The sequence below is a fragment of the Nomascus leucogenys genome, chromosome 13, assembly GCF_006542625.1.
Source record: "Nomascus leucogenys isolate Asia chromosome 13, Asia_NLE_v1, whole genome shotgun sequence".
In the NCBI taxonomy this organism is placed as follows: Eukaryota; Metazoa; Chordata; class Mammalia; order Primates; family Hylobatidae; genus Nomascus; species Nomascus leucogenys.
Window position 1 is genome coordinate 33,745,249 of NC_044393.1, and position 142,182 is coordinate 33,887,430.

General features: G+C 44.1%; 3 protein-coding genes and 1 pseudogene across 10 annotated transcripts; 3 read left to right on the plus strand and 1 right to left on the minus strand.

The window, feature by feature from the left end:
- Positions 1-52,911: 52,911 nt before the first annotated feature.
- On the plus strand, positions 52,912-97,250 carry PSMF1 (proteasome inhibitor subunit 1). The gene is made up of 7 exons (XM_030826850.1): positions 52,912-53,289; positions 59,896-60,048; positions 61,820-61,902; positions 69,570-69,755; positions 93,050-93,103; positions 94,242-94,400; positions 94,952-97,250. The coding sequence occupies exons 1-7, from the start codon at positions 53,161-53,163 to the stop codon at positions 95,001-95,003; spliced, it is 816 nt and encodes a 271-aa protein (XP_030682710.1). The 5' UTR covers positions 52,912-53,160; the 3' UTR covers positions 95,004-97,250.
- On the plus strand, positions 90,275-91,687 carry LOC115838061 (annotated as a pseudogene).
- Positions 97,251-110,579: 13,329 nt separating the features above from the next.
- Positions 110,580-116,117, minus strand: TMEM74B (transmembrane protein 74B). Of its 8 annotated transcripts, none has more exons than XM_030826858.1 (3): positions 115,423-115,439; positions 115,187-115,301; positions 110,580-111,596 (listed from the first exon to the last, which is right to left on the minus strand). In XM_030826858.1, the coding sequence occupies exon 3, from the start codon at positions 111,553-111,555 to the stop codon at positions 110,857-110,859; it is 699 nt and encodes a 232-aa protein (XP_030682718.1). In that variant the 5' UTR covers positions 111,556-111,596; positions 115,187-115,301; positions 115,423-115,439; the 3' UTR covers positions 110,580-110,856. The 8 variants fall into 8 exon arrangements, with proteins under 8 accessions (XP_030682718.1, XP_030682715.1, XP_030682712.1 ...); XM_030826855.1 differs by lacking the exons at positions 115,187-115,301; positions 115,423-115,439 and adding exons at positions 112,005-112,063; positions 112,794-114,882; XM_030826852.1 differs by lacking the exons at positions 115,187-115,301; positions 115,423-115,439 and adding exons at positions 112,005-112,063; positions 112,745-114,882.
- Positions 116,118-133,636: 17,519 nt separating this feature from the next.
- Positions 133,637-138,514, plus strand: C13H20orf202 (chromosome 13 C20orf202 homolog). Its single transcript, XM_003273451.3, has 2 exons — positions 133,637-133,828; positions 137,063-138,514. Exons 1-2 carry the CDS (start codon positions 133,694-133,696, stop codon positions 137,294-137,296), a joined length of 369 nt encoding a protein of 122 aa, XP_003273499.2. The 5' UTR covers positions 133,637-133,693; the 3' UTR covers positions 137,297-138,514.
- Positions 138,515-142,182: the final 3,668 nt, after the last annotated feature.

The window sequence follows — 142,182 nt, forward strand, 5'->3', positions numbered from 1 at the left end:
GCTTCCTCTAATTAAAACACAAACTGCAATTATAGTTGTGCCAAAGCATGTGCACATGGTGCCACTTAAAAGGGACAGATTTACAAGGCATTAACAACTCCAGAGGCAGCCTTGTCCCAGCACCAGGTGCTACAAATCATCAAAATTAGAACCAAATGAGTCACTGGGGCTCAAGATACAGTATCCAGTGCAGACTAATGGGCGATTCCAAGAAACTTATCAGGATTATTTAAAACACACTAACTATGCTCCTTCTACAGGGCCTTTGCACTTACGAGTCCCTCTACTTCTTCTTGCCTAACTCTATTCAGATCTCTCTCAATTATCACCTCTTCTGAGACACCTTCTTTGATCACATGAATCTGTACCCTGCTTTTTCTTCTTAGTGTTTATTATCATCTGATATTATACATTTGTTTTGAGATTGATAGCCCAAAATATGTGTTTTAATATTGTATAAATGTAAAACATACATAAATACACAAAATTTTATAATTTTCTGAAATACATAATGTATCAAGAAGATACAGCATACACACTAAGGAGGGTGTCTTCTTGAGGTTGGGGGTGGTGAGGCAGGGGAATATAAAGATTGATTCAGAAAGAAGAGAAGAACAATAAAAGAACAAATGAGAATATTTATATATCCTGATGACAATAGTGGGCCATTATTTGAGGAGCATGATAAACTTGAATTTTCCTTCCTATCACTTGGTAAACTTGAATTATTCCTCCCTGAAGTTCTGTACTCTGGGATAATTTTCTTTCTTTCTTTTTTTTTTTTTTTTTGGCGGGGGGGAGACAGTCTCACTCTGTCACCAGGCTGGAGTACAGTGGCACGATCTCGGCTCACTGCAACCTCCGCCTCCTGGGTTCAAGTGATTCTCATGCCTCGGCCTCCCGAGTAGCGGGGATTACAGGCACATGCCACCACACCCAGCTATATTTTTAGTAGAGACAGGGTTTCACCATGCTGGCCATGGCCTGACCTCATGATCTGCCCACCTTGGCCTCCCAGAGTGCTGGGATTACAGGTGTGAGCCACCATGCCTGGCCACTCTGGGATAATTTTATTTTGGCTTTTAGAAATAACTTTATTGAATATTTTAGTACCAGTAATCTTGCGATAAATTTCAGCCCTGGTTTTGTTGTTATTGTTGTTTTTGGTCTAAAGCCATCTTGATTTTGCCTTTATTTTTGAAGAGTATTTTTACTGGATATAGAATTCTAAGTTATCAATTATGTATATTTTTCAGCACTTTATAAATGTTATTTCATTGTCTTCTGGCTTTCATCATTTCTGTTGAAAAGTCTACCATCAGTCTTATTGTTGCTCTTCTGTAGGTAATGTCATTTACCTCTGACTACTTTTAAGATTTTTCTCTTTATTTTTGTTTTTCAGCAGTCTTACTATGATGTTCCTATGTATAACTTTCTTAGTATTTACCCTGCTTGGGATTGTCAGAGCTTCTTAAGTCTGTGGGTTGATATCTTTTATCAGTTTTGAAAAAATTCTTAGCTCTTATTTCTGCAAATATTGTTAATTTTGTATTCTTATCCTCACCTTCTAGGACTCCAAATAAATGTATATTTTTTTACTAGGTCTCACATATCTATGACATATTAGTGTATTTTCTATTACTTTTCTATGTATACTTTAGTTTGGACACTTTTCATTTTTTTAAGTGTACTAATCCTATCTTCCACTGTATCAAATTTCTGTTAATCTCATCTAATGAATTTTTTATTTCAGATATTATATTTTCTCATTCTAGAGGTATCATTTTTTCTTTTTTATAGATGCTAATTTTCTGATGAAATTCTCCATCTTTTCAAGATTTTGTGCATATTTTTCTGTTTTTTAACATATTAATCTTAGTATGTCAAAGTCATTATCATATACCTGTTTCTATTGTCTATTTTATTCTCTTTGTTTTCAGATATGTCCTAGCTTTGGCATAACTAATAATTTTAATAGAATGCCACTTATTACACATAATGTAGAGACTCCAGATGATATATTGCTCTAGAGAAGATTTACCCTCTGCTAGGCACAGAGTGGGGCTTATCATCATAAAAGTCAGGGATTGTACTGAGTCAAGACTGTAAGGTAACCCCAGGAAGGTCAGTTTCCCTGTGCTTCAGTCAGTCATACACTGAACACTTCTTCTCAGAGGCTTTATGCCAAGGTTTATAGCCCCCTGCACCAGGTATCCCAGAATCCAGCAAGTGTCCTGAGAGATTAATGAGCCCTCAAGTCTGCCAAAGGCTCTGCTGGTTTCTTCCACATTAGTCTGGTGCTGCATAAAACTTGGATTCTCAGCATCCTGCTTTTGCCTAGAATTGGAAAATGATCTGGGGTAAAGAAGCTATATAATTCAGCTCACTCCCCTGCTGTTCATTCCTTTCCAGAATTTTAGCAAGTAGTATATTTTTTCCAATCCTATGATATCTGACAATGCTACTATAATATATTTCTGTAGTCAATTTACTCTTCCACTTCCTGGGCAATCATTTCACTTTCTCTTACTTCCTCACATCTTTGACCCCTCCTTTCTCTCCTCACTTCTAACTGATGGCTTACAAATGAAAGCAAGTGGAATGATAATAACTTTTTATCAAAACTTCCACATTAGCCCATTACCGCATCTCTCTAATACTTCTCCCTCCCTCTCTTTCTCTCTCTCTCCCTTTCTCTCTCTCCATGTGTCTTCTGGATCCCATCATTCTCATCTAATTAAGGACTTTGCTCCTATAATCATCCCTCCATGAATCATTTTCCTCTCTCTGCTAAATTATTCCCATAAGTAGACAAATATACCATTAGTCTCCCATCTTCTAAAAAGTATATACCTTCCCTTGTCTCAATATCTCTGTGCAGCTACCCCCACATTTTGTTTCTTCTCATTTGAAGCAAAACTCCTAAAAAATTGTATATATTCACTATCTTCATTTTCTTTCCTTCTATGCCAAACAGGTTTCCCTCCTTCAAAGCTACTCTCATCAGGGTCACCAAATACCTCTACATTGCCAAATCCAGAGGTCAGTTCACAGACCTCGCCTTACCTGATTGCTCAGAAGCATTTGACACTGTTCTCTTTGCTGGTTCTTCCTAATGTTCTTGACATCTGACTGTTGGAGACCCCCAGAATCAGTCCTAGGACTCTTTCTTTTACTTCTATATATTCCTTTTAGATGCTTTCCTTATTCTCTTTGTATATAACTTAATACCTCTACCGGGTAATTTACAAAGAAAACAAACTTATTTCTCACAGTTCTAGAAGCTGGAAAGTCCAAGATCAAGGCACCAGCATGTTCAGCTGTGTGGTGAGGGCTGCCCTCTGCTTCCTAGATGGTGCCTTGATGCTGTTGTCCTCCAGAGGAGAGGAAATCTGTAAATTCACATAGTGTGGAAGATACGGAATTATGAAAAAGGAACAAACTCCCTCCGTCAAGCTCTTTTATCAGTACCTTGATCCATTCTGCCCTCATGACTTAAACACCTTTCAAAAGGCCCCACTCTCAACACTGTTGCATTGGCAATTAAGTTTCCAACACACACATTTTGGGGAACACATTCAGACCATAGCAACCCTTTTGTTCAGTCTCATAATTTTAAATATCATTTATATTTTATGACTCACAAATGATTCTAGCTAGAAATTATCTCATGAGCTCTAGACTCTCTCTACATACCCATATTAACAGCAATGAAAGCACATTTAATCAGTTTAACCCAATGAAGTAATACGATTAGCTCAGGTAATACAGACTGAGACTTTATCCAAGATCACATGGATGGTATGTGCTAGACTCCAAAGAGATGCCCAAGATTTTGTAAATACCCTTCCCTTCCACAAGAATAGAGTTGTTATTTGGTGTGATTTCTCAGGGAGTTGGGAAGATTTCTTATGAAACTCCCAAATTGCTCTCCAATCTGCTCAAGTTTTCTGAAATGTTGTTGTTGCTGGGTCATAGCATATGCACATACTCACTTTGATTAAGTTCAGCCAAATTATTTCTCCAGAATGGCTGTTCCAGTCTACATTCTTTCCGGCCATGCCTGTGGGCTCTTATCTCCACATCTTTGCCAGGTATTACTAGCCTTTTAGTTTTTGCCTGGTTAATAAATGTAAAGTGCTAATTCTCTTTTTATTTTTTGTTTGTTTTATTTGTCATATTACTAATTAATTTGAGCATCTCTCACTTACTTGTTGGCTTCTTTCTTTTTCCATAAATTGGTATCCATTTCTCTTGCCAGTTTTTTATTATGGAGTATATATATTGCCAATTTAAAGGACTTCTTTGAATATTCTAGTTATTTGTCCCCTGACAGTTTGAGAAATTGCAAACATCTCCTAATTTGTCATTAGTCTATTATCTTTGTCTTTATATCTGTCATTTAAGAGAAATCATTTTCCTGTAAATGTTTTAAAACTTTTCATTGTAAAATAAAACACTTGTGTTTTAAAACTTTTTATTGTAAAATAAAACATATTAAAAATCTCACACGGCAAATGTTTAACTTAGTAAATTATTATAAACTGAACCCTTTAAACTATTACTCAAGTCAAGAATATAACTTTGCCAGCCATTCAGAAGCCCCTCCATATGCCCTATCCCAATTATAGCTCCCTCTCCCCTCCAAAAGCAATATTACCCTGACTTTCATATCAATCACTTTCTTGCTTCTTTTATCATCCAAGTGTGCATCCCCAGACACTATGGTTTAGTCTTGCCATTTAAAAAAACGTTGATATATCTTTTGAATCTCTTTTAATCTACAGGCTCCCTTTCCTCTCTTCTCTTTCTTTAAAATTCATCTGTTGAAGAAGCCAGGCCATTTGACCTGTACAGAGTCCCATAGTTTGGAATTTGCTGATTGCAAGTCTTGGTGAAGTTCAACAGATTCCTCTGTCTAATGTCTTTACTGTAAATGGACAGCTGGTCCAGAGGCTTGATCAGGCTCAGACGCTGTGTTATTTTATCATGTGGCACATCCTGTCTGGGTGCTTCTCTTTGAGAAGGCAGTGATGCTTAAAGATTGGGGATTGGAAAAAGGGGATGTTCTAATTTCATTTTTTTCTTTTTCTTTTTTTTACTGGAATAATTTTATAAAGAGACACTTTTCTCACTCACCATTGGTTATTGTTATGAACTGAATTGTATCCCTCCCCAAACTCATTCACCCATTGAAGCCTACCCCTCAATGTCACTGTACTTGGAGATAGGGCCAGTAGGGAGTTAGTTGAGGTTAAATGAGGTCAGAAGGGTGGGGTACTAATCCAATAAGACTGGTACCCTCACCAAACAAAGAGACTCCAGTGGTCTGTGTCCTTCTCTCCACACCTGCAAAGAGGAAGGGCCATATGAGGACACAGTGAGAAGTCAGCCCTCTGTAAGCCAGGAAGGCTTATCAGAAACCACAGTTTGTGGCACCTTGATTTTGGACTTCCCAGCCTCCAGTACTGTGAGAAAATAAATTTCTGTTGTTTAAGCCACCCACTTGGCGGTATTTTGTTTTGGCAGCCCTAGTGAACTAACACCATTACCCAAGTGGTATAATTAATACATAAAAGAGAAGATAACTTCTTGATTCTCTTTATTTACCAGGTTTCAAGATCATGAATTTGTTCCTGTTATCCTCCAAAGGCTACCATTTAAATTCTTTTATTATTAAATCATGGATTTAAGTATGGTTTATGGTTTTCAATCCATTGCATTTTTATTCTAATTGACAATCAAGTTGTTCCATCTTTGAACAGTAGGAAGCTCTTTGGCTTGGCTCCTGAGGCCTTTTGACTTATCTCCCTTAGTCCTTGAAGCTTCTTTGTATCTTGAATGACAAAATATTCCAGGCTTGTCCTACCTTCATTTCCTGCTTTATACCTAGAATCAGCCATTTCTTCAAGGAGTCCTGGGTCCTTCTAATGAAAAATTTTATTTCAAGACTATAATATGAATGCTAGAGATGTTCACTGCTCCTGGGCTGCTCATTAAGTCTAGGCTTCTTGAGTGGGCAAAGTTAATATACATATATATATATATAAAAACTCATGAATTCATACAGGTTCAATGAGTTCAGTTCTAACTTAGAACTCAGATTGTTCACTTAACTTCTTTTACACTATATTTGAATCTTTTTTCTTGCATTCTGAGAATTCCGGTTCTTAATATCATAGGGAATGATGTAATTAGGATGTCAATAGTCTTTAATTATTTAATTCATCCCATGTTGCACACACAACAATACTACCAATCCTAATTCTAATTACTGACAACAGTTTAAAAAATTTTGCATATGCCATTCCATTCCCTCCCCCTTTTTATATTTACATAATCAAATAATAAAGCCTTTAATATACACTCTCTTTCTAGTCTTAGTTCCACAAGTGAGTATATATAAATGCTCAGAATCAATCTTTATATTGACATCTCTCTACTTATTTGTGTTGTCTGATGCTCATATTGTAGGAGATTCCTCAAGAAAGGCTCATGGAAAAAACATTTCCTGGGTTCTTGTAGGTTGATGACAGTTTAAGTCCTTTGTATTGAATGCCAATTTTGATGGATATAAAATCCTTGAGGGCCAGGCATGGTGGCTCATGCCTGTAATCCCAGCACTTTGGGAGGCCGAGGCGGGCAGATCGCCTGAGGTCAGGACTTCGAGACCAGCCTGGCCAACATGGTGAAGCCCTGTCTGTACTAAAAATTCAAAAATTAGCTGGGCATGGTGGTGGGTGCCTGCAATCCCAGCTACTCAGGAGGTTGAGGCAGGAGAATTGCTTGAACCTGGGAGGCAGAGGTTACAGTGAGCCCAGATCACACCACTGCACTCCAGCCTGGGCGACAGAGTGAGACTCCATCTAAAAAAAAAAAATCCTTGAGTTCATATTTTCTTTCCTTAAGGTATCTTCAATATTTTACTCCTTTTCATCTACCATAAAGTGTTTCCATCAAAAAATTATGATACACTAATGGTCTTTCTTTATGTTATATACTCTTTTTGCCTAGATGCCCAATTTTAAAATTTGTCTTTAAAAGTTGTTTTGGCCGGGTGCAGTGGCTCACGCCTGTAATCCCAGCATTTTCAGAGGCCAAGGTGGGCGGATCACGAGATCAGGAGTTCAAGACAAGCCTGACCAACATGGTGAAACCCCGTCTCTACTAAAAATACAAAAATTAGCCAGGCATGGAGGGGCGCGCCTGTAATCCCAGGTACTCAGGAGGAGGCTAAGGCAGGAGAATCACTTGAACCCGGGAGGTGGAGGTTGCAATGAGCCAAGATCGCGCCACTGCACTCCAGCCTAGGTGACAGAGAGAGACTCAGTCTCAAAAAGAAAAGAAAAGAAAAAAAAAAGACTAGTTGTTTTACTGGAATATATCTTGGCATTGGTCAATAGAGGCCAATATTCTCAGATAGTTAGTGTGCTTTTTCAGTATGTATTTTCAATATGTAAATTTAAATATTTCTTGTTTCAAGAAAGGTGATTTTAATTACTTATTGTAGTATTTATTTTGTTTATTTGCTTCAATTTTTCTCTCTTAAGGACTCCTATTATCTCTATGATGGATCTTCTTTGCCTACCAATATTTGTCGCTTCTCGTGAATCTTTCTTATATGTTTCTTCATTTCTTTTTGTTTAAAAACTTTCCTCCTTTCAACTTTCTTTTTCTTAAGGTACTATTTGTTCTGCATATGATGAACAGCCACTCTGTTCCCTCTAGTTTAGACTTTATTCTTAAATTACGTTTCTTTTATTTCTAAATAAAATTGCTAAGTTTTTCCTAATGTCTTTTTAGTTCACTTTAAAATTGTACATTGCAGTTCTAATCTGCTTTACAAACATGTCTTTCTGAAGTGCTTTCATAATCTGTAAGGATGTTATTCTCCATATCCTATTTTTCTTATTTTGTATAGGATTTGACCTGGATACTTTTGGGGCTCATTTTTATGTTAAATTAGTTTACCTGAACATTTAGAAGGAGATAATTTAGAATAAAGCCACAGCTTAGGAGAGCTCTTCTACAGTCCTCTCTTTTAAAGCTTTGTATAATCTTCAAAATCCTTTGGAAAGGAAAGCTGCTCATGCCTGCCAGTCCTTTCTCCTAGACTGTGACAGTTCCTTGGCTTATGACAACAAATTCCAAAGCTTTACATGGTGTTCTACCTGTGGGCATGTCTGTGTCCCCATTGCCCCTTTTAATAAGGCCACCAGGCATATCGCATTAGAGGAACACCCGACTCTGGTATGAGCTCTTCCTAGCTTAACTAGTTACATCTGTGATGACTCTATTTCCAAATAAGGCCATATTATGAAATCCTTGGGATTAGGACTTCAACATATTAATTTTAGGGGAACATAATTCAATCCATAACATTGGATGTCTCTAGTTCCCCTTTGGGAGAGAACCTCTAGGCCCCAAGGTCCTTTGAGGCCCCAGAAGAAACTCAAACCCAAGCCCACATCTCTTTAAGTGTTTCTAGAAGGAACATGTTGCCATTGAGAGTGGTGGCATATTTATTATCTGAATTTTCTCTGAGGCAGTATTAAGGGCCCCTAATCAGCCTGTTGCTAAACCAGATGGGGAGAAATCTCCAAATGAAGCTGGTAAGGGAAGGAGAGCAGGCAGGCATGAGCAGCTTTCCTTTAGAAGAAGTCTGAGTCCAACCAAGTCCACCAGCAACTTAGTCTCACTTCACTTAGATATATTTAGACATAGAGCGTATTAGTCCATTCTCACACTGCTATAAAGAAATGCCTGAGACTGGGTAATTTTTAAAGAAAAGAGGTTTAATTGGCTTATGCTTCCACAGACTGTACAGGTGGCATGGCTGGGGTGGCCTCAGGAAACTTTCAATTACGGCGCAAGGCGAAGGGGAAGCTAGCATGTCTTCAAATGGCTGCAGCAGAGAGCGAGAGAGAAGGGGAGGGTGATAGATACTTTTAAGCAACCAGGTCTCAGCCAGGCACAGTGGCTCATGCCTGTAATCCCAGCACTTTGGGAGGCCGAGGTGGGCAGATCACTTGAGGTCCTGAGTTTGAGACCAGCCTGGCCAACATGGCATAACCCCGTCTCTACTAAAAATACAAAAATTAGCTGGGCATGGTGGTGTGCACCTGTAATCTCAGCTACTAGGGGGGCTGAGGCACGAGAATTGCTTGAACCCAGAAGGTGGAGGTTGCAGTGAGCCAAGATCGAGCCACTGCATTCCAGCCTGGGCAACAGAGTGAGACCCTGTCTCAAAACAACAACAACAAAAAAACCAGATCTCATCAGAACTGACTATCATGAGAACAGCAAGGGGGAAATCCACTCCCATGATTCAATAACCTTCCACCAGGGCTGTCCTCCAACAATGGAAAATACAATTCAACATGAGATTTGAGCAGGGACACAAATCCAAACTATATCACAGAGAATGGCAGCATTAAGTCAAAGCCCTTGGCAAGAGGTCCAGCCAAGGTCACATGGAGAGATGAGGAGAGCTGGGCCCTCCTGGATCCAAATCATGGTCCGGAGTCCTCACATAATATGAATCAATCTCTAAAGACGAATTCTAGAATGGAGCTTTGGCAGGCCCACACAAGGCAGACCCATGACCTTGTGGATGTGTACCTCAAACAATCTCCACTCCCCCAAGTTCAGCACCCACGTGAAGTGCCTATTTGTGCCCTCTGCCAGTAGGATATAATTGTGAGGTTCCATGGCACAGTTCTGGCCAGATCCATCAACATCTATGCTTTGATTAACTTCATATTTTTATTTAAATTTCTTTTTTTAACTTAAACGTACTTAATTGCATTTATTTAAGTAAATGTATTTAAAAATTAAAAAAAATCAGGGTGCCTAGCAGGCGGAGCAGCAATGAGTGGCAGTCCAGCCCGCTAGTTGAGATAGTGGCTTTGGCTCCTCCAGGCATGGTGTAGTGGTGGCCAGTGTGATGCTGCTTGGCTTTGCTGTCACCATTGTCGCCATATTCCACTTCGAAGAGATGGTTCTGGAATGAAGCCAGGAGCAATACCACGTTTTACTGGCTTCCTATAAAGATACTATTAGTGGAAAGTCCTTTCAGCATCAGTGAGAAAAGATCTATTTTGAAGAATATCTATTATTTGGACTGGAATGATGGGTCATGAAATCACCGATGCTTTCATGTTGAAGGGATCTTTCCAAGAAGAATGATCATGTCTCAACTACAAGTGGAAAAGCAGGATCTATGTCTTGCAATGCCTAGAAGGTATTTGTAAAAATACTCTTAAAACTAAATAATATTATTAAATTCTTGCTAGATTCTCTCACCTACCTGAAAAATTTGAACCCGAGGCATGTTCTCGCTGTTAAAAATAAAAGGCCAAGTGCAGTGGCTCATGCCTGTAATCCCAACACTTGAGGAGGCTGAGGCAGGAGGATTGCTTGAGCCCAGGAGTTTGAGACCAGCCTGGGCAACATAGTGAGACCCTCTTTCCATTTAAAAAAAAAAAAAAAAGATTAGCATGGGTTGGAGAGCTGTCGAGGACATATTAGCATCTAACTGGGACTTTCTCCTTAAAGTTATCAGAAGGACTAGTGAAGAACTGGGAATGAAATAACTCTCCCCATATGTGAGTCAGTGCTTTTCAAGGTCCCATCTGAGGCTTGCTTGGGTCACCTTGGGTACACTCATGGAACTCCATCCACACTTAAGGAAACACTGACACAGTGGAAAGAGAACTAGATGAAGAATCATTGGTGCCACTACCACTGTGAGGCTTGAGAAAGTCACTTCCCCACAGTAGTCAGCTGTTGGTGTATAAGAACCACCTCAAAGCTCAGTGGCTTGAGACAACATTTACTGTTGTAGGTCATGCATCTGTGCATTAGCCAGAACTCTGTTGACCTTGGCTAGGTCTGATCATGTGATGGTGGGTTGGTTGGGGCTTTCCCAGAGGCTGGGCTCCACCAGCATTCATCAGCTGGGGCAGCTCCGTTCCATATCTCTCATTTTCCTCCTATGGGAGCCCAGACACATTCTTCTCATGGTGATGGCAAAATCACAAGACAGTAGGCGGAAACACAGGAGGCTTCTTGGGGCCTAGGCTTTAAACTCCCACCCTGTCACTTCCACTTCATTTAATTGGCTAAAACAAGTCACATGGCTAAGTGCAGAGTCACTTCTTTTGTGGGAGGAAGTGCAAAGGGCATGGATACAGAGAGGGGTGAAGAATCGTGACCAGTAACACAATGTCCCATAAAAATGCAATCTCTTGTATTAGTTTACAAATTTTGCCATTTGTAAAATATGACACTGGACTATATGAGAGCTTCTCAGCCTTTTGACGTCAAGAGATAACGGTATTTTTCTTCCACAGGTTCCAAATTCTGAAAGGTGTTTTGTCGTAAGTAAATTTTATTTAACAAAGCATAATTTCTTTTAGGGTTTTTGAAATAGTACTATCTTCTGGGACCTCGATTTTGAAACTATTGGCTTCGATACTCTCTAAGTATCTAACAGTCTATTTTTTTTTTTTAAAGATTCTGCAAATCTATTAGGCAATTATTCTAAGTTCTATGCTTTTAAAATATTCATGATTCTAATATTTTTTATTGTATACTTCCAGGATCAACAGCTAGTCAATAAAACTACATTTCCAAAGAATCTGTGTTTATATTTCAAAGATTCTTTGGATTTATTTCCAAGATTCAGAAACATTGTAAGTAGTAGCACATCTTCAAATGTTAAGTAAAGGATTTTCATCTGCATTTTTTACTTTCCCCTTCATCCTAAGATATTAACTAAAGGGGCTAGGCACGGTGGCTCACCCGTGTAATCCCAGCACTTTGAGAGGCCGAGTGGGGGCAGATCACTTGAGGTTAGAAATTCAAGACCAGCCTGGCCAATATGGTGAAACCCTGTCTCCACTAAAAAACAAAAATTAGCCAGGTGTGGTGGTGCGTGCCTGTGATCCCAGCTACTCAGGAGGCTGAGGCAGAAGAATCGCTTGAATCCAGGAGGTGGAGGTTGCAGTGAGCCAAGACTGTGCCACCGCACTCCAGCCTAAGTGACAAGAGTGAGACTGGTGTCTCAAAAAAAAAGAAAGATATTAACTAAAGGATTTTCCTCTACAATTTTTTATGTCATTTGTTCCATTTCTTCATACAAGATAAAGTCTATTTTAGTGAATGTTCCATGTGCACTTGAAAAGAATTTGTATTCTGCTAGTGTTGGGTAGACTGTTCTATAAATGCCAGTTAGATACATTTGCTTGATAGCATTGTTCAGTTTTTCTATATCCTTGCTGATTTTATGTCCATTGATATTGATTACTGAGGTTGATGTCTCCAACAATAATGGTGGATTTATGTATTTCTCCTTTCAATTCTGTCAGTTTTTGCCTCCTGTGTTTTATAGCTCTGTTGTTAAGTTAGGATTTTGTCTCTTAGGAAATAGACTCTTTTATTGTTATTTAATGTTTCTCTTTATCTTTAGTAATTTTCTTGCTTCTGAAGTTCACTTTGATATTAATATAGTCACTTCAGCTTTCTTGTTGTTAGTATTTGCATGGTATATCATTTTTCATCCTTTCTATTTGAACCTGGATATATCATTACATTCGAAGTGAATTTTTGTAGATAGCATGTAGTTGGGACATTTTTGTTTGTTTGTTTTAATCCTTCTTGACCATCTGTCTTTTGATTGGTGCATTTCGACGATTGATGCTTATTGTAGCTATTCATCTGTTTGGATTTAGGTCTACCTAAATAATAAGTCTATTATTAATACTTATTTTCTGTTTGTTACTTCTATTTTTCATTCCACTGTTCTCCCTTTTCTAACTTTTTTTGGGGGTTGTTTGAACACGATTTAGTATTTCATTTTAATTTCTCTATTGTGTTTCTTACTACATATCTTTGTAAAGTTATTTTTAGTGATTGCTCTATTTTGACCTGTCAGAGTCTAGAGTCAATATTTTACCACTCCAAGTAAAATATAGAAAGTTTACCACCTTATACATCTATTAATATTACATTTGTGTTATATATTATAAATGTTTCCATTCACACTTACATGTATATTCATGTTTTTTCTGTTTTAAAAGAGGGTAATCCCAAATACTATAAGTTTAAGGTCTCATAAAACTAGACCCAGCCCGGGCGCAGCGGTTCACACCTATAATCCCAGCACTCTGGGAGGCTGAGGCGAGCAGATCACGTGAGGTCAGAAGTTCGAGAGCAGCCTGGCCAACATGGTGAAACCCCGTCTCTACTAAAAATACAAAAATTAGACGGACATGGGCTAATTTGGTGGGCGCCTATAATCCCAGAGGCTTGGGAGGCTGAGATGCGAGAATCTCTTGAACCTGGGAGGTGAAGGTTGCAGTGAGCCAAGATCGTGCCACTGCATTCCAGCCTGGGCAACAGAGTAAGACCCTGTCTCAAAAACAAAAACAACAAAAAACTAGATTCAGCCCTACTTCCGCCCTCCACTTTCTCCCTGCCATCCCTCCAAAGAGATGTTAGGACTAAAAAAGACAGGCAGAGGCTGACTCCCATTCAGATTACCCCTTCTTGGCACAGGACAGAAACTGAGGTAATTCCGAAGGTGGTGTCTACACAGACAGTTCTGAGAAGCCTCTTGCAGATTTCTGCAGGTCACAGAATCGAGGAGAGCCAGGCATTTCAAGGTGGCACAGGTGAAGCATCAAAAGCTAATAGTCCTGGCTGGAAATCAGGATGAGGAGGGCACAGGAGCTTCCAGCATGAAGGGATGACATGTAGGACTAGATGTTCTTCCTGTTCTGGGATTTTGTGAGCCTCTCAGGACTTAAATAAGCTGGTGGGGAAGAAGAGTCTTAAACTGACTGTGATTGCCACCTCAATCCCTACTCTTCTCTGTTCCCACCCAAACGAAGCCTTCTTCCCTAGGGCTTCCTTGGCCTCTGGAGTACAAAAGCCCGATCTCAGCTCTCTGCAACCTCTGCCTCCCGGGTTCAAGTGATTCTCTCACCTCAGCCTCCTGAGTAGCTGGGATTACAGGTGCATGCCACCACACCTGGCTACTTTTTGTATTTTTAGTAGAGATGGGGTTTCACTATGTTGGCCAGGCTGGTCTCGAACTCCTGACCTCAAGTGATCTGCCTGCCTCAGCCTCCCAAAGTGCTGGGATTACAGGTGTGAGCCACTGTGCCCAGCCTCTTTGGCCTCACTTTCTCACATCTTCCAGGTCTCTACATAAGGGTTACCTTCACGGGACACTTTCTGTGACCATTCTATATAAAACAACACTCCTTCTCCATCACTACCTGGCCCTTCTCCTTGACTGATTTTTCTTCAGAGCACTTATCACCACCTATGACATTCTATCATACATTTATTTGTTTATTTGGTTTTCATCTGTCGCTTTCATTGGATTGCAAATTAAACTCCGTATTTTAATATGGAGTTGAATTTGCAGAGATTTTTATCTGATGTGTCTATGGTTATATTTTTTCCTTCCTCCAAAAAAAATTCATGGAACATAGAGGCCCTTGATAAAAATTTGTTGAATTAATTAATTAATTAAGTCTCTGCTAGCTGCATGAATGGATGCTTAAAAAATAAAAGGTTTGTATAGAAAATAAATGGTTTGTGTATTCCAAATGGTTTGTATAGAAAAAATAAAGAAAGATATTCACTGGAATTTGTACCTGGCTCATCTATATTTGGTGTTAAGATAGATTGATTTTTAAGTATTGCTGTTTATAAGATCTGTCCTGGATTTGTTTCTAACTTCCTATAATACCATGACATGTGTTAAGGATCCTAGAATTCCTAGCCTCAGTGGCTCTGGACAACTCACCCTAAAATATAAAGCCAGATCTTAATGACTCCAAGATGTACAGGATAAGCCAAGGGCACCCAGCTTGATTTCACACAGCAGTTCCAGCTTGGGAGGATAATTGAAAAGATTATCACCAGGAAATTGTTTGCAGGGACAAGCAAGCTCCAGACATGGCCATCACCACCTCAGGGCCCTGCCTGGTTTTTATTTCACATAAGCAGTTTTCTAAGCAAAGAGAAGGATAGAACCTGGCATAGTTTTGTAGGTTTATGTAGCGCCAGGGATGAAAGGGGGCACCCACAGAGGTCAGGGATGTCTAAGTCATCAAGGAGAAGAAAGGCTCTGAGAACTTGGGCATCCCAAGAGGTGACAGGATGGTTCTGGCTTAGGGCCAACATAGCCACATGCCTACAGGCACCAGGCAAGTAGCCTGATCCCTGTGACTTAAAGAAGCAGAGGTGGCCAGGTGGGGGCCAAAGCAGACAGGCCATCTATATCCCTTCTCAAGGGGGTAATTCTGACTAATTTTTGCTAAACAAGGATGAAAACCCAGTATAGCCAGATCTATTTTATTTTTCATTAAAAGTCAGAAATTCAGGTTTGCATGTGAAAGCTCCCAACTTTAAATATTGGCAAGAAAATCAGATTTTAGAAACACTATTTTCCAGTTAATATTTCCATGTAATAAATCACCCCAGATTTAGTGACGTCAAGCAACTATTTTATGATGTCCATGGATTCTTTGTGTCAAGTTTGGACAGGGCAAGTGGGGATGGCTTGACTCAGCTCCATGGTGTGTGGGGCTTCAGCTGGGAAGATTCAAATGGCTAGAGCTAGAATCATCAAGAGGCTTCTCTACTCACATATCTGCTCTCTGGGCTGGGATGACTCAAAGGCTGGACTCGGCTGGGACTGTCCACTGGGGCACCTACACATGGCTTCTCCATGTAGTCTGAGCTTCCCACAGCATGGTGGCTGTGTTCTGAGACAAAGTGTCCCGAGAGTGGGAGCTGCAGATTAAAGCTGCATGGCTTTTTATGGCCTGGCCTCCAGTTCCATAGTGTCACTTCTACCATACTCTACTGGTCAAGCAGCCACATGCCCACCCAGATCCAAGGGAAGCAGAGAACAGACTTCACCTCTTGATGGAAGAGCATCAGTGAATTTGCAGCCATTTATAAAAGCACCACACACTGTGTGGGCCATACCAAATGAGTCTGCAGGCTGGATTTGGCCAGAACATTGCTGGCAGCATCTCTGAAGGGTGGAAGCAGACTAGAGTCCAGCTCACACAGTGAAGTGAGGTAGCAACATCCCCAGAATACTATATGGGTATGGAGCCAAGACAGAGGGTGCCTGCCTGGGTGGGCTGCCGCTGGAGCAAACGGCCATGTGGGACTGCTGGTCCAGACACCAGCATTCTGCCTGCTCACAGCCTTCCTCTCCCCTCACCACAGACTTGGGCCCATCCCAAGCTACAGCCTGACCCCAAAACACATCTTCGCCATGGCTGAGTCATCCTCTTCCTCAGGGACCCAAAGCCCCAACCATGGTCCCTTCTTCTTCCTCTCTAGAAGGACATTTTTTTAAGTCCTTGCACGTAAAGGGCTGATCTCACTCTTTTTCTAGGTGCCATAGACTCAATGTGTCCATCCAAAATTCATGTTGAAACCTAATCTCCGATGTGATGGTGTGTGGAAATGAGCCCTTTGGGAGATAAAGCCCTTATAAATGGGTTTAGTGCCCTTATGAAAGAGGTCCCAGGGAGATCTTTTGTCCCTCTGCCATGTGAGGACACAGTAAGAAGACTATGAACAAGGAAGAAGGCCCTCACCAACACCAAATCTGCCAGTGCCTTAATCTTGAGCTCCCAACCTCTAGAACTGTGAGAAATAAATTTCTGTTATTTATTTATAAGATATCCAGTCTATGGTAGTTTGTTCAAGCCACATGAACAGACTAAGACACCAGGCAATCTGTCATAAGTGCCTCTGATGGGCCCAAGTGTTCCCAAGTGGGAAATACCTTCCTTATGCATCACTGTCTCAAAGGTGATCCCTAGAAGAGTGCACAGGAAAGAATATGCAAGGGAAACAAGGATAGCCAATGCACTTTCATGTAATACACACAATGACCCTGTGAAGCAATTATTCCAGTTTAAGAGATGAAAAGACTGAGTGTCACAGAAAATCCAAAACTTGCCAGGGACACCCAGGAAAATGGGTGGTTTCATACTAGATGGAACAGGGGAATTGGCTTCAAAGTGCAAGTGAGCAGGACAAGAGAAGACCAGCTTGCTTAGACTGGAGGAGGTGGGCTAGCAAGAAGTGAGGTGGGCCAGGTGGGACCAAACGCTAAAGAGCCCCACAAGTGCCACAAAGTGTCATGAACTTAATGAGTCAGGCAGTAGGATGAGTCAGAACCATTCAACGTTCTTGAGCTGAGGGATAACTTCACTAATTAAGGCCAATGATGATGCAAGCAATTTCTTACAGAGTGCTTTATTTTGCAGATCTCCTTTTCCATGCATTTCCTCATTTGATTCCCACCTGTGTGGTTAGGCTTCCCATTTGCCACATGAGCAAAGTAAGAGTCCCAGAAGTTACAATATGCCAAAATTACTAGTAGCAAAGCCAACACAGGATGCAAGCCTCCTCCCTCCACACCCCAGTGAAGGGCAGTGGGGACTGCATGATACAGTGGGCATCTGCCATTCATTCTGGCCACCTAGCATCATTCTCCTTCGGCCCTTCATTCCCTTTAGGGAACTCTCCCTCCCACCTCTCCAAATGATTTTAATGGGGCTGTCAATCACGTGGTCCTATGCAAGAGTGAGCACCAGGCCAGGCTGACCAATTAGAGTCCTTCTCAGGGATTGACATGGATGCTCGGGGAAAGACAGTCTCAGGTTTTCTCTAGGGTTGCCAATGGCAATGAACCTCTGACAACTATCCTTCTGTCATATGGGGAATATCTGCTTGAGAATGAAGTGAACAAACAAGACACCAAAGCTGAGAGATAAAGGTGGGAAGAGTGCACCTAAGGCACCAATAAGATCCTACAGATTCAGCCATGTCTCGGTTTCTCAATTTTGAAAAACACTTTGATTGGTTTTGTCACATGCACCTGAATCAGCCCTTGGACAAAGCTTTATTTAGAAGTAAAATGGACTTGGGCTGTCTGTAAACCACAATTTCTTCATTCATCAAATAATAATAATCGGCTGGGCATGGTGGCTCACTCCTGTAATCCCTGCACTTTGGGAGCCCTAGGTGGGCAGATCATTTGAGGTCAAGATTTCAAGACCAGCTTAGGCAACATGGTGAAACCCCATCTCTACTAAAAATACAAAACTTAGCTGGGCATGGTGGCGCATGCGTGTAGTCCCAGCTACTCAGGAGGCTGAGGCACAAGAATCACTTGAACCCAGGAGGCAGAGGCTGCAGTGAGCCGAGATCATGCCACTGCACTCTGGCCTGGGTGACAGTGAGACCCTGTCTCAAAAAAAAAAAGAAAAAAAAGGAGAGAATAATCAAAATAGCAACTTAGCAACTTAGAGAGTTTCTGGAGAATTAAATATACTTCATAAACTGTAGGGTACCAAGGAAAGAAAAGAAAACTGTATTGAGGGACATGAAGGCCTAAGTAAATGGTGAAATACGGCAAATTCATGGATGAGATGTCTCAATGTTATAAATATGGTCATTTTCTTCCCTATTTAATTTACAATATAATCCAATTTTAGACAAAACTAAATTAATGAACAATGCAAATTAGGCAGTATTTTAAAACAGGGTGGCTATTTTCAAAATGACAGTGTTAATATTTTTAAGTTGAGGTGCCATTATGCTGAGATAGCTCCAGTGCTTTGGGTTCCTATGTAAGCAAATCAAAGCCTAATGTAAACTGTAAAATGATACTAAAGACTTAGCTAATTTGAAACCGCCAACTAACCTCTAGGGACTTTCCACCAGATCGTGCCCAAATAAGGCAAACACCTACCTGTAGCCAGTCAAGCAATGTCTTTGCTTTGCTTCCGCATTCACCTGATAAAAGCCTGCAGCTCAACTGCTAAAGTGGAGCTCTCTGAACCTCTTCTAGTTCTGAGTATTGCCCAATTCATGAATCACTTTTTTCCCAAATAAACTCTGCTGAATTTAATTTGTCTAAAGTTTTTCTTTTAACAACAGAATGGACCGTATTTTTAGTTCCCAAAGCTCTCTCTTGCTCCCTATGAGAGGATTATACTTCCTGTGCCATTGACATCAGGCCTGGACATGTGACTTACTTTGGCCAATGATATATGACCTGAGTGGGGTAATGCCAATTCTAAGCAGAAGCCTTAAGAGCCACCACATGTTTCCACTGTGGCTTTTCTCTGCCTTCCACCAGAATAGTGTATTCCAAATAGGGTTGCTTTATCAGCTGGGTCCCAGGAGGAAGAGGATTTGGCCAGAGCTGCAGCCAGTCCTGAGTGTAAGGTGAACAAGAAATAAATATTTGTTGTTGTAAGCCAGGGAGATTTGACAGTTGTTAGTTATGCCAGCATAACTTAGGGAAACTGACTAACACAGAAGTATAACCTAATGAACTGACAAAATGCTGCCATTTTTATGCTTCATTAAAACATAAATGAAAACTTTTTGTAAAATAGTACCTAAATGCTTTACATTGGTTTCTCATTGTTCTGCTAAACATGAGCATTCCCAAAAATGTTTACAATAATTTATATTTTTAAAAAAAGCATTTTGTGAGCAAAACAAGCTTGGGGAAATGCTGCAGGTCACTGTCTTTCTCATGAGATTCATCCCTCATATTAGCATATTAAAGACTCTGCAAAGTCCTACAGTAAAGAAACCTTTACTAACTCAGTATTTCTTGAAATTATTTGGTGATGAACCTCAGCCCACCAATTAACATGTCATGAGAGACGAGGATACAGGTTTTTCTCAAAATGAATATTTGTCTCTCAGCAATCATGGATTTAGCATTAGGTCCATGCATTATAGTATTTAAATCCTATAATGACCCCTGTGAGAGAGGCATCATTAGTTCCCATTTTATATCTGAGAGAAAATAAAGGCTAGGAGAGATAAATTGACTTGCTCAGAAAAACCACAGCAAAAATATAAATGAATGAATAAATGAATGATGGAGCCAGGACTTGAATCACAAGTCTGGAAATAAAGACCAAGCTCTTAACCCACCTTCCTCTTGCCTCCAAAATCAACTCCTGGATTCTGGAGCTAATGATGAAAGCCCTTCATCAGTTGAAACCACAGTACCTACCCAATCCAATCCTCTCCATTTTACTCCAGACCACACCTCCTCATTCTCCACTTACCATCTTCTTGGCCATTTGTTTCTCACTAAGGGCATTCCTTCCTGCTACCATCCTAACACCTCTTTTCCATCCTTAAGCTTTAAGTCTTAACTTATGATCCCTAGTCCAAGAAGCCTCCCTTGATTACTTTTCCCCCAGCAAACTTTCTCTGATATTACATGTATAGATAGTGGAGCAGAACATTTCCCTGAGATGTAAATTTTCAGATACCCTCTTAGACCTACTAAATCAGAAACTCTGGAGACAGGAATCAGAAATCTGGACTTTAACAAGCCCCCACGTAAGATAATGATGTACTTCAAGTTTAAGAACCATGCTGGTCTAAATCAACCATGTTAGTTCCTTTCCCTGACTAGCAATTAGCTTAGTAAGAGACACTGGACCAAATTCTGGACAGAGATGTGAGAGGAATAGGCAAGAAGGGGGCTTATGGGGGAATTTCCTCGCTCTAATAAGAGACATACTGAAAAAGGCTATACCCATTAAAGTGTTTTTTATTTCAAGCAGTAAAAAATCTAGCTAACATAGGCTTAAACAAATAGAAATTTTATCCTTCTCATTTTCAAAAAATCTAGAGGTTGACAGTGACTGTGATGCTAGTCATCACAGGCTCAGCAATGTCTGTGATTCTCTTGGCCTCTCCCTCTGAATACAGGATGGCTGCCACAGTTCAGGCATCACATCATATTCCAGGCAGGAGGAGGAGACAGGGAAGGCTGATGCAAGCAATGTCTGTTTCTCTTATCAGGAAAGTAGAGGCTTCCACTCATTTCTCATTGGCTGGAATTGGCCATGTGGCCACTTCTGGCAGTAAAGTGGATATTCAACTTTTCCAGCCTCCTTAATGGAGACAGGCAAGGAAGGGTTAGGGCTGATATGGGGCAAGCATATCCAAAGCGTCTTCCTCACTGAGTTCAGTTCTAGCTTCTCGTAGCTAAAAAGCTTCCTGACAGGAAGTGTTACCGGTTTCTTTCTCAGTAGTTGGGGGGAATTAATAAAATAGTGTATGATTTAGGCCCAGGGTGGGCTCAAAAACGAGATAAGGATTCACCACGACTAGTATGAACTTCTCCAGCATGTCTCTCCACTTCTCTTATCTGTCTTTATGTTTTCTGCAAAATCATTCATCTGAGAATATCAGGGACATGGGCCCTTAGAATTCACCAACAGAGTGAGCAAGGGAGAATGGTTCTGGTTCTGAAGTGAGAGAAACCCAGGGTTAACTTTTGGTCTGTCACTTCCACCTCTCTCAGCCTCAATTTCCTCTTCTGTAAAATGGGGTTAATGAAAGCCCCTATCTCCCCCAGGGCAGATATGAGGGTGAAATAAGGTTCACCATATAAAGCAATGAGCTCAGTGCTTAGTACTAAGATAGGTGCTCAGTGAACCGGTACCTATTATTGTCATTTCTCTATTTTAGCACAAGCCTGTTGTCATACAGCCGAGGAGGTTGCTGTTATGACGTCAGGCCACTGAAAATTAGTAGGCAGGTTTCTTATTATGCCTCCTTAGGGGTTGCTTTAACGAAAGCAAAACTAACTTCTCATTAGCACATCAGTCATTTCCATGTATATGAGCATCATCATAGGCATGAAAATGGCACCCTTGAGAGGAGGGGGAAGAAGATGCCTCCCCCTTCAGCCCCTTTATCAGAAGATCAAGCCCAGTGCAGGGAGGGGAGGTCAGTGATGGTTCCTTCTACTCCACTCCAGGACAGAGGTGGCCAGCATTCCTAGCTGCCCTCTGCACTTCCTGATGTTTGTGGTTTAATCAAGCCCCATTAATCCCTCCCTGTTTCAAAGCTCAGCACAGGAACCACAAACTCCCACAGCCTCTGACAGGAATCATGTGGCTAAAGCCAAGGGGAACTCTTTGAAAGGTAATTAGTGTCTTTGAATTCAGGGCCCTTTGATTTTGCTTCCTGGCTTTAAACGATCACAGAACATTTTGCAGAAAAGGGGGAAAACACAAAGGCAGCAGCTAGAGCCCCTTACACTGGGCCTTCTGCAGCCTTTCAAGTTGTGCTGTGGCCTGAGAGAGGAAACTTGCAAATATGATCAAGTGTGGGTGAGTTGTTGAGTTGTACCAGGGGCCATGCATTCATTCATTCATTCATTCAGGCTCACAAGGCACCATGCTAAATACTGGATGTACAGTTTTCATTGATCATTCATTCAATCAATCATTCATTTACTAATATCCCTGGATCAAACACTGAGCTAAGCTCCAGGGCTATAAGTTTATTGTTTAATGGGAGAGACAGACAAGAATTAAATAAATAAAAACAATTGCTGTTAGGAATAAAGTACCAAGAACTAAATAAATTGAGTATTCATCCAGCGAGGAGAAAGAGATCATCTTTACAACAGGTACTTAGGGAAGGCCATTCTGAGGAGGGAACAGTGCCTGTGGGCACCATGACACATAGAAGCCAGTTATTTAATACAGGGCAGAAGGGGATCATATGTCAATAGAGGTTTGTACCGTTGCCATGTTTGGGAGGATTAAGGAAAGCTACAGAGAGCAGATGTAGGAGTAAGTGTAAGCTAGTTAATGCTGTTGTTACAACCCTGAAGTCTGAAACCACAGAGGTAGATATTTTGCTCAACACATGTGTCGTGGTTTGGCTATGGCTCTGCTCACACCACCATCATCATCCTTACTCCAGGGCCCAGTTGCTGAGGCCTAAAGAAGAGAGAATTCTCAAGGGTTTCAAACCTGCTGTTAAATGCTCCAGCCTGGAGGAGACATGTGTTACTTGTACCCACAACTCATTGACCAGATCTTATCACATAACCTCAATCCAACCACAGGTGGGCCAATAAGCAGTATCCTACATTGTATCTGGAAGATATAGACATGTTTGGTGAAGAGCCACCTCACTGTGGACTGAGCTTTGCAGCAGAGAAGCAGGACATGTGAAATGCAGACAGAGGAAATAGAGTGTGCACAGACACAGAGGGATAAAATAGTTTGGAGTGTTCCGGTAGCTAGAGTACTGGCAGGGCTTAAAATGGAACTGAAAAGGTAGCTGTAAAACCCCCTGAGATGGGTACTATTATGATTTTCATTTCTGAGATGATAAGATTGAGGACACAACTAGTGAACGGTTGAACTGATACTTGAACTGACACAGTCTGATCCTAGCATCTGAACTTTTAATCCTCATGCCATATTGCCTTTAAGGTACGGAGGGACCAGAATACAGAAGATCTTTAATGCCAGGCTAAGGAGGTTGGCCTCCACAGGCTAAGCAGTAATATTTTTACAAGTCATGGTTGTGGTTGTTTAAAATACACACACTTTTTATGCATATTAAATATACAGACACATTCTTCTTTCCTAATAAGAAATGCGGTCCCCCTTGATCGTTTTTTAAAATGGGAGATTCTCTTAGTGTATCTTTTCTTTGCCGTCTTTTGATATAGAAGAGCTTTCAGGGAAGTATTTCTTTACAGCAAGGAAATAACCCAAGGATAATTGTTAATAATCACTGAAATTCATTTTCTCCTTCAAGGATATAGTCAGGAATGGTGGGATCTGTGGTAAACTAGAAAGAATTATGTCTCTTGCAAAGAGGGAAGTTGTTGTTCACTTCCATCCTATTGTCACATGTGGAAATGTGGAATAATTTAAATATTTTAGATATTTTGTGAAATCTCACAATTTTAAAATATTGACTTAAAGCATGGTACAAGCCTAACAAAACACATCTGTGGGCCAAAATGCTCATGGGAGCATTGATTTGTGTCTTCCATATGGTGGCCAGCCTCTAAGATGGCCCCAAATGATCCCATATCCTGGTATTTATTCCTTTGTGTCATCTTTTCTACATTGAATTACAACTGGCCTGAGTGATCAGTAGAATATGGCAGAAGTGACAGTGTGTGACTTCTGAATCTAGCTCCTAAGGGCATTAAGCCTCCACCTTGTTCTCTTAAATTGCTCACTCTGAGGACAGCAGTCACCATGCCATGAGGAAGGACTTAAGCTGTCTTGTGTTGAGGCCTATGTAAAAAGGAACACAGGCCCCACCCAGCCTATAGCCAGCATCAACTGTCCAGCTATGTAAGTAAGTCTCCTTGGATGTGGATCTTTCAGCCCCAGTCAAACCTTCAGATGAGCACAGCCCCAGCCAATACCTAACTGCAACCTCATGAAAGGTCCTGAGCCAGAACCACCTAGTCAAGCTGCTCCCAAATTCTTGACTCATAGAAACCATGAGAGATTGGTAAATGACTATTGTTGTGTACAGCCAGTGGTTAATGAACTATCTCTAAAGGGCCTAAAAGGAAGTATTTTTGTCTCTGTCACAGTAATTCAACTCTGCAAAAGCAGCCATAGATGATACATAAATGAATAGGTGTGGCCGTGTTCCAACAAAACTTTACTTACAAAAAAAAGCAGCAGGCCAGATTTGGCCTGAGGATTTTAGTTTGTCAACTTCGAGTTTAAGCCACTATGTTTTGCAATTTGTCATGTGGTCATATATAACTAATCCACTCCCTGAATTCATGAAGTGGCCTGAATAGACCATGTTTCAGACAAAGCACATTGTTAGTAATTTAGAGGCCAAAGTAGAAGAAGCTGGTGGCAGGGTGAGCCTGGAAGGGCAACGGTTCTAGGAAGAGATGATGGGCCCAGGCTTGGGTGGGGAGATGTATGAATCCAGGTGAGGCATAAGTGTCTTCTGTCCTCCCTGCCAATCAATATGACTAGGAGGATGTTAAAACCATAATGGAGACCGTTGCCTTTAATTCTCCCTTCAGTGTCTGGTGTTGCCCTTGAACAGTCCTGGTAACAAGCAAATGGAGCAGACAGAGAGGAAGGCTTTCCCCCAACAATGCTGCAGAAAACCCACAGAGCCAGCACAGTGAGTGTAAGCTCCTCAGTTGGTAACAAGATGGTTGACACCAACTGAGCCATGAGCCCAGAATAAAGAAATGCCCTGTAGAAGATTCCAGGAACACTGGCTGTTGCCCAGTCACTCCACCCCTTCCATGCACAGTCTGCCACCTGTTCCTCTAGCCCCTCTGAGGACCCCATTCCCACCCCTGTGAGTCAAGGGAGCATTGAGGCCAGTGCATATGGACAGACCAGAGCCAGAAACATCTGCAACACAATGGGTAGGGAAGAGAGGGCGGGGGAAGAAATAGAGATAGAAGATGGAGAAATAAAAGGGAGGAGAAGAAGGAGGAAAGGTGAGGAAGAGAGAACCAAATAGTCCAGGAGAGGCTGGACGCAACGATTGGAACAATGAATCGACTGGGTTCAATTCAAACCCAGTGAATAGAATCCCAGGCAGAATCTGGTCTCTGTCTTGATCCATCAGTGTGGACCTCATTCTCCAGTAATCTAGGTGACTACAGCTTCTGGAGTCCAAATCCACACAAAGCAATGTCAATCTTCCAGTAGTTTTGGGATTCACTCTAATTGGCTCTCAGTTCATGTGCCTTATACCTATACCAATCACTGCAGTTCAGGAAATACCTAATTCTGATGGGCTTTCATGTCACAGGCCCACATACCTGAACCAATCACTGTGGTTCAGGGAATACCTAACTCTGATTGGCTTGAGATCAACACTCCACCTTCGCCCTCCCAGGCTGAAGGAAGGAGAGGACTGAATCCCAAAAAGAAAACCATGACTTTTGCCAGAAGAAAAAGGAATGGATGTAAGATGAACCCTTTTTTGTTCTACTTCCTGCTAGAACTTCTGGGAGAATGATTTCTCAAGCATCTTCCAGTCTGGTGCAACCATTATTAGACACCCACTGTGAGAGCTGGAATGGCTGGTTGACAATTTCCTTTTTGATTTCTTCCTCTGATCAAGCCCAGAAAGGGAAGGATGTGCCTGCATAGGCACAATTCTAGGCCTTGGGCACCAAGTCCAACACTCTCTGGCAATGAGGTAGGCCACATGAGTCAGACTCCAAAAGGAGTCGATGCGTGGGTAGGGTTTGTGTGTGTGGCAAGCAGGGAGGACAGAGCTTCTCTCCAAGGGAGCTCTCCCTCTTTGGCTCTCTCTTCCTTTGAGGACATAAGAGTCTGGTGAGGGAATGAGATAGATACATGAGTGTGGTCACGGCATTATAGAGGGAAGCATTATATAGGGGGTGGGGGTCCAAACATAGGCCCTTGCTCAGCTTGAGGAGGTCAAGGAGGCTGCCTGGGAGCAGTGACATTTGAGCTGAATTTTAAAAGATGAGCACCAGTTAGCTGGAAAGAGGGAAAATGCCTTCCCACAAATGAGAATGACATGTACAAAAGCTCATGATGTGGTTGCAGAACAGTAAATGACACCGTGTGCCTGGATGCGCCAGTGAGGAGTGGGTGACGGACCTGAGGATGTCGGCAGGCCCTGGTGACACAGTTTTAAGTTCTTTTTTTTTTTTGAGACAGAGTCTTGCTCTGTCGCCCAGGCTAGAGTGCAGTGGCGTGATCTTGACTCACTGCAAACTCCGCCTCCCGGGTTCAAGCGATTCTCCTGCTTCGGCCTCCCAAGTAGCTGGGAATACAGGTGCCCACCACCGCACCTAGCTAATTTTTTAGTAGAGACGGTGTTTCACCATCTTGGCCAGGCTGGTCTCAAACTCCTGACCTCATGATCCACCTGCCTTGGCCTCCCAAAGTGCTGGGATTACAGGCATAAGCCACTGTGCCTGGCCTTAGTTTTAAGTTCTACAGCTGAAGTTGAGTGAAGCCTTGATGTTCTTCTCCACCTCTGTGGAAACTGGGAAGGGCAGGGGAAGATTTTACGATGGGGAGTGACCACTTGTAAATGTGCAAATGGCTTTGATCTTGGAGGGCTGAAGGGTGATACAGATGTGTGAATCAGGATTCCTGGTTGTAGGGAGCAGAAGCCAGCCAACTCCAACCACCTTGGCCCAAGTGCAGTTTAGGAAGGGATCCTGGGGCAACACATGTTATCAATCCAAATTGGTTGTGTGAAGCAGCCATGGGGAGGTGACAGTATAACTTGGTGTTTTCTTTCTGGAAGGCAGTTGGGTAAAATGAGCTAGATTCCATTTTTAGGAATTCATCCAAAGAAATTCATCCAAAGAAAAAGTAAAGATGAGAGCAAAGATTTAGTTTCACACATGTTCATTGCATCACTGTGTATACAGGAAATAACAGGAAACAATCTGAATGTCCCACAGTAGAAGCCCAGCCTGTGTAATTAGTCTGATGGTGGATGGCCCTTCAGTCATTCCATCTGCTGCTGTGGTAAGGATTGGTAATTCCCAGGCATTTTTGTCCATGGGCTAAGGCTGCTCTATGAAAATGTTTTTGCTAGTCTATAGTAAAATCAGAAAAACAAAGACCACACCAAAATGTTCATAAAACTTTTTTTTTCTGTAACATTATCTCTGCTCAACTTCTTTGGCTTGATGATGATAATGGATGTTGACTCATTTCATCTTTCCAAGATGCAAATAACAAAAAATACAATTAACAATGGCACAAACAAATAGGGGCTTATTTTTTAACATGAAAAGAAGTCTGGAGGTAGACGCCCCTGGGGAAATATCAGTGCTCACCAACAGTAGGCAGGTAGGGGTCTCTGTGATTCTGTGGCCCTCTCTTTCATGATCCCACCATGGCTGTCACTGTTCTTGGCATAGTGCTCACGTTCAAGGTAGGAAGAGGGAGGGTGAAATAGAACCAATGATTCTTTCCCTTCCTCATATATCTCATTGGCTAAACTGGGTCACAAGGACACCCTTAGCTGCAAGGAAGTCTAGGAAATCAAGAATCTGGCAGAGGGAATGGGATTACCGTGTCAGGTTTACTAATGATGATTAATTGCCCAAGACAGGGTACCTGAGCCCCTCAAACAAAACTAAGAAAGAAAGGGATAGAGGAGTAGGAAATGGTTACTGAGTGAGCAGCTAGGCATGCCTGCCATAACTAATGGGAAGAACGTTGGCAACCCTAGGTCAGCCCCCCAACAACCCTAATTTTTGGAAGGTGGAATTTACTGCTCCATGAAATGATGGACACTAGGAAGCACTGGAATAGAAGATTGATTTTCAAACCAGATTCTTGTGTTGCCCAGAGTTATTTAGGGGCTGCTGTTAGGGCAGGAAGGTGGAGGAAGGGGTGGAGATACTGGTCCCCAATCTTCCTGCCACTTTTATTGGAGTATTATATCGAGCATATGCATAAAATTATACTTGCTGTACAGTAGTGCCCCCTTATCCTCAAGGGACAATTTTTTTTTTTTTTTTTTGGAGTCTCGCTGTGTCACCAGGCTGGAGTGCAGTGGCGCGATCTCGGCTCACTGCAACCTCCACCTCCCAGGTTCAAGTGATTCTCCTGCCTCAGCCTCCCGAGTAGCTGGCACTATGGGTGCTCGCCACCACACCTAGCTAACTTTTGTATTCTTAGTAGAGATGGGGTTTCACCATGTTGCCCAGAATGGTCTTGATCTCTTGACTTCATGATCCACCTGCCTCAGCCTCTCAAAGTGCTGGGATTACAGGCATGAGCCACTGTGCCTGGCTCAAGGGATAATTTCTAAGACCCCCTGTGGATGCCTGAAACTACTGCTAGTGCCAAACAACCTGATTACCATCAATCCGAACTCATTTCTGTTCCTATCTTCCACCCACAATTGTAATGCCTTTTCCATTTTAACCAAGCACTTACTATATACTATGGCCATAACTTTTGCAGTTTGAGGTATGACAGCAAAATCAGCATACATTTCATTTTCCTTCTTCACATTTTCATAGATGGAAGAGTCTTCCTTACCACAGATCATAGCAACCTCGGCATATGATTTTTTTTCTTTCCCTATTAAGTCAAGAACTTTCATCTTGACTTTTCACTTAAAGGAAGCACTTTACAGCTTCTCTTTGGCATATCCAAATTCCCAACGTCACTACTCTTGCACTTTGGGGCTGTTGTTAAGTAAAATAAGGGTGACTTGAACACAAGCACTGCAACACCAGGACATTCGATCTGAGAACTTAGCCAACTACTATGTAACTAACAGTCAGGGAGTGTGTACAGCATGGGTATGCTGGAGAAGGGGATAATTTCGTCACACTACTGAGAATGGCAGGCAGTTTAAAACGTATGAATTGTTTATTTCTGAAATTTTCCATTTAATATTTTTGGACCGTGGTTGACCTTAGGTAACAGAAACCAAGGATAAGTGGGGGGTATTACATATATGTATGTATATATGTATGTTTATCTGTATATGTGTGTATATGCCTATACGTGTATCTTTACATATATACATACATACATAAAGATATAGAAGGATACATAGCAAGGATTTCAAACTGGTGGCCCCTGAAGTGGAAATCAATATTTAAAATCTCTCTGACTTTTGAATTCGTTTACACCTGACTTTGTATTCTCCATTACTTCACAGATTCAGACATTCCTGATTTTTTAATGTCAAAGTTCACATATTTGCATTAATATTTATATAAATTAACTCACCCTATGCACACATTTATATTAATTTAACTACCACCCAATTCACATTTACATCAACTGCCTGGCCCCATAAGCATTTAGTTCGTGACTCTGAATATGCCCAGGCATTAACTATGGTTCACTCTAGGTCATGAGTCGTTTTTAATTTTTTCTTTTTCCTGGTCTGCCCTGTCTAATGTTGCTAAAATAAACAAACATGGCTTTTGTAATAATGGAGAAAGACGCCATTTTAATTAAAAAGTAATAACAACATGGCCTGTGGCCCTCTGGGCTGTTTGGGCCACGCTCCACTGGCCCCCACTGAGCCTGGCTCTTCTGGGCTGCTGCTCTTCCTGCTTCCCCAGCCTGCCTCAAATGTGTCGCCAACTGAGCGGCTAGGGTCCCTGCCTTCCCCTATGATTGGGGTCCAGTGAGAGCTGGGGGTTGGATACTGTCTGAAGAATGGGCCCTTCCTGGAAGAGTTTGGAAACCCAGTTGGGGTCTGAGGTCCTTTCAAAGGCTGAACTCAAGCGTGGGGACTCAGTCCCTGGAAATGCCAACTGCTTTATTCTGACTGGGACTGTTGATAGATATATTGCTTCATGCTAATGTGGTATTATCACAACACAGTTCCACTCTCAGCTACTTCAAGTCACTAAGACAACATCTGGTTTGAATCTTTTCTCATTATGGCCTAAAAAAATAAAAGCTGAAATCCAAACCACTCCTTTAACACTCTGTCTCTCTTCCTTCTTCCTCTCCCTTTTCTCTTTCTTTTGCACTCCAGAAACTTCTAATCAGGGGAAAGAGTTTAGAAATTGTCCATCCTATGTGCCCTTCTCCCCATTTTACAGATGGGGACACTGAGGCCCAGGGAGGAGCAGTGACCTGCTGTATCACAAACCTTGTTAAGGCAAGCAGCTCAAGTCTCCCAGGTTTCTTATCTGCAAGCCAGGATGGCACTGACCTCTCCCCACATCACCTTTAAGGGACCCCCTCAAGAAGGGGCAGGCAGGATGGGGCGTGGTGATCAGTAAGGAACCTAGGCAAGCATTAGCTGTTGCCACCGTCCAAGGGCTTCTAGTTAATTGGTAGCAGAATTAGGTCTTTCTAGAATCTGAGTCCTCTGATTTCTAATGGTAATGTACTCTACTAATTTACTTGGGAGGAAGGACTGAGACGATAATAACAATAATATCTTCTAACATGCTGGATGCTCCACTAAGTGTTTTATGAATAGTGCAACATCACAGAGGAGAGCAATGTGCTGGAGCCCAGCTACGACTTTGAGCAAGCACATCACTCTTTAAACCTCTTTCCACTTGTGAAAAATGGAAACAGTAATAGGGGTAACAAGATTGTTAAGAGGATGAAATGAGAGCTTGTGTGTGTAGGGCTAGGTTTTACCATGATGCACACATGTGCACAAATGATGCAGGCTTTACTTTCTCTAATGGATCTCTGTGCGTGTGTGTGTGTGTGTGTGTGTGTGTGTGTGTGTGTGTGTAAGAAGCTCCTGGGGATCTTGCTTCTCCTCTGTCTACTTCTTCTCTACTTCCTTCTCTCTACTTCTCTTTCCCTGACTTCTCTCTCTTCCCTGATCTTCCTTCCTAGACACACAGGACATCCCTAACAACTTAGCCTAGATTTTTTTCTACCTATGAAAAAATAGGTAGGAAAGTGCATCTTGCTTATAGTCAGGATCCATCTTGCTGCCCAGCAGGCCAGGCTTTTCATGTATCAATGGGAACCTAAAGAGTTGGGAAGATTAGCTTCTCTCTAAAAAAAAAAACACTGGCTTTCAAGATTATTTCTTTGTGAGGAACCCATAATTCCTATTTGGAAGGTCCAAGGTTCAACATAAATTTTTTTCCCTTGAGCTCCTGCTGTAACACTCTTGATCCCCACTGATACCTCTGGCTTTCTCGGGGGAAAGCTAAGGAACAAGGAAAGGGAAAGAAGAAAATCCCAGTGAAATATTTCAAAATCTTAGTCCTTATTACACTTCTGGGAAGCATTTACTCAGTGCCTGGAACTTAAGTAGAAATCAGTGATCTCAGCAATTACTCTTTTTTTCACATATTCCCCACAGTAGTAGATATTATCATTGTCTATTCGCTTCAAAAATAAGCCATTTTATTCAAGTACAATTCATATACAGAAAAGTGCACAAACCCTAAGTGTACAGCTTAATATCAAAGTGATATTAAGTAACACACTAAGTGACTGTCACTCTTCATATTCCCTCCCTCCTCATGTTCCCTCCCCTTCCCTGCCCCAAAGAGCAACCTCTCTCATGACTTCTAACACCATGGACTCATTTTGCCTGTTTTTGCACTTTATATACATGGAATCATGCAGTACAGTACAGTATTGTGTCTGGCTTCTTTCATTGAAAATTATAATTGTGAAATTCATCCACGTTGTTGCATGAAATAGAAGCTCGTTTATTTTTGTTGCTCTTTAGTTTTCTATATATGAGTAAACTACAATTTGTTTATTCATTTTACTGGCAATGTACTTTAACATTGTTCCCAGTTTGGGGCTTTTGTAGAATTCTATGAACACTTTGTATTTGTCTTCTGGTGCACGTAGGTACTCATTTATATTAGGCACAAACCTAGGAGTAGAATTGATAGTCCATAGGGTATGCATATATTTGGCTTTATTAGATACTATCAATTTTCCAAAGCTGCTGTACCAATGTAAAGTAAGATGTATAAAAATTTCAGTTGCCCTACATTCTTGTTTATACTTGGTATTGTCAGACTTTTCCTTTTTAGCCATTCTGGTGAATTTGTAGAGATATCTCATTGAGGTTTAAATTTTCCTTTCCCTGATAACCAGTGAAGCTGAGCACATTTTCATTTGTTTATTGGCCATTTGGATATTCTCTTTTGTGAAGAGCTTGTTTGGGTGTGTTGTCCCTTTTTAAATTGAGTTGCCTTTTTCTTAACGACTGGAGGCACTTTTTATATGTTCTATTCGACAAGTCCTTTTTTGGTTGTTCATACAGCAAATGCGTTCTTTCACTCTGTAGTTTACCTTTTGCTTTTTTGACAATGTCTTTGGATAAACAGACACTCCTAATTTCAATGAAGTCCAGTTTATCAATCTTCCTTTATGATTAGCGTTTCTCTGAACTATTTAAGAAATCTTTGCCTAACCTAAGGACAAGAATATATTTACCTATTGTTTTGATTTTCAAATTTAGATTCACAAATCACCTGGGATTTATTTATTTATTTATTTAATGGTGTGAGGTAGGGAATTGTCTTAGCTTAGGCTGCCATATCAAAATACCATACATTGAGTGTCTTGAAGAACAGACATTTATTCCTCACAGTTCTAGAGGCTGAGAAGTCCAAGATCACAACATTCAGTTTCTGGTGAGGGTCCCCTTCCAAGTTTGCAGATGGCCACATTCTTGCTGTGCTTATGTGGCCTTCCCTCTGTGTGAGCACATGGAGAGAGAGAGAGAGATCTCTCTGTCTTCCTCTTCTTAAAAGGGCACTAATCCCATCAGGAGGAGCTCACCCTCATGATCTAATCTAAACCTCCTTACCTCCCCAAATCCCATCTCCAAATATCATCACATTTGGTGTTAGTGCTTCAACATACGAATTTGGCAGTGAGTGGGGTGAAGGGTAAGGGGGACAAAAACATTCATCCCCTAACAGGAATCAAGGATTTATTTTTTCCCAAATGGACATCCTATTGTCCTATTACCATTTATTGAAAAGTCTGCTTTTTCCTCACTGTACTACATGGTCATTTTTGTCCTAAATCATCACATACAGGTGGGGCTGTTTCTAGATTCTGTACATTCCATTGGTCTCTTTGTGCCAATACTACATTACCTTAATTACTGATTTTATAATATACATCTCTGCTAGAGCGAAGTCTCCTAATTTCTTCTTCAAGATTTTACTTGGCTATTCTTTGCTCTGGGTTTTCATGTGAATTTTAGAATAAGATTGACTTTTTTTTCAAAGAAAGAAAGAAAAATTTCCTGAGATTTAATCAAGATTGCATTAAATTTGTAGGTCCAATCAGGAAAAGGTGACATCACTGCAAGTTGAACAAACATGAACATAGATGATACCCATTTTAGAGATAAGAACATTAAATTTAGGATCATTAATGGAGAAATGTGACCCAATCATCTCTGAAATAGGATGATCACAAACCCTGATAAAACACACTGTCAAGATTAACTCCTTGGAGCTTGCTGGAGGAGCTGAGTGCTTGGCAAGAGTTGTCCTACACTCAATCAGTTTGAGAAGAGAAACAGCCTTGGCCAGGGGAAGGACTCCAGATGACAGAGGTAGATGGGTTTAACATGTTCCTACCCCTACACAGATTAAGTGTGCCTTGAGCCCATCACCTGTCTTCACTGAGCCGCACATACTTGAGAGTCATTTTTATTCTGCTTCTTTCTTTCCTGCTTTTTCTTCTCTAACAAGCAGAGGTCGATATAGGACAAATAACAGTTAATTTTATTCCCCCATTCCCCTAAGCCTTATTTTAAAAGTTAAAAAATAATAACAGCTAGTATTTAATGAGCTTACCCTGTGTCTAGCAGTGTTCTAAAACTTTTTTAAAATTAAGAGATAATTTACATATTATAAAATTCACCCTTTTAAAAGCATCCAATTCAGTGGTTTGTGCAACGATTGCCACTATCTATTTCCAGAATATTTTTATCACCCTAAAAACCTCCCACCGGAGTGAACCCTAATATAAACTATGGCCTTTAGGTGATAATGATGTGTCAATGTAGATTCACTGATTGTAGCAAATGTACCACTCTGGTGTGGGATTTTGATAGTGGAGGAGGCCACGCATATATGGGGGGAGAGGGTATGTGGGAAATCTCAGTACCTTCCACTCAATTTTGTGGTGAATTGAAAACTGCTCTTTAAAAAGTCTATTAAAAAAGAAAAAAGGAAGAAACCTCATACCCATTAGCAGTCACTTCCAATTCCCCCTCCCACAAGCCCCCAGCAACCATTAATCTACTTTATGTTTCTAAGGATTTGCCTATTCTGGACTTATATGAGGAGTCGTACAATATGTGGACTTTTCAATCTGGCTTCTTTCACCTAGCATTGTGTTTTCAAGGTTCATCCATGTTGTCACATTGTCACAACAAAGTTAACAAAGTACTGTATCAGTATTTCATTTTTTTGATGGCCGAATAATATTCTATTGCATGGCTACATCACATTTTGCTTATCTATTTATCAGTTGACGGAACACTTAGATAGTTTCTACCTTTTGGTTAATATGAGTAATGCTGCTATGGACATACATGTAATAATAATGCTGCTATGGACATACATGTACAAGTTTTTGTGTGAATATGTGTTTTCACTTCTATTGAGTGTATAACTAGGATTGAGATTCATGGGTTATAGTCATGGGAATTCTAGGTTTAACTCTTTGAGGAACCGCCAAATCATTTTCCAAAAGGGCTGCATCATTTTACATTTCTACAGCAACATATGAGAGTTCCAATTTCTCCACATTTTCACCAGCATGTTATTGCCCCTCTTTTTTTTTATTATACCATCTTAGTGGATGTGAAGTGGTATCTGATTCCAATTTTGATTTGCAAAAGACTAATAATGTTGATCATCTTTTCATGTGTATATTGCCTATTTGTGTATCTTCCTTGGAAAAATGTCTACACAAATCCTTTGGTTTTTTTTTGTTTTTTTTTTTGAGACGGAGATTTGCTCTTGTAGCCCAGACTGGAGTGCAATGGTGCAATCTCAGCTCACTGCAACCTCTGCCTCCCAGGTTCAAGTGATTCTCCTGCCTCAGCCTCCCAAGTAGCTGAGATTACAGGTGCCCATCACCACGCCCAGCTAATTTTTCTATTTGTCTGTTTGTTTGTTTAGTAGAAACAGGGTTTCACCATGTTGGCCAGGATGGTCTGGAACTCCTGACCTCAGGTAATCCACCCGCCTCGGGCTCCCTTGGTCCATTTTTAAATTGGGTTGTGGTTTTTTAATTCCTGAGCTGTAGGAGTATATATTCTGGATATTTAGACCCTTATCAGATATGTGTTTTGGAAATATTCTCCAATTCTGTGGGTTGTCTTTTAATTTTCTTGGTAGTGTTATTTGAATACAAACATCTTCAATTTTCCTTTTGGTTGCTTGTGCTTTAGATGTTATATTGAAAAAAACGTTGCCTAATCCAAGGCAATGAAGACTTACTCCTAAATTTTATTCTAAGAGTTTTATAGTGTTAGCTCTTACATTTAAGACTTTGATCTATTTTTAGTCAATTTACATATCTGGATTAAGATAAAAATCCACCTTTAGTCTTTTGTATTCTGTCATTCCAGGACCATTTGTTGAAAAGACTATTCTTTGGCCAGGCGTGGTGGCTCACACCTGTAATCCCAGCACTCTGGGAGGCCGAGGTGGGCAGATCATGTGGTAAGGAGTTTGAGACTAGCCTGGACAACATGGTGAAACCCCCAACTCTACTAAAAATACAAAAAAAATTATCCAGGCATGGTGGCACACACCTGTAGTCCCAGCTACTCAGGAGGCTGAGGCAGGAGAATCGCATGAACCCAGGAGGTGGAGGTTGCAGTGAGCTGAGATCATGCCACTTCACTCCAGCCTGGGTGACAGAGCAAGACTTTGTTTCAAAAAAAAAAGAAAGAAAAAGAAAAGACTATTCTTTTCCCCATTGAATTATCTTAGTATCTTTATCAAAAATCAATTGCCCATAAATGTATGAATTTACTTATTTCTGGACTCTCAATTCTGTTCTAGTGATCTATATGTCTATCCTTATGCCAGTACCACATAGTCTTGACTGCTAGAGCTTTGTAACAGATTTCAAAATAGGAAGGTATGAGTCTGCCAATGTTTCCTTTTTAAGATTATTTTGACCTTTCTAGGTCCCTTGCATTTCCACATGAATTTTAGGACCAACTTATCAATATCTGCCAAATTGTCAGCTGGGATTTTGATTGGAATTACTATGATCTATAAATCAATTTGGAGAATATTGCCAATATTATCTCTTTCAATTATGAACACAGATTTCTTCCCATTTATTTAAATCTTTAATTTCTTTCAATAATGTCTCATAGTTTTCAGTATACAAGTCTTCTGCTTCTTTTGTTAAATTTATTCCTAAATATCTTACCCTTTCTGGTGCTATTATAAATGGAATAGTTTTATCTCATTTTGGATTGTTCATTGCTGATGCACAGAAATAGAATTGATTTTTTCATTTTGATCTTACATTCTGCAGCCTTGCAGAATCATTTTATTAGCCTTATTAGCTTTTTTTGGTGAAATCTTTAGGATTTTATAAAGATCATGATGATGTCATCGGCAAATAAAAATAGTTTTACTTTTTCCTTTCCAATATAGATGCCTTTTATTTCTTTTCTATTGTGATTATCATACATAGACTGCATTACCATCAACATAGATTCATAACCATTTCTTTACACAGTCATCTTTTAAGTCAGATAAGAGGAAAAAGGTTTATAAAAACATATAAATATTTACATAACATGTATTTCTACTGTATCCTTTTACTGGGGTTCTTTATTTCTTCTTGTGAATTCAAGTTGCTGTCTAGAGTCCTTTTATTCAGCCTGAAGAATTCTCTTTAGTATTTCTTAAAGAACAGATTTGCTAACAATAAAGTCTCTTAGTTTTTGCTTATCTGAGAATGTTTTAATTTCTCTCTTGTTTTTTAAGGAAAGCTTTGCTGGATATAGAATTCTTGATTGACAATTTCTTTCAGTGCTTTGAATGTGTCATTTCATCACCTTCTGGTCTCCATGGTTTCTAATGAGAAATCAGCTGTTAATCTTATTGGGGATTCCTTGTACCTGGTGAGTAATTTTTTTTCTTGCTGCCTTCAAGATTCTCTCCACATGTTTCAACAGTTTGATTATGATGTGTCTACATGTAGGTCTCTGAGTTTATCCTAGAGTTTGTTATGCTGCTTAGATGTGTAGGTAAATGTCTTTCCATCAAATTATTTCTTCAAATATTCTGAATCTTTCTCTCCTTTGCTTCTGGAACTCCTGTTATGCATATGGCATTACGCTTGATGATGTCCCATAGGTCTTTGAGGCTCTGCTTATTTTTCTTTATTCGTTTTTCTTTGTGTCCTTCAGACTGACTACTCTCAATTGACCCAACTTCAAGTTTGCTGACTTTCTTGTTGCCTGCTCCAATTTGCTGTTATGCCCCTCTAGTGAATTTTTAATCTTAGTTATTGTGATTTCCAACTCCAAAATTTCCATTTGGTCCTTTTATAAATATAATTTTAAATCCCTTTATTTGTTATTATCTATCTGGTGAGAAATCATTCTACTTTCCTTTAGTTCTTTATACATGCTTTCCTTTAGCATGTATTTTAAATGGATTATTTAAAGTCTTTGTCTGGTAAGTTTAATGTCTGGGCTTCCTCAGGGACAGTTTTTATTGATTGCTTTTTCTCCTACATAGGGACCAGTTTCTCCTTCTCCTTCTCTTTCTCCTTCTTCTCCTCTTTTTTCTCCTTTTTCTCCTCCTCTTCCTCCTCCTTATCCTCCTGCTTCTCCTTCTTCTTTATTTTTTTGAGACAGCGTCTCACTCTGTAACCCAGAATGGAATGCAGTGGTGTGATCATAACTCACTGCAGTCTTAAACTCCTGGGCTCAAGCAGTCCTCCTGCCTCAGCCTCCCAAGTAGCTAGGATTACAGTGCACACCACCACAGGCTAGTTTTTTAAAATTTTTTAGAGATGGGGTCTTGCTGTGTTGCCCAAGCTGGTCTTGAACTCCTGGTCTCAAACAATCCTCCCTCAGCCTCCCAATGTGCTAGAATTACAAATGTATCTGGCCACATGGCCATGAGCCACTGTACCTGGCCATAGTTTCTTATTTCTTTTCATGTCTCTTTTTTGTTTGTTTGTTTAAACCTGAATATTTTACATAATATATTATGGATGCTCTGGAAATTATATTCTAGCCCCTCCCCACATGTTGATGTTGTGGCGTTTGGTTTTTTTAAGTGCCGTTTCTGAACTGCTTCTATAAAGGCTGGATCCTTTTGTCTGTATGGTATTGAAATATTGGGCAGAAATTTCCTTAAATGACTGCAACTAATATGTCTCCCAGTTTTTGTTGAGGGTCTGTCTGTACGTTGAAGCATATTCAAACCTTAGGTAGGCAATTGATAACTCTGCCTTAGCCTTCACGTTCTGCTTGTGCAGAGCCTCAAGGTCATCCAGAGGTGATAGTTTAGGGCCCTCTCAAGTCTTTCCTGTGCGCATGGACAGCCCTAGGCACCTGTACCACCCCACACATGCTCATGGCCTTCTAGATTCCCAGGAAATGTCAGAGCTTTTCAAAGCCCCTATAGGACATCTTATTCTTCAGCTTTTCCTTTAAAGTTTTTTATTTGCCCCAAATATTATTTACAACCAACGCAATCACAAAGTTAAATAATTGCCTCTAAACATTTTTGACAAATACCACCAGCGAAAAGGCAAGAGAAACTTTTTCCATTGGGTAAGCTCTGAGTCAGCTAAAATAAAGACAGCCTTGCAAGTGGGGTCTTGCAGGGAATCACCAGATGGGCCAACAAGGACAATTCCAGGGAATGTGGCTTTGAAGGAGCTTCAACTCTATTCTGTCCCCTCTGGTGGCTCCCAGTTTGATAGTTTTCACCATAAATGTGGGCTACTGGTTTCCAAGGCTACCACAGAGCTGAAAAGAGGGGGATGGGAATAGGGCAAGTAAGAACATCACAGAGGTCACTGTTCTTATCAAGATTTAGTCTTTTTTCTTGAATAAATGCTCCCTCAATTGCTGCAAGCCTTTGATTAATTTCAAGATTCTGAAAAAGTTGAGTCTGATCATTTTTTTTCCAGTTTTCTCATCAGAGGAAAGAATTTTCCAATCTTCCTCCACCATTTTTACTGATGTCACCTCTGTTCTACGGCCAGATATTGCCTTATGTAATTTTCACCACAACTCTATGAGGTAGGTATTGATTTTTTTATTATTATTTTCTCAATTTTACAGATGAGGCATATGAGGCACAGAGAGGTGAAGTGACTTGCCCCAGGTCACACAGCCAACAAGTGGTAGAGCAAGGATTCAAATGCAGAGTTTAACTCTAGGCCTGGAATTCTCACTGGGATCTTTTGTCTCCCTAGAAGTGGGAAAGGAGCACTGGCTTTGGGAGTCAGAAAGTCTGAATTCAAGTCCTAGCTTTGCTGTTGTCCAATTATGTGAGCCTCAGTGCACTACTCTCTCTCTCTGCCTCAATTTCCCCATATGTAAAATGAAGTCATTGACTGATATCTCCTATTCTCTCCAAGAGTTTGGGTTTCCCCAGAGTGAGAACTGCCCACCAGACATAAAACTATGACCTCTGCATGGGGCCCAGGCCTGGGCACTGCTGCTACAAAGGGTAACCTGTCCTCCCAGAGCTCTTCCTTAGTGGGCAACAGCAGCCATCACAAACTGCTCTGGCCCAGCGCAGTCACTTGAGTGCTTTAGGTGACTCCAGAGGAGGCTTTTGCCTGGCAGGGATGCCACTGGCCACAGGCTCCTTTCACTTGTGTTGTGGATCCCAGAGCACTAATTCCCCTGCTGGCTCCTAGGCGGTGCTGCCCAACACCAAGGAAGGCCAGGCTGAGAAGTGGAAGTCTTTGCTCCATCCTCTGCTCCTCTCACTTCTACTCCCCATCTTAATTCCCCTCCCACCAAAGCCTGCAGGAACCTGACTCTGCTTTCAGTCCATGGAATAAAGGGCATTCTTTAAAAATATATGTACTTTCCCCGTCTTTTCTTTGACCTACAAGGTCCTACTAATATCAGGCTTCCGAGTTACCCCTACGACCTCATCTCCTATCACTCACCTCCCTCCCTGGGCTCCTGACACACATGCCAGGCACACTCCCACCTCAGGGCTTTTCTACTTGCTGTTCCATCTGCCTGGGACGTCAGAGGGCTCACTCTGTCACCTCCTCAAGTCTTTGCTCAAACATCCCTTTTCAGTGAGGCCTTCCCTGGACTCCCTAGTTAAAACGCCTCACTCCTAACCTCCCTTTCTTCTCCCCACTTCGTTTTCCCCCTTAGGACAATAAATTGCTTTTTTGCCCAAACCAGTTTGTTTTCCTTCCTTTGCAAACTAAGCATTCCCATGAATTATAGCCCTCAATGAAGACTTGACAGCTGAACCTCCAAAGGCAAGGGCTCCTCCTCTGACCCCACCAAAGGTCTTGGCATGGAGCTGGGTGCATTGGCGGCCCAGACCCAAAGCAGGACAACTTGTCTTGCTTTGGCAATTGGCACAGGGATGCTCTAAGATGACAGCTGTGTGCAGGAGGACAGCTGGGCCACAGACAAGGCGGGGAGAAGACAGAGATTCAGATGAAGCTGGACTCTGCCCTGTCCTTCTCATCCTGGCCAACTTGAGACCTGACCCAGCAGTTGGGAAACATCTTTTCCTTTTCTCTTACTAAAGTCCAGCTGGGGCCAGCCTTTTTCCACCAGGTCATGTGAGCAAGATGGAAACTATGACAGTTCGGGATGGGCTGGAGGCTGGACTTTATCCCTGCCACATCCCTGCCAGCCAGTCACCCTGACCTACTACATCCATGCCACCTGCCTGCCAGGCCATTCCCAGAGTTGCTCTGTCCTGGACAGCTTGGCAGCTGTGAAGTGCCTCACACAGTGGAGGGAATAGGAGACGATGTCACTCAGGAGTTCGGCTGACCGAGCACTCCTGGAAAGATGGGCAGACTGAGGCCCCACCAGGGGAGGAGGTACTCAACAAAATCTCATGTTCAACAAAATCATATGGCTTGTGACACCAGAGAGGCCTGGGTTTTAACCCAGTTTGTGCTGACTTTCGAAGTGGTCAGAACTATTCTTACAAGGTGTCAACGCACGCTGAGTGACGGCATGGGTCAGGGTTGTTTGTATGTGTTGCCCATTTCATCCTCCTCACAATACAGTGTAAGAGAGACTGTTATAACCTTTGATTAGGGAACCAAGACTTCACTGTCTGTGAAGTATTCTACTCTACCAGCTCACTTCATCTTCACACAACCAGGGAGTATTATAATTAGTCACTCCATTTTACAGTTGAGGAAACTGAAACCCAGAAAAGTTAAGAAGTGCTGGATGAGAAGCCTGGAATCTCCAGGCCAAAAAGGGCTATAGAGAAAACTATAGCACATCCTTCTGGGGAATGTATGATTCTAGCTCTGTTCATTGTCTCTGAGCTTAATATTTTGCACTTTGTAAATTGCAGATAACTGATAGACATACAAACTTTGTCTTGTCTGATGGAATTGACTTCCATCCCCTTTGTGGAAAAATTAACTGTGCCTCCAATTATAATTCAATTCCTTTATTACATATAAATTTGTGCTTTTTTGACTTGTCCTTTGACCCAGTTGTAACATCTGTCTATTTATTTTACTCTATATACATTTGTACTTTTCTTTTGAATGAGTTATAACATCTGTCTTGTCCCCTCATTGTTTAACAAGTAAAGTAAAATCTTTAGTATGGGCTCGTTTTTATAGCTGGAACAGAGTCATGGTTTTAACCTTTTTCTGAAAAGTATCTTTTAACAGAGCCTTAGAAATCAATGCCTGATTCTTACTGAAGTAGTCCTGGAAACCAACCCTCCCATTCCTCCTTGCTCAGCTCCAGTGCTCAGGGCGCCCTTGCATTTTGTAGGTAATCCTCATTCAGGGTGCTATCACCCCTCAGCTTACAAATGTGCAAATTAAGGCTCAAAGAGGCAAAGCAACTTGCCCAAGTCTACACGGGAAAGCCAAGCTGTATGTGTGTGTGTGTGTGTGTGTGTGTGTGTCCTGACTGCTTGACCAGATTGTGAATTCAGCTCCAAGTGGAGTACAAAGAATAACTTGGAAACAGTCTGGTGCTTGATGGGGGCCAGGTGATGCTGTGATTAAACAGCGGGTTCCAGGGGCCTCGGTAGGTTGCACAATCTCCAGGGAGTGGGACTGCAGCAGTACTCTTAGTACCATTGTGATGTCTTTGACTCCTGCAAATCCTAAAGAACAGTCCAGGCCTACGTGGTGGCCTATTTCTGTCCCTTCCTAGCTCTCTGCCTAAGAAAATTGCCCAGGGTCATACTGCTTGTAAGTGAAAAAAGCCAGGATTTGAGCCCAGGAAGTCTGACTTGCAAACTTGCATGCTGCAGGCTTCAAGACTTGGACTTAAACCCAAGTTTGTTCTTCTCAGCTGTGTGACCCTGGAAAAGTTGCTTAATTTCCCTGAGCTACTTAACTTCTCATTTAAAAGTTGTTAAGAAAATTGAATTAGGTAACATGAGCCAAGTGCCAGACACATAGTAAATCCTCAATAAACAGGTGCTGTTTTCCAAGGCCTCGTTATCTCAAATAATGAGCCACCTCTTAGGAGCCCTTATCATGAGCCAGGTACTGTGGGAGGCATTTTATTGACATCATGTCCAGAAATTCTCCCAACAGCCCTTGGGGAGACACCACTATAACCCCATTTGACAATTTGATAAGCCATTTCCCCAAAGTTGAATAGTGAATAAGCAAAGAGGCTGAGATGTATACCCAGTTTGCCTGACTCCAAGGCCTAGACACTTTTCTACACTATGCACCTGCTAATTTATTTATTCACTCATCACATATTTATTGGGCACCTACTATGTATGCCAGGCTCTGTTCTAGGTGCCAGGGCTATAGCAGTGAACCAAATAGACACAAATCCCTGTGCTCGTGGAGCTGATGTTCTGGTTTGGGAGCATCAGGCAGAGCTTCTAGCCTTTCTAGGTGAGGCTGGTTACCCCTCCCACCTGCCTGACCAAGGTGGGCAAGTGCCTGATGGAACTTTGGAGCTGGAGCTGGACATGGGTGGCATGGGGGCAAGGCAAGGATCAGGCCCAAGTCTGTGAAAGGATGGAGACAAAGAGAAGTAGGGGGTACAGGAAAGAGAGTGGCCTCAGAAACCGACCCTCTGTGCCTCCAAGGACTTGGGTTCTCTGAGGATCGTCTCTCCCTGAAGGCAACGATGCCCAGAGCTAAAATCAGGTATTTCCAGGTGTGAAGGCTGATTGCAGTGTGGACAGAGCCTGCTGGGGGCTCTGGTCTAGGGCTTCCCTGAACCTCCTGGTGGAATGAAGTCAGGAAGGAGGAGAGCGTGCCTCTCCCTGCCTGGCTGCCGTCTGTGGACATTTGGGTGGGCCAGGGTGCCCTCTTGTGGCCTCCCTTGTCTCTGCAGAGACTCTTCATGTGTCCCTGTGGTTGGAGGAGCTTCTCATACCTAGATCGTTTCTCTGTTCCCAGCCTGGATCCTTGACCCTTTTTTCTATTCCCAGCCTTTTCTGCCCCTGAGGTCTGAAAGATGGTCCTCAGTCATGACTCTTGCCTTCTCCTGTGTAGATCTTGAAACTCAGAGCTCAGAATCCCACAAGCCCTTAGTGATGCTGCTGGAGGCATGGCACTGTGATGAGGAGGCAAGCAGGCTGACCGCCTTGCTCAAATCCTGACCCTGCTGTTTAGGACAATGGCACAACTTCTCCCTTATTTTTCTCATGTTTAAAGCGAAGATCATAATAGTTTCTACCTTAAAGTGTTGTTCCGGGAATTAAATGAGATAATATACATTGAGCAATTTGTCAAAGCCTCAGTACCATGCCCCTGACCCCCACCACATACACACACACTCACACCTTTTATGCCTTTCCTTAGTATTTCAGGGGCCTGAAACCTAACAAGTGCATTTTTCAGAATGACTTGCTAGCTGGGTTCCGAGTTAGATCCAGCCACTGGGAGGCAGAGGCAGGGGCATATTATTGCTTCTCCAACAGCAGTGGCAGAATCTTGAGTTTCAGGTTTCAGTTTGGCAGCAGCCTCTGCAGGTCCCCCCACCACCCTACATACACACATACTGCCGCAGGATGGGAGGCAGCTGTGATCACTGCTGGTAGTTTCCTGAAGCTCCTGCAACGTCCAGACTTTCTGAAAGCTGGTGGCAGTTTTCCCTAATCTTTACATTCCAATCCATCCACTGGTTCAGTAAGCACCACATTTTTCCCTTTAAATCCCCTTCTGCTGGATGTCGAGCAATCAGGATTCTCATTCATTGTTGGCAGGTGTGGAAAATGGTATGACCATTTTGGGAACCCATTTGGCAGTTTCCTATAAACATATACTCTACCATAAGATCCAGCAATTCTACTCCTAGGAATTTATCCAAGACCAATGAAATCATAAGGCCATACCAAGACCTGTCCATGTATGTCTACAGCAGCATTACTCATCATCCCAAGCTGGAAACAACCCAAATGCCCATCAATAAGGGACTGGACAAACTGGCACATCCATACAACACAATATTACTCAATAAAAAGGAAGGGACTGATACACACAACATGGATGCAGTTTGGACATGATGATGAGTGAAAAAAGGCATGAAGGGGTATTATTTTATGTGTCAGCTATGGAGGGGTGCCAAACCTTCTTCAAGAAAATAATTGCCACGCAGCTGTGAGGAGTGCAGTTTGCTAACATCCTCCAGCAGTAGGACCACTGGGATCATGCTGAAGCCATGCTCTTTATGGGCAGCCCCGTAAAGACAGAGACAGCACTAAGGCCTGGCCATTTCAGTCCAACAGGGAACTCTCTATGATATTTCTTGGTGCTAGAGTCCTCCATTGGGCTGGCTGAGACTTTCTCACTAATCCTTATTCCTTCCTTCTCTTCTTTCGTAGGTGCCAGATCTGCAGAAAGGCCTGAAGGTTCTCCCCACATACTCCTGTTCCCACTCCCCTTTTTCTTTTGTGACTTATCCCCAATAAACCTCTAACACTGCTAACTCCATCTTGACATCCACTTCCTGGGGCATCATATACATTTCATTTATATGAACTTTTAAGAAAGGCAAAATTAGACACCAAAAATACAGATGTAAAAAACACAGATCAGTGGCTGCCTGGTGATATGGTTTGGATGTTTTGTCCCCTCCAAATCTTCTGCTGAAATGTGACCTCCAATGCTGGAAGCGGGCCTATGGGAGGTGTCTGGGTCATGGGGGTGGATCTCTCATGAATGGCTTGGTGTCCTCCCCATGGTAATGAGTGAGTTCTCACTCTATTAGTTCATGTGAGAGCTGGTTATTTAAAGGATCCTGGCACCTCTTCCTTGCTCCCTCCCCTTCTCTCTCTCCATACGACATGCATGCTTCCCCTTTGCCTTTCACCAAGATTGAAAGCCTCCTAGGCCTCACCAGAAGCCAAGCAGATACTGGTGCCATGCTAGACAGCCTGCAGTGCCTTTCTTTACAAATTACCCAGTCCTAGGTATTCCTTTATAGCAATGCAAAATGGACTAACACACCTCAGCTAGAGGCTGGAGAGATTAACTGCCAAGGCACCTGAGGAAATTTTTTGGAGTCATGTAAACATGCTATATCTTGGTCATGATGGTTACACTGGTCTATACATTAGGCAAAACTCATGAAGTATACAACTAAAATGGGTGATTTTATTGTATGTAAATTATACCTCAATAAAGATGAATTTTTAAAAATCCTTTCTTTCTGGATATACCTAGAGAATATGGTGGTTATAAGACTGTGTACATTTGTCAAAACTCAGAATTATACACTAAAAAGGGGGAGTTGTACAATCTATAAATTATATTTTTGGCCAGGCGTGGTGGCTTACGCCTGTAATCCCAACACTTTGAGAGGCCAAGGCAGGTGAATCACTTGAGGCCAGGAGTTCGAGACCAGCCTGGCCAACATGGTGAAACCCCCATCTCTAGTAAAAATACAAAAATTAGCTGGGCCTGGTGGTGCATGCATGTAATCCCAGCTACTTGGGAGGCTGAGGCAGGAGAATCTCTTGAACCCAGGAGGCGGAGGTTGCAGTGAGCCGAGATCATGCTACGGTACTCCAGCCTGGGTGATGGAGCAAGACTCTGTCTCAAAAAAAATTCATATATATTTTTTCATTGAAGAAGAAGGAATCAGGGCAATAATAATTTTTACCGATTATCATGTGGTTATTGCTGAAAATAATTTCATAGATGAGGAGGGAGGTGTTAAAAAGTGATCTGCTTCATTGACGGCCTCATACTTCCTGATTTCAAAACTTACTACAAAGCTACGTAATCAGAACATTATGGTACTGGCATAAAGACAGACATATAGACCAATGGAACAGAATAGAGAGCCCAGAAATGAACCTTCACATGTATGGTCAAATGATTTTCAACAAAGACACCAAGACCATTCAATAGGTAAAGAACAGCTTTTTCAACCAATGATGCTGGGGAAACTGGATATTCATATAAAAAGAATGAAGCTGGACCTCTCCCTCCCACCACACATAAAAATGAACTCAAGATGGACCAAAGACCTGAACGTAAGACCTAAAAATATAAAACTCTTGGAAGAAAATGTAGGGCAAATTCTTCACAACATTGGATTTGGCAGTGATTTCTTGGATGTGACATCAAAGGCACAGGCAACAAAAGGAAAATCAGGCAAATTGAACTTTATGAAAATTAAAAGCTTTTATGCATCAATAGACAGCATCAACAGAGTAAAAGGCAATTCACAGAAAGGCAGAAAATATTTACAAATTGTATATCTGATGAGGGAATAATATCCAAAATACATAGAGAACACCTAAAATTGAACAACAAAAACCAAACAACTCAGTTAAAAAATGGGTAAAGGATTTGAACAAACATTCTCCTAAGTCATACAAATGGCCAATAAGTACATCAAAAGATGCTCAGCATCCCTAATCATTAGGGAAATACAAATCAAAATTATAATAAGATACCACTGGCTGGGCATGGTAGCTCATGGCTGTAATCCTAGCACTTTGGGAGGCTGAGATGGGTGGATTGTTTGAGCTCAGGAGTTTAAGACCAGCCTTGGCAACATGGCGAAACCCCATCTCTATTTAAAAAATAAAAAAGATACAACCTCATACTCATTAGAATGGCTAAATGGCTACTATGAAAACAAAACAAAACAAAACAAAAACACAAAATAACAAGTGTTGCTGAGAAGGTGGACAAATTGGAACGCTTGTGCACTGTTGGTGGGAATGTAAAATGGTGCAGCCTCTGTGGAAAACAGTGTGGTTAATATCACTAAACTGTAGACCTAAAGCGATTACGATGATCAATTTTATGCTGTGTGTATTTTACCACAATAAAAAACTTTAAAAAACTAATACATATAAATTATTTTTTTTTTTTTGAGACAGAGTCTCGCCCTGTCGCCCAGGCTGGAGTGCAGTGGCATGATCCCGGCTCACTGCAAGCTCCGCCTCCTGGGTTCACACCATTCTCCTGCCTCAGCTGCCTGAGTAGCTGGGGCTACAGGTGCCCGCCGCCACGGCTGGTTAATTTTTTTGTATTTTTAGTAGAGACAGGGTTTCACCGTGTTAGCTAGGATGGTCTCGATCACCTGACCTTGTGATCCACCCGCCTTGGCCTCCCAAAGTGCTGGGATTACAGGCGTGAGCCACTGTGCCCCACCTAAAAATTATCATTTTTTTTTTTTAAAAAGAGGTATCTGCTATGGGTGTCAAATATGCTGGGTACCCCACTGACAAGGGGAATGGGAAGTTGGGAAGTCTTGGATATCAGCTACTTGGTAGAAACAAAGAACAATATTAATCATGGAGGGTTTGCGGGAGGAGGTGATACTGTTGGGCTGATGCTAGGCCAAAGAAGAAGAATTACAGTAGTGAATGATTTTGTCTCAGTGCCCATCTAGGCGCTGCCCCTTGGTTCAGTTCTTCATGGTTTCCAGGGAGGCAGGGAGCTTGGAATACCCACATTGCTGTCACTTGGCAACCAGGAACTGGTGGCTGCAGCCACCGGCCAAGTTCTTTCCACCATCCTGGGCCCTCACCTCTGGCATAGGCTCTTGGTAGTGGGGGCCCAGACAGGGAGGCACCCGCCACCTGCTTCCCTTTTCAGACACCCACAGCCCTTACAGGGCAGAATGGGACTCTTGCTGATGTAGGTAAGTCCACAGAAAGTGCTGGATGGATCAGGGGCAACACACACACACACACACACACACACACAACCAGCCCCAGGAGTTCCTCCCATTTGTTCCCATCCCTGGAGGACCCTGGGGTTCAGGACAGGTGGAACATAGTCCTGGCCTTCAGGGGATTCACAGCCTATTGCAAGAGATAGAGCTCACCTCATTCTTTCAATACACTGATGCCAGTGCCTATTCCATGCTGGCTGCTGGGTTACAGACTTTCTTCTTCTTTTCTTTTTTTTTTTTCTTTTTTTTTGAGACGGAGTCTTGCTCTGTCGCCCAGGCTGGAGTGCAGTGGCACGATCTCGGCTCACTGCAAGCTCCGCCTCCCAGGTTCACACCATTCTCCTGCCTCAGCCTCCCGAGTAGCTGGAACTACAGGCGCCCACCACCACGCCTGGCTAATTTTTTGTATTTTTAGTAGAGACGGGGTTTCATCGTGTTAGCCAGGATGGTCTCAATCTGCTGACCTCGTGATCCGCCCACCTCGGCCTCCCAAAGTGCTGGGATTAGAGGCGTGAGCCACGGCGCCCAGCCTGGGTTACAGACTTTCTAAGGTGTGGCTCACCCCTGGTTAGGGGTGTGGAAGGACACATAGCAGATTGCACTACAACACGCTTGTCACCCTTCAGCAGTCACCTCTAGATGCAAAGACTGCATTCTCTAAATTATGCAACTTTCTGCCTGAGGGCCTTCCAGGACCCCAGAAGCAGCTCTCAGCCTGCGGCAGATGCCCTCAAATGGAAAAGCTCTGAGACATGCCCCACACTGCCTCCCAGAGTTCCTGGGTAGGAGTGCGGTCCAGTTGCCTGTAGAGGTAACTGGCTTCATCACACTCCCTCTGCTGGCTGCCTTTCCTTTCTGTCTCACTTCCCTACTCCACTGCCCCCACCGCTATTTCCTGGAATCAGCTCCCAAATAAACCACTCAAATCCCTGTCTCAGCACGGGCTTCTGAGAGAATACATGTTAAGACAGGGATGATGGTGTAGAAGAGGGAACCAGTGTTCTGTAAGATGCCAGCTACAACCAACTGTATGCAAAGCAGTGTTGAACCAAGGGGTGGGGGTGATGGAGCTGTCTGCCCTGGTGCAGACAAGGAGTGGGTACATTTGCTGTAAAAAACGTAAAAGCACTAATAAAACAGACCAAAAGCCAGTCCACTTTTTACTATCATCATGAACTAGCAATTTGAATCAACTTCAATGATAAAATTCTCCACCTGACTAAGGCTGATAGCTCTCACTGTCCCATGCCCACCCCTTGGTACCCCACTGATGCCAAACACACTGAGGAAAGATTAATCATGGGCAAAGAGATGAGGGAAACCTCACTCAGGAGGCAACATTGACCTTCTAATCACACAGAGCTAGCTGCATTCCACCATGCCTTTGCACATACTGTTTCCTTTTACTGGAACACCTTTTGTTCCTTAATCCACCTTTTTTTTTTTTTTTTTTTTTGAGACAGTCTCTCTTTGTCACCCAGGCTATAGTGCAGTGGCTTGATCTCGGCTCACTGCAACCTCTACCTCCTGGGTTCAAGTGATTCTCCTGCCTCAGCCTCCCAAGTAGCTGGGATTACAGGTGCCTGCCACCACACCTGGCTGATTTTTGTATTTTTAGTAGAGACAGGGTTTCACCATGTTGGCCAGGCTGGTCTTGAACTCCTGAGCTCATGATCCACCCGCCTCAGCCTCCCAAAGTGCTGGGATTACAGGTGTGAGCCACCGCGCCTGGCCAGTGCTTTTTTTTTTTTTTTTTTAAACACTAGACAGTAAGCTCTATAGGGACAGGAACCTGTTCATCTGTGTCTGGCCCACAGTAGGCACTTAGGAATGGGCTGCCACTAAGTAGGCACCTTGAGTGGACACCCTGCATTATGGTTCATGGCAGCCCAGCCTATGAAAGTTTATTGATGGAATGAATCTGTAGACATTTTCCATAACGGGATAAGGGCATTACAAACAGAAGGGACAGACCAAGCAAAAGCAGGGAAGCCTGAAAGTGCAGAACTTCTCAGTAGAAAGGGCAAATAGCTTTATGCCACAGGCAGTACCTCTCAGAGAGGAATTCCACAGCCACCAGCTTTAGTGTTACCTAGAATGTGGTCAACATACATGCACTCTTCCTCAGACCTTCTCATCCAGAATTTCTGCAGAAGGGGTTCAAGAATCTGGGTGTCTCAAGGAAACTCTAGGAACACCGAATTTGGAGAGGCACAGGGCCAGCTGACAAAGGGAGCGGTGGACTATAAAGAGGTAAGAGTGGCCTGATTGGGTTGGGGCTAGGCCAAGAATTCATTCCTTCAGTCAGTATTCATTCTTTCTTTCAATAAGTATAGATTGATCCCAAAAGGCACTCAGGTACATATGTGCACAAGGTAGACATGCTCCCTGTTCCTTTGTCACGGTCTAGTGGAAAGACAGTCATTAAATAAGCAAAGAAATAAATACCTAATATAGTTTCAGGTTATGATTAATGCTTCACAGGAAAAAAAAAAAGCCAGGAAAGGGGTTAAAGACGGACCAACTTTATTTTGGATGGAATGGTCTGAGAAGCCCTCTGTTGAGGATGGTAGGAGGGAGGGATGGAGCCACTTGAAATGAAGAAGCAAGACATGCAGATATTTGGGAAAAGAGCATTCCAGGAAGAGGAACGCAAAGGCCTAAACAGAACACATGAAACAGGGAAACTGGTTGGGAAGCTACTGCAATAGTCTAAGTGTGAGATGCTGGAGGATCAGAACAGAGTGGAAGCAGTGAAGGTGATGGGAAGCGGTCAGATTCATAATATATTTTGAGAGTGGAGTCAACTAGCTTTGCTGTTGGACCAGATGTAGATGTGAGAGAAGAGGGGGAGCCAAGGTTATTGCAGGTATAAAGGGGATGAGAGGACAGTTGAAGGAGATTGAATTAGAGAGGTACAGGGCTGGCAGGGCTGGGGCAGGAGATGGCAGACCACACGCAGGTTCCTGCAGACCATGGGGAGGACTTTACTTTTCCATTGCGTGTGACGATTTTGAGCCAAGGGATGTGATCTGACTTGTTTTCTTTCTTTTTTTTTTTCTTTTTTGAGACAGAGTATAGCTCTGTTGCCCAGGCTGAAGTGCAATGGTGCCATCTTGGCTCACTGCAACCTCCACCTCCACCTCCCGGGTTCGATTGATTCTTATGCCTCAGCCTCCCAAGCACCTGGGACTAAAGGCGTGCGCCACCATGCCCAGCTAATTTTTGTATTTTTAGTAGAAACAGGGTTTCACCATGTTGGCCAGGCTGGTCTCAAACTCCTGACCTCAAGTGATCCGCCTGCCTCGGCCTCCCAAAGTGCTGGGATTACAGGCGTGAGCCGCCACACCCAGCCGATCTGATTTGTTTTCTAACAGAATCTTTCTGGTTGCGGAGTGCAGTACAGACTAGAGACAGACAGGAATGGAATGGGGCAGTTCTGAGGCTGATGCCAGGCATCCAAGTGAAAGATGACAGGAGCTTGAACCAGGTTGGTGACTGGGATGGGGAAACTAAATTTATTTGGGTAAAAACAATAAGTGGATTTCATGAAACTTGTTCAAGTAATGGGTGGTAAAAATCATAAAGGGGGTAGGCAAATAAATGATTGAAATTTGGTAGTGGGTCAGGAGCTTCAGCTCAGCGGGCAGCAGTTGTGTCTTCTTGGAGAAGTGGTTTCAACTCTGAGCCGTTTTGTCATCTGCAAAATGGGGATAATAATGGTCCATACTTCATAGAGTTGTTGAAAAGGTGACGTAAAGGTTTTAGCACACGATGTAGCACACAATAAACACTTAATAAATGTTATCTTAAAAGCCAGACTGCCAGGTTCCTGTAACCATCTCAGCCGTTCACCGGCTGGCTGTTGTCGTCTTGGTCAAATTAACCCTCTGTGCCTCAGTTTCCTCATCTGTGCAATGAGGCACATTAATCGTTAATATCAACTGCATGGAGTTGGGTTGCGAAGATTAAACAAATGAATACAAGTAGAACATTTAGAATAATGTGGCCGGTAGCAAGCACTGCGTACGTGTTAACGATTATTAAGAATGTATTTTAGCCACATTTCCCAGCCCCTTCCCCGGCCTAGCATACCCCATTTTGTGGATGGGAAGTCTGGCTCTCAGCAAGGTGGCCTCTCGGAGGACGCTGTGCCCGAGTGAAGAGATCCTGTCGGTTGCGGCGAAGACCCGGGTTCCGGCCTTGAGGGGCCACGCCCCTCTCGCACTCCCTGGCGGAACCTTTTAGTGCTGCGCTCGCGTTGCCAGCCCGGCGCGCCTCACGCAGTTGCGCCCGGTCTTGGGACTACTTCCGGCTGCCCCGCCCCGCCCCGCCCCGCCCCCGGGCGTCTCCATTTTGGTCTCAGGTGTACACTCGGCAAGAACCAGCGCCAAGAGGGAAGCGGAGTTATAGCTACCCCGGCCGCCGAGTCGGCTCACTGCGCTACCCCTGCCCCCTTCTTTCCTCCAGACGCCGAAGTCACTGGCGCTCATGGCGGGCCTGGAGGTACTGTTTGCATCGGCAGCGCCGGCCATCACCTGCCCGCAGGACGCGCTCGTCTGCTTCTTGCATTGGGAAGTGGTGACACACGGATACTACGGCTTGGGTGTCGGTGACCAGGTACGCCACGGAGCCGGCCAGGGTGGAGGAGGGAACTGTCTTCTGCCCAAACTCAGAGGACCGAAGGCCTGGTCCAGAGCGCCCGATTTCCCCGCCTCTCCCAATGCAGGGCCTGGGGCACATGAAAGCGTTGGTAAAACCTGCGGGTCGGAGGTTGCTCACCTGCCCCATCCCAGCCCAGAGTCCCTCACAGCACAGCTGGCACAACATGATTTGGAAACTCAAGGGCAGAAACTCGCTTCAACACAGCCTGGCAGCCTCTCAGGCCAGGACTGTGTGGACCTAGCATTCAATAGAATGGAAAAGAATCTAGACAGGAGTTTAGCTCCCCAGAGCACTCCTCACCCACCTGATCCCCTCTGAACTCTTTACCACCCAGCCTTGGGGTGAGGTGACTGACTCATTTCCGTCCTCATACCACAATAGAGCTTCCACCAAACATGTGGATCCAAGCACAGGTACAGGAGTGAGCTTTGACCTACTCAGCCCCAGGCCAGGGCCCTTTTTTCACACGTTAGCATGGGCCCAGAGAGTTCACACGCCTTTCACCCTTTACTGAAGGGCCCAGCATAGTCCACTCGCTACTGCCATCCCCAGCTCAAGCTCTAGGAAACAATCACCCCGAGTCATACACACATACACCCTGGGTGTGAGGATCATATAAGATTTTCTCCTCATAGTTGTCCCCATAGGGCCAGCCCCTCCTCTCCCATCTCCAGGCTCCACCTCTTACAGCTAGGGACGTCGTTGCCATCCCCACAGAGTTCTAGGACTGCTGGACCCAACCCACCTCACTAATTCTTTGCTCTAGCATTCTTCTTTCTTTCCTGTTTCTTCCCTGTAACCCTTATCCCCCACATCCACATCATCCTAGACATCTGCTTCCTGGGAGAAGTGGGCCTGCCTCCATGCCTGCCCCTCACTGTCACTGTTCTCTCACTCTCAGACAAGACCAGCCATGGGAAACAGACCACCCCACCTATTGCATCTTGCAATGAGATTTCACCCTTCCTCTCCTTTTTGACTGCTTCAGTTCTCAACTCCTCTAATCATTTTTTTTTAGCTTCTCAAATAGAGTGTTAATTCTCCTCTCCTGACGTAGCTTTAGGGACCTCTCTTCAAACTTGCTTTATACATTCTGAGCACTTAGGCAAGTATCCCCTTTCCCCCACCCCTCACTGCTGTCCCTATTCCTCTCTGTCTCTTAGAACTAAAGACCAAGACTACGATACACCTTTCACACTTTACCCCCTCCAGCAGGAATCAGAGCACAAGAACTGTCAGGGATTTCTGGCTCTTTGTTTACCCAGACCTCAATTATCTCACCGGGACCCCAGGTACACACTCAGGATCCCCATTCCCACCTCCAAACTCAGACATGCTTCATCTCTCAAATGGGTTCTAAGACTGGAGATGACGATGGAAAAGAACAGCCAGCCTTTCACACACACATACCTGGAAGCAGGAACCATTTCACCTTCTCAAATACATCTGTCCCTGACCTTTCTCTTTGTGCTGCTCTTCATTCCACATACCTTCCAAATGCCTTTCAGCATTTCAGACCTTGGGACCAGATAGAGACAGCACCCCCATTTCAGTGTCAGGCCCCTCTTTCAATGCATAGTTCCCCTAACAGAAATCTTGTCTCCCCACTTGCCCTACTCCAGCTTTTTAATCTTAAGCAGCTCTTCACTTGCCCCAGTCATTTTATTTCAACTCTTCCTAGATTCTTCAAAGAAACTGGTATGTGGGATGGTGCAGGGGACAGTGGGGCTGAGAAGAGGAGTAAGATTTGATTTTGACCTGGGATCTCCTCCATTGGCCCTCAGCTCCCCCTGCCCTTTGTCTTGTCCTTCAGATGGAACAGCTCTGCTTTGCACTCTGGCCCTCCTCATGCACCTCACTCCCCTTACATACTCCTAGCTAGCTACTTCCGCTCTGCCACACTGTCAGAACCCCATCCACCTCTGCTCAGGAACTTGTTCTAGAGGGCGTGCCTGATACCCTTCTCTTCTTGCCATTCCACAAATAAATATCAATCACTGTGGATCTGCTCCTGTATTTCTTACCCTCACTCATGCTGTCCGAATCACTTTGACAGTTTAGGGACATCAGTTCACATAAGTCGATACCTTCTTCTAGCTGGCATCATCACCTTGCCATACGCTGAAGGCTCCAAAATTTTCAGATGAAATATACAGAAAGAATACGATCTCATTTTAATACTGTTTTTTTTGTTTGTTTGTTTTTTTAAAAAAGGTCCTTGACCAATTCCCCAAGGTCCATCTAATTTTTCTCTGTTCATGGTGCTATTCGTTGAGCTTCTACAGGCCAGAAAAAGATGCTGGTTTCGGACATCTTTGGGGAGGCCCGGGAGCCTGGGGAATGGGGTTTTTGTAAGACATTGCCACCTTTCCTCTATCTACCCCAGCACTAAATCATGCATGCCCCCGAAGGAATGAGTGTTTGGATTGCAAACTAGAGTGTGGTGTATTTTTGCTTCTCTCTGCCTTTTCTCCTTGATTGCCACTGGGGCTCAGGTTGCACTTGTCCTCCTGTCACTTCTGCTGAGTCTACTTTCATTCAGAGTGGAAGCTGGAGAGGCATTTTTCCTGTTAGTTTATTTTAAAAGAGGTTTAATTTTTCAGCCTGGGGCCAGCCGACTCAGCTGACTCAATTTTGTTTTCCAAGCTCAGAGGATATTTGTGTTGTCTCTCCAACCATCTCCTGTTTCCACCCTTCTGGGGGTGATAAGAAGGAGAGGAAGGTCCCAAGAGTGTATGCTTGACTATAGAAGTTGACAGTTAAATAGAAAGCTAGATTGTCTGCTTTCTCTTAGGTTTTGCCTCCTCTGTTAACAGGGGAATTGTGTCCATAAAACTTGATTAGAAGACCAGTGCAGCCACTGGCTTCAACAAAAATCCGATATTTGAATTTGGATTTCTTTCTTGAAGGCAGAACCACTCCTCACAAGAATTTTACAGCTTTGTCAAGTGGTTTAGGTGGCAAGGGGATAGGTAAGGGATGACTTAGGTGGTGATCGACATAAGTTAGAGAATTTTGTTTTCTGTTGTGGGAAATCTAAGGATCATGATGAAAGAGAGAAAATGCCCAAAATGATCTGTTTAATTTTCTTTGGGTGCGTTTTAGTTCAGAGGCATTGGGGCAAACTCCTGGCCATTAAAGAATGCTTCCAGCACCAGGATTTTGCCTAGGAAGACAATTATCTTTATTCTCTTAGGGCCAGTCTTGTGGACCTGGCTGGGAAAAACCTTCTCTAGCCATAGCCTGGGCAATCAGGAGCTCTGAATTCCAAGCACAGCCCTACACCTGACTTGCTGAGACCTTGGGCAGCTCTCTGATCCTCTCAGGCCTTAGAGTTTTCTTTTCTTTTTCTTTTTCCTTTTTTTTTTTTTTTTCCAAGATGTCTCACTGTGTCACTCAGGCTAGAGTGCAGTGGTGCGATCTTGGCTCACTGCAACCTCTGCCTCCTGGGTTCAGGCAATTCTCCTTCCCCAGCCTCCCCAGTAGCTGGGATTACAGGTCCCCACCACCACGCCTGGCTAATTTTTTGTGTGTTTTTAGTAGAGACAGGGTTTCACCATGTTGGCCAGGCTGGTCTCGAACTCCTGACTTCAAGTGATCTGCCTGCCTCTGCCTCCCAAAGGGCTGGGATTACAGGCATGAGCCACTGCGCTCAGCCTCAGGCCTTTGGTTTTTCATCAGAGGAAGTTAACCACGTGACTGTGTACTTAGACTACTTTCCAACTGTGGCTTTCTGGAACTCTTGATATTTGATGTCAGGGTTTACAGGACAGTTGCATGCCATGTTTGGCCTGATATCACCAGGGTCTGTCCTCTGTTTACTGGGGAACATCAGTTGTACTGCAGTTAAAGACATCAGTTTCACCTGACTTGAGGGATTTTCTGTAACTCTGGAAGCCAAAGGTGATGGGGCGGTGAGCAGACCAAATTGTTTATATTCCAAGAGAGAACTCTGGTGGATTGAATGCTGTACATGGAGGATGTAATATAAACTTAAAGGCCTTTGACAGAGCAAAGATGAGGATGTCATCAAATTCCTGGCTTCCAAAGTAAACAAATCCACAACACTAAACACTAAACATATTCGGGAAATTTACCCAGTTTGGGGTGAGGGGATAGTTTCTCTTTCTCAGAAGAATGGTTTGATTAGTTTCACTTTTGTTTTTCCTCATTCTCGTTTCTGTGCTTCAGGCCTGTGAATTTCATTGGCATCCAGCGAGGTTTTAAACCATGACAGTTGCGACATCTTGAATTTTATTTGGGATCTCTTTCCCCAGAGGATTTCTGAGCACCAGGGGTGACCAAAGAGGAGATGCCAGCATTTCTCAATGTGTGGTCTCCGCTTGTCCTTGGTGTGTGAAGTTTTGCTTTGCTGGACCTTTGTCTTTTCCATTTTCTTCATCTCTGGTCCCACTCCCTCCCGCTGTCTTCTCATGTCTACAGATCTTCCCAGTCCACCTGCCCCATGGTGAGCAATATAAATATACATCCATGAAAAAAGATTATAACTTTTTTTGTGCTTTTTAAAATGTTTACATAAGTGGTACTGGAGTGTAAACCTCATTTTTTGGGGAACTTTTCTTTAAATCATATTTTTTCTTTTATATATAATATTATCATTAGATCTGGTTTGTTCCTTCTGACTGCTATATAGTATTCCACTGTAAGCATACTTTGCATTTTATCTCTGCTTTTGCTACCTTAGCCAAGGCTATAATGAAGATCCTTTGTTGTGTACCCTGTGCGCAGGGTTTCTTCCGGGAGTAGGGATTTTGGATCATAGGATATTGGCTCACCTAACTGCACTAAAAACTGCCAGATTGCTCCCCAAAGGGGCTGTACGAGTGTAAATGCCCACCAGCAGGGACTGGAGGTTCCCATTCCCACACCTACGCAGACATCCGGCAAAAAATAGAAAACTGGGTAATAACAGTCCGAATCGTATAACTTAGTGTCTCATTATTTCAGTTCTGCTTCTCTGATTGCTAGTAAAATTGAATAACTCTATAGACACTATTAGCCGCTCTTTTTCTTGTTCATATCTTTTGCCACTTTTTGGAGTTCCCAATTGTTGTTGTTCATTTTCCAGGCATTCCCTTTATGTAGAAGTTATTAATTTCTTTCCTTTGCAGCCATGGCAAATGTCTCTTCCTAGCCTGTGGCTGCTTATTAACTTAGTACTGTCTCTGTTGAACAGAAGCTTTCAATTATGAACGATGTCAAAGGCAGCATTTTTTTTCTTTTATGGATCTTGTTTAAGAAATCTTCCCCACCTAGAAATCACTATATTATTTTTCCCGTAGAAATAATTTGAGCACTATTTCTCAAATTTTAGTATGGAAAGTCTTAGGATTTTTTAAAAAGAAAAGAGGAAGACATCACAACTCACAATAAAAGATGTATTTTACACCCACCAGGCTGACAAGCATGAAAATGGCAAGCATTTTACCCCTACTAGATTGGCAAGCAACAATAGCAATGTTGCCAACCACACGGAGCAACAGGAGCTTTCATACATTGCTAGTGGGAGTATAAATCAGTAACTCTTTAGAAAACAACTTGACTTTATCTTATAAATTAAAAGCTTTTTCTCCATGCATACTGTATAGAAATTTATCCACATGTGTACCAGATGTGTACAAGAATGTTCATAGCAGCATTATTTATAATAGCAAAACAAATAAGCTGGAAATACTCCAAATCACCATCAACAAGTAGATGTATAAATTGCATCATAGTCATACGGAATGCTGTGTAGCTGTGAATGTGAATCAGCTATAGTTAAATGCATTGACATGGATACATTTCCAAAAACAATATCGAATAAAAAAGGCAAATGACAGAAGTGATGCTATTTATTTAAAATTCAAAAACATTTGAAACAATATATTTTTATGGTTGCATGTATAGTAATATAACTCTAAGGAAAAGTAAAGAAATTGTTTAAGAGTGGTGATTACCCTTGAAGGGGAAGGAGGGACATTTATTGGAGTATGCTACCCAAGGCTTTAGCAGTATTTTGCTGATGTTCTATTTCTTAAGCTGGTAGTAGAGACATTTTATAATTCTTTGTTATTTGTACATATGCTACATTTTGTGTATTATGAAATTATAATTTTTGTACATCACTGCAGTCAGGGTGTATTCGGATCTGTGTTTTTAGTTGACACCTTGGTAATCCTATTGTAGTTAGCCTAAGGTCCAAACTTTGAAAAACACTACTTAGAACTTCGCAGCGTTCCTCAAGATGACTGATTTTATTCTTAGCAGAGGGATGGGGAAGAGATAATTATTAAAACAACACTGCAGATTCTTGACAGGTTCCAGTGCTGTGTCAGAAAGGTAGCTCAATATGAGGGAAAGTGCAGTAGAACAGAAGCCCAGAGACCTGGGCCCTAGACTTCTCTCTCGCTGTAGGATCTTGGGCAAGTCATTTCTCTTGACCTCCACATCTTCATCTGTGAAGTGAGGCGGGTAAGATTAGCTAATCTTGTGAGGTTCTTTATAGTTCTGTGTTTTGAGGTCATTATCTTTCTCCTCTCAACTGTGGTGTTTTCCCAGCCGGGTCCCAATGATAAGAAGTCAGAACTGCTGCCAGCTGGGTGGAACAACAATAAGGAGCTCTATGTCCTCCGGTATGAGTATAAGGATGGGTCCAGAAAGCTCCTTGTGAAAGCCATCACCGTGGAGAGCAGCATGATCCTCAATGTGCTGGTGAGTCTCTGAGACACGTGAGTCTGCTGATGAGATGGGGATAGGAATGGCTGTTTTGAAACCCATTTAATGGTATGGATCCAGAGCTTCAATGTTCATGTAGCCCTTACCCCGTGATCCCACTTCTGGAACTTTATCTTAAGGTGAGAACCCTAAGTATAGAAAACCTTTGTGCACAAAGGCATTCACCACCTGGAATTAAGAAGGAGGGGCTTTCTGTCAACCGGGGAATGGTTAAATAAGGTAAATCTATTCAGTGACAAGATAGAAGGAAAAAGCTTAGGTAACCCCAGTGGGCTACTTCAGTTCCTTAAATAAATTGAATTGTTTGCTGCCTTGGAGCCCTTCCACTTCACATTTCCTATGCTGGAAGGCTCTTCCCCTCCCCCGTCTGCCACTCATACAGCCCTTCACCATTCCTTCATCCTGAACAATTCTCTTTCATTTTTGACTTCCTCAAAAAGTGCAGTTCTGACTACCCACTCCTACTGCCAAAAAAATCTAAATTATGTCCTTTACACCATCATTTTATTTTCCTGCCTGACACTCATTGCAGCTTGTAATTGTGTACTTATTTGTGCTTTGCTTTTATTCTGCCATAGGACTGTAAGTGCCACAAAGGCAGTGACTTTCTTTTTGTTAACTTTTGTCTTAGAGGTTTGTGTGTGACTATGTAGAAGTATCTTGCTGTATGTATTATACTGCACTTTGCTTTTTTTTCACTCGATGTTTTGGAGGTCTTGACATGGAAATACATGTAGATATACCTTATTTGTTTTAACTATTATGTAGTTTCTCATAGCACCATAATTTCTTTATTCCTTTCCCTTTTGATGAACATTTAGATCTTGTGTCAGATAGGGTTCTTGGTTTCAAACAACAAAAACCTCTTGGGTCAGTTTAAGCAAAAAGGGTTTATTAAAAGAACCAGGGTCACCCAGGTGCAGTGGCTCGCACCTGTAATCCCAACACTTTGGGAGGCTAAGGCAGGTGGATTACTTGAGGTCAGGAGTTTGAGACCAGCCTGGTCAATATGGTGAAAGCCTTTCTCTACTAAAAATATTTTTAAAACTTAGCCGGGCATGGTGGTGGGTGCCTGTAATCCCAGCTACTTGGGAGGCTGAGGTAGGAGAATCCCTTGAACCCAAGAGACAGAGTTTGCTGTGAGCCGAGATTGCGCCACTGAACTCCAGCCTGGGCGATAGAGTAAGCATCTGTCTCAAAACAAACAAAACAAAACAAAAAGAACCAGGATAGCTCATTGAAACAGGTTTAAGGCTAGGTTTCCAGAAGCAGTGTCCCAAATCATGCCCCGGAAACCACTGCTGCCACAACCACTGCCCAGTATTAGGTACTGGCTGATTCTGTCTGCCCTGGTGTACCCTTCTCTTAAGCTGCTGAGGTGACCCCCTGGCCTCTGCTGCTACCCTCATTAGCAAGATGTCTGCCCCTTGCTGGGTCTGCCTCTCCACATTGCTCACCTCCAACTCAAAGTTGATGCATCACTTCGACACCTCAATTGCCATGCCTGAGCCCTTTTGCAAAAGAGCCTGGGAAGTAGGTGTTAAACTCTGCCTTGGAAAGGCAATATTCCTAAATCTGAGAAGTCTCGAAGCCTTAGGAAGGTGTTTCATATAAACAGTCCTTATATATGTCTCTGTGGACATATGTGAATATTTCTTTAGGTTGAAGATTTTGTTACTCTCCCTCCACCCTCCCACTCTTAGCCAGAAATATCCCAGTCTCTCACTTTCTGTTTTCACTCATCTAGGAATATGGCTCACAGCAAGTGGCAGACTTGACCCTGAACTTGGATGATTATATCGATGCAGAACACCTGGGTGACTTCCACAGGTACTTCTAAATGATGTCTCTTCCCTGGGAAAAAGAAGAGAAAACCAGTGGCAAGATATAAGGAATAGGGTGGATGTGTCCAGAAAATTAAGGAAGGTGAATGGAAGAACCTTTTATTTCTGGGCACAACTTCCTAATTTTCTTTTCTGTTTTTTATGTATTTGAAGAGGAGACTCACATAGGAAATGCCACATGAAACAAGATGATGCAATCAAGAGTCCACGAGTGCTGTGGTGGCTGCAGAGTAGAGATGGAGCCCGGATAGCTCATTCAGTCAGAGCAGACTCCTGGGAGGATGTGTGCCTCATTGGGTCCCCAACCCCAATCTCCAACTTATTAAAAAAAAAAAAATATATATATATATATATTATTTAGGGTCGTTTTAGGTACAAGCAAAATTGAGCAGAAAGTGCAGAGCGTTCCCATATTACCTCCTGCTCCCATACACCCACAGTTTACAGCTTCCCCGTGTCAATATCCCATACATAATGATTCATTCATCATTATTAGGGCTCAAGCTTGCTGTTGTGCAGTCTGTGGGTTTTGACAAATAGATGAGAATGTGTGTCTGCCATTATAGTATCATACAGAATAGTTTGACTACCCTAAAAATCTGTGCTCCTCCTATTCTTTACTCCCTTTTCCCTAACTCCTGGCAACCACTGATCTTTTTACTGTCTCCATAGTTTTGCCTTTTCTAGAGTGTCATATAGTTGGTATCATACAGTAGTATGATTCTAGACCTTTTCAGCAGATAGAGCTAGGAAAATTTTTCCTTATCAGTTTAAATTGCCACCTCTGTTTTTAATATAACACTACAGGATTCTTTTTCTCTTATTCCATATTTACATCTCCCTTCTCCTGTGGTGAGAACACTGATTCCCAACAGCATCAATGTATTTACTTATTTACGTGATCCTAGAATACACACAAGTATTTTCTGAACTGCTACATCAGTGCCTACCAAGAACAAACCTACTAAGTAAAGTTCCAAATGATTTATTTCCAGAAATAAATTTATTTATTTATTTATTTTTGTCTTTTAACTATGTTCCACAAAAGATGTAGGCAGAGTAGTGTCTTCCAAAGGTACTTAGATTAGTGCTTGTTTTTAAAATCAGTATAATGAAATTATCTGTTTTTTATATAGTTAAGCTGATTTATGTCTGCTTTATTCCATTATAGGGATTTTCCCCCCATCTTCATTGACCTCCTCAGGGTTTTATTTTTTGTTTTATTTTATTTTTTTGAGATGGAGTCTAGCTCTGTCACCCAGGCTGGAGTACAGTGTGACTGTTCAAGCAATTCTTCTGCCTCAGCTTCCCGAGTAACTGGGATTACAGGTGTGCACCACCACACCCAGCTAATTTTTGCATTTTTTGTTTGTTTGTTTGTTTGTTTTTTGTTTTTTTGTTTTTTTGAGACGGAGTCTCACTCTGTCACCCAGGCTGGAGTGCAGTGGCGCGATCTCGGCTCACTGCAAGCTCTGCCTCCCGGGTTCACGCCATTCTCCTGCCTCAGCCTCCTGAGTATCTGGGACTACAGGCGCTCGCCACCACGCCCGGCTAATTTTTTTTTTTTTTTCTTGTATTTTAGTAGAGATGGGATTTCACCGTGTTAGCCAGGATGGTCTCGATCTCCTGACCTCGTGATCCACCCGCCTCGGCCTCCCAAAGTGCTGGGATTACAGGCGTGAGCCACTGCGCCTGGCCAATTTTTGCGTTAATAGAAACGGGGTTTTGCTGTTGGCCAGGCTGGTCTTGAACTCCTGACCTCAAGTGATCCACCGGCTCAGGTGATCCTCCCAAAGTGTTGGGATTACGGGCGTGAGCCACCGCACCCAGCCATCCTCAGAGTTGTAGAGTGAGCTTGGCATCACTATAAATGCACAGTTATGAAACCTTAACCGAACCTCAGAACTGCCCAGAAATCCTGTTGCATTTAATAGCATCTAATCAGCAATACCCTCTTTGAACCTATTCCAGTCCTCACAGACTTTCAAACCACTGGCCTCCACATTCTGGCCACTCCTTATTTCTCCTCCCCTCTTCCACCCAGCTTCTGTGTGAGGAGGTCTTTTACATATTCCCCTCCTGCATGCCACCCTCCAGTGTATTTCCCACGTAGCAGTTGGACCAATCTTTCAGACATAGATCGGATCATAGTTAACAACTCTGGCTTAAAACCCTTCAGTGATGCCACTTCACACCCATTAGGATGGGTACTATCAAAATAACCAGAAAATAAACAAGCGTTGTCAAGGATGTGGAGAAGTTGGAACCCTTGTGCACTCTTGGGAATGTAAAATGGTGCAGCCACTGTGGAAAACAATATGACAGTTCTTCAAAAAATTACCGTATAATCCTGCATGTCCACTTCTGGGCATATACCCAAAAGAATTGAAAGTAGGTCTTGAAAAGATATTTGTACACCCATGTTCATAGAAGCATTATTCACAGTAGCCAAAAGGTGAAAGCAGCTTGGCTGTCCATTGACAGATGAATTGAACAAAATGTGGTATGTAAATACAGTAGAATATTATTCAGCTTTAAAAAGGAAGGAAATTCTGGCCCATGCTACAACATGGATGAACCTTGAAGACATTGTACTAAATGAAATAAGCCATTCACAAAAGGACAAATTCTGTATGATTCTATTAAAGGTACCTAGATTAGTCAAATTTGTAGAGACGGAAAGTGGATGGTGGTTGCCAGATACTGGGGCAAGAGGGGAATAGGAAGGGGAGTTAGTGATTAATGGGTGGGGAGTTAGTGATTAATGGGTACAGAGTTTGTTTTACAAAATGAAAAGAGTCTGGAGATGGGTGGTAGGTGATTGCACAACAGTGTTAATATCCTTAATACTACTGAACTTAAAAATGGTTAAGATGGTTAATTTTATGCATATTTTACCACAGTTAAAAGTCTTTAGGGAATGCTCATTGCTCTTAGGATAAAGAACACAATCCTTGATGAGGCCTTAAAGCCTAGCATTCACCCCTTCAATCTCACCTCCTACTGCCTTCCCCGCGTCCCTGTGCTTCAGCCACAGTGTCATTCTTCTGCCCTCTTCAGACCTCCCTGTGCCTAAAGTGCTCTCCCTGACCTCACGTAGCCAACTCCTGTTTATCTTTTGGTTACCGATTTAAACGTCAGTTCCTTAGAGAAGCTTCCTCTGGCCCCCAGGCTTAAAGCTTCAAAACATTTTACTATTTTTTTTGGAGTCAGGTTTCCCTCTGTTGCCCAGGCAGGCTGGAGTACAGCGGCACAATCAGCTCACTTATAAACAGGCCAAGCAGCCTCAACCTACTGGGCTCAAGTGACCTTCCCACCTGAGCCTCCCAAATAATTGGGTCTACAGGCATGTGCCACCATGCCCAGCCAGTCTTTTATTTTTTGTAGAGATGAGGTCTTTGCTGTGTTGCCCTGGATCCAAAACATCATTTTTTAAGCATTTAATCAATCAGTAGATATTTTACATTTACCTTCTTAGAGTTGGTCTTCCCTCCTTGCCTGTGATCTCCTTGAGGGCAGGCCTTGGGTCTCTTTTGCATACAGTAGACAAAGGGAGGAAAGGGGGAAATGAGCCAGGCCTGGCCAGCAGAATGCTGCTCCTCTGGGTGTTGCACACACCCTGACACCCTGGCCCCTCTTAGTGGGTAAGGGAGGGACATTTGGAGTGTGGTCTCTTGACTTCTTCACTCTGGACTTCCATTGGGAGAGAAATCGACAAAACCTGTGGAAGAACCTAGGAATTATATTGGCCATTCATGCTCATTAGAGCATTCCGTCTGTTCAGCAATACTGAGAGAGAATTGTGATCCTGTCTCTATTTGTTTTTTAAGTACATTTGTTTGAGGGGTTTGTGTGTGAGAGAGGGGATGTGTGTTGTGTTTTGTTTTGTTTTTTGATTACTGTGAAATGCGGGTCACAATAGTACTACCTCAGGGTTTTTCTGAGAATGGAATGAGATGTCAGCACATAGAGTGCTTAGTGCTTAGTGCAGTTCTTAGTAAAATACACAAAGGGGAAAAAAATCTGATCGCCAGGAATCATCTCCATGGAAATGGGCGGTGAAAGCTGAGGTATGGCACTGCCTCCTGATCAGAGGCCCTATCTCCCTCCTATGCCTTTCAGCCATCGCTTCCTCCATGTAGCCCTCTGTTAGGTCATTGTGGCATGTCTTGCCTCTTCTAGCAATTTGTGCTCCTCAGTGAGCAAACTGTAATTTGCTAAGAAATATAAACCTATTGTGTTCCATTCTGCTGTACGCTTTCTGTGTCAGATGAGATGATAGGCTGTCTTTTGCCACAACCAAAATGGCAGTTGTTCTGCCAAGGCCTAGAAATTGTGTGAGAACTTCTCCTTCAGGACCTGGTGGTTTTTTAATCAGGCCTGAATTCTACACATGCCTAGGGAGATCAGAGGCCTCCCTCTGATCTGATTAAAAAGAAAGAAGACTTGAATTTACCTCCACACCCAGTTTAGGCAGGCAAGCATCTCATTTTTTTACCCATGGATGTCCAGTGGCTTACTTTCTCATTTAGGTCGAGGTTCATTTATTTTACCCGTGAATGTCCAGTGGCCCCAACATCATTTTTATTCCTTCATTGAATTACTTTTGAAACTTTGTCAAAAATCAGTTGTCTGTACATCTGTGGATCTATCTCTGGATCCTTTGTTTTTTTCCATTGATCTCTATGTCTCTTCCTCTGTCAATATTACTCTACCAGTATTGATTACTGTAGGCCTTAATATTGAGTAGAATAATTCCTCCCACTTTTTCTTCATCAAGATAGTTTTAGCTATTCTAGGTTCTGTGCCTTTTCTTTTTTTTCTTTTTTCTTTTTTTCTTTTTTTGGGACAGTCTCGCACTGTCTCAAAAAGGCTCAGGCTGGAGTGCAATGGTGTGATCTTGGCTCACTACAACCTCTGCCTCCTGGGTTCAAGTGATTCTCCTGCCTCAACCTTCCGAGTAGCTGGGACTACAGACGCGTGCCACCATGCCTGGCTAATTTTTTGTATTTTTAGTAGAGACAGGGTTTTACCATGTTAGCCAGGATGGTCTCGATCTCCTGACCTCATGATCCACCCATCTTAGCCTCCCAAGGTGCTGGGATTACAGACATGAGCCACCGTACCTGGCCTCTGCACCTTTTCATATAAACTTTAGAGTAAGCTTGTGTGTATCTATGAAAAACCTTGCTAGGATTTTGATAGGAGTTGCATTAAACCTATAGATTAGTTTGGGGAAAATTGACATTCTTGCTATGAACATGATTTATCTCTCCATTTATTAATATTTAGGTTTTATTTGATTTCCATCAGTATCATTTGTAATTTTCAACATATAGATCCTGTACATACCTTGTTATTTGTTTAAAGCAGAAAGAGAGATGATTATAAATGGCATTCTGTCCTTTGTTTTGGTTTTCAAATATTCATTGTCAGTATATAGAAATGTAGTTGGTTTTCCTGTGTTGAATTTGTATCCTGTCAGCTTGCTGAAATCAAGGTGTTTAGGATTTTTTTTTTTTTTTTTTGTAGATTCCTTGGGAATTTCAGGGTAGACTATCATGTCATTTGCAAATAGGGACAGTTTTATTCTTTACTTGCTAATATGAATGCCTTTTCTTTTTCTTGCCTTATTGCAGTGGTCAGGATGTCCAATGTTATGTTAAACAAGAGTGACGAGAAAGAACATTCTTTCCTCATTCCCAATCTTAGGAGCAAAGTATTCAGTCTTTCACAGTAAAGTATATTGTTAGGGGTAGGTTTTTTGTAAATGTTCTTTATCAGGTTAAAGAAGTTCCCCTTTATTCTTAGTTTGTTGAGAGTTTTTAATCTTGAATGGATTTATCATGTTGGATTTTGTCAAAAGCTTTTTTCTGTATCAATTGATATGATCATATGATTTTTCTTCCATAGCTTATTGATATGGTAGATTACATTGATTTGTGGCTATTAACTAGTCTTGCATGCCTAGAACAAATCATACTTGGTCATGACATATAATTCTTTTTATACATTTTTAAATTCAATTTGCTCATATTTTGTTAAGGATTTTTTTTGTGTGTAAATTCATAGGATATATTAGTCTATATATATATATATATATTTTTTTTTTTTTTGGTATGGTCTTTGTCTGGTTTTGATACCAGAGTAATACTGGTCTCATGAAATGGATTGGAAAGTATTCCCTCCTCATATATTTTCTAGAAGTGACTGCAAATTTGATGTTAATTCTTCTTTAAATGTTTGGTAGAATTCTTCCTGAAATCATCTGAGCCTGGAGATTTTTGTTTTTTGTTTTTTTATTTTATTTTTTTAGAATGTTAAGTGTAATTCAGTTTCTTTAATGGAACTATTCAGATTATCTATTTCATTTTGGCGGAGTTGTAGTTTATGGTTTTTAAGAATTGGTCTATTCTGAGTTGTTGGATTAAGTTGTTCTTAGTATTCTGTTATCCTTTCAGTGGCTACAGATCTATTGTAATATCTCCTGTTTCGTTCTTGTTACTGGTGACTTGTGTCCTCTCTTTTTATATTTGTCAGTCTCGCTAGAAGTTGGTCAGTTTTATTCATTTTTTTTGAAGAACTGACTTTTTGTTTCATTTTCTCTCTTGTTTTTCTTTTTTATTGACTTCTGTTCTTACCTTTATTACTTCTGCTTGCTTTGAGTTAATTTGCTCTTCTTTTTCTAGGTTCTTTAGGTCAGAATTTTGGTTATTGATTTGAATTCCTTCCTCTATTTTGATGTAAGCATTTAGTGCTATGAGGTTTCTTCTCAGCAATCCTTTAGTTATTATATCCCACATATTTTCATATATTTTTATTTTCATTTTAATTCAATGCTATGTATTTCTTTTTTGTGACTTTGATCCAAGGATTTTCTAGAAGTATGTTGCTTGATTTTCATGTATTTAGAGAGTTAACTTTTTGTTTTGATTTCTGTTATGATTCCATATGGTTGGAGAATATACTTTGTATGATTTCAGTTATTTTACATTTGTGAGCCTTGCTTTATGGGCCAGGATGTGGTTCATTTTAAAATACCAGTGTTTTAGGAAGCCTGGAGTCCTGCCCACTTTGTTACCTCAGCCTGCCTCCACACCTCAGCTGTGGCTCACGTCACTTGTCTCTCACAGGCAGAGAAAAAGAGGCCCAGGCAGGATGGGACAGGTGGTAGGGGCAGCCTTCCGAGGACCCCTGAGTTAGTGACAGAACTGGACCTTGAACCCCCAGAGCTCTGCCTGCCTAGACCAGGAACCTGGTTCATCCTCCCCATGGAGGCTTTGCCTTCCATGACCCTTCCCATGACACGTGATGAACACACAATGAAGCCGAGGGAGGGGTGAGGCGGGTGAGGACAGAGGAGTAGCCAGTCCAGGCCCTGTGCCCCTACACCCTCACCTCTTTCTAATGGGGTGGTAAACGAGGAGGGGCAACTCAGATGCCTAAGAAGTTTAGGCCCAAATCTCAGAGACAGCGTGGGGCTGTTGCCCCCCTCACCCAGGTCCAGCAGGCGGCCTGTTCCCCCACTTACAAACAGGCCAAGCGCAACGCCAGGAGCTATCAGGGCCGCTGCCGCCATCGTTGCAGCCGGAATACCGCTTCCAGGGTTCCTAGCCAACTGCAAGCAGTTGACTCTTCGTCTGCTTCCTGCAGGACCTACAAGAACAGTGAGGAGCTTCGGTCTCGTATTGTGTCTGGAATCATCACACCTATCCATGAGCAGTGGGAGAAGGCTGATGTAAGCAGTCCCCACCGGGAGTTCCCCCCTGCTACCGCCAGAGAGGTGGACCCACTCCGGATTCCTCCACACCACCCACACACCAGTCGGCAGCCTCCCTGGTGAGTACAGAGTGCCCAGCGGGAAGCCCATGCTTCTGTAGAGGGATTCCAGCCAGCTATCCCCATCCTGCCACTTGACCCCATCCCTGGCCCGTATGTGTTTTCAACAAAATGATCAATGTCTTGGGGTGCATGGAATTAGAAAGTGGGGACATAAGTGGAGCAGTGAGTTCTTGAACTGCTACTAGTCACCCTAATTACCCAACATCTAAGCCTGCCTGACTTCTTTCTAGAGGCCACACAGAGCCCCTGTGTCTGTCCAAGGATCAGTGCCTCTGGGGCTTATGTGCGGTAGTCTAGGGTTGCTGCCCAGGTAGTTCACAGCTAATTCATTCCAGAGCTTTTTGTCTAGACAGGGCCCTGGGCCAGTCTTTCTGAGAAAATGCAAACATGCAGAGGTACTAGCCCAGAGGAGATGCAGTCCCAGTGTCTTGCCCATTTCATTTCATTTAGTTGTAGTCCCCCAACCTCGCTATCAACTTCAGAAGTTTTCCAAAATAGCATGGGGTGTGAGTGAGTCACATTCCAAGGTTTTTGCAGATTAGGATGGCAGCATTAGGACTGGAGACTTCTGCTCAGAGGGAGGAGACAAGGACCAGGGGTCCCTAGTCTCAAACTGAGACAGCACTTCTCAGTTTGGAGCCCATACTGTGATACCATACTGTTGGTGGGGATAAGGGACAGAGTTCACTGTGAGGGACATAAATAAGCACTTAATAAATGTAGACTACCATTGTTATTTTATTCTGGTTCGCAATTATATGCCTTTAGTTAGCTAAAGATGGGAAATCAGTTTAATTATTCCAAGTAATGATTGGCATATATCTCTTTGGCAAAATCTTTACCAAAAATATTGAGTCCTGTGAAGAGAATGGAGAATAAGAAAAAGTGGTTGAAAAGGTTGAAAATGGCTTGTCTGATATATCTTATTTTACCAAAGGGAATAGAGATAAGATGACCTGCCTGAGTTCACCAGCCACTAATAAAGAGGCAGAGCCAGGGCTGGAGTCTAGGTGTCCTTACTCCCTTCACAGTGCTCTGGCTGTGATGTAAACAGATGTGATCTAACCACCTTTCCAGGGTGGAAAGATTTAAGAATAAGCCCTGGTCAGAAGTCAAGTTGGGAAAAAATTTTAGACCTGGAGTAAATAGTAATTCTCAACTTTATTAGACCCAGTGCCCATTTCAAAACAAATATTCTGTGAAATATCCCTTACTATATTGAAATGGAATTCATAAGTATTCGAACTTACTTCATGCACATTTCAGAGGAAATCAGTATAAAGTCCTAACTATAACATAAATTAGAAAAAGAGAGTAATTGATAAGATGATGATGTGTATTCCATGTGTAGGTGCCTGAGTACACTGGAGAGCATGGATGTTTACACCTGTATGTGGAATTATCTTGAATTCAACAGTGACAAAAGCTGTTGTATACAGATGTATTATGTCAACAACTCAAATACCACAAAACTCTGTTGCTGTTACTAGCGTGACTTTTTTGAAATGGTAAACAGCTGTTAGGAGAATTGCAAACAAAATATTGAATATTGTTTCTTCAGTTATACCATAGTTACATTCCTGGAAAAATGTGCTTGTTTTAAAGTAGTAGAAAAAAAAATACTTTGTGTTCATATATAAAATGGCCTTACATTCAGATAATTTATTTAGGCTTTACACCTCCATGAGTATCTAACAAGACATTTGAAAATTGTGTGGGATGCAGGTCATTCTTCATTTCGTGAAACTCTACTATGAATTGTAGAACATCTAGCATCTCTGGTCTCTGCCTGTAAATGCCAAGAACGCCTTCCAACTACTATGACAAGCAAAAATGACCCCAGGGCTTGCACTATGGCACCTGGAGGCTATGCCTCCCTAATTGGGAATCATAGACCTAGAATATAGAATTGTGAAAGTAAAAATCCTAGCCTTGGAAGAACTGAGAGAATGAGAAAATCACCATGTTGCAACTTCTGCTGAAATAATGTACCTAGTCACAAATTGTCAATGGTTGATAAAACTATTAAGTAAAGGTTGATAGGGGGCTTTATAATAGGTGGATCTGGCGAGTAGCATCTGAACCCGTTGATTAATCTTAATGCTAAAAGTGGGATAGCCAGATACTGTTTTCTAATATTATGCAATAGTAAGTTCACAGCAACCTCAATCTAGATACAACTCCCAGTTTAAAAATATGAAGGACAGAAGAATGACTCAAACAGATACATGAGGATACAACATCCAAAATTGGAATATGGAAAAATTGTACAGGATAAATTGACCTTGTTTTTTCAACAAATAAATTAATCATATGGGGAGAAAAGGGAGAAGGAGGCTGTTGTGGAAAGAGTCATACCAACTAAAATGCAGTGTTGGACCTTGTTTGGATCTTGATTCAAACTAATTCAAAAAATTATTTTTTAAACATTTGGGGAAATTTGAGCATGGACCAGGTATTAGATAGCATTATGAATTACTGCCAATTTTGTTAGGTGAAATAATTCTGCTTATGTTAAAAAAAGAAATCTTTATCTGTTAGAGATATATATTGAAGTATTTAAAGGTGAATGATATGTCTGGGATTTACTTTATTTATTTTTTTTTTTATTGTACTTTAAGTTTTAGGGTACATGTGCACAATGTGCAGGTTTGTTACATATGTATCCATGTGCCATGTTGGTGTGCTGCACCCATTAACTCGTCATTTAGCATTAGGTGTGTCTCCTAATGCTATCCCTCCCCCCTCCCTCCACCCCACAACAGTCCCCAGAGCATGATGTTCCCCTTCCTGTGTCCATGTGTTCTCATTGTTCAATTCCCACCTATGAGTGAGAACATGCGGTGTTTGGTTTTTTGTCCTTGCGATAGTTTACTGAGAATGATGATTTCCAGTTTCATCCATGTCCCTACAAAGGACATGAACTCATCATTTTTTATGGCTGCATAGTATTCCATGGTGTATATGTGCCACATTTTCTTAATCCAGTCTATCGTTGTTGGACATTTGGGTTGGTTCCAAGTCTTTGCTATTGTGACTAGTGCCACAGTAAACATACGTGTGCATGTGTCTTTATAGCAGCATGATTTATAATCCTTTGGGTATATACCCAGTAATGGGATGGCTGGGTCAAATGGTATTTCTAGTTCTAGATCCCTGAGGAATCGCCACACTGACTTCCACAATGGTTGAACTAGTTTACAGTCCCACCAACAGTGTAAAAGTGTTCCTATTTCTCCACATCCTCTCCAGCAGGTATAATTCTAACAAAACTTATGTAAGACTTTTATACTGAAAACTACAAAATGCTAGTGAAAGAAATCAAAGAAGATCTAAATAAATGGAGAGACATAACATATTCATGGATTAAAGACTCAGCATAGTAAAAATGTCAGATACTCCACAAATTGATATACTATTTCAGTGCAATTCCTATCAAAATCCCGACAAGAATTTCTGCAGATATAGCAAGATACAGCAGATAATATTTATATGGAAAGGCAAAGAATCTAAGATAGCTGTAACAATTTTTTAAAGGAATAAAGTAGAAGAAATCATTCTACCCAATATTAAGGCTAATTATATAGCTAAAGTAATCAAGATGGTGGAATTGGCAGAGGGCCAGACATATAGATAAGTAGAACAGAATAGTGAACACAGAAATAAGACCAGCCAACTTTTGACAAGGGTGCAAAAACAAGTCAATGGAGGAAGGAATGTCTTTCAATAGATGATGCTGGAGCAATTGGGTAATCACAAGCAAAAATATGAGCCTTGACCTTAACCTTATATAAAAATGACCTCAAATTGGATCATTGATTTAAATGTAACATACAATACCACAACACACCTAGAAGAAAACACAAGAGGAAATCTTCAGTATCTAGGGCTTGGTGACGAGTTCTTAGATACAGCACTAAATGCACAATATTAAAAAAAGATGCTAAGTTGGACTTCATTGAAATTTAAAACTTTTGCTCTGTGAAAGACCCTGTTAAGAGGATGGAAGCATAACCTACAGTTTGGGAGGCAATGCTTGGAAACCACATATTCAACAAAGGATTCATATCTAAATGAAGAACTCTCAAAATCAACAGCTTAAGAAACTATCCAATTTGAAAATAGAAAAATGAAGGCCAGGCATGGTGGCTTATGCCTGTAATCCCAGTACTTTGGGAAGCTGAGGTGAGTGGATCACCTGAAGCCAGGAATTCGAGATCAGCCTGGCCAACATGGCAAAACCTTGTCTCTTCAAAAATACAAAAATTGGCGGGTGTGGTGGTGCATGCCTGTAGTCCCAGCTACTCAGGAGGCTGAGGCAGGAGGATCACTTGAACCCGGGAGGCGGAGGTTGCAGTGAGCCGAGATGGCGCCACTGCTCTCCAGCTTGGGTGACAGAGCAAGACTCTGTCCCCCCTAAAAAAAGAAAAAATGGAAAAATGATATGAAGAGGTAATACACTGAGAAGGATGTACAGATGGCAAAGAAGCAATGAAAAGATGCTCAGCATTGCTAGCCATTAAGCTAGGTGAAATGCAAATGAAACCACAATGGGTGTTTCACACCTATTAGAATAGCCAAAATTAAAAATAGTGATGATACTAAATTGTAGAGAGAGTGCAGAAAAACTGGATCATGTACACTACTGGCGGGCATGTCAAATGTTACAGCTACTCTGGAAAATCATTTGGCAGTTTCTTAAAAAGCTAAACATGTACTTAATAGTTAGATCCAGGAATCACACTCCTGAACATTTATCTCAGAAAAATGAAAATTGTGCCCACAGAAAAACCTGTACACAGATGTTCAGAAGAGTTTTATTTGTGATAGCCAAAAGCTGGAAATAATCTGGATGTCCCTCCTCCAGTGATGAATAGTTAAAGGAACCGTGGTATATCCATACTGTGGAATACTACTCGGCAGTATAAAGGAATGAACTGTTGAAACACAGCAATTTGGTTAATCAGAGTCATTATGCTGAGTGAAAGAAGCCATTCCCAAAAGGTCACATATTGTGTGATTCCACTTACATAACATTTTTAAAATGACACAGTTATAGAGGTGCTAAACAGATTAATGGTTTCCAGGGGTTATGAGGGCAGGGCTATAGGTGTGGTTATTAAGGGGAGTAGCATGAGAGAGATCTTTGTGGTGGTTTAACTATTAGAGGAAACTGAGTGAAGTATATTGGAACCTCTTGTACTGTTTTTCCAACCCCTGTGAATCTTTTTTTTTTTTTTTAGACAGAGTCTCCCTCTGTCACCCAGTGTGGAGTGCAGTGGTGTGATCTCGGCTCACTGCAGCCTCTGCCTCCCGGGTTCAAGCTACTCTTCTGCCTCAGCCTTCCAAGTAGCTGGGATTACAGATGCCTGCCACCACACCCAGCTCATTTTTGTATTTTTAGTAGAGACGAGGTTTCACCATGTTGGCCAAGCTGGTCTCAAAATCCTGCCCTCAAGTGATCTGCCCACCTCAGCCTCCCAAAGGGCTGGGATCACAGGCATAAGCCCCTGTTCCTGGGCCCCTGTGAATCTTTAATTATTTAACAATAAAAGGGTTTTTAAAATTTAGATGCTGAAGAGCCACTTAGATTCGTAAGTCCATGGTATTTATTCAGCTCTGTGTAGGGGGACAGTGGATCTAGCCCTGAGTGTTTCATAAAGGCCAGTGAGGCCTTTTGTCCTGCTAGCTCATATCATCTAGTCAGGGATGAGCAATGGAGTGGGAGCACATAGGGAAAGGAATCTGAGCCTTACCTGAAGGCTTCCCCAAGGAAGGGACTGACCACTAAGCAGGCTCCTAAAGAATAAGGAGGAGATGTTAGCCAGACAGAGAGTAGGGCAGAAAGGGCATCTTAGCCTGAAAGCCTGTCCTGTGCAGAGCCCTGGAAGGACAGGCAGTGGAGCCAGAGCCGGGCAGGTGTCATTAAGTGGGTTGCTGAGACCAGGTCAAGCTTCCCCACTTAGGGTAAGGGAAAGGATACAATACTCCTTATCAGGGTACAAAATTACCAAGAAGGGATGTGGGCCTCAGTTCAGTGAATCTTTAATAAGTGAAGGCTCTGAGTCTTTGGTCTGAGGAGGCTTTGGGGAACGTGGATATTCTACTAGGCCCAGAAAATGAGAAGGATACCAGCCAAGCACTGGACTGCTGCAGGTCCAGCAAGTCCTGTCCCAACCTGGTTTTGGTTGGCAGAAACCTCTGGTCCTCTATCTCTGGAGGTTACCCCACTTTTGACAGTATCACCACTCAGTTATTTTTGTCTGATCCCAAGATTACTGGCTTTTTTCAAGAGCATATTTTCTTTGCTCTGTTTTCACCCATTGCTTGGACCTGTGCATTGTACATTTTTGGTGAGTCCTCTATTCAGCAAATGTTTTTCTCTGTGGGTTCAGGGATCCTAGGGCTGGGCCCCTACTTCAGAGGCATGCACTTCCCCTGTGGCATGGGAAATAGGTGAGTTAGAGAGGTAATTGCTGTTACAGAGGTTAGCACAGAGATACTTCATGAGTATCCTGGGAAAGGCTACTTGGAAGTGCTGCCTGAGCTGTGTCTTCACCGGAAAGGGAATTATTTCTTAAACTCTCTTTCTGCCTTTTCATATGTCTGAATTACTACATAACAGATTTTTTTTTTTTTAGGGAGAAGGTTGTTCCAGGCTGAGGAAACAGTAGGTTAGAGGCACCAAGGTCTAAAAACATGGGGCTGTCCCTGAACTTTAGCTGGACAAAAATAATTTGTCTGGAATTCCAGCATATAGCAGCTATGGAGGATGGGGCCAGATTTTGGGAAGCCCCTGATGTGAAGTACATGAATCTCCCTGTGGACAGTTGGAAACCACTGAAGGATTCTGTGGGCAACAGTGCCTTTGGCTAAAGAGCCTAGTGGGTTGGAGAGGATCAGGCAGAAGATCAAGCTTGTTCCTCCTCCATACCACTCTGAAGGAAGGACTTGGTTCCCTTCCTTCCCTGCCCCACCTCTCCCCCAACGTCAAGGAGAGTATTTTATGGCAATTAGGAGCACAGGCTTTGGAGAATGATCAACTGGGTTCAAACCCTGAGCTTGCACCTTTCACTGTCTCAGCACATATAGCCTCTTGAAGCCTCAGTTTTCTGATCTGCACCTTGGGAATAATTACAGCTGTCTCAAAGGTTTTGTAGGATTCAATGTGATGATGGATATCACATGTTGACATTCAGTAAATATTCAGTGGTCTAGTAACTGGCCACTGGAAAAAAAATATTCAATGGATGCCCATTCAGGTAGCTGGCAAAGATGAGAACAAGTTTGAAGGTGTAATGAGTAGAGGGTCTCTCAAAAGAGAGCCTTGTTTTATTTTTTTTTAATACCTACCGTCTTCCCCCCAAAACAGATTTGATGTAGGATTAGGTGTGAGAGTGTCAGCCCAGAGGGGGTGTTGGGCAACTGTATTTAGGCCCAGGCCCAGGTCCATTATGGACATTGTTTCTGTTGTCATCATCATCATCATCACCCTGTGTTGAGGACAGAAGTAATTTCCCTTTCTTGGCTGTTCACCATGCATTGGCGTGTGAACCAAGTGTGTTAATTTTTGGTTGCTTATCTTCTGGACAGCCCTACAAGAAGATCAGTGGCATCCCCACTTTACAGAGGAAGAGACAGTGGCTGAGGGAGGTAGCGTAGCTACCTCAGTGTTATCTCACTGGGAGGGTGAGCACTGGGATTTACCCCGAAGTGGGTCTAACTCAGCAGCTTATGCTTTTCCCACTGCACCCGTCAGTGTTAGTTCATGTCATAAGCAATGTGTGTACAAATTCAATGTAGTGTAGACTGATTATGGAGAAGCCCATCCCCTTTCTCCTCCACAATTAAGTCTTTCTGAGGCAGACCTGTTTCACAAGAGCAAGGCACTGAACTGGAGAGATGGTTGGAAGAGGAGGGAGAATGTTTAGGAGGCTTTTTCTTAGCCTCTGGCAAATTGACAGCCTATCAGATCTCCCCTCTGTAATCACCTCACCTGCGTCTGCCCCCACTCCCTGCTTATTCCTTGGCCAGCCCCATTTGTCCATGAACTCAGATAGCTGTGTTGACCCTGATTCCTTTACTACAGCTCCCATCACCACCACGTTGCTCAGCAACCACGCACTCATACTTCCACCTTTTCCTTTCTCCCTGAAATGCCCAGTTTCGGGGTGAAGCCACAGGGCAGGAAGGAGGCAAAAAGCAGCACAGCAGCTGGCCTCTCTGGCTGCTGCAGTGTATTAGTTATCCCATCACTGAACACCCTTGGCTGGCGCTCTGAGCAGAAATAGCAGCCTCTGCTCCTTCCCATAGGACACAGTTCGGTGTCTCACCCCTCACCTTAAACACTCTTGTTTTGCCTGTCTCACACCTGGAAATTTCCAAATGCAAACTAAAGTTGGGATTGTTTGCCCTAGAGCGTAAAGAGACTTGTTTCCCTAAGTGTGTAGTGATGTATGGCTGCAGCTTGTCAAAAGATTCTGGGTCTGCTGTGATACTGGGTGCGTCTAGGCTAGGAGTATAGCTAGAGAGGACATTCCATTGTAGTGGAAGATTGGAGGCGGGCAGGTCTTTCCTACTCCTGAGATGTCTAGGAAAGAATTACTGAAAACAACCATCTGTAAGGAAAAGATTTTTTTATCCAGCCTAACTTTTTGTTGGACAAGTCTAACCTATTTCCTTTTGCTTCATCTGTCCTCTGATAGTCAGGAGACTGTATGTCCCAAATCCTGCTCCATGTTTTGAAAAAAACAATTTTTTCTGTGCTTAACCAGCTTCTCTAAAAATAAATCTTTAGATATAAAGCTCTTATTTATTTCATTCTGAATTCATTTTTAATCCCAACCAATTTGTATCTTTACATATTTTTAAATGTTCCAAATCGTTTGCATTTTGCACTTTTTAAATTTCATAATCCATTTACTAAAATGCTAAACATAACTCTTTTAGTATCTGATATTTCATTTTGCTAGTATGCTACGGTTTATGTAACTTCTATGGGGTATTTCAAGCATTTCTAATTTGTAATTAGTACAGCTATGAACATCCCTGTGTGTTAGGTTTTTTTTTCTTTTACTTCCTTGGGTTATATTACTCTATACTGGAGGACCTCAAACTTTATATTCTCAGGAACCCTCTAGCACTCTCAAAAATTGAGGACCCAAGAGAGCTCTTATATGGGTTATATGTAGCAATATTTACTGCATTAGCAGTTACAAATGATACTTTCAAAATACACATTTATTCATTGATTTAAAAATAAGCCCATTATGTGTTAATATAAATAACAAATTCCTATGAAAATATCTTTTCAAAACAAAAAATTTAGTGAGAAGAGTAACATTCTTTTACATTTTTGCAAATCTCTTTAATGTCTGGCTTAATGGAAGACAACTAGATTCTCATTTCTGCTTCTGCATTCAGTCTGTAGGGGATATATTGTTTTCATTGAAGCCTTTCACATATCAGTTGTTGGAAAAAAAGAGGACTAGTTTAATAACCTTTTCAAATAATTCTAGATATTCTTCTTTACTGTTAAACCAACTTGACAAGTAGTAGTTTTTGTAAAGGTTAGTTGTAGTGTGGAATCTGAATCCATACCAGTGAACTTTTTATATATCTGTTACATTAAAATCCGCTGGTCTATCATGCTGTTTGAATGGACCTTTTACCCGTGTATAATGCTATTATAGAAGATCGTGTATTTTGGTCATTTGGAAAATATTGATTCACTGAGATATGCAGATCTGCTCAAAGTTGACACATCTTATTATACAATATCATTGCTAATTTTTGCTTGAAAACTTGAATTTTCTCATTGGCAGTAAATAGCATTCATTATTTTCCTTGAAGTAATGGGCTCACATCCTTTTGGAGAAAATGTCCGCTATGTAGCCAAGTTGAATAAGCATGGTTTGTCATTCTTTCAAGTAAAAAAAAAAAAAAAAAACCGTTTTCTTTGAAAAAAATGACTGCTTCAGCCAGCAACTTGAACAACTGCACAAGTACTTTTCATCATGACAACCATTGTGCCTCTGTGTGCAGTAGAAGTGCTTTATGCAAGGCCAGGTGTGGTGGCCCACACCTGTAATCCCAGCACTTTAGGAGACTGAGGCAAGTGAATTGCTTGAGCCTAGAAGTTTGAGACCAGCCTGGGCAACATGGTGAAACTCTGTCTCGATAAATCAGCTGTATGTGGTGGCATGACCCTGGAGTCCCAACTACTTGAGAGGCTGAGGTGGGAGGATTGCTTGAGCCCTGGAGGTGGAGGTTGTGGTGAGCCATGATCACACCACTGTACTCCAGCCTGGGCAACAGAGCAAGACCCTGTCTCAAAAAAAAAAACAAAAAACAGAAAAAGAAGTGCTTTATGCCCATTTCCCACTTCGTGCAGAATGTTAAAAAGACATATTCAAAGATTTAAATTTTACAAAACTTGACAATCTATACCTCTTCATCAAGTACATTCTAAAGTGAAGCTGGGTGTGGGTGAGTGAGTGGTAAGAGAGGATGCAATAACTGCCAGGTTATTGCTGCTGCTTTGAGTCATACTATGGCATCAGCAGTTCCACCCACTATTGCGTTTGCACCATCAGTGCAAATGTCAACACAGCAAAAAAAAAGCAAATAGCTTCTGAGATAAAATAGTTTTGACCTCATGGTACAGGAGTCCATGAGCCACATTTAAATTTTTTTTTTCTCCAAATTTACTAGCCATTTGGATTTCATCTTTTGTGAAGAGGTAATCAAATCTCTTGTTCATTTTTCTATTGGCTTGTCTTTGTATGACTTGTTGGCATTGTTTATATAATATATTCTGAATTTAAGTCCTTCATTAAGTATTTGTATTACAAATGTCTTCCTCCCCTCTGTAGCTTGCCCTTTTACCCTGTTAATGGTTTTTTTTATTATTGTTAAAACATTCTTAATTTTTATATAATCTAGCTTATCAGTGCTTTCCCTTTATGTTTGGTGCTCTTTTGATTTTTGTTTAAGAAGTCTTTGCCCTATGCCAAGGTCATGGAGAAATCCTCATATATTTTCTCCTAGAAGCTTTAATGGTTTACCTTTTATGTTTAGATCTATAATCCATTTAAAATATTTTTTATGTGTGGTGTGAGATTTATATTTTTCCATATTGATATCCAGTTGGTCCAGCACCATATTTTGAAAAGATTATCCTCTACCTATGTTACTTTAATAATTTAATTTTCATTTTTCATTACTTGTGAAACTATTCTCTATTCTTAAAATTTGTTTTCATTCCTTTCCCCTTGGAGTCACATAATATCCCTTTGGTTTTTTCCTGTGGTTTTTTCCTGTGGATAGCAAAGTTCAATAACATTTATATAGCTACTATTTATTCAGTGCCATTGATTCCAGACAAATGCTGGGCATTTAATCCATGTGCTCTTATTTAATCCCCTCAACAATTCCATGAGATTGGTAAGGGCTATCCCCATTTTGCAGGTAAGGAAGCCGAAGTTCATGTACAGTAAGTAACTTCATCACAACAGTAAGCAGCAAAAGTTGTGTTATAATAGTAAATTATTGAATTCTACTTATGGGACTCAGGCACTACACTTTTGTAAGCATTCTCATTTAATATATATAACAACCCTGTGAAATAGATACTATTGTCTATATTTTACACAAGAGAAAGCTAGAGCTTGGAGATTTTCTAACTTGCCCTGGGTCACACATCTGTGAAATGGTGAGGCCAGAATTTGGACTTGAGTCTTATCCCCAAATCAATCTTAGTGTCCATCATGTGCCAATTACTGGGAATATGTCATGAGGTGTGGACCCAGCCTTCAAGGAGCTCACAGTTGATTGGGGCTAATTGCCCTTTTCATTCCAGATCATAAATCTTTTTAAAACAATGGTAGAAGTATGTCTGAGATCTGCTGAAGCACATTGAAGAGTGATTAATCTGAAGAGTAGAAGGAAAGGTTTCATAGAGATGATGCCTGATGAGCTAAATTTTAAAGGACCAATAAAAGTTCTGTGGTATTGAGGGTAATTGACTTTTATGGCAGAGGGAATGATGGGTACCAATGGGGCTATGAAATCGGGAGTTTTTGTTTCACTCATGTCAGCATGTGAAGGGAGAAAAGATGAATGTGAGGGCCAAATCACAAGGCCAGTATGTGCTAAGAAGCTGGATTTGATCCATGGGGTGATGGGAGCCATCAATGTTTTGAAAAGTTATGTGGTTGGGACTCAGTTAACGACAGATTTTTTTTTTTTCCTCTTGAAGAATCCCAGTCATATTCTGACAGTGGACATGTTAACATGGTTAATATTTATTGAGCTTTTACTGTGGGCTGAGCAGTTACATTAAGTGTAAAGTATATGTAAAACAATCTCTTTTAAGCCTCATAAGAGAATGAGGTAGATGCTCTTGGTATCTCTGTTTTATGCAAAAGAAAACTGAGGCACCAAGAGCTTGACTTGCCCAAAGCAACACATCTTATGAGCATTGGAGCAGGATTCAGCCTTTAGTATTTCCAACTTTTGACACATGTATTGGCAGTTGTTTCAGAAGAAATGAGCTTGGCTTGGAGTGCTCCAAGAACAAAGAAATGAGCTTGGCTTGGATTGCTCCAAGTACTGGTTGGAACATGGTACAGCAGTGGAGCAGAAACATAGGAGATGACACCATGGGGTAAGCACAGTCCAGTGCATATAACCCATGGGGCCAAGATTAGGAGAATGGGAAGTCACTGGGCAGGTTTTACAAGGGAGGGACTTCATGTTGTTTACATTAAAAAACAAAATAACCCTCTGGCTCCTTTGTAGAGATGGATTATAGAGGGACAAGAGTAAAAACAGACCCAGAGAAGAAGCTGACACAGGCAGCCAGGCAAGAAATAATGGTGGTAGGTGGTAGATGGTGGTATATAAGGCAGGTGGCTCTGGGGTATATTTGGAAGTATACCTGACAGGACTTGCTGATGGGTTGGCTTAATGAAGGGAAGAAAACTCAAGGACGATGCAAGTTCTTTTTTTAGCCTGTGATTTCTTATTTGGGGCTACCATAACTAATGCTTCAGTAGACATACTTTTATGCAACTTGGAGCATGTCTCTGAATGTTTCCTTAGAATAGATTCTTGTGGAATTACTACATTAAGGACCAAGCCTGTTTATAGAGATTTTGATACAGATTGCTCAGTTGCCCTTCTAAACAGTTGTGTTAATTGACATTCTCACTATGTTTCAATGTCATTTCCGTATCCTTACCAATGCTGGAGTCAGTCTCATTATTCTTCTAAATTACTTAGAAAAACATTGTCTTCATAACATCTGTAAGCTAACTGAACTCAAAGTGTAAGGCCAGTAAAGTGAGGAAAGTGTTTGCAGCATATGTGTGCATCATAAATTGCCACAAATTAGTGGCTTAAAACTGCACCCACTTACTATCTCATAATTCTCTAGGTCAAGAGTATGGACTTGCTTGGCTCATTCAGGTCACTGGCAGAATTCAGTTCCTTGTGGTTGTAAGACTAAGGTCCCTATCCCTCTCCCTCAGCTCCATAAGACCTTCTGCATTTCTTCTCATGTGGCTGCCGCCTCTTCAAAGCCAGCAGTGCTGTGTTGAGTCTCTTCTTGGGCATTCTTCTTCCTCCACAATCCATGTTCTGTGCTTTTAAGCGTTCCTGTTTATTAGATTAGCCCACCGAGATAATGTCCCCTTTTGAGGTCAACTGTGCCATACAACAAAACAATCACAGGATTGCTTTCTCATCACATTCATAGGTACTGGGGATTCGGAGTTGTGGAGTCTTGAGAGGGGATCGAATTCCATCTACCACAATCTGTTCTCTGGCCTCTCAAATGTGAAATATATCTTTCTTCCCCTGAGGTTTCCAAGAGTCTTGACCCGTTACTACATCAAGTCAGTCTAAAATCTTATCTAAGTCACATTAGCTTGAAGGACCAAGATCTAATCATCTCAGTCAGGTGCAGTTGAGGCTCCTGAGCACAACTCCTTTCAATCAGTTGACCAAAGAAACAAGTTCTTTGTTCCCATCATATAGTAGTGGAGTGACAGAGGATAAGATATCTGTGTTTTCTAACGTAGAAAAAAAACATGTGCATGAAAGTTATTAAGTACAGTATTATTTGTAGTTACACATGCATACCCCAGAAACATCAGTGCTTGCAATAGAAAATTGAGTAAATTTTTAAAATTTGCTTCACTTGAGTATGTATTACTTGGCCGTTAAAAATGTTAATAGTAAAGACAACTTAGGAAATACAGCACCTATGTGGAGGAAAGCAATGAGATCCAAAATGATATAGTATTGTTATAGTCATATTAAAACATGCTTATGAAAGAAGACATGAAAATAATGCAAAAGTAATCATTGTGTTAGTCAGATTATGGGTGACATTTTTCTGTTCCAAATGCTTTACAATTTTTAGCATAATTTATGTATTTTTTTCTTTCTTCTAAAAATCTTTGATCACTTAGCTTAAATGTAGTATTTCCCAACCCTTCTCAGTCCCTGGTTCAGCTTTGATCTCATAGGATATCCTTCAGGGTAAGGAAATGGAAAGGTTTATTGCTCTGTTTGCCCAGGGCCCTGTGACCAGTGCTTCTCTTGCATATGTACACATACACTTCTTTGCAGTTATCAGCATCTTCATTTCCCCAATTCTAAGTTTCCACACTCGGCTGGACAAAGTTAATAAACTCAGACACCAAAATTTCATGGCTGAATTTGTACTCTGACTGGGAAACAGTCTACCTCCAAATCATCAATGTCAGCTTACCTGGGAGCTTGTGAAAAATGCAGAATCTGAGGTTCCACTCCTAGTCTTCTGAATGAGAACCTGCATTTTAGCAAGATCCCCCACTGACTCATGTGCACCTGACAGTGTGAGCAGCACTGGCCTAGGTGGTTCAAACAATGCTGTGGAATTAGGGATTAGGGTCTGAAAATATTTAGGTTGTTGATACTAGTTGCGCCATGAAACCACAGCTGGCAGTCCAGAAGCCTGTGCAGACAGTGTTCACACCCAGTGATCAGCCACAGGTACAGATTAGCAGCTGGGAAGGCAGCCATGTTGGCATTCTGTACTGATTAAGAAGGTTCTGGTTCTAGAGTAAGCACATGCCATCCTGAGTTTCCTATTCAGTGCAGCCTTACAGAATGCGTAGAGTAAAGCTATTTGAGAATATGAAAACTCCTCATTGAGAAAGCAGATTAGAGAATAGCAGAGTTTGAAGTACCGCTAAATGGGCAGTGAATTCACCGTTGTTCCCCTCTGATATCCTGCAGTCCAAATTCAAGGAAACCCAAAGTAAGGAAATGAACATTGGCATGGACGGAGAGTGTTCCAGGAAAGGCCTGTACTTCTGGCTAAAGGAGCAGGGAAAGGCGTTACAAATGCTCAGAGAGAGTGGGAAAAATCTCCCGTGCTTCTTTTTCCTTTTCTCCATTCATTTACATCCCAGCCTGCAGCAGTCTGCAGACACCTAAAACTGAGGAAGAACCTTCCTTTCCAACAAGAGGACCTATGGTCTCAAGAGTATGAGACAAACCACTGTTGCTTTTTTCTTTCCTTTGTCCTCCCTCCACTTGATTTTGGACACAGGCACCATCATAGGAACTACGTGGCAGAGCAGGTAAATAAAGCCCCAGCTTTCCGATCAGAGGACCCAAAAAGGAGCCTCCCAAGGAAATGGAAAGTACTGTGTGGACCACAGAGAGGGAGGAGCTCAGAAAGCACCCCATAAATTTGTTATGGCCTTACCTGCAGCTGTACGTAAGTGAACCTGATTCTAAATAGCATATCAAAGACTTTAGAATATAAGTACAGGAGAGCTGGCTGTTCAGGTCCCAGACTGACAACTGGATAGTACATGCATGGTGGAGACCTTAGTAGCATTGTAAAGCCTATACAAACAGAACTGACACTGAAAGCAAAACTTGGAGCCCAAACTTAACTAGGTTGATTGCCTGCTAAAACAAAAATATCAAGATTCTTCCAAAATGTTCAAAGTATCTGGAATAAAGTCCAAAATTACTGGGCATAAAAGAACCAAGAAAATTTCAACTCTCAAAAAGACAACAGATGTCAGTATTAAGATGACACAGATGTTGGAATTATTTGACAGGCTTTAAAGTGGCTATTATGAAAATGCTCCAACAAGTGAGGGCAAACAGTCTTGAAATGAATGGAATGATAGACATGTCAGCAAATAAACAGAAGACCTTAAGAAGAACCAAATGGAAATTTTAGCACTGAAAAATACTGTAAGAAAATTTAAATCTCACTGCATAAATCAGTAATAGAATGGATTTGACTGAGGAGTCAGTGAACTTGAAGATAGGTAATACAAATTATCCTATCTGAACAACAGAGAGAAAAAAAGATTTAAAAATAATGTCTGAGGGACCTGTGGGGCAATTATAAAAGGTCTAACATTGGGGCCACTGGAAGAGAAGGAGAAGAGGAGGAGAAAGTGCAGTACAGAAGTCTTTAAAGAAAGTAATAGCTGAAAACTTCTCAGATTTGGCAACAGGCATAAACCTACAGATTCAAAAAGCTCAGCAGACCCTAAATAGGATAAACCTAAAGAATTCCATGCCCAAACATATAATCAAACTGCTGAAAACTTAAGATTAAAACAGAAGTCTTGAAAGCAGTTGGAAAAAAACAACTCATTGCTTATAAAGAAACAAGAATTTGAATGATTATGAATTTCTCATCAGAAATCTTGGAGGCCAGAAAGAAGAACAGCATTCTTAAAGTATGGAGAGAAAAAGAATTGTCAACCCAGAATTCTATATCCAGTGAATATTTCACCTTCATTTCTAAAGGATATTAAGATATCATTAAGAATATTTTTAAAAAGAAACTAAGAGAATTCATAGTCAGTAGATCTTCTCAAAAGGAATTTTAAAAGGAAGTTCCTCAGACAGAATGGAGGTGATACCAGATGGAAGCTTCAAACATCAGGTATAAAAGAAGAGTGGTAGAAATGGTAAATATGTGGGTAAATATAATGGACAGTTCTCTAAAATAGGTTTCATAGTTTTGTTAGTGTTTTCTTAGAGGGACAGAACTAATAGGATATATCTACATAGATAGATAGATAGACAGACAGACAGACAGATATAGGAGAGTTTATTAAGTATTAACTTATACAATCACAAGGTCCCACAATAGGCTGTTGGCAGGCTGAGGAGCAAGGAGAGCCAGTCTCAGTCCCAAAACTGAAGAACTTGGAGTCCAATGTTCAAGGACAGGAAGCATGCAGCACAGGAGAAAGATGTAGGCTGGGAAACTAGGCCAGTCGTCTCCTTTTCATGTTTTTCTGCCTGCTTTATATTCTCTGGCAGCTGATTAGATTGTACCTACACGATTAAGGGTGGATATGCTTTCCCCAGCCCACTGACTCAAATGTTCATCTCTTGGCAACACCCTCACAGACACACCCAGGATCAATACTTTGTATCCTTCAATCCAATCAAGTTGGCACTCAGTATTAACCATCACAGGTCTACCCCTTGTCAACTTGAACTGATACACATCTCCTGAGATCATACATAATCTTCAAATAAAGCCAAAATAAGGTCATAATTACACCTAACATAATACAACTATCCTTCGTACAACCAGAAACACACCAATCCCCGACCTAAGTACTATTACATAAAGTTAACAATACTTAAATGCTGATACAAAGTCAATAAACCTTATGTCACATGATAAAGGAGAAAGGAAATAAAATGCTTTCTTAATACAAGTGTATGCATGCACAAATGTGTTTTTAACAAAAGGAGGAAATACTCATGACAATTACAGTCTTCATTTCTGCAGCTGGTCACGTGGTCGTAGCTGGTATTGATAATTGCCTTCTACAGCTACCCATTCTGTATTCCCTTTGCCTTCAGTAAGCACCTCAGCAGGTCATGTTTTTTTTTTCCTGGTGGAGTGACCCAAACCTTCATTCCTGAAGGGTCTGGGTCATTTGTAGTCCTGCCTGGATTGGACTGTTGTAGTTTCTCATTGATCTTAATCACAGGGCATGGTAATACTAAGAGATGCCTTAATGGATCTCCTGTATACCATGTGTACTCTTCCTTACCTCCGTTGTGGAGTAGTAGACTGATTTCATCTTGATAGTCTGGGTCAGTCACCCCAGCCAACATTGTAACTCTCTTCTTGGCCTGTTGACTTAAAGGTAGAGGAGCCCAAAGTGTCAAGTGGCGATCTTAACTTCCAGTTCAATGGAATTATTGTGTCTCCTGGTGGCAGCGTTCCTCCCTCTGGAACTAAGACCTCTAGGCCAGCAAAACGCAATGTCATGGGAATAGGAAGCAAAAATTTTGCTAGTGGATCTCAGTCTTTTAAAAACTAAATTAAAAAAACGAAACTAAATTTAGCACAGCGTCTGACACAAAGCAAGCTCTCAGTAAATAGCAGTGGCTGCTGTTATTCCATTCTTCCAGGTCTTTCCTTTAACAAATCTGTTCACTTACAATGCTACATTTTACCATTATGGCAGGCCCTGTGGGTGTTACTACTTAGATTTTACATCTTAAAGACTGAAGTGCAGAAGTTTCATGGCAGACCCCTGCCAACCAGCTGGAAAATTCCCAACCCAACGTCCAGAGCACATCTCTGACTCCCAGTCCTCAGGCCTTTCCAGTTCACCAGACCACCTCAGCCATTAGAAGGGTGTCAGCTGGATTTGTGTGCTTAACAGGGTGTGTAGGTTTTATGTAAAAAAGAAGCACATAAGGAGGAAATCATGAGTGTTCAGGATCCCTTTCCAATCCCTTAAAGAGGCTGCTTTTGCAGTAGTGACATACTACCCAGTGGGCTCAGCCATGCAGTTTTTCCTGCAGGGTTAGAGTGGATCACTTCCTTCACTTGATCACCATTTGAAGTAGTAGGGGTTTGAGTTCAGAGGCCATGTACAAAAACGATTTTAAAAATACCTGGAGCCTCATTTAGCACATGCAAGACAGACTCAGCCAAGGGGGCTATCTAGAGAAGGACGGACCCCCCTCCCTCTGTGCTATTTATTCTGAGTTCATACAAAAATTAGCCAGGCGTTGTGGTGCATTATAATCCTAGCTACTTAGGAGGCTGAGGCAGGAGAATTGCTTGAACCTGGCAGACAGAGGTTGCAGTGAGCTGAGATCGTGCCACTGTATTCCAGCCTGGGCAACAGAGTGAGACTCAGTCTCAAAAAAAAAAGAAAAAATAAGTACATGGGTTCTAAGTGTGTAAATAATGAGGTCATAGAAGTCTTCATGTGTTGAAGTGAGTCTTTGTTGAATATGAGCTGACTGAATATGTTGTTACAATTTCTAGTACCTTTTAAAAAATTTTTATATTTTTCCTTAATAGTAGAGATGGGGTCTCACTATGTTACCCAGGGTAGTCTCGAACTCCTGGACTCAAGCAGTCCTCCCACCTCGACCTCCCAAAGTGCTTGGATTACAGGCGTGAACCACTGCACTTGGCCTTTAGAGACATGGTTTTGCCATGTTGGTCAGGCTGGTCTCAAACTCCTGACCTCAAGTGATTTGCCCACCTCAGCCTCCCAAAGTGCTGGGATTACAGGCATGAGCCACCGTGCCCAGCCTGCAACTGCCTTTCTAGCCTTTCTTGTTCTCTTGTTTCTTCTCTCCTCCCCACATTTCATGGTCCAGAGAGAAAAATAGAGATGGTTGCATATTTCAGAGCAATCTTTATTCCCAAGCATTTTAACAGCCACAAGAAGCCCCCTATGTTTGCCACTCTGAGTGGGGGGTTGGGGGGGGGCACTTCATGGAGTCAGGTAAGGTACTTACTGCCCTCTGGCACCACCTGGTCTGCCTCTAGTTAGACAGAATGTTGGAGGCTGCTAGAAACTTTGACTGCTAGCTCCATGAACTGTGGCTTGAGAGCAGTAACATAGGTCAGGAAAAATTCCTTCCCTAGGAAGCTTGTCCATTTAAATCACAGTATTCTGCGATTCCAGCCCATCAGGTGGAACTGACTGGAGGAGCACCTACTTTTGGATTTTTTCCCAGTTCTCTAATTAATGGCTTCTTACCTGTAAGCTTAGATTAGCTGCTGTTTATAAGGCTTTCCCAAGGTCTGGCAGGAACCTGCCAGTGCCCCAGAACTGTCAGGTTTGTATTGCTTGCCAGGGCTCTGTGAAGATTCCAAAGCACATCTTTCAAAATACTAAATATTTGTGTTGTATTATATCCATATCCCTATCCATTACAGAAAAAACAGGAAAGTATAAAGAAAGCCCTCACCACCCAGGAGTAACTGTCACTGTTTACACTCTCAGTACGCTTTTTTCTGGTTGTAATTATACATGCCACCACCACTACCCTGCATACACACATTTTTCACAGTTGATTTCCCTAGGCTATTGATAACCCCCTTTCCCTTCGATACTTAACACTAGAGCATGAGCATTTTTCCACATCATATTTAAAACATTCTCAGAACATGGTTTTTATTGTTTCCATGGCTGCATTTAGGGACCTGCCATGACGTTCCTAACTGGTCTCCATTTAAGCTGATTGCAGTTTCCTTGATTAATATCTTTGTGAGTATATTTTAATTTAAATTCTTTATTCTTTATTTAAAATGAATACCTAGACATAAAATTATCCCATCAAAGAATATAGAGATATATAAGAGGGTCTCACTCACTACTGCCAGCCTGTGCTCCATGTCTTCCCGCCGCTCTGCCGCCCAGCTCCTCCACCGATCACAATGGAAGAAGAGATTGCCATACTCATCATTGACAGTGGCTCCAGTATGTGCAAAGCTTGTTTTGCTGGGGACGATGCCTCTGGAACCATGTTTCCCTCCACTGTCGGGTGCCCCCAACACCAGGGCATGATGGTGGGGATGGGCCAGAAGGACTTCTACCTGGGCGACAAGGCCCAGAGCAAGCACAGCATCCTGACGCTGAAGTACCCCTTCGAGCACAAGATCATCACCAACTGGGAAGACATGGAGAAGATCTGGCACCACACCCTACAACAAGCTGCATGTGTTCCTGGAGGAGCACCTGGTGCTGCTGACTGAGGGCCCCGTGAACCCCAAGGCCGACAGAGAAAAGATGGCTCAGATCATGTTTGAGACCTTCAATACCCTGGACATGTACGGCAGTCCAGGCCATACTTCTATGCCTGTGGGCGCACCACTGGCATTGTCATGGATTCTGGAGACAGAGTTACACACACGGTGTCCATCTATGAGGGCTATGCCCTCCCCATGCCATCCTGCATCTGGACCTGGCTGGCCAGGACCTGACCACCTCATGAAGATTCTCACAGAGTACGACTACAGCTTCCCTACCACGGCCAAGCGGAAGATCGTGTGTGACATCAAGGAGAAGCAGTGCTACGTTGCCCTGGACTTTGAGCAGGAGATGGCCACCGCCACGTCATCCTCCTCCCTGGAGAAAAGCTACAAATTACCTGACAGCCAGGTGATCACCATTGGCAACATGCAGTTCCAGTGTTTGGAGGCGTTGTTCCAGCCCTTCTTCCTGGGTGTGGAATTTTGCAGCATCCATGAGACCACCTTCAGCTCCATCATAAGGTGTGATGTGGACATCCACAAGGACCTGTATGCCAACACGGTGCTGGCCAGTGGCACCACCATGTACCCAAGTATCTCCAACAGGATGCAGAAAGAAATCACTGCCCTGGTGCCAGCACAAGGAAGATCAAGATCATCGTGCTCCCAGAGCGCAAGTACTCCGTGTGGATCGGCAGCTCCATCCTGGCCTCATTGTCCACCTTCCAGCAGATGTGGATTAGCAAGCAGGAGTATGACAAGTTGGGCCCCTCCATGTCCACCGCAAATGATTCTAAATGAACTACAAGCAGATGTGTAGCATTTGCTGCATAGGGTAATTCAGATGTGTAAATTTGCCCCTGACAAATGTATACACCTCACGCCAGCCTCACAAAACTGGAATAAGCTTTTGGAAAGAATTTTGTCCTTGAAGCTTGTGTCTGATATCAGCAGTGGATTGTAGACTTTGTTGCTGATTTTGACCTTGTATTCAAGTTAACTGTTCTCTTGGTATTTGTTTAATACTCTGTACATATCTTTAATTTCAACCCTTAAGTACATGTGGTTTGGTCACTTCATGGCTGAGGTGAAGAACATGCTTGTGGAAGACAAGTCTATGGCTTGGTGGGTCTGTGTGGCCAGCAGTCTCCCACTGGTGCAGGGTATTAATGTATCAGGGCTGAGTATTCTGGGATTTCTCTAGAGGCTGGCAAGGGCTCCTGAACCAGTTGTCATTTCTGTCTTGCCTGTAGGACCCAGTTTCCTTTCTTAGCTGATGTTTTCCTGCCAGAACACCATGGGCTGTTACTTGCCTTGAGTTGGAAGCGGTTTGCATTTATACCTGTAAATTTATTCATCCTTTTCATTTATGTAAGGTTTTTTTGGTATGCAATTCTTGAGTCTTTAAGAGATGACAACAAATTTTGTTTTTTTTACTGTTATGTGAGAACATTAGGCCTAGCAGCACATCATTGTGTAAGAAAAAATAAAAGTGCTGCCATTTAAAATATATATATATAAGACTTTTGAAGGACTATGTATTTTTGTGTCTGTCTATATCTGTATATATTACAGAGATAATATAGAATTACTCTCCAGAAAGCATGCAGTCATTTATGTGCTTTCTAGCTCATGCATTCTCCATGAAGGCAGAAATCGGCTATTAGGGTTGGGGGCAGTCCTAGAGATTACAGTGGTTTGTGGTCCTCCTGCAGGTACAGTGCATAAACAGATACACAGTACATCTATAGTACTAAAATTTTATACAGGGGCTATATTGACAAAAAGGTTGAGAAGCACTGTTCTAGCTGTATGTGACTCCATACATCTGTCTCCACCCTGGAAGCTGTTAAATCTTAGCTTTGGGATTTTGGTTTTGGGTTCAAGAATAATATTTTTCTGACGTAAAACTTCTTGGTTCATTATACAAAGTTGAAGAAACTGAGAAAGATATGAATAAAATTTATCTGGAGGTTACCAATACTAATATTTTGAAACATTAATACTTAATATTTTAATCTATGTTTTTAGGTTTGTGTTCCGCCCTTCTTACATAATTGTCATTGTAAGATTATCATTGTTCATCTGAGCCAAGGACCACCCTGAAATATCCCTTGTGTTATGGTCTCATGCAGGGGTTTCCCATGCCTGCGAGTGTGTTTGTGATCCCACATGTATCAGGTGCCTGGCTGCTTTGGGACTTGCAGTAATTGTCTCTTGTTTGTTTCAGGTGTGATCCCCTGGGCCCGTTTGCTGTCGGGGGAGAAGACTTAGACCCTTTTGGGTGAGTACTGCTGGGGAGGTGGCAGCAACACAACTTGCTCTTGTGGCTTTTCAGTCCCAGCTCATCTTCTAATTTTAGAGTTTTCGGTCAGTCTCTTCCTTTGGGGTGGAGGAGGCATTTGTTGCTGAGCGGCTAAGAAAGCACTGCCACATACGCTGCCTCTCCACACCTAGAGCAGTGCAAGAGAGCGCTGAGTGTTGGCAGGGAGGTGAACAAGCCTAGCAGGCAGCTCTTCTGCCATTTCCCAGTCCCCCTGCCCACCCTAGTTTATCATATGTATAGTGAAGAGCACATGGTGGGCCTTAGGGCAGCTCAGGGCTATTCAGAGGTTGCCCCACTTGATAAAGAGAGTCTCTGAGCCCCATTAGACTCTGGATGGTTCTTAGGCATCCAACAAAGTTACTACAGCCTCTGCTATCCACTGTCTTCTCTGAATGATTCCAACTAGATTTTAACCTCTGCTGTAAAGTGACCCCAACTTCAGCATCTCATTTGTAGACAGTGGGGATATCACTTAAATCTGCAGTGCAGCTAAAGCAGTGACCTCAAAATTTGGGGAACCGTCAGCTCATTCATCCTAGTTTAAGCACATGAGGCCAGGTCAGTGGAACTCCATAAGGGACAGATGCTGTCAGGAGCCAGACTTAGGCAATCTACAGGCAATCAGAAATTGCCCTGAGGCCCTTAAGGGAAAGAGAAAAAAAACCAACATCACGAAGTACCTCAATGCTATTATTGGTCCTTAAACCTAAAGTAGCACCCTGCAGAACCTTGTGAGTGCATTGTAGTTGACCTTGGCAAGTTCTGGCTCTTGGTCTTGATCAAGTTGGCCCTCTTGAGTATATGATATGGCAGGGATCTCAATTTTGAGGAGCCCTACAGAACCAAAAGCACTGTGCAGAAGAACCAACCCCTGCAGAGCCAGAAGTACTCAGCTGTGAGGTATGCTGTTCATATAGGCTTTGTGTTGTTGCCCTTGCCCACTTTCTGCTGGCTCTCAGGCAGCCATCCACATGTCTGCTTGGGCCATCCAGAGTAGACATCCCAGCCATTTCTTGGTCCATTGTCACCTCCCTCGCCTTTTCTCCAGGGGCAGTCCTTGCCACACCTGCTTACCTAACTTTTCTTCTTGCCTCAGACATCGGAGAGGTGGCATGATTGTGGATCCCCTGAGATCTGGCTTCCCAAGAGCACTTATTGACCCTTCCTCAGGCCTCCCGAACCGACTTCCTCCAGGCGCTGTGCCCCCAGGAGCTCGCTTTGACCCCTTTGGACCCATTGGGACCAGCCCACCCGGGTATGTAGTCACTCAGGTATGCTGAGAAGTAGGACCTGATGGCAGCTTGGCTCAGTGTGGCAGCAATGAAGGTTTCTAGCCCCAGGCACAGAGCTGCCGCTGCCTTCACCTGTTGCTGCCAGGAGAGTGGAGCCTCCTCCAGGGCCCTGCCTGATTTCTCCCTGGAGCCTTCTAGGAGCTCCCTATCCCTCAGTGCCTCTCTTTCCCCAGCTCCACTCTGGGGAGGACTCAAAGTAGGAGGAACGAACCATTCTTGAAAGTTAAGTATGTGTCAGAAACTCAGTGGATCCTTTCTTCAGCAGTCTTGGGTAGATAGTGGTATCTACACTTTATAGATGCAGAAAATAGGCCCTGAAAGATTAGGTAACTTATACCAAGTGGGGGAGTCAGGATTCAAACCCAGGTTGTCTGGCTCTTGAGTGCATGTTTTTAAATTCCTCACACCACCACATCATTTTGAAGGGCAGGCTCCCTCAGTGCAGGGTCATGTCTGCCCATATTCCCCTGGTGTCTCCATCACTCCAACTCATCAGCCCCTCTTTCCATTCCAGACCTAGCCCAGACCATCTCCCCCCGCCGGGCTACGATGACATGTACCTGTGAAGGCCTCAAGAATGTAACATCCCAGGCTTCCCTCCACTCTCCTGGAGCTGCCACCGCTGTCCCCATCAGCAACCATGTTCTTGTAGTCTGGGGGCAAGGGATTCTGCTCATGTGTTTGCAGACTGGCTGGGATAGCCTCCCCACCCCTTATCAGAGCCAAGACACCTGCTGCAGCTCTCCACCTAGCTGCAGATAGCTCCCAAAGAGAAATCAGTGTGTCTCTTTCACCACCAGCTCCTCCCCTTTCACCACCAGCTCCTCTCCACTTCCCAAGGGAGACTCCGGCAACCTCCAGCAACATATATCCTCGACCAGATGCAGTGCTATAAGAACAGAACGCATTTCGGATGTTATTATTAAGAACCAAATGTCAATACAGACTTCATGTTGCCGGTTTCCTACTTTTCTTTTTACATTAATGCATAGCTGCTTCCATTTATGAGACTTTAGAGTTTGAGTTTCTGTAGGGCTGAATGACTCTTTTTCCTGCCCAGGGCCCATTCTTGCTTCTCAGGCACCTTCCGTTCATTAATTGCCATTGCTCCTGACATCACTAAGATGGGTCCCCATCTGGCTGCATGAATGGAAATGAGTGACTGGAAATCCCATAGGCCACAAGAATGACTTTCACAAGGGCAGGGACATTGTGGAAAGACTGCATCATTCTGATGAGGCAAAATCCTCCAGCTATCCCTGTCTGGGCCAGTGTTGTAGGTCCATCTATGCATGGGCAGCAGTAGTCAAAAAGCCAGGGAAAAAACAGAGCAGACCTGAAGGCTAATCTTATTTTTGCCAATAACTTAGTGAATGACCCTAAGCAAGTCCCTTCTCCTCTTAGGGCCTTATGCCAAGCCTATGAAATTGGAGGTGGCTTTCCTGCTGTAAAGCATTTTGATGTCTCATTCTGTTTGGTAACCCCTATAAACTGGGGCAGAGGAAAAGAATGACGGTTCAAGGCCATACTTCCCTTGAACCTTGTATGGTTCTTGCCTAACTCTGTGGTTTTTGGACCCCATGGGGCCCAGACAAAGCACAGGAGCATGGGCTACATCTGAGTGTGGTGTTGAACTTCGGGAGGAACAGGGAGCCCTGTACCTTGTGTCCTGGCCCACTTGACCTTTGGTGTTCTCCGGATCCTTTTCAGCCCGAGGCCTGACAGACGCGGGCAGTGATGAGCCCTGTTCTGGAGTGGAAAGAGCACGATAGAGCACCAGGCTAAGAGGCACGAGATCAAGGCGGTAGTCACTTCCATTCTGCAGCTAGCATTTCAACCATATGTGGGTCCTTTCATTTCTCAGCTACCTGGATTCCTTCCCCTAAATTAGGACCTATTATTTACTTGTAGGTAAGCAAGCTACCATAGCTCTTCTGAGTATCTGCCGGGCTGTTTTCTATAGCCTCAGATTGCCTATCTGCTTACCCTGAGAACAGGTAGATGAAAACTGAACTGATGCCTAGGCCCAGGCTCAGTCTCAGATGGAAGCTGGGCCTGGGTGGGGAGGCTAGCATGCATGGCTCCCTGGGTATTTCTGTCAGTCCCCATGGCAAGCAGTGATTTAGTAAAAGACCCCAGAGTCAGGGAAGCCAACCACCTTGAAACCTTTAGAACATCTCTGCTTTGGAGAAAGACCCAGAGATCAGGCAGAGGTGCAGATTCAATCATTACTCATAACCTTCTTTGAGAGCTGGCAAATGGGAGGAGTGTTAGTCTTTGTTTTGGAATTGGACCATACTTGCAACCAAAAGGACTTAGAGCAGTTTGCTCGTAAAGACATCCTTTATTATAAAAGGAAGTATTTAAAGGATGATAGAGACCATCAGACAGAAGCAGGGAAGGTAGGTAACTTTTAGGACCTTGATGTGAGGAAAAGATAAAATTTAAACAATAAATTTGCCACTTAGATTTTCTAGTAGCCAAGGCCGAAAAGATAGTTGTATACAAAATTCTGTTTTCTGAGAACAAAATTGTGATTCACCTGCAGAATCGGCCATTTTTTTTGTGAGTTTCCTTGCATCAAGGACACTGAGAACACAGTCATTGTCTTAGGTGTTCTATGGGAGGAAGTGAATAGAGCCTTTAGGAACTTCCTGGTCAAGCTGATGGTGCTTATTTTGGTCTGGGCCACTTCCCTCTTTCCAGTCATGAGTAATCATCAAGCAGCAAGTTGGAATGTTTCAGGTGTATATTTTGTAGAACCCAAAAGATTGGAGCCTTAACAATAAACATCAGCACTAAGTGACCTGTTCCTCCTTTTTTAAATAACAGCTTTATTGAGATATAATTACATACCCATTTAAAGTATACAATTCAGTAGGTTTAGTATATTCACAGTGTTGCACATCCACCACCATTTCTAATTCCTGAACATTTTCACCACCTCAAAAAGAAACCACACACCCATTGGCATGACTCCCCCCATTCCCTTGCTCCCAGCCCCAGGCAGCCACTAATATCTGTCTCTAAAGATTTTTTTTTTTTTTCTGGACAGTTCTCATAAATGGAATCAGTATTACGGCCTTTTGTGTCTGGCTTCTTTCATTTCATGTGATGTTTTTAAGATTCATTCACACTGTAGCATGTATCCGTGGTATGGATATATCACATTTTGCTTATCCTTTTATCAGTTGATGGACAGTTGGGTTGTTTCTACAAAAAGGCTATTATGAATAATGCAGCCAAGAACATTTGTATACCAGTTTTTGAGTTTTCAGTTGTTTGAGTTTCAGATGTTTTCAGTTCATTTGGGTATATACCAAGGAGTGGAATTGCTGGTTCACATGGTAGCTCTATATTCTGCTTTGTGAGGAATTGCCAGACTGTTTTCCACAGAAGCTGTACCATTTTACATTTCCACTGGTAATTTATGAGGGTTCCAGTTTCCCCACATCCTCACCAACACTTGTTATTTTTCATGCTTATGGCCATCCTAGTTAGTGTGAAGTAGCATCTCATTGTGGTCTTCTCTTCCATTTTTTAAAAAAGAATTTTGACCTACACCAAGCAAAGCAGAGACCAGAGTCAGTCCCCCTTGGGGAGCAGTCTGTGGTTTTGATAATCACCACCTTGGGATGAACATGGCTGGTGAGCTGCAGAGGAGTTGATTTGATTTTTGGGGATGGTTCTAGGCTGGATGTGATACAGGGCAGTTTCTATCTCTAGAGAAAGTTCTCATGACCTTTTCAGGTCTAATGAGATTCACATCATCACTTTGGTTTGTTTTGAAATTTCTTTGTTTATCCAGTGAACTATGAGTAGAATAAAGATCTAGTTCTAAATTGTCTTTTGGTGGTGAAGTGCCATAGACCATTTCGGACCATTTCTATGATGTGCCAGCAGCCCCCACGTCACACCTCCTCTTCCTTGGCTTGTCTCTTCCCCAATTCTTAGAGTTAGCAGTGTTTCTTACTGCATTCATCTCCTCAGTCATAAGCGTCTGTCAACCTCCATTGTGAAGTCATGAGTCTCTTGAGACTGAAACTCCAAGAATGTATTGTGCTTACAGTGGAGATGGTGTTCCTGTGCTGGATGGTCAGTAGTTGTTGACATGTAGTTAGAAAATAGGTAGCAAGTTCCATGCAGCCTCACTCTTTGGAACCTAGTTTCTCCTATGGCCTCCCTTTCTACAGTTGTTAATAACATTCTATTAATGATCCATGCCTCTCTTCATAGGAGGAATATTAGAATCTGTGGAGCAGTTAGTATTCTTTGTCACCTAAATTTGTCTACTTCTGTACATTTCCAATAAGGTACCACCAGGGCAAGGGAAGATTCCCCACATGTATATCCCCAGCTGTTTCTGTCATAAAACTTGCCTGTGTATAAACCACTGTTGACTTTTTGCACCAATGGAGATATTCAAGGACAGACATCCAAGTCCCCAGCCCTTTATTGCCCTTGGGACACCACAAGCCACAGATACAGGCAGCTGCTGTGTGGCTCTGGAGTTCCCAATCCCCAGATTGTAGCAATGATCGAGTGATCCTGCTGCTCTCTGGACCTTAACCTTTTTGGTTACAAAAGGTAAATTTCTGTTTACTGCAGCTGAACCCCAGGACTAATGCGTCACTGCATTAACCCCAGGACACATGCACCAAGTCACTGCAGCCGTGCTTGGCCTTGAATCTGTCCTGGAGGGTGGGTCAAAAGGCATGGGTGGCAGATAGGATGGTAGGCAGTGAGGGGTGGCAAGGCCTAGCTGACTGAGGACAGACCCAGCAACAATGACAGGAGGTTTCAACACCACACAAGTGGCAGTGCCCATGGGAGGTGCAAAGTGGAAAGCCCAGCCCCTGCTTAGAGGAACATGAGGCTGATGGTGCAGTGCAATAGAGGACACTGGATGGCCATTTGAACAGCTGCGTTCCAGATGAGCCACCTAAGGTGAGTGTTGTGAGAGTCACAGTGGGTTTAGAGGGACAAGGTAGTGAGAGGATACTGCTGACGCATTAGTGCTGGGGTTCAGCTCCAGTAAACAGAAATTTACCTTTTGTAACCAAAAAGGTTAAGGTCCAGAGAGCAGCAGGATCACATGATCATTGCTACAATCTGGGGATTAGGAACTCCAGAGCCACACAGCAGCTGCCTGTATCTGCACCAAAAAGTGGATGTCCTTCACACCGCCATCTGGACACCACTCAGCTAGCTCATCCAAGTTCAAGGCTCAATTGAATGCATCTGGTTGTTGGAATCTACATGGCCTCTCAAATGGTACTGGCATGGAATATTGGGGAAATGTCTTTATTCCCTCTTCCCACCTTTCCTGGAAGGTGCACTGGGACAGAGGTCTAGTGAGCCAATCTTCTGTGTTGTCTACGCAATGGACCATGATATAAATGGGTACCACAGCCTTGCATGCCTGAGCCTAACCATCTCCTGAGATGCTTGCTCTAAGTACACATTAGTACATGCTGGGCCCTAATCTAGATCTCAAGGGAACAGCCTTCAGATCCATTTTTTACAAGTTCCTTTTGTGATTCATATGATCATGCAAGTTTGAGATCTGAGAAGGGAGGGGAAGACCTACATCCTTATTACTCAGACCACCAGCAACAGCAGCATCACCTGGGAACCTGTTACAAATGCAGAATCTCAAGCCCCACCTCAGACATTGAATGAGAATCTGCATTTTAACAAGTTCTCCATGAGATTTGTGTACACTTAAAGTGTGAGAAGCTCACGTGTACTATGTCTTTTTCTTTACATGAATATTGAGTACAAAGAATTGAGCCAGTCAGTCCTCTTGGTTACTGGCACATTATGATTAATGCATGCAAGGACTCTGAAGTTTTCTTTGATTTTACCCCCAGTATCCACTCCATTCCTTTGCCCCCATGGGTCACTTAGATGTGTTTCATGTATCTTTAAAAATGCAGCACTTTTATAGCATACATTATATCTTCAAATCATAACCATAATGAGGTGTTATCCCCATTTCCTATACCAGAAAAGGAAGGATTGGAAAGGTCCAGTAATTTGCTCAGGGTCAAGCAGGAGTCTCAGACTCAGTCAAGCGTGGTTACTCACAGCCCTCCCTTTGTCAGTGTGTGGCCTTCCTCATCCACAAAATGAGCATCACCTCTACCTGCAGGATTCTTGTAAGATCCAACCAAATAATGTGTCTTATTAACAGAGAGTTGGGGCTCGGTGGGTGCTTGCTGCAATTTTTACTGAAGTCATATCGGTAGATAAGGGTGGGACTCAAGGACAAGAGAGGAACCTTGGAATATCCCCCAGTGCAGGAAAGAAGCATTTATCAGGTGCACACAGTGTGCTAGGCTTCTCCTCATCGCATGTAGTACCCCTGACAACCCCAAGGTAAACACAGCTGGTGGCATTAGTTGAGATGCTGCACCTACCCCCTGGGGTGGCAGAATCGTGATTGGAACCCAGGTCAGTGCTCTTTTCAGTAGAACTGCTGTACCCAGACCTCACATCCTCTCTAGGTGAGGTGCATGGGTCCCTGGGCAAAACCCATTCCAGAAGCTGGGAAACCATGTCAGGACTTGCGTGAGAAAGGAGTGATGCTTCATAATCCCCAGGATGGTCTTAAGGCTCCTCAGTCAGTCCTATTTGCACAGCGTGCCTCATGCTCCTGAGTACTTCCACCTGCAGCCACAGTGCCCAGAGCACCTGGTTAGGAGGAGCATCTGAAACCACCCGCACAACCTCCATTCCACAGAGGAAGAAACAGGCTCAAGAAGCCCGTATGTGATGGGGAGCTCCTAACAGGCTTCCCTGGGCCACAGGAATGGGCTCGGGCTGTCTGCTGGACTCTGTCACCTGGCCCCATGTGCTCACCTCGGCTTTCTGAGTTTAGTAGGATGGCAGCTACTCTTCCCTACTGACAGGTGAAAAAGCTGGTCCACAGCTGTTGACTGACTTTCCCAAGGCCACACAGACCACAAATCCTGACTCCAAGTCCAGGGCATTTCCAGTAAGCACTGTCCAAATCAGTCATGGAGGTCCCTGGTGACAAAAATATGAGGGACCCCTTCTTTCCCCCTCCCAGTTCCCGCAGCTAGGCTGAATGTTAAGAGGAAGGTGCCATACAGGTTCAGCACCCTGGTCAGCGCCCAGCCTCCCTAAAGCTGCTGGAGGAGGCCTTTGGAGCCAGGTCAGGTCAGTGCCTGCTGCTTCCTCACCCAGGATGGCCCACTCTTGGGGACAGACAGGCATCCTGAGAGGAAGGGGCCTGGACTTAGGTGTCTTGCCACCCAATACAGAGCCCTGCCCTCTCCCTCTCCAGAAGGAAGCATGGGAGCAATTCCATCCTCTAGGTTTCTTGGTTCCCAGGACAGAAATTTGAGTGAGAAGCATATGAAGACAGGGATGGCCCAAGGGCCCTTGGCCATGGTGGCCTTGGACAAGTTTGGCTTTACCCATCTGTAAAATGTAGATAAGGATGGACCCACCTCCCCAAGATCCTGCCTATCTGTGAGAGTCCATGACTAAGTGGGCCATGGGCTGGACTGAGTTCAGTGCTCCCCCAACCCACCCTCCTCTCCCCCACAGAGCTTCCCAATTTACATGTAAACCTTGGGCATCAAAGTGACAGCTGATAGCCCAGGTTCGCCCACAAATGTGCTCTGACTGGAGTGCATGTTATTAAATTTGATAAGATGCATGATGGCAGCTATTAAATTTGAGTTTTGACTCTGTTCTTTACCAGTGGTGTGACCTTCGGCAAGTCACTTAACGTGGCTGTGCCAAAGCATCCTCATATGTAAAATGGAGGTAGTGATAGGACCCCTCTATAGGATTGTTGTGAGCTTTAAATGATCTAGTCCATGTAAAGACATAGATGAGGGCTTGGCACAGAGAGAACACTATTGTTTAAAAATAGGGTGACTTAATGTGTGTAATAAGTAACTGGTTCATTGCAGTGTACAAACATGAAGTGTTTTCTTTTTATTCAGCTGACCTCTGTCAAATACTCCTTTCTTATCTCAACATCTTGGGCCCAGCCAATAACTAACTGGGCACTTTGATTTTCAAACTCAGTCCAGCCCAGCTTAAACTTTCCACCTCCCAAACTTCCAAGAGGTGGTCTCTGGCTTCTTCTGAGCTCTTGCTCCTCCAATGTGGTGGGTGAGGGGGAGGAAGGGAGAAAAGTAAAGTCTCTTCACTGGCCGTGATGATGAGGATGGTGAGAGGAGATTTTGGTTTCTGTTTATTTGCTTTTTTAGGAAACAGAGTCTCTGTTGCCCAGGCTAGAGTGCAGTGGCATGGTCAAAGCTCACTGCAGCCTCAAACTCCTGGCCTCAAGTGATCCTCAAGATGGAGTCTTGCTATGTTGTCCAGGCTGGTCTTGAACTCCTGGCCTTATGTGATCCTTCCACCTCAGCCTCTGGAGTAGCTGAGATTACAGGCACAAGCCACTATGCCCAGCTACAGGTGGTCTTACTCTAATTCATACTAGGTTTTTGGGTTTGGTTTGGTTTGGTTTGATGCTGGGGTTTTCAGTAGACTACATGCATAATTTGGGAGTGGTGGTGAGTGCTTTGTCCTGGACCCTCAGAGAGGAGTGGGGATCTCTGTCCAATCTAAGAGGCTCACAGCCCATCTCTTTGACATATTGTACTGGGCTGCAGTCACTTGTGTCACCCACAGCTCAGCCTCCTCTCACCTCCTTGCATCAGTGCTTGGAGCCCCAGGAACACTGGGGTCCTTCCCCTACCTAGAAGGGCTTTGGGACACTGGGAGGGGAGATAGGACTGTCCCTCCTCCTCCCTGATCCCCAATACCACCATCCCTTCAAGTCAGCATGGGCTGTTCCCACGAGGGGCTTCCCACTTCAGGAATTCTCTGGTCAGAAATAGACCTCATCTCCATGTTCACAAACTCTTCTGAGCTCCAGAAGATACATTTCAAGCCCTCTCAAGAATACCCTCCTTACATTTTTCATCTGTTCAGTGCTGTATCTCCAAAACCTAGCACAGAGTGCTCAAATCTTTGTTGAAAGAATGAATAAAGGGTGCTTGGATGGGTAACACTCGAGTGGTCCGCAGGCCCTGCAGCTCAGCCCTGCAGCTGGGAGGCAGGCATCAGTCCCCTTCTTAAGTGATTTATTAAGTCCTGGGCAGGGGGAAGGGTGTGGAGGTCTGGTCCCAGCAAGTGGCATCTCATCGGACACTCCCTTGTCCTCAATCACCATTCTCAGGCAGCAGGATAATCCCTTTCAGCATTCTTTTACCCACACAAAGGTCCAGCAGTCCAGCTGCTCTTGAAAAATCAGGAGTTCTGGTAACCCTGAGCCCATCCACCACAGGGCAACAGCCAGCCAGAGTTGAAGCAGACCTCGCCTTTAATCCTGCCGCTGTCCACAGCCACCTGCTTAGTTTGTTAATGTCACCTGCCAAGCCCTGCAGGCATTTGCACTTGGGTCCCTGCTTTAATCTGATGAGAAAGGGTGGGGACTCTCAGGAGGAGAGTCAGCAGTAGTAACAACTCTCTTGTGGGTGCCTAACCCCCATGAGTGACTTCAGTAAAATGAAATGCGGACATGAAAAGGAATCAAAAATAGAGGAATAGGGAGAGATTGGAGGAAGGGAAGAAAGATGAGATGGGAGAGAAATGGCTTTGCTGAATGCCCTTGGCCCTAAGTCAGTACTGGCCCAGACACTGAGCCACCCGGGAAGAGGTTGGCATGGAAGCCGCCTTCTTCCTCTGCCCTCCCTGCTCCCCTGGGGCCAGCTTTCCTTCCACTTGCTAACCTCCCCCTCGGCCCAGGAGAGCAGCAGCCGCCACCTTGACCTTGGTGGCTCAGAGACCAAGTAGGGACAGGTTGTTGAGATGAAGTACCTGGAGCTTGAGGTCATGTCCTCTGGCTGCAGTGGGATTCCTGAGAGAAGGGCTGGGGGTACTGGAGTCCACAGTCCCATGGACGGGCCTCCCCAGCACCAGTGTCACCCCTAAAGTGCATGACATCAGAAGATTCTTCTTGCCACACACATCTGCAAGCGATTATAATGGCCGACAGTCACTTCTCTCCATGTGCTATACACTGTCTCTGAGAACTGATTCTTCATAATGGCCCTGTGACTTCAGTACTGTGGTTGTCCCCAGTCTATAGATGATGAAACACTGAGGCATGCCCTTCAGTATGCCTCATCTCCACACTCCAGCCCAGAATGCAGACCTCCCTCCCACCCCCTGCCACCCCCCTCCCCACCACCACCAATCCCCCTACCCACCACCACCAACCCCCCTACCCCCACCACCACCACAGTGCACGCCAGGCTGTGTAGGCCTCTGAGCCTCTGCTCATGCTGTTCCTCTGCCCTGAGTGCCTTTCCTTCTCTCCACTCTCTCTTCACACTGGATACTGCCTCATTGTTTAAAATTCCCATTAGACACACCCTTCTTTCCTGGAAGAAGGGTGACCCTTTCTGACCCCAGTTCAATCAGATCTCTCCTCCACACACACAGCCCACTGCGCATGCCCATCACAGCAGCAATCACACTGTCCTGTTTCCCCAGACAGCCTGTGACCAACTCAAGGGCAGGGTCTGTGTGTACCCTACAGCGCCTAGCTCAGGGAGGAATGCAGATTGTGTGTGAATGAATGAATGAATGAACACGAATAGCTGACATCAAGCAATTATGGGGTGCTGGGCGCCGTGCTAAGTGCTTTACAGGTATCATGTTATTTTCTGCTCACCACAGCCTTATGGGGAAGGCACTGTTATTAGCATTACCCTTTTACAGATGAGGAAACAGGCTAAGAGGCATTAAACAACAATCAAGCATCCAGGCAGTCAGACTCTCATCTGACTTACAGTCTCATTTGACGGACCATCCTCAGTGGACCTCCTCTGTAAGGGACCCTGCCTCTGACAAGCTCTCTGAGATTTGAGTAGGGAGAAAGCTCAGAATCACTTGGCCCTGTGGGAGGAGGAAGATGGTCATCCTGCAACCCTCTGCACCATTTAGGTGTCCTGGTTCTGTCCATCTGCTCATGGAACAGCTTGATCTAGAAGAGAAATAATGTGGCGAAGAGGGTTTTTGGGCCAAAGACAAGAAGATACCACAGGGCCAGGGTTGTTACTGTCTTTAGCCAGGATCTGGCCATTGGGACATTGGCTCCCCTCAAAGCGGTGGGGGGGGGTGGTTAGAAGCTTGGGGAGTCTCTTGGCTAAATCCTACCCATCTTCACTATGCTCTATCCCTAAGATATCCAACACCTGACCAGTAGATGCTAACATACCTCCACTGACAAGAAGCTCCTTACCACTCCAGCCCAGATCTCAGCAAGTTTCTCTTTCTCTAGCTGAAATGTACCTCCTGGGGAACATTCTCCAGGAGAGACCAGCAGGCCCAGATGGAGGGCCTCCTGATAGAACCTGACACAGAACCCCACCTCCTGTGGCTTCTTAATAATGCCTCCCTTCCTGCCTACCCCTGCCCCTTCAAAGCTCTCCAGACACAGAGTACCAAGCTCTCAACTTTGGAAAGCCCTCTGCTTGTGTTCTCTGATCCCTCAGCTTTCAGAGAAGGCAGAGTGGGAAGGTTTCCAATTTTCCTCTGGTAGACCAGAGAGATGGAGTAATTTGCCCAAAGGCCCACAGAGAGAAGGGGTGACCAACAGGACCTAGCTCTCCTGGTTTCCAGCCCAGGACCACACAGTCCCCTCCAGAAATGCCAGGACAGAAACCCTTCTGGACATCTCTCCCCATCCTGCTAAGGGCGGGGGAAGCAGGAAGAATACAGAGAAACCAGCCTCGTCTGGGGAGGAGAAACTTGATTGTTGCTGTGAGGTTGGCATTCTGGGAACTGCAAGGCCTATGGCTGGTGAAGAAACAGAAAATGTCAATCATCCAGAGAATGTCCTGGCTTGAAGCTGCTTTACAAGATAGGTGTCCTTGGCCTCTGGGCTAGGTCAGACAAGAGAAAGCTGTGTGTGTGTGTGTGTGTGTGTGTGTGTGTGTGTGTGTGTGTGTGTGTACGTGCATGCGCATGTGTGTGCTCATGCACATATGCACATGTGTATGTATAGACAGGTCCATTCAGTGAGGACATTTTAAAGAGAATCCCAGGGAAATTAATGCTTATTCTCAAGGAAGGGAGCAAAAATGGTGGAATCTCAGGCAGCTGGCATTTTGGGCTGGGAGATGCCTGAGGTAAGTGAGTAGATGTGATCATGGATACTGGGGTTCCAAAGGGCCAGGCCTGGGCACTCAAGGTCCTTGGATGGGAAGAATCCGGTTGGTTTATCTCACAGGCCCCTAAACACCCAGCAAATGTCTCCCAGGTTTAGCTGGAACCTGGGTATGTCCCAACAAGGTTGGGGGAGAAGGGTCTTCTGAGGGCGCCCCCTCTAACCCTTCCACATAAAGCCCTACCAAGGCCCAGGGAGAGGAAGGCAAATGGATTCCCAAGTTCCCAGCTGCAGGACCCAGTGACAAAATCAGCGCCTTTGAGGCATGTGATGCTTTGCACAACTGATCCTCACCCCTAGAGAGGGCTCCAGGCGTCTGGGAAGGAACCATGGGCCTCCTGGGTCCTGCATATGGCTCTGCAGCACTGGCAGGTATAAGAAGCTTTTGTTACATTTATTCATCCATTCATTCAACAGTGAGCACCTACTATGTGCCAAACATGTTTCTAACTCTGGGAGTACAGCAAGAACCAGTTAGACCAAAATTCCGGCTTTCATGGAGCTTGCAATCCAGTAGGGGAGGTCGTGGGTGGGAAAGACAAGTACAAGGCTCAGCCTGCTGGGTCATAATTAGTGATCAGAGAAAAATAAGGCAGCGAAGGAGAAAAGGGAATGAGGTGGGGTGGGGTACAAATGTAATATGGTGTTCAGCAAAGGCTTCACCGAGGAGGAGATATTTGAATAAAGCCCCTAAGGAGGTGAGGCAGTGGGCCTTGCAGATATTGAGGGGAAGCACTTTCCAGGCAGAGGAAACAGCATGTCTGAAGTCCCTGGGATGCGAGCGTGCCCAGTAAGGTTGAGGAATGGTCAAGAGGCAAGTGTGGCTGGGGTCAGTGAGCAAGGGGGTAAGGGGTGACAGATGAGGTCAGAGAAGCACAGGGTCCCAATTGCTTAGGGCCTTGTAAGCCACTGTGAGGGATGAACCCTGGTTTGGGAGTACCTGAAGCTTATGCAGTCCAGTGGGGCATCCTCAAGATAGATAAACCAATTCAGGGCCTTGGAAGGGGCTTGTGCTAGTGAGAGGCCCGGACACTGAAGCTTTGCCAGTCTTGCTATATATCTGCCACTGGTTGTGGTGAGAATTTTGGCTTTTGCCTGGAGAGGGAGCCATAGGAGAGTTTTGAGCAGAGGAGTGGCCTGACCTGACCACCCTCTGGCCCTCCTCTGGCTGCTGAGTGGTGGATGAACCTGGTGGTGGGGCAGGTAGGAGGGGAGGAGAAGGGGGTAAGAGAGAAAGCCAGAACACCAGTGAGCAACCCTGGACTGGCAGTCACAGCCGAGGGTGGACAGCAATCCAATTCTGAAAGTGGAGCTGACAAGATGCACTGATCTGGGATGTGAGGTGTGATAGAAGAAAGGCAGAAGGGTTGACCACAGCGTTTGAGGCCTAATCCAGCTATCCCCAGTTGAGGTGGGGAAGGAGAGCATCATCATTCCTGGACCTCATACTATGCAGTTCTCCATTTTATCTGTAATCTGCACCACCACCCTGAGGCAGAGCTTCCATTAATCCCACTTCACAGAGAAATCCTGACTCAGAGAGGTGGAGTAACTTGCCCAAGGTCACACAGCCAGTAAGTGGCAGAGCCTGGATTCCAACTTTAGTCTTACCAACTCCAAAATCGGTATCTGTTCTGATGCACCAGGAAAAGCAAGGTTTGGGGCCCTAGGAACAGGTTAGGTGGGAGAGGCAGTTCCTGGAGGAGAGGCACATTCCAGTAACCACAGAGGCCCCTGGGATGCCTGCAAAAAAGTTCTCAGCATCCTACTCCGTGTTCCTAATTACCTCCTTCTTAAACCTGTTTCTGATCCATCAGCTGGCAGATCTCAGCTGTAATCATGGGGAAATGTTTTTGTCATCTCTTAAGTTTTCTTAATTCACTGACAAGGTAATAACTGCCTCAGTCCATTATACACATTTTCTAAAGGAGTTTCAACATTAGAATGCAAAGCAGGCTTCTCTGGCTTAGAAAAACCTGAGATTCCTGGGATTTAATCATCAAACAGATTTAGCCCCTAAATCTGTTTGATGATTAACATCAAACATTTCATAAGAAAAAAACAAATGGCAGTGTGGCCAGCATGTCCAGGCCACCCAAATATGCCTGATTTCTCCCCTAAATAAACTCATTGCATTTTAACTGATATGAACTGATGGTCCCAGATACATTCACTCAACAGGTTTAGTATCCAAATGAGTCTGCCACCATCACAGTAATCCATATGGCTTGGTTGATATTTTTATTATTATCATTATGGATTGAAAAGCCTTAGCCCATGATTTGGGATGGCCCATCCTCTGTAGTTTACTTAGAACAGCTCATGCCACGTTCTGTGGCTGTGCCTACTTGGAGCCCGGGAGAAAGCGACACAACAGCGGAAGCCTAGGACTTGTGAATCTTTTACCATCTTGGAGCTTTGCTCTTTTCAAACCATACCCCTTCAGTACCACAACAAAAACCTGGGAAGCCAAGCTAAACAACCCTTGTCCCTTCCAGCCTTCCTCTAGCTCTCTGCTCTTGGTAAAACCTACCAGTAGGAGCAGATATTTGATCTGTCATAGAAGCTGTGACATTATACTCCCAGATGTTCAACTCACTGGACTGAAGGCTCAAGTTACAGCTAATCAGGGCCTCTCTACACTGCAGACCCCATGCCCCCCACCCTCCCACCCCCAAGAAACAGGATCCTCGGCCCATGTGGCCAACTGAGATGGAGTAAGTAGGACCTACATTGGGCAGAGGATTCACTAAAATGACTCCTGTAGGGTCTCTACACCAGTGGCTTAGAAGGCATGTGCTCTCTGGATACATATGTAACAAACCTGCACATTGTGCACATGTACCCTAAAACCTAAAGTATAATAATAAAAAAAAATAAAAAATAAAAAAAATAAAAAAAAGAAGGCATGTGCTCTCGAAGCCCTCTGGGGCCATTCAGACTGAAGGATGCCTCCCCACAGTCCTCAAACACCTGTATCTCCTTGCCCCAGGGCCTACTTCCTTTCCTTATCAAGAGTTTAAAGAAAGTCTGCAGGAACCTAGAAACATTTCATAAGAAAAAAACAAATGGCAATGTGGCCAGCGTGTCCAGGCCACCCAAATGTGCCTGATTTCTCCCCCAAATAAACTGTGGTTTCACTTTACTACTATATGGGGGAGATTAAGGTTACAAATTCAGCATAAAAATTTTTTTTCCTGCTATCCAAATAAAGTCAGGAGCAAGAGACATACTATGGAGGAGAAGGTGATCAAGGCCTGCATCATGCCCACAGAAATACAATAAAGCCCTCACCCTTTCCTGTATAAAAGATCCTTCTTGCCCAGAGAACTGGGTAATATTGTGCACTTGGCTTTGTAAAAATGTGTCACTGCAGGAAATTAGACCCCAAGACCAAAACCAGGCTGTAGCAAACTTTGAACTGAACCCAACCCCACCAGGGAGCTCTTTCCTGAGACCATGAGAGCTGCTGGCTGTGGTGGTCCCTGAGGTCAGGCCAGAAAATGGCAGGGAGAATGGTTAGTGCCTGGTGGATGCCTTCCTCCCCTGGAGGGGTGACCGGAGATACAGACTGGATTCCCATTCCCAGGGAAGAACTAGAGGGACCTGAGGGGTCATCCAGTCCAACCCCCTCACTTGAAGGCAGGGCAACTGAGGCCTGGTGAGGGTAGGATCAGAGTTTAGTCAGTGGGGGTACTGGGGGTCACTCTGGTGCTGACTTCTCCCCTCATCATGAAGCCACCTCCCACCTTAGATGGTCAGGGCTGAAAGGGACCCCTCCACGGCCAATCAACACCCTCCCTCAGCCGATAAGGACAGAAGAGGTCCCTCACTCCCCAAGGCATGAGGGAAGAGGATGGGCAACCTTTCAAACAGCTCCCAATCTTGAGAAATGCCAAGAAACCTCATCCTCCAAGAGCAGCGGTTTCCAAACTTTTATATTTTTAGCAGCAGAAGCCATCCTCCAAACAAAACCGTATGCAAAACCTCAGCTACAAAACAGATCAGTGGGCTGCTTGCCCGTGTGGGGCATGGGCTGGGCCCCGAGCTCTCCCTCCAGCACCCAGGACTTCTTCCACAAGGCCCTATGTGAGCTCAGTTTGAAACCCCAGGCCTTGGCAGGGGTTGTGCGGGCAGGAGTGGGGGTGGACTTTGTAGCACTGGAGCTAAAGCAGCCAGATAAGGTGGGCTAGTTCTTAAGACCTCTGGAGGGTGTGGCTAGTCTCTGAGACCTGGACAACTTCATTCTCCACCAGGGCCTGGCCCCCATCCCCATTGAGCTGTCTCATGCGTAGGTTAATGGAGCCGTAGGTCTTCCTGGAGCCCTTGCCGGGGACGAAGGTCCTCCGGCGGTACAGCTCGCCCTTGCACAGGGAGACCATGAGCAGCACCGACAAGAGCATGCCGCCCACCGTGAGCAGCCCAAGGCCTGCGATGATGCACTTGTCCAGGTGGGAGCCTAGGCGGGCGTAGTACATCTCTAGTCGTTCCATCTCCCGCGCTGTCACTGTGTCTGGATTGACTCGAGCCTCACGGGGGATGGCGTATGCTGTCACCACCAGAAGAATCCCACTCACCAGGAAAACGAGGGCGGAAACAAAGCCATAATCCACTGGGCGGCTCACGGGCTCCAGGGCTGGCCCCTCCTCTGAATGAAGGGACAGATCATCCCGCTGGGATCGGGGCAGTGAGGAGACACCCCCAGGAGGACTGGGTGAGCTGCCCAGTCTCGTGTTCCCAGGGTTCTGGAAATGGGTCTCGTGCTCCTCTGAGGAGAAGCAGGCATTCTCCACACCCTCCCTGGATGGGGCCACTGGGCCCAACGGAGCTGATCTCCTTGGGGCTTGGGGACCATTGCTCAGTGTCTTCAGTTCCAGACCAGGGGGAGATGCCATTGGGAAGGAGGGCCCCAGCTCATCCCTTGGCCCCTTGGCAGCTGGAAGAGAAAACAGAAAGTCAGTTGAATGTAGCAACCTCTCCCTGTTGTGGAGGACATCATACCAGTCCCCAAGCACATGAAGGTCAGGCACGATTCCCACTTGGGGGTGTCTGCCAGACAGAGGGGAAGACAGGGAGTAAGACAATGACAGAACAGTGCGATCCAGGCCCAGATCCCACTCCACCACCAGCTGGGGTATGGCTGTGGGCAATTCACTAATCCTGTCTGGCTTCAGTTTCCCTACCTATAAAATACTACTACTACTACCCTCTAGTTCGCAAAGCTGGAGTAGGATTGAGATAACCTATACAAAGTACTCAGAACACTGAGTGCTCAGTGTTAGCGATGAGTTCCTATTATAATGGAGGGAATGTAGATAGCGTGAATGTCAGGCTCAAATCCCACCTTCACCACTTGAGCTCGGGCAAGTGATGTGACCGCTCCAGATTCGGTCTTCTTCTTATCTGTAAAATGGTAATGAATAAAATGCCTCCCTCATAAGTTTGTTGAGAGGATTTAATAAAATAGTGCATGCAAGACCCTGGCCAGTGCAATGCATGGACCTTGTTGTATGAGGGAAGGATGACAGAGGGGTGGAGGAGGGGGTAGAAATGCAGAAGTTGTTGTGGGAACAGAGGAAGGGAAGTTTCTGGGAGTTGGTGGCATTTGAGCCAGATCTCAGAAGATGAATTGGATATTTCCCAGCAATGGAAGGTGATGAGGGCATTCTGGAAAGGGGAACAGACAGCCTCAGAGGCCAGCTGGGGCCGGCTCACAGAGGACTCTGAAAGCCAGGCCAAGGAGCCCGAGAGCCATGCAGAGCTGAGGAGCTGGAGCAGGAAGTGCTGACATCTGCCTCGGCTTCAGAAGAAAGGAGGACTGATGGGATGGGAGGGGGCAAAGTGGAGGATGGGGGTCCAGCAAGGAAGCCAGCAGGTTGGGGACAGCGTGGCTAAAAGGGCCAAGAGGAAGGGGCAGATGGGAGAGCCGTGACTAGGTCAAAGCCAAATGCCTCTATGTAAACAGAAGGGTGGGGACCTGGACTAGGACCACAGGAGGGGAACCAGGAGGGAGAGGCGAGGAGAGGGACACTCTCTGTGCTGCAAGAGGAGTTACCCCACCCAAGAACCTGAACACACACCTACCCAGACACAGACAGCACATGTGCATTCCCGTTCAAGGATACTGACTTACAGCCCGGGGACCATATTTGGCTGATAGAAGTTTTGCTTTGTTTTCTTCCTGGCCTGTTCATTTGTTTTTGGTGAATTAGTTGCAAATGTATAAAAAGCAAAAGATTTTAGATTTTACATTTTAAATGTTGGATTCCTGGCTTCTCCTGCAAAATGAAAGAATCTGGCCACCTTAGGCCCCCGTTCCCTTGTAACACTCACCTGGAGTTGGCAATCGGTGCTCTTAGGCAGATCGAGCCTCTCCCCGACAGGTCCCACCTCAGCCCCCTTCCCTGCCTGGCATGTGTCATTCCTAATCCGCAGCAGAACTGCATCATTCCTTGTATACACTGATGGCCTGAGGGCACATACACTCAGAGCCCTAGGCACACAAGTCCATGGGCTACAGAGATCACCAGGTGCAGAGTGGCTCACATGCTCCAGTGTGTCTACGCACACATACATGCACACACAACACCACACACACGATTCTCTGCATTCTCATGCCGGAGTTTATTCTCCAGCGCACTGTGGTTCGTTCTGTGTGTGTGTGTGTGTGTGTGTGTGTTTCTGTGTGTGTGTGTGTGTGTCTGTGTAAATATGAGCAAATGAAGTGAGGATGAATGGAATGAACGAATGAATGAAACTCAAAGAGCCTCAGTGCAGGAAGACATGTTTTTCAATCTTTCTGACCTTCTTGTCAATATGGACTAGCATCAGACACCTTCTCTTAGCACATATAGGGCCTTTCATGAGAGTATAAAGCTCTTTTCCCTTTACAACCCATTTCTATCACTACGTCTCTCTTTCCAGAGTCTCAATTTAGTAAATGTTTACCAAGCACCTACTAGCTGTTGAGCCGTGTACCCGACACTTCATGCAGGAGTATCTCATATCACCCTCATCAGCCCCACGATCCGGAATTACTGTCTCCATTTCATAAAACACGGCCAAGATCCCATGGCATGTATGGAAGGGTGGGGGACAGGAGTTGAATGCAGATTCCCTAAGAATTATTATCACGTACAAACCTGCAAACTCAAACCCCTATGCTGGTGGCATCACTCCACCAGCCTTCCCTGGCTCTGCATCCCTCACTCATAGACTCTTCATTTTATCCAGCTGTTTAACAGCAACCGTGAGCACCTTGAGAGCAGGGATAAGTTTGAATTCCATCTGGGTCCCCAGCCTGCGCCCAGACTGCTTTTACTTTCCAGGGAATAGACAGAAAAAAGAGATGTGTTTGTTGGTTGGCTTTTTACTCTTAGCACCAAAAACATTTTCCTGAGTGCCCAGCCACAAACAGGGACCAGCAGTGGGTGCCACATGGGTGCTCAGAAGTGGCCCCCAACCACACCCTCAGCACCTTCCACCCAACTCAGCTCCTGGAGTGGCCCAGGAACCCCTTCCCCAGACATGACATATTGATGCCTCCACACCCTGGAAGAAATCTGGAGCTCCCAAATTCTGGGAGCAGAGCTCTCCTTCATGCTGCACGAACCCAAAACTTTTTTCTTAGGATGCCACAGTGAGAGGGCAGAGAAAAACGAGGATTCCTCTCACCCAGAGTTAGGACATCTCTCTGTTTCATGCACAGGTTCAGAGATACTCACCAGTTACACAAAGGCCGTGCCCAATTACCCTAACATAAGCAGAAACACACCAACTGACACAGCTGCTCCTGCCCACCATTCACACCCCACGACCCCACCACTTACTCTCTAATTTCATCTGCAGTCAGACAGGTCCTGAAAGGAACACTCCAGTTGACACTCACTCCCCCAGCAGCTGTTCCCACAGCAGTACCCACAGACACCCAGAAGCCATGTAATGTGACCCTCAGATCTTCGGGCCACACGAGTACCCATACCTGGAAGGGGGCAGGACTGGTCACACGCACGCGCGCGTACACACACACACACACACACACACACTTAAGTGCTCCTGGGAGTAAGATCCAAGCCAGATCCACCAAGACCCGCAGGGGCCCAATACCCCACCCACCGCGCGCACTGACACCCGGAGAGAGGGACGCACAGCGGCTGTGGATAAAGCTTCACAAAACCCAATCGATAGACACACGCACGAGTTGTACACAAAGCCTTGGAGCGCGCAGATACGCACACGCAGGTCCACGCTGTTGTACCCAAAGTTGCGCGCAGAAAGCCCCAGCCGGCTGCCCACCGCGCCCGCTCCCGCCGGCCCGCAGTCCACACCCCCTGCTCCTGCCCTTGACCACAGACGCGGGACGGGGCAGGCCGAATCGGACCAGGCGGAGGCCCGGGGAGGCCGGGTCCTCTGGTCGCATGTCCTTCGGCGGGCCGCGAGGTCAGGCTAGCTGTCCTTCGCCGCCACTCCCCGCCCCCGGCCCTCGGCCTCCTGCCGCCCCCAGCAGTTCCCTCTCCGCGTGCGTACCTGTGCCGGGCCTCCCCCCCTGCCTCCCCACGCTGGGGCGAAGGGCGCCCGGCCGCCGGCGGGCGAGGGTGCGTCCTCTCCGGTGCCCGTCCGCCTTCCTGCAGCCGGCGTCCGCCTGCGGGGGTCTCTCCTGAGGCGCAGCCCGGAGGGCGCGGGCCTGGCCGCCACTGCCTCGCCCTCCCGGTCTCCCGCCCCCTTCCTGGCCCGGCCCGGAGCCACTGCCGAGGCGCACGTACCTGCTCGCGCCGTGCGGAGCTGTACGGCGGCGGTGGCGGCCGCTGGGCCGGGGGTGGGGGATCCAGGGACAGAGGGACAGGAGAAGGGGCGGGGGCCCGGGATCGCCGAGCGCCGCGGAGCGAGCTCCGCCCGCGGCCGGCGAGGGCGCCCGGAGAGTTAGCACGGAGAGGGACGGGAAGGCGGGTGATGGGCTGGGGTGAGGGTGCGGGGGCTCCAATCCATCGTCCTCCCCTCCCCTCCAGGCAGATCTGGATCGCCAGCGCCTGGGATTAGGGAACTGGGGCTGCGAGCCCGCGGTCCCCGGGCGTAGGGGCGGGGCGGGCGGGGGGTTGCTGAAGAAGACCCCTCCCCCGCCGCCTGCCTCTCCACACCACTGGAGAGCCCCTATTGCGCCAAGCCCAGGTGCCTCCCCCCTCCTCACCCTCACTCTTCCACTTCCCCTTCCCCCCACCCCACACACAGCCCCCAGGTAGGACCCCGGGTCCTCTCTGAGGTCCTTAGGTCGGGACGGTCTCCTCAGGCGCTTGCGGCTCCATGGCTCAAGGGCGCCACCTGAAGGCTGCAAGAAAGAATCTGACGATCCCCCTCCCCCTTTTCGCTGCAATTTTTTCTCCCTGGGACAGTGGAGTGCTCCGCCCAAGAGGGGTGTTCTCTTGGGGGCATTGCCAATGGCCAAACACACCCTCACCCTCCAAGGCCCAGCTGTGGGGCCTCTTCTGGAACCCCTCCCTGGGCAGACACCCACTCACCCCAGGGGCCCCTCCATCTGGGCTCTCCTTTTGCCTGCACTGTTTGCTCTTATCTCTGACTTTAAGGGTCAGCCTTCTCCATCGGATTGGCAGCTCCTGGAGAACAGGACCCAGTCTGATCGCCTAGAACGACCTAGGTGAGTGGGGGTGAACAGGCTATGAATAGGGGTGACTTTCACTTCTTTCCTCTACAGGGCCTGAGTTAAGATGAGTCCAGTGAAGTGCCTAGAGTACCAAATTCATGGAGACATTTCCTCTTTGGGGAACACACGCCAACCCCAAAGAAAGGTTTGGTCTGAATCGTGCAGGTTCCGGGAAGACACGGTGACCAGCTGAATCGTGTGGTCTCGGGTAGTACCTCTGGCCTCCGAGCCTGTGTCCACTTCTGTCCATGAGGATCATGAATGTGCAGGCTTCGAGGGCTCTGGGAAGGCCAGCAGAAGTTGGCCATGTGGAAGGACAGGCGAACGAGAGTGTCATGTCCTGCCCCTCGGCCGTCTCATGAGCTGAGCCTGACCTGCCCTCCTCCAAAGTTCTGTGCAGACCTCACCAGCCAGGAGACTGGAAGTCACCCTGGATGATGGGTGCCTGTGCCTTCAAGGCCAGCATAGCCTAGCCGTAGGCAGGTCCACCAGGGCTGGGAAGGCCTCCGTTTCCTCCCAGCCTTGCAGAGGCCTGGCCTGTTGTTAGAGACTTCGAAGGGATGCTAGCCCTGGTACCATACTCCTGTTCAAATCCCAGCTCCACCCCCACAGCTGGGTGCCCTGGTGTAAAGGACTCCCCTCTGGAGCTCGGTTTCCTCCTCTGTGAAACGGATGTAGGAAGTGTTATGGGAATGGGATGAGATGCCTCCCTTAAAGCACTCACTGTTCCTTCCCTCAGTCATGCGCTGTCCTACCTCAGCCTTTGCGCTGGCTGTTCCTTCTGCCTGGGACGTTTTCCTTTCTGATATTTCCTGCACTCACCAGCTCCCCTCACTTCCTTCAAGTCTTTGCTCAAATGCCACCTTCTCAGAGACGCCATTCCAGGCCATCCTTTCAAAAATAGCAGTGCCCCAGCACTCTTTACTCCCTCACTCCGAATTTTTCTCTATAGCACTTACCAACTGACATTAGTTTCTGTTTGCTTACTGCCACCTCCACTAAAAAATAAGTGCCAAAAGAAGAGGGTTTTTGCCTGTTTCCCTCCCTGCAGTATCCCCAGACACTAGAAAAGGGGCTAACACCTAAGAAGCTCTGGATAAGTGCTCATTGAATAAAGAACAGAGAAAATGGGCAAATATTATATACTAGTTAGCTAGGTAGACTCCATCCCTACACTCAGGAAGCTCATATTCTAGTGGGAGAAAAGGATAAGTAAATGTAACATTGCAGTTATAGTAAATGCTACCAAATAAAAGTATAGAGTGCAAGCCTCAAACGAGGGTGCCAACCTAGTCTTGAGGAATGGCTTCCTGTAAAAGTGTGGATTGAGCTGAGATTAGAAGGGTGGGTAGAAGGCAACCAGGTAAAGAGGAGAGGAAAGAGAAGTCCAGCAGAGGGCCTAGCATAGGTGAAGACCTTGGGGTAGAAGGAAGTGTGTGATGAGTTTGAGAGTTGAAGGAGACCCGTGTGGTTGTCATGGAGGGCTCGATAAGGAACGTGGTAGGAGACTAGCCTGGGCTTAGCAGGCCAGGTCACTGCGGAGCCTTGCAGGCCAAGGAATTTGGTCTTTATCCTCAGAGCAGTGGAGAGCCTCACTGATGAATATAAGTAAAGGGTTAACAAAACCCTTTCCTCTGTTGCATGAGAATTTGACCTTTGGAAGCTCTGTTTCCTAGAAACAGATAAACATATGTCTGCTATGTTACTAAGCAACATTGCTTCTGATAAAAATGACCCCTGAGGAGGAGGCTAGAATGATCCATGTGGCAACAGATTAGAATTGGAGATACCAGAATGAACTCATGTTTAGCTTAATATAGATGCAGATGATTACATACAGAAAGTTTTATACACACACACACACACACACACACACACACACACGGTCTAGTATACACACATTTATTTCCTTACTGTCAGGCGAGAGGGCCTAGAAGCAATGATACTCCATAGCAACAAGCACACGTAGCACTGAAATCTTGGTTTCTAATACCATTCTCCAATAAAGGGATCCAAGGCTCCTTGGAGAAATTGCTGTTTATAGGACTTGGCAGGAAACACTACAAGATGAGCCCGGAGCATCTGATAGTGCCAGAAAGTAAAGAAATGCCACACACACACACACACACACACCACACACACATGCCACACACACACTCTACACACACTACACACACACACAACACAACACACACACTCTACACAAACCTATTACATACATACCACACACATGCCACACACACTCTACACACACACTACACAACACACACAGTACACATACCAACTACACACACACCACACACACTACACACACATGCCACACACAGTCTACAAACACTACACAACACACACTACACACATGCCACACACACTCTACACACACTACACACACACACTACACACACATACTACACAACACACTCTCTACACATACATACTATACACACACACCACACACACTACACAACACACATACTATACACACACTACACACACCACACACACACCACACACACCACACACACTGTACACACATACTACACACCCACACACTACAAACCAAACACACCACACACATACTACACACACATGCCACGCACACAGTCTACACACACACTACACAACACACACACTCTACACACTACACACACCACACACACACTACACACACCACACGCATACCACACACACACCCCACGCACTACACACACACCATACACACAATACACGTACTACACACATACACCACACACATACACTACACACACACACCACACACACTACACACACACCACACACACACACAAATGGTGGGGGTAGGAGCTAACTGAAAGAGCTCCCAATGGCCAAGGCTGGAAAAATTTGAGTGACAAAATAAATGAGGTAATATTGGACTGTAACAAAAAGTATGAAATAAATATCTATGAGTCCATACCGATAAAAATAACTGAACAAACAGGTAGAAAAGATAAATGTCCCATGCAGAATTCCAAATTCTGTATGTAGATAACTCGGTCCTTGAGGAGGGGAACTATAACTCCCCGTTTTGAAAGTGTGAGTTGCACATAATGACTCCCTTTCCAAGAGTGTTTTATGGAAAGCGCTGGAGTGGCGGGGCGGGGCCGGGGGGCTGTGGGAATTTTGCAGTGGAGAAGCTGACAAACGCGATGACCTCAGCCAGGTGATGAAAGTCAACTCCAACAGTCAAATCACATCGCTAGTAGGTACCTTGGATATGATGCGGCACAAATGGCACTTTACCTCTGTTGTCTTCCTCCCCAAAACCCATAGCTGCAGTCTAATCATCAGATAAACATCAGACAAATCCCAGTGAAGAAAATTCTACAAAACATCTGACTAGCTCTCCTCAAAGGTCATCAAAACAAGGAAAGTCTGAGAAATTGTCACAAACGATAGGAACCTAAAAAGGCATAACAAGTCAATGTAGTGTGGTACCCTTGATAGAGTACTGGAACAGAAAAAAGAAATTATGCAAAAGCTATGGAAATATAAATAAAGTATAGACTTTAGCTAATAACAGTGTATCAGTATTGGTTAATTGTAACAAATATACTCATGTAAGATGTTAACAGTAGGGGAAAGTGGGTTTGGGGTTGATATCCTTTGGATGTTTGTCTCCTCCAAATCTCATGTTGAAATTTGATCCCCAGTGGTGGACTTGGGGCCTGGTGGGAGATGTTTGAATCATGGGGGTGGATCCCTCATGAATGGCTCTGTGCTGTCCCCACGGTAATAAGTGAGTTCTCACTCTATTCGTTCACTAGAGAACTGATTGTTAAAACAAGAGCCTGGCACCTTCCTCCCCTCTCCCCCTTGCTCCCTCTCTTGCCATGTGATGTCTGCTCCCCTTCTCTTTCTGCCATGATTGGAAGCTTCCTGAAGTCCTTACCAGAATCAGGTGCTAATGCCATCCTTCTTGTACAAGCCCACAAAACCATGAACCAAATATTAATAAACCTATTTTCTTCATAAATTACCCAGCCTGAGATACTCATTTCTTCTCCTTCCCTCCTTCTCCTCCTCCTTCTTCTTGTTCTTTCTTCTTCTTCTTCTCCTTCTCCTTCCTCTTCCTCTTCCTCTTCCTCTTCTCCCACTCCTTCTTCTTCTTCAGAGATGGGGGCCTCATTCTGTCATCCAGGCTGGAGTGCACCAGCACTATCATAGCTCACTGCAGCTTCGAACTCCCAGGCTTAAACGATCCTTCCACCTCAGCCTCCTGAGTAGCTGGGACTGGGTGTGCACAACCAAGCTGGGCTAATTTTTTTCTTTTTTTGGTAGATACAGGGTCTCACTATGTTGTCCAGACTGGTCTTGAATTCTTGGGCTCAAGCAATTTTCCTCCTCAGTCTCCCAAAGTGCTGGAATTACAGGCATGAGCCACTGTGCTCTGCCTAGGTATTCTTTTATAGCAACACTAAATAGACTAAGACAGCGATATATGGGAACTCTCTGCATCATCTTCCCATTTTTGCTGTAAATCTAAAACTGTTCTAAAAAAAATATAAGTTGTTGCTGATGATGCTTTTAAACACCCCTGAGAGATAAGTTGCGTCTGGGCTGGAGGGAACTATAAATATCTGGTGGGAAGTCATACTTTTGGTGTCCCGAGCATAGTGATTCATGTCACTGGACAGGTCCAAAGACATTGGCTCCTGTGGGACATGAAACTTTTAAGCCAGGATCGTTCCTGCACCCACTTGATGGGGATTTCATCTGGCCTCTGAGTGATACTGCTCTGCCGGAAGAAGCAAAGATTCCTGCCAAGAAGAGCATTGCGTGCTGTGCTAGCCAGTGGAAGTTCCTGTGCTATATCCTTCAGAGTAGGTCAATGCCAAGGGTGGCTTATGGTCATCTGCTGAGCCCGAGTGTTTACTTGAACCTAAGAAGACTCCCTTGTGGACATGGCAGTGGGTGATAAGTGGGAGAGTGATGTGAGTAGATTTGCACTGTGAAAACATTCTCCCTCTGGCTACTCCCAGGTGCAAGGGGACAAGAGAGAAAACAGACCATGTGGGAGATTATGATGGTCTTGTTGGCATACAGAAAGTCCTCAATCAGATAGCTGTAATTATGTATCTGTGGAGATGTGTGATCTGTGAGAGACAGAATGAGGACTTCCTATAGGAACGTTAGGAGCAACACTTAGTCTGCAATGTTCCAAAAGGTAGTGGTATATGTAACATAATGTTAGGTGTTATGTAAATAAATACATTTTGATTATCTGCATAACAAACCACCCAAAACAGCAGCTTAAAAGAAAATTATTATTTATTTTCTCACAGTTTTGCAGTTTGGGCTGCTCTCAGCTGAGACCGCTCAGCTCTCGTCTGTATGGTGTCAGCTGGGGTGGCACAAACAGCTGGGAGCTGGCTCAGACTTGACTGTGTGTCTATGGGCTTGGCTCTCACTGTCAGCTGGGTTTTTTCATTCTCTCCTACATGATCTCTCCGTGTAGCTAGCGTAGGCTTCCTTACATAATGGTGGTCTCAAGGTAGTCAGAGTTCTTACATGGCAGGCAACTTTCCCCAGAGCACAAAAGAAAAAGCTGCTGGACCATCTTAAAACTGAGGCTTGGAACTGGCCTGGCATTTCTTCTGCTGCATTCTGTTGCTTAATGCAGGTCATGGGCCAGCCTGGATTCAAGGGGAGGGGTCTATATAAGGATGTGAATACCAGGAGGCATGTGTCATTGGGGGCAACTAGAGTAACAGTCCCCCATCAGCTATACTACGTTTATCTCTGTATCTATATACACACATATCTATATGTGTGTATTCATTTCAATGACTGTTTATTTTAAATTGTTTTAGAAAATATATAACTAGCGGCCGGGTGCGGTGGCTCACGCCTGTAATCCCAGCACTTTGAGAGGTCGAGGCGGGCAGATCACGAGGTCAGGAGATCGAGACCATCCTGGCTAACATGGTGAAACCCCGTCTCTACTAAAAATACAAAAAACAATTAGCCGGGTGTGGTGGCGGGCGCCTGTAGTCCCAGCTACTCAGGAGACTGAGGCCGGAGAATGGCGTGAACCTGGGAGGCGGAGCTTGCGGTGAGCCGAGATCGTGCCACTGCACTCCAGCCTGGGTGACAGAGCGAGACTCCATCTCAAAAAAAAAAAAAGAAAGAAAATATATAACTAGCTCATGAAACCAAAGATATCATGGGTGATATTGACTAGAGTAAGGGCAGAAAAATGAGTCTATATGAAGTTGATGCAATAAAGTCTGCTGGTTTCCTCCAGTATTCACTCACTCTTTCTTCCACTGTAATAGAAGCTTTGATCAATAGTGGGTACAGTGCACCAGAAGAAGGATTTCATTTCCCAGCCTTCCTTACAGCTAGGTATGGCCAAGTGGATGGTAAGCCATTAGGATATGAGAGGAGGTAGTGTGGGAAAAATGCGTTAAGTCTCCTGAAAGGAAAGGAATGTGCCCTCCTACTCTCTTTTTGTCATTCCTGCTGCCAGGATGCAGAAGTGATGGCTGGAACTTGAGCAACCATCTTGGACCATGAGGTGGAAGCCTATTAGGTTGGAAGAGCAACAAAATTGAAGGAACCTAGATTGCACATGAGTAGATGGAAACACCAGAATGGGATAGTTCCTCATACTTTTGTGGATGAGAGAAACAAACATCTATTTGGTATAAGCTACTATTACTTGGGATTTTCTGACACTCAGAAGAACTAAGTCAATCAAAGTAGAATCAGGCTGGGTGCAGTGGCTCACCCCTGTAATCCCAGCACTTTGGGAGGCCAAGGCAGGTGGATCACCCGAGGTCAGGAGTTTGAGACCAGCCTGGCCAACGTGGTGAAACCCTGTCTCTACTAAAAATACAAAAATTAGCTGGGTGTGGTGGCGTTCACCTGTAGTCCCAGCTACTCAGGTGGCTGTGGCAGGAGAATTGTTTGAACCCGGGAGGCGGAGGTTGCAGTGAGCCGAGATCATGCCATTGTACTCCAGCCTGGGTGATGAGCAAAACTCAGTCTCAAAGAAAAAAAAAAAAAGTAGAATCAGTAGGCAAAAACTGATAGGTCTATGAATAGCTGAAGATTGAGAAATACAAATGCAATCTGATCCCTTGTGTTCCAGGTAAGAAATCTCTGAAGCCAGCCTGTAGTATGTCCAAGAGGATGATATGAAAGAAGTAATAACCCAACGGAGACTGAGGTTTTTCTAGGTGAAGGGAGTGAGTGGAGCAAGGAAAAGTTCCTGGAAAAGGAAACAACACTTAAGCCCAGAGATGAAGTAATAGTAGCAAATTATTTGTGTGTGTATTTTATTTGACAAACACTTATATAACCCTTCCCATATGCGAGGCACATGTTTTTACAAATATTAACTCACTCAATCATCTTAACCACTTGATCATGTGGATACTATTATTGTCCCCATTTTAAGATGAGGAAATCAAGGCACAGAATGGCTAATAACTCTGTGTCCAAAGTTACACAACTGGTATCTCATGGTTTGGGGATTCAAAACCAGACCTCAGCTCAGTGCTTGTAACCACTCTGCTGGCTTTCGTCGTAATTTTCAAAGCACTCACAAAAGTCTTGAGAGGCTGTTACTATCATCTCCATTTTCACATTTGGGAAATTTGAGTGCCAAGGAGAAAGGAGATTATCTTACTGCTGCAATAAGGAAGCAAAATTCCAATCAGACCCAAGGGCCCCTGACTTCCAAGTTGATTTAGGGACCTCAGATAGACCTAAAGTCCTGGGGCTGATCAGCCCCATGCCTAATCACCCATACCTCACTCAGTTTTCACCTTTCTCGGAATCTGGCTGGGATCTGGTGTTTGGGTTTGTTTACTTGTGTCATATTTACCCCTGGCACCAGCCTGGCTCATCTGGTTTTCCTAAAGCTCTAATACTTTCATGGAGTGGCCCTGATATCATGGTAATGGGACATGGTTCAGGGATTTCAGGAAATTAATTTGTGGTCATGTTCCAGGCCCTGGAAGGAGTGTCCACATTCACACTCACATGCACACAAATCTTCAGCCGGCCTGGCTGGCATTCTGCCTCCCTTTCCACCTGGTCTGTATGGATCTCCCAGTCTTGGGGAATAAAAATCTTGAGTGTTGTATTCTCTCTGTGCTGCAGAAAGAGTCAGCGGGGAGGCGCGGAAAAAGAGAAATCAAGATCCATATTCCTAGCTTCTACAAGAGTGAGTGCCCCTACCTAGCAGCTCCTCGAGGGCAGAGGTCTTAGTGTCTCTCATCCATGTGCCAGCACAGGGCCTAGCACATTGAGGGTGCTGGGTTAGGTAGATTCCAAGCCTCTCCCCTGGGAGAGGGCAGGCCCAGGGAGAAAGGAGGAGCCACCGTGATGGAGGTTGTTTGATGGTGCACCTTCTGTGTGGCGATCCCTGCACCTGGTCCCTCTGCACTCTGACAGATCAGTAACCTGGAGTTTAATCACCATGGGAGGAAACTGGGGCTCAGATCAATCAGGCTACCTGCCTCAGAGTCACACCCAAGGCTAGCTGAGGCCAAGGGATGCTCTTCTGTCTGTCCTATTCTGCTTCACCAGAGTCTCCACCATCTCACCAGGGTCAAGGGCTGCCCTCCATACAATAGAAGATTTCAGGATGGTGTCCTAGATACATCAGCATGAGACAGGTGTGTATAGGACACAGGTGCAGAGCAGAGGGCGAGAATACCCATGTCCAGAACACTCCTGGATAGATATGCACAGGATAGATATGTGCGGAAAGGGGTGCAGAGTGCTCATGTGTACAAGGCACATATGGATAGGACACTGTTTTTGTCCCTTTTTGCTGCTGTAACAAAATACCTGAGACTGGGTAATTTATAAAGAACATGGCTAGGTGCAGTGCTCATGCCCGTAACACTAGTGCTTTGGGAGGCCAAGGCAGGAGGATTGCTTGAGCCTAGGAATTTGAGAGCAGCCTGGGAAACATAGAGAGACACCATCTCTACAAATAAATTAACCAGGCATAATGGTGCACACCTATAGTCCCAGCCACTTGGGAGGCTAAGGTGGAACCCAGGCTTTTGAGGCTGTAGTGAGCTGTGATCGCACCACTGTACTCCAGCCTGGGTGACAGACACCTTGTCTCAAAAAAAAAAAGAACAGAAATTTGGAGGCTGGAACATCCACAGTCGAGATACCAACATTGGCATCTGATAAAGGCTGCTCTGTTTCCCAGATGGTGCCTCATTGCTATGTCCTCACATAGCAGAAGGCAGAAAGGCAAGAAAGTGCTCCCTTCAGCCTGGTGCCTTTTTATATGGGTGCTAATTCCATTCATGAGGTCAGAGCCCTCATGAATTGCCTCCCAAATACCACACTTCTTAATACTGTTGCATTGTGGATTAGGTTTCAATAGCAGTTTTGGAAGGGACACCAACATTCAAACCATAGCAAATGTGTTGTGAGTTGAGTTCCCTCAGAAGTAGGCCCAAGACAAGAATTTGAGTGCAAGTGGTTTATTCGGAAAGTCATCCCAGGAAGCACAGCAGAGGAATGGGAAGTGAGAGCAAGAAGGAAGTGCATCCAATACACTACAGGTGCATTTGTGAGTCCCTGACTGCCATGAGCAACTGGGGCTCAGTCCCATTGGACTGAGTACTGTTCCACCTGAGATCTGAGGCCACAGAGCTCTCACTATTTATCCACCAGTACCTGTTTGTCATTGTTGGGGGCTATTCCGCACTTCTAGCCTGTCCTCTGCACATGTCAAGCATGTTCCTTAAGCAGAATGAGACCTGCTTGCAGTGGGAAGCCATAGGCACACATGGAGAAGGTAAGTGTTGAGGGAATATGAGTGGGGCCCCCAGCGTTTGCTAGAAGACACAGAGTACAGGGCACGTGTGTTCAGGACCCAAAAGGACACAGTACAGGGTACAGGCAGAAGACAAATGATTGGATTACTGGCCTTGCTTGTCTAAGCCAAAGGAAGAGCCTGCTGAAACGGGGTAAGGAGCTGCAGAGAGATGGTAATGGGCCCCCTGAGCCAACTGGTACTCTGTCCCCATGCCCTCTCTGGTTAGAGTGACTATATGTGCTTGTGTGGTAGGAAAGGCAGGTTGAAGTGTTCGGGGGCTCTAACAGTGCAGACGCTTCTCTCTGCTAGACCTCCACCTCATTTATATTTTACAAAGAGGATGAGTGCCTAGGTGCCCAGAATAGGAGGGGAGGCAGCCCAAAAGGATGGGAAGAGCCCTGGACTAAGAGTTGGACACAAAGGCAGAGCTAAATGACATCTCCGAGCCCACTTGCCACCATCTGAGGAATGGGAATAACCCCACCCTCGTGTCTCAGGGCAGATTACCTACCACGCTTGCATCTTGTTTTCCCTGTCTGCATAGTGAGGGTCACAGAACTCCTCTCTCTCCTATGGACTTCACAGAGAGCTATTGTAAGGAGCAGATATGGTCATGAAAAAAAAAAAACACTTGTAAGAGGGTAAAACACTTAAATACATAGGTGGAGGGATTATGGAAAAGGCTTGGAAGGGGAAATTAGGGGACTTGGCTTCTGCTCTAGCTCTGCTGCTATATTGTTAATAAAGACACTCAAAATAATCGTGCTTTCAATAAAACAGAACTTATTTCTCTCTCATGGGAAAGTCTACTTGGCAGCTCAGGCTGACATGCTGGTTGGCCAACCACGAGAGACCCAGGCTCCTTCTGCATTGTTGCTCGGCCATCTTGCACCTTGCTGCTCCAGCTCCAGCCCTTGTCACTACATTGCATCAGCAGAAGGAGGATGTGGGGAAGTAGGAGGCACCTTCTTCCTTCTTCTTAAGGGAAGACATTGAACCTTAACGTAGAAATTGAACTCATCACTTCCATTTGTATCCTATTGGCCAGGATTTAATCACGTGGCACACTTACCTGCAAATGAGTCTGAGAAATGCAGTCTTTTGCCATTTGTGAAAGGGAGAAGGGATATTGAGGGACAGCCTGCAATTTTTGTCACAGCCACTGACTTGCCTCATGTATGTATTTTATATTATATAAAATTATATATATATATGTTTATTTATTTTGAGACTGTTGCCCAGTATGAGGTGCAGTGATCTTGGCTCACTGCAACCTCCGCTTCCTGGGTTCAAGCAATTCTGCTGCCTCAGGCTTCTGAGTAACTGGAATTACAGGCACGCACCACCATACCTGGCTAATTTTTGTGTTTTTAGTAGGGGGGCGTTTCACCATATAGCCCAGGCTGGTCTCGAACTCCTGGGCTCAAGCAATCCACCTGCCTCAGTCTTCCAAAGTGCTGGGATTACAGGTGTAAGCCACCATGCCTGGCCAAATTGTATATAGTTTTATATAAAATTACATTTACATAAAATACATGAGCCTGCTTCCCATATATGTATATCATATATTTTTTATATGTAAAATTTATATATATAAAATACATGAGCCCACTTGCCATATATATATATATATATGCACCAGGCTTGTGGTATAAAGTAAGATTTTGAAATAGCTGATTGCGAATGGACCCTCTTACTTGCAGGCCACAAGCCCTGAGAGGTCAGGCGTGAGGTCTTTCTTGCTCACCACTGTATTCAAAGCATGCATTGCAGAGTCTGGCACAGGGAATCCATAGTATTATAGGCTGCCCATGGATGATGAATGGCTGGCCATTCTGGCTTTCGTATTTGCTAGTGACATTTTTCCCCACTCAGGGGTTTAAGTTCTTTCCCTTTGCAGGCCTTCTGGCTCCACCTCATATCATCTTCATGTGCCAAGCCTTTCTGAGCCCATGAAGTAAAATGTGCTCTGAGCCAGAATCCTGAGTGGGATTAAAAATAAATGAAAATGCATCAAAACAAGTTAACCACAAGAAATGGCTTTCCAGGGTAATTAGGTGTCAGCGCTGGAAGCCAAAGACAGAGTGCCAGACTCTAACTGCCAAGCGCTCCTGTCAGCACCACTACCGCGCAGGGCAGAGAACACCCTAGGCCTGGCCTGAGCCCCTGCTTGAGTCTCCACCAGTTCAAGAAAACAGGCAAGACCCTCCCCACGAAGGTGAGGGAGGATGGGTCCTAAATCCAGTTCTGTCACTTATTGGCTGAAGTGATCCTAGGGAAATCCACACCTCTCTGAGCCTCAGTTTTCACATCTGTAATAAGTTGTGAATAATAGGATCTATCTGTAATCGTCTACAAAATGCAGATAATGATGGTACCAACCTCGTAGGCAGAGGTCCCCAAACTTTCTCAATTCATGACACCCTTAGCATCTTAGTAACTTTTCACAGTGTACCAGGCCCCCCAGAAGGTGTAGCAGTTGTTTATTAGGTAGTTAGCTTCAAACAACATAATAATAATTGTTGGCATAGTATCTGAAAGATGTCATTGTGTTTCCCTCAAAATTTTAGATACATTGCAGTGCCTCTGTGAGTTTTCTATAGTGCCTCAGGCTGCCTCGGTGCACAGTTTTGGAATTGCAGTCATCAGGTTTTAAAGATGAAATGAGGTTATGCATGTCACGGACTTAGTATGATGCCTGGTCTGGAGTAGGAGATCAAGAATGCTGGTTGTCCTAAATCATCCTTCAAGTCTTACCCTGAGATCACTTTCTCTCTAGTTCTTTGTGTGTGTCCCCCGACTGCCACAATGACATCTGTCTGATACCGAGCCAACAATACTTCCGGCCTCCCGCTCTTGCCACTTCATGGTCTGCACTTGCCACCTTCCCTCTGGGCACCTCCAGGCCTGTGGCCCCACTTCCACACAGTGCTGTCTTCTGGCACAGAATTGTCGGTCTCACGTCTTCATCCCTCCCTAAGTCCACACACTTGCCAGGATCTCTTTGTAGTGGAGTGTACATCCTTGCCCCTTAGCTTTGGGCTTGGCCATGTGAATAACTTTGCCCAATGCACATGGCAAAAGCCACAGTGTGACAGTTCTGAGCGTAAGCCTTAAGAGGCTTCCCATGGTTCCACTTGCTCTCTTCTCCTTTGCCAAGAGAATGAGCCCCAGCAGCCCTGTGAGTCCAGGAGAAGGACAGATCTGTGGAGCAGACTCAGAGCTGCAGATCTGCAAACATGAGCAATAATAAATGATGGTTGTTTGAAAGTATGGAGTTTTAGAGAGGTTTGGTACACAGTGTTCTTGTGATAATCCAGCCTCCCAATCTGAGGCAAATTCAACATGTCTGAGAGAAGATCTGATTGGATCATCTGGTCACCACCCAAAATGCAGCTCCTCAAAAACCAGTCACCCATGAGCCAGTGATCACTGTCCTGTCCAGTCTGTAGATGGCTGCTTTGGGCTGGGGCACTCATCTCTGCTCCAGGCAGTTGGCCCATGATTACAGGGCATGTGACATAAAGCCTGGTGGCCTGTTTGGAGGAATCATCTCTGGTCCCTTGTGTTCAGAAGGGGTGTAAATGTGGCAGGCAGGAGTTTCTCTGATTCTCTTGGGTTCTGAAAAGTGACAGCTGAACTACGAGAAATAGCACATAAGATTTTGTCTGCATGTGGCAGTCAGAATGATTCTCAAGCTGTAAACGCCAGGATATAAGAAATGTGACATTCCTTACAACTCGATTTAGTAACTGTTTTGAACCTCATTATGCCTAAGAGGGAAAAGACGAGGCCCAGTTCACACAGACAGTTTGGCAGAGCTGGAGTTAGAACCCAGATATCCTGGCTCCTTCTTACAGTATCCCTTTTCCTGCCTAGTCAGTCTTACATTTGGAAGGAACTCCAGGTCCCATCTCGAAGCCAGTAGAGCCCCTACTCCAGTCTTCTGATCATCTGGGCTATGCTTCTGCCCTCCATTGACTGGGCACCCACTGCTTGGAAAAATTCTAAACAACAGCTTCCTCCTATTGAATCCCAGTCTCCTTCCCTTTGTCCTATATCCACTGTAGAGTACAGAGGTAGTGATGTACAGCTACTGCTGTAGTGATGCAGGTGAACCCTAAAATTGGGGCTCAGTCAGGGAAGGTTCTTGGCTTCATAAAGGAAAGAATTCAAGAATGAGCCAACAAAGTAAAGTGAAAGCAAAGCACGTTTATTAGAGCAACAGAGTACAGGAAATGACCGCTCCGTAGACAGAGCAGGCCTACCCCATCAGCACAGTTGCATTCGTGGATTGCTGGCTGACTATATTAATAGCTACTTTTCATTATATGCTAAATAAGGGGTAGATTATTCACAAATTTTCAAGAAAAGGGGTGGGGTATTCCCTAAACTGGGGTTCTTCCCCTTTGAAACTATATAAGGTAAGTTTCAGGTATTGTCATGGCATTTGTAAACTGTCATGGCACCGATGGGAGTGTCTTTTAGTATGCTAATGAATTATAATTAAGATTCCGTGAGGAATGAGGGCAACTAGAGGTTGCTTTCATTGCCATCTCGATTTTAGTTGGTTTTGGCTGCTTACTTCATGGCATCCTGTTTGAACAGATCCTGTTTTGATCAGTGGAGTTGTGACTGGGATTGTAACCAGTGCTGGGAGAACAAGTCTTGCTGATCTCCTACCTCACTAGCTCTGTCTTCTGGTGCTACAATAAATATACACTCTTTTCTCTTTAATTTATAAACACTGTAATTTTAAGTTCTATAAATTCTATTGCATTCTTTTTCAAATCTGCCTCTTAAAAAGTGTCCCTTTTGGCCGGGCACAGTGGCTCATGCCTGTAATCCCAGCACTTTGGGAGGCTGAGGCAGGTGGATCACTTGAGGTCAGGAGTTTGAGATCAGCCTGGCCAACATGGTGAAACCCCATCTCTACTAAAAATACAAAAATTAGTTGGATGTGGTGGCAGGTGCCTATAATTTCAGCTACTTGAGAGGCTGAGGCAGGAGAATTGCTTGAACCTGGGAGGCAGAGGCTGCAGTGAGCCGAGACTGCACCATTGCACTCCAGCCTGGGTGACAAGAGTGAAACTCCTTCTCAAAAAAAGAAAAAGAAAAAAAGTGTCTCTTTTTTTGTATGATTTTGATTCCTTCTTGTATGCCTCTTCTTTTCAAAATACTTTTCTTTTGAGAAAGGGTGGAGTGCAGTGGTGCAATCAAAGCTCGCTACAGCCTCGACTTCTTGGGCTCAAGCAATCCTTCTGACTCAGCCTCCTGAGAAGCTGGTACTGCAGGCACATGCCACCACACCTGGCTAATTATTGTATTTTATTTTGTTTAGATATGGGGTCTTGCTATGTTGCCCAGGCTGGTCTCAAACTCCTGGCCTCAAGCAGTCCTCCTGCATTGGCCTCTCAAAATGTTCAGGTTACAGGTGTGAGCCACCATACCTGGCCTCAAAATAGTTTTAATTATCTTCATCTGAAGTTCTTGGGGGACGGGGGTGAATGGTGTCTGTTGACTCTAATTTATGGTAAATTGCTTCCTTGTGTGTTCTTATATGAGTTCATCTTCAAGGGAGCTCTATCTGAGGATATTTTGTGTAGCCAGATTGAGGGCAAGTTTCCTTAAACTGGGCTGAGTTTGCTTTGCCAGTCATTTCACATCTTTATCTGGGGTCACTATGCGAATTCTTGGTTTGGGTTTCTAGTGCATGTGAATAGAATAAATTTATATATATAAATTTGCAGTCTCAGTTCACTGCAAACTCCGCCTCCTGGGTTCAAGAAATTCTCCTGCTCCAGCCTCCCGAGTAGCTGGAATTACAGGCACCCACCACCACACCCAGCTAATGTTTGTATTTTTAGTAGAGACGGAGTTTCACCATGTTGGCCAGGCTGGTCTTGAACTCCTGGCCTCAGGTGATCCGCCCACCTCGGCCTCCCAAAGTGCTGGGATTACAGGCGTGAGCCACTGCACCTGCCCAATAAATTTATATTTTAAAAGACCTATGTGAGAATAGATTCTACGTATTTTCATCATAGCATTAATTTGATTGTTTGTTTCCAATGACTGCTAGGATGTCAGCTCCAGGAAAGCAGGGCCTTTGTTTCTCTGATTTTGGTTGATAACCCCAGTGTCTAGAGCAGAACTCGGCACACAGTAGACATTCAATAAGTGTTTAGCGAAAGAGAGAATTGAATACCTGCTTCACAGTGTGATGATGTCAGTGGCATTTGAACCAGAGTAACTCCATCTTGAATAGGGGCTGGGTAAAATGAGGCTGAGACCCACTGCGCTGCATTCCCAGATGGTTGAGGCATTCTAAGTCACAGGATAAGATCAGCACAAGATACAGGTCATAAAGACCTTGCTGATAACACAATTGCAGTAAAGAAGCTAGCTAAATCTCACCAAAACTAAGATGGCCACAAGAGTCACCTCTGGTCATCCTCACTGCTACACTCCCACCAGCGCCATGACAGGTTACAGATGCAATGGCAACATCAGGAAGTTACCCTGTATGGTCTAAGATGGGGAGACATGAATAATCTACCCCTTGTTTAGCAGATCATCAAAAAATAACCATAAAAATGGGCAACCAGCAGCCCTCAAGGCTGCTTTATCTGTGGAGTAGCCATTCTTTTATTCCTTTACTTTCCTAATAAACTTGCTTTCATTTTACTGTATGGACTCCCCCTGAATTCTTTCTTGCATGAGATCCAAGAACCCTCCCTTGGGGTCTGGGTCGGGACCCCTTTCCTATAGCAATGGGAAGAATAAATGGTGTGTCAGGACTGTGTTTGCCTGCAAGTAGCAGAGTGTCCCATTAGAAATGGGGTCTGTTGTCTCATAGATGCTGTTGCTGAGTCGAGGGTGCAATGATTTCTAATGGCTCTGTGATTTTCTTAGGCTTTGTCTTACGGTCGCAAGACAGTTACTGTAGCTCCAGACATCACATCCACATTCAAGGCAGAAGGAAAGGGGAGAAAGTAGGAGTAAAAGGGAAGCAGCAGTGACATTTTCCCTTTTATTAGGAAGGTGAAAGTTTTTCAGGAAGCCTAATAGCAAATTGCTGCTTTGATCTCACTTGCCGGAAATGGGTCACATGGGGATTCCAGAAACAAGGGAACTTGGAAAGTGAGCATTTCCTTTATCTAGACTCTATAGGTAAGTAAATAAGGATGGGGACTTGGGACACCCGTGGAGGTACATGCCAAATGAGACATATACATACTTTATACGTAAAGCACAAAGCAAACCCTTAGAAAAGAGTGCCTATTTTCATAATAACCATTATTGTTGCCATTTAAAGCTTTGCATTCTCTGTGATCCTGTTGGCATCACATGTTCTTGGCTTCTGGAACCAGCAGGCACCAAGGTACTCAGACCCTTAATGGTCTCCCTCCCTTCCTCCTTGTACTGTTCAGAGCACTAAAGCCCTTTAAAAAAAAAAAAAAAGCCAAATTACATTTTTCAATGTGAGCTACTTCCTGCTCTCATTAACTCCATCTTCAATGATTTGGCCAGAACCTGCTGCCAGTCTGAAGGAGTTGGGGGAATGTACAAATCAAAGATCCCTCAGGCCCAGAACGAGGTCAGTGTCAAGGTCACTCTCAAGGACACTGAGATGAAAACAGCGGAAGAGCCCAGCCCGAGTCTTGGGCAGACCTTGGAGTGGCTGAGAAAGGAGCTGGTAAGGTTTTGCATTTCTTTTCCTTGATGCCCCGACCATGTATTTTCCAAGGATCTCCGGTTTTCCTTCCCGGGTCCCCCCTGGGGCAAAGGCTGCAGGCTACGGTATGGACCCTGCAGTCTCCCCTCTGGGACCTACCACACAATGCACAATTGTGATCTCAGGTTCAGGGATAAGTAGGTCGTGGCCTACATAGGAGGCGCTGGGTGTGGTGGTGGCCAGACAGGTTTTAGAATGACACTGAGTCCTCCGTGTGTGCCCAGCTCTGCTGCTGTGCGGCTCTAGCGGGGGCTTTATCTCTTTGAGCCTCAGTTTCTTTATCACAAAATGGGAATAACAATAGTACTAATATCCTATCGGGTATTGTAAGGATTCACTGAAGAGATGCTTGTAATCCTCTTAATGAATACTTGGCACAATGGTGTTGGCTATTATAACCCTGACCCAGATGGACATGCGCACACCCAGTGTCTTAGCCTGGGTCCTCTAGAAAGCAGAGGCTTGGACAAGGATTGAGAAACTAGCACTTTATTTGGAAGTACAAGCCCAGGGTGGTGATAGGGAGGAACATAGGGTGTGGCAGCAGAGGCCAATGCTATGCCAGGCAATTACGCCAAACATTGTATTACCAAGCAGCCTACGGCTTCAGAAGGTGCCTTCAGGAGGCCCAGTGGATGTCTCAGCAGCTGAGATGCTCTGCAGGGTTTGAAGAAGGAATTGCACATTGGGGGAGAAAGAACGAGAGGAAATTCATCTGCCCAGCTCGTTCCTGTCTCTCATTTCCCATTGGCAGGGGCCTCCCCCATGAGCGCTAACTCTCCTGAACCTGTGTTATGTTACTTGGTCCTGTGGTTGCTGCTTGGGAAGCCAGGCTTATGCCTTTCATTATGGTATTTTCTCCAAGTCCGAAAAAAGAGGGGTGCCCCCAAGTGTGTGGGGAACACCAGTCAGGAGAGAGGAGGCAGCTCAGGGAACCTCAGAAGAGGTTTGTTTCTCAATACACACACCTCTCATTCTGGGGAGAGACAGACAGGATTGTCCGAAAATGACCTTTCTGGGTTGCCAGGCAACAGGCCAGCCTGGACCCAACCCTGTCATCACCCCAGAGGAAAGGCTGACCCAGCAGGCCTTCTCATGGGACCAGGGGATTCCAGCAGCAGGGACTGCAGCTTCCCACAGTCAGCAGGCATCCAGCGCTGGGCAGCTGTCTTCCTTATGCTCCCTGAAACTGTGGGTGCCAGGATGCCTCAACATCATCTCTGTGCTGGGAACCCCACTGTAGTCTTATAGGCACATACCCAGAAATACGTGCAGGAGGAAAACCCTGAAATCGAGAAAACACAGAGTGAATGTTTTCTGAGGAATTAGGAAAAAATGGGCCCAGGACCACTCGTTCTGCAGCCTGAGTTGTCCCAGTGTTCTGAGGGAGGCCGACTACACCTTTGCTTCATGTCTTTCCTTTTTTTTTTTTTTTTTTTGAGATGGAGCCTCACTCTGTCACCTCCAGGCTGGAGGGTAGTGGCATGATCTCGGCTCACTACAACCTCCGCCTCCTGAGTTCAAGTGATTCCCCTGCCTCGGCCTCCCCAGTAGCTGGGATTACAGGTGCATGCCACCATGGCTGGCAAATTTTTTTGTATTTTTAGTAGAGACCAGGTTTCACCATGTTGGCCAGGCTGGTCTTGAACTCCTGACCTCAGGCAATCTGCCCACCTCGGCCTCTCAAAGTGCTGGGATTACAGGTGTGAGCCACTGTGCCTGGCCTCGTGTCTCTCTTTCTAGCTACATATTCTCTTGGCAGTGTTACTCATGCTTGAGTAGAGGATGCAGACTTGGTCTTCTTACTTGTAATCAGCTTGTCACAAAAATGAAAACACTATTTTTAGCGGGGAAATAATGTTCATAAGTATCTCTTGCAAAGAGAGACAGAGAAAGAGAGAGGCTGAGAATCTGTATATCCAACCATGTGTTGCCACGACCACCTTCGGAAGGAAAAACGGAAGCATTTGCGGTGGCTGCCTCTGGGGAAGGACGCTTGAGTTGAGAGATAAAGTGAGGTGGGTGGGAGAGACTTTTAAATATATGTCCTTTTGTAGCTTTTACATTTTCTATCATGTGTTAAGAATTACTTAGTCAGAAAATAGAATTTTAACATTTTTAAAGAGAAAGCAAACTTTGGGAGCTGAGTTGGGAGGATCGCGTGAGCCCAGGAGTCTGAGATCAGCCTGGGCAACATGGCAAGACATTGCCTCTACAAAAAATACAAAAAGTAGCCGGGCATGGTGGTGTGCACCTGGAGTCCCAGCTACTCGGCAGGCTGAGGTGGGAGGATCAGTTGAGCCCAGGAGCTCGAGGCTGCAGTGAGCCGTTAATACACCACTGCACTCCAGCCTGGGCAACAGAGTGAGACCCTGCCTCAAAAATAAATAAATAAATAAATAAATAAACAAACAAACAAACAGAAAGAAAAAGAGGGAAAATGTATGGGGAAAAATTCTCAGGGAAAAATGGGAGAAAGAATGGAGATGGCTGAAGATGATACTATAGTTTTAATGCAGCAGTTCTCAAACTTTTGGGTCTTAGGACCCCTTTATGCCCCCAAAAATTATTAAGGCCACCAAAAAGCTTTTGTTTATGTGAGTTATATATAACAATACTGACTGAATTAGAAGCCAAAGCTGACATATTTTTAATATATTTACTAATGCATTCTAAAATAATAAACTCATAATATGTTAATAAAACATTACTTATTCAAAATAACTATATTTTTCAAAGCAAATATTTAGCCCCATTTTACATTGTTGCAAATTGCTTTAATGTCTGTCTTAATAGAACACAGCTGGATTCTCATAGCTGCTCCTGCATTCAATCTGTTGAGATATTACGTGTCATTAGCTTCTGGAAAACTCCATGGTATGCTCATAAGAAAATGAAAGCAAAAATCGGAAAATAATATCTTAGTATTGTAATCAAAGTAGTTTTGACCTCGCTGACTCCTTGAAAGGATTTTCCCATGGGCAAATTCATTCAGTCCTCATGAAAGCCTAGAAAAGTAAGCAATTTGCTTTCTGCTTTGCAGAGCAAGGAACTGAGGCACTGGTGGATACGGTTTCTGTGAGGTTGTGCGAATCACAAGTGAGCTGGTCTCTGATGAGACAGCGAGGGAAGGGGCTTGATGGGGAAACATCCAGGGCTCCGCCCATCCCCTCACAGGCTCCTTCTGTCTCCTAGTCTGAGATGCAGATTCAAGATCAGAGGCTCCTGCTCACACTGAGGCATCTTCACAGTGTCCTGGAGGAGCTGCGTGCTGACAGCGCCCACTGGGAGGACGCCAGGTCCAGCGGAGGGACATCCCCCATCAGAGCTCGAGCGGGCTCCGAAGGCAGGGGCTGCCAGCCTATTTGCTCAAGGGGTCTGGCCCAGCTCCTCCGAGGGGAAGACAGCAGACGAAGCTCTGTCCCATAACTGGACAGAGATGACACTGGGCTTTAACAATCTCCCCATTAGTCTAACCTCTCACTGTGATGTTTTAGGGGCAGAGTGTTGGAATGGGAGTCAGAAAGCCAGGGCTCTGGGTTCACTTCTGCCCTCATCTGCTGTGCGTCCCTGGATCTGTCACTCAACTTCTCTGTGTCTCTGGTTCCTTTTCTGTCACTTGGGATTTCTTGGTGAGGCACACATAAGGTATTGGATGTGAACACACTTTTTGACTGAAAACACAAACGTGCTCTAGTGCTCTGGCAAGCACCATGGCAGTAACCCTATCCTTGGGAATTTTTCACAAAGCAATTGTTAAAACGAAGAACTAGATGTGCAGTAATGGTTACCAAGTGTTGCCATGGTGAAAATTCCAAACACTGTGTAGTGACTTAGTGGCTGTTTTCTGTCTTCCCAGGAAGCCTTCCCATTCCCCTTCATCTGATAACATATTAAGCCCTGCAACCACCCTGGCCATAGGCATGGGTATATTACCAGTCCTGGCCAATGATATAATTCATAGTTGCCCTAAAAAGATGATTGGCCCAATGGATGGGCATGTGAACCAACAGAGCCAATCACCGACCTTCCCTGAGATTGCTACCTGGATGCTCTTTCTATTACACTTAGGCTGAGGCTGCTGGTGGCCATGTTCCTACCAGGTAAAGAAGACCCTGTCTGCAGTAGGAAGGAAAGAGGCTAATCTCCAAAGAGAAGTAGAGAGAGGGCCACACAACGGACGGACAGAGAGGAAGAGCGCTGGCTCTTTTTGGCCCCTGGTTTTAGGTCCTAGTTTTGTGAGTTACTCCTGCATTCTTTCCAGGGACCAAAGCCAGTCAATTTCACCCCGCACCACAGCCACACACATCAATTTGTTTTTGGTTAAGCTGATTTGAGCAGTTTCCCTCATTTGCAGCCAGAATGGTCCTGAGGAATACAATCCAGATGTTCAAAGAATCAAAGAGGAGAAATCAATATGAAAATGGCATTTCATTCAATGAGGGTTTGTGACAACAACCTCCGTAACAGCAGGCAACCAGGCTAGTGATACAGCAGAGACAGTTGTGTGGGGTGCTGCAGTCATAAATGAAAAATTATATCTGCCTATAAGAAAGACTAAAACAGAAAAGGTGAAAATAAAAAAGTCATGGTGTTAAGATGGTCTGATGATTGATAGGCCTTTTTGTTTTTGAAAATCTACCTGTATGTTGCTAGAACACTGTTTTTATGGCTTTGAAAAAGTAAATCGATTGCATGTAGAGGCAGAGTGGAGGGGGTGCATTATAAGTATAATGTTTGTAGTCAGATCAACCTGTGATTTTTATATTTGATAATATAAATGATACCTGCTCTGTGATGCTGGAGCTGGGTCCCTGCAAAGCACCTTTTGGTGTTACCAGCTGCTCCCTGTTAGAGTTTGTTAGGCTTTGCCAATATACAGGGTGAAGTTAGACTACAAGTCTAGAGGACAGAAAAGGGACTTGCTCCTTCTTCTTGTTTCCCTGTGGGCTTTCTGTTCCTATGAGCATCTCCCAGCACTGTTTCTTCACTAAAGGCAGCAATTCCTTCATGAAGCACAAGACTTCTCCAGGATCCAAGTTCCAGATTCCTGGGGCCCCTTCCGGGAGCTCAGAGATGTCAGCTTCAGATGCCAGTCCCTCCTCCCCTGAAGTGTGGGTCCCTGCCTTACCTACCTGGCCCTTTCCGGAGCTCAGAGACACCGGCCCCAGCTGAGCTGAGTTCCTTTCTCAGATATCTGAATTTAAGCTCCAGGGAATTCCTCCTCTAACTTTTAAAGTTTGATAGTTTCTGCCTCTTTTCTTTGTTCCCTCAGCCCTGGAGGTGGCAGATGCTTGCTGCAATTGCTGCCTTAAAGTTCTTTTTATAACCTTTCAGTCACCCAGTTAACAACTTTATACCTAGTTAGCAATTCTTTATATTAAATTTTCTGTGTTAAAATAACTGGTGTGGTTTCTGTCTCCTACCTGTCCCAGACTGACACAGGTTTTTGCTATTATTACCAATTACCACTGTAACCATTCTTGGTTACACTGGAAAGGCTAATGAATGGCATCTTATTATTGCTGCATGATTATGTTCTGATTTGTGAAACTATGACTAGTACAAATGGACAAACTGATTAGCCACTATCATCTTGGGAGACATCTGCCTGGCCATGCAAAGTAGAAATGACATTGGTCTCCCATGCCCGATGCTAATCACTAGCACCCTCTGCCTCTCCCTGCTTTCCATATTTGGGCCCAAAGACCAAAAACCCCTGCCAACCCCTCCATCTCCAATCTGGGAAGATAGACGTAGAGCCCCCGAACCTGCCCTTCTAGTGGGATATTTGTTGTTCTCCAAGACCCTACATTTGGAACCAATGTTCACTTCCTGATCCTGGGTCAGAGAAAGCCAAAGCTGAGCCCAGATGCTGGACAAGGAGTTGGGATGGAAATGACGTCTTCAGCGTTGGTCCTAGATGTCTGGGTTGGAAATCATGGCCATGCAGGACAGTGAGCACCAGAGGGAGCATGTGGATCATGGTCTCAGGAAAATCCAGGGTTTTCTCTGCCAAGGCAGCAAAAACAGGACTGCACACCTAAGCCTGGCATCCAGGATGAGGAGAGGAGCGGACAGAGATGGAAAAAGGATTCATGAGGTCAGAAGCTAAAAATTTAGGAGCAAGAAGAACAGTTCAAGATGTGAAACCTAGAGTGGGTCAGGGCAGGCAAGGGAGGGCTTACTTACACTGTGACTGATTAGAAATGATCTAATCTCTCACACCTTTACATGAGAGCCAGCTTCCAGTCCTGGGTCAGCTGTGACACCTTACGGAGCCCATGTGTTGTGGTGTATATTGATGTGTAACAAACTGCCTCCAAACTTAAACACAGTAGTCCCTTTATTATTGCAACAGCCATTTATTATTGTTGTAAATTATGTTTCCCATAGTTCTGGGCTCAGCTGAGCGGTTCTTGGCTTTGGGTCTCTCAAATGATTGCAGTCAGGTGGTGGCTGCAGCTCGATTTATCTCAAAGGCTTATTTGTTCCCCTCTGGCAGGTGATGCTGGCCTTAGCTGAGGCTGTCAGCTGGAATGCCTATACATGACCCTCCAGGTGGCTGGGCTTCCTCACAGCATTGTGTCAAGGGTTGGGCTTTACTTTCTGGTCTTTCTGCATCTTTTCAGGTCCACTCCCACTGCTAAAGATTTTACTCTCCTGCTATTTCTTTAAGTCGCAGTTTATAGAGAGGGAATCTGATTGGTCAGCTTAACTTTTGACACCTGGACATATCATAGGTTATTGGTATAAAGGAGGCTTATTTTTGTCTTCCACCTCTCCTCCTTCCTCCTTCTTCTTCCATCTCTTCTCCCTCTTTCTCCTCTTCCTCTTCATTATCATCATCATCATCATCATCATCATCATCATCATCATACATAGGTAATTAAAAGGGAGGACTTTGACATCAGGCTGCCTGGGTTTGAATACCAGATCTGCATCTTATCAGCTCTCTAACCTTGGGCATATAGCATAACTTTTCTATGCTTCAGTTTGTTCTTCTACAAAGTGGGGATAATAACAGAAATTACCTCATAGGACTATTGAGCAAATGCAATGAGTCAACATGTTCCTGGCACACAAGCAGTGCTCAGTAAATCTTAGCAATTATTATTAATAATGACAGCTACCATTTTATTTTATTTTAAGTTCCGGGATACAAGTACAGAACGTGTAGGTTTGTTACATAGGTATATGTGTGCCATAGTGGTGTACTGCACCTATCAACCCATCATCTAGGTTTTAAGCCCCGCGTGCATTAGCTATTTGTCCTAATACTCTCCCTCCCCCTGCCCCTCACCCCTGACTGGCTCCGGTGTATGTTGTTCCCCTCCCTGTGTCCATGTGTTCTCATTGTTCAACTCCCAGTTATGAATGAGGACATGCGGTGTTTGGTTTTCTGTTCCTGTGTTAGTTTGCTGAGGATGATGGCTTCTAGCTTCATCCATGTTCCTGCAAAGAACATGATCTCATTCGATTTTATGGCTGCATAGCACTCAATTGTGTATATGTACCACATTTTCTTTATCCATTGATGTGCATTTGGGTTGGTTCCATGTCTTTGCTATTGTAAATAGTGCCACAATAGACAGCTACCTTTTTTTTTTTTTTTTTTTTTTTGAGATGGAGTTTCGCTCTTGTTGCCCAGGCTAGTGTGCAATGGCACGATCTCAGCTCACCGCAACCTCCACCTCCCATGTTCAAGCGATTCTCCTGCCTCTGCCTCCCAAGTAGCTGGGATTACAGGCGTGTGCCACCATGCCCAGCTAATTTTGTATTTTTAGTAGAGACGGGGTTTCTCCATGTTGGTCAGACTGGTTTTGAATTCCCGACCTCAGGTGATCCGCCTGCCTTGGCCTCCCAAAGTGCTGGGATTACAGGCGTGAGCCACTGTGCCTGGCCGATAGCTACCATTTTTAAAGTCAGGATAGTTTAGTGATTGTAAGTACAGCCTGGAGCCTCATTGCCTGTGTTCAAATCTCAGCTCTACAATATACTGATTGTGTGCCCTTGGGCAAGTCATTAAACTCTCTATGCCTTGATTTTATCATCTGTAGAATGGGGATAATAGTATTGCCTATCTCCTGGGGTTTTTGTGAGGAATAAATGAGTTAATACATGGAAAACACAACAGTGCTTGTCATCTAACAACAACTATGTGTCATGTAAGCTATTCATTATCATTATCCATCATCTGCCCTAAATACCAGCACCACACAAAGCACTGTAAAGATCTTATTGCACTGAACACACTCAACATCTCTGCAATAGTCATATTAAATCTCCATTTTATGGATGAAGGAACCAAAGTT

Excerpts from the sequence above, each read along its gene's own strand:
- PSMF1 (XM_030826850.1), top strand. The coding sequence starts at position 53,161 with ATGGCGGGCCTGGAGGTACTGTTTGCATCGGCAGCGCCGGCCATCACC. Across the intron at positions 53,290-59,895 it reads GCTTGGGTGTCGGTGACCAG|CCGGGTCCCAATGATAAGAA; the intron begins GTACGCCACGGA and ends GTGTTTTCCCAG. Across the intron at positions 61,903-69,569 it reads CACCTGGGTGACTTCCACAG|GACCTACAAGAACAGTGAGG; the intron begins GTACTTCTAAAT and ends TGCTTCCTGCAG.
- TMEM74B (XM_030826851.1), bottom strand. The coding sequence starts at position 115,079 with ATGCGACCAGAGGACCCGGCCTCCCCGGGCCTCCGCCTGGTCCGATTC. Across the intron at positions 111,597-114,895 it reads ACAACAGCGTGGACCTGCGT|CTGCCAAGGGGCCAAGGGAT; the intron begins GTGCGTATCTGC and ends TTTCTCTTCCAG.
- C13H20orf202 (XM_003273451.3), top strand. The coding sequence starts at position 133,694 with ATGTACAAATCAAAGATCCCTCAGGCCCAGAACGAGGTCAGTGTCAAG. Across the intron at positions 133,829-137,062 it reads AGTGGCTGAGAAAGGAGCTG|TCTGAGATGCAGATTCAAGA; the intron begins GTAAGGTTTTGC and ends TCTGTCTCCTAG.